The 144,179-nt window shown below is 43.2% G+C and overlaps 3 long non-coding RNA genes and 1 pseudogene across 3 annotated transcripts; 2 read left to right on the top strand and 2 right to left on the bottom strand.

Moving 5' to 3' along the window:
* Window positions 1-66,246: 66,246 nt before the first annotated feature.
* Window positions 66,247-96,870, bottom strand: LOC149985444 (uncharacterized; annotated as a pseudogene).
* A 9,304-nt stretch (window positions 96,871-106,174) lies between these two features.
* Window positions 106,175-109,850, bottom strand: LOC149985443 (uncharacterized). The gene is made up of 2 exons (XR_016482437.1): window positions 109,624-109,850; window positions 106,175-109,092 (listed from the first exon to the last, which is right to left on the bottom strand). It is a non-coding gene; the product is annotated as an uncharacterized LOC149985443 (long non-coding RNA).
* A 1,824-nt stretch (window positions 109,851-111,674) lies between these two features.
* On the top strand, window positions 111,675-124,608 carry LOC149985442 (uncharacterized). The gene is made up of 3 exons (XR_016489213.1): window positions 111,675-112,409; window positions 112,778-112,839; window positions 122,643-124,608. It is a non-coding gene; the product is annotated as an uncharacterized LOC149985442 (long non-coding RNA).
* A 5,882-nt stretch (window positions 124,609-130,490) lies between these two features.
* On the top strand, window positions 130,491-143,858 carry LOC149985441 (uncharacterized). The gene is made up of 2 exons (XR_016482436.1): window positions 130,491-130,817; window positions 142,700-143,858. It is a non-coding gene; the product is annotated as an uncharacterized LOC149985441 (long non-coding RNA).
* Window positions 143,859-144,179: the final 321 nt, after the last annotated feature.

The raw sequence follows: 144,179 nt of genomic DNA, 5'->3' as shown, positions 1-144,179 counted from the left end.
AAGCAAGGATATGCAATTTAGATTGTGGCCACTAGAGGGAAGAAGTGCATGTGCAAAGTTTTAGACTGATCCAATGAACCATTGTATTTATTTAAAACATGTACCAAGACTGCCCAAATGTGCCTAATTGGTTTATTAATACGTTTTCAAGTTCATAATTGGGCACTCTCCCCAAACAATAGCATGGTATTATTCCACTGTAATTGCTACTGTAAATTGGACAGTGCAGTTAGATTAACAAGAATTTAAGCTTTCTGCCCAAATCAGATATGTCTATGTCCTGGGAAATGTTTTTGTTACTTCCAACCTCATGCTAATCACGTTAGCCTACGTTAGCTCAACTGTCCCACGGGGGGGGGGGGGGGGGGGGGGGGGACTGATACCGTAGAGGTTAACAATGATGATGCCACTGGCTTAATTGGTCTTTTAGGTTATGTGTGGTCCCCTGGGATCCCAGTCCCAACGTGTTTGTCAATTTAATTTACTTCCAGGGAAGTGCCAGTGATGTGCTGTTCAAGATTAGGGAGGACCATTTTTATGGGCATGGGTTTATTTCTATTACAGCATATATGGATGACTGTCATTTATATTCCATTCACCCAGTTCAATGTAACATTGATAGTTTAAGGCTACTTCATGATACTCAAATTTGCTTTATACCCATCATGAGGTTGCTACAACCTAGCCTACAAATTAAACTTTACAAAGTAGGTGCACAGGTTTAGAGACCAATTGGAGTAAATGAGGTGACAGTGACACATTCAATAGCGCCACGCACACTCTTGCCTGTATCTAGCTAGGGTGTAATCATTAGTCCAAACAGTGCATTAGACCATTCTGTTCAGCAACAAAAAAACATTTTCTATTGAAAACATTTAGTTAGGTCCCTCCCTGTTTCCAAAACTGAAAACTTACCTTGACTTGGAAGAGTTGCAATATTGGATAGCCTTAGCCAGATAGCTAACACAAATAGCATTCCTCTGAGTCAGCTGCATTAGCTAAGTAAATGAAAGGCAATCTAAGAAGAAGAAAAAACTGCAATCTACTCACCACACTTTATGCACTGCAGTTCATACTAGTTAATACTGCAAGAGCTCTGATACGTTTGATAGGTTGGAGGATGTCCTCCGGAAATCGTCATAATTATTGTGTAAGTCTATGGAAGTGGGTGAGAACCATGAGCCTCCTAGGTTTTTTATTGAAGTCAATGTACCCAGAGGAGGACGGAAAATAGCTTACCTCCGGCTACACCATGGTGCTACCCTAGAGGGTGCTGTCGAAACTAAAGTAGACTGTCATTGCAAAACAGTGTGTTTTAATCAGTTACTTGGTGATGTGAATATATTTTGCATAGTTTAATCTAAAAAGGATAACTTTTTAAATCTTTCACCATTTTTTTTCTTCTCAGAAATTCACTGAGTTGGATGGTCTTCCCCTTTGTGCTCTGAGGAGCTGCCACTATTCCACAATCAGGAAAGTTAACGTGACTTCAACACCCCGGCCCAGCCGATGACACAGCCAATGTATCTGTGTGCATCCCAAATAGCATCCTATTCCCTAAAGCCCTATGGGCCCTGGTCAAAAGTAGTTCACTACATTGGTAATGGGGTGCCATTTGGGGTGCATCCACTGTCTCTAACCCTTACAGCTGATCTGACAAATCTGACATGCATTCGTTTAATAGCTGCCTCTCTAATCAGTGGTACAGCCAATGGGTCTTGGCGCAAACACACAGGTTGGACGGCTTTCAATGAGAACAATTAATTTCACTCTGTTAACTGTTAGAGGAATAGAGGCCAACAGACCAGTGGTCAATCTCTCCATCTCTTCTAGTCAACTGGCTTGAGCAAACTGATTGCTCAGGGCACCCAAAGGCTGATAGATATGAAAGATTACTGTAGGTGACAGATCACCTTCCAAGATTCCCTAAGTGAAACATTTATTCAAACAACTTGCTGTGTATCTCTGCTCACATATTACTCAAAAGTGGACATACGCTGTATTTAGAGGCTCTCTGTGCTGTCTGCAAATACAGAAAACCATCCTGTGTAATATCAACTCAAAAGGCACAAGTCCTAGGGGAGACTCGGGATGAAAGTGACAGTTAAAAAGTTTTCCATAATTACTTAGAGATCGATAGAGCTAGAGATACCATGATTTATGACAAACAACTTGTATACATTGTCTTCAGAAAGTATTCACACATCTGGACTTTTTCCACATCTTCTTGTGTTACAGCCTAAATTATACATTTATTAAAAGTTAAAGTTAAGCTGAAATGTATTGAGTCATCAAGTATTCAACCCCTTTGTTATGTCAAGCCTAAATAAGTTCAGGAGTAAAAAGCAGTACAGTTCAAACACAGATTCAACCACAAAGAGCAGGGAAGTTTTCCAATGCCTCGTAAAGAAGGGCAACTATTGGTAGATAGGTAAAAAAAAAGCAGACATTAAATATCCCTTTGAGCATGGTGAAGTTATTAATTGGATGGTATATGAATACACCCAGTCTCTACGAAGTCTCTAACTTAGTTGCCGGAGAGGAAGGAAACTGCTCAGGGATTTCAACATAAGGCCAATGGTGACTTTAAAACAGTTTCAGAGTTGAATGGCTGTGAAAACTGAGGGTGGATCAACAACATTGTAGTTTCTCCACAATATTAACACAGTTGACAGAGTAAAAAGAAAGAAGTCTGTATTAAAAATATTCCAAAACATACATCCTGTTTGCAACAAGGCACTAATGTAATAGTGTAACAAATTTGACAAGCAATTAACTTTTTGTCCTGAATACAAGGTATGTTATGTTTGGGACAAATACAATACAACACAAACTGAGTACCAATTATAAATATTTTCAAGCATAGTGGTGGCTGCATCATGTTAAGGGTATGCTTGTAATTGTTAAGGACTGGAATGGAGCTAAGCTCAGGCAAATCCTACAGGAAAACCTGGTTCAGTCTGGTTTCCACCAGACACTGGGTGATGAATTTCTCTTTCAGTAGGACAATAACCTAAAATAAAATTGAATGCTCCTGAGTGGCCTAGTTACAGTTTTGAATTAAATTGGCAAAGAAATATATGGCAAGACTTAATTGGCTGTCTTGCAATGATCAACAACTAAATTGACTGAGTTTTAAAAAGTTTTAAAAGAATAATGTGTGCATATTGTACAAGCTAGGTGTGCAAAGCTCTTAGAGACTTACCCAGAAATACTCAATCACTGCCAGAGATCATTCTAACGTGTATTGGCTCAGGGGTGTGAATACTTGTGTAAATGAGATACTTCTGTTTTTCATTTTCAATAAATTTGCAAAACAATTCTTGAAATGTTTTCACTTCGTCATTATGGGGTATTGTTTGTAGATGAGAGGGGAAATCAATTTTGTATTCAGGCTGTAACAACAAAATGTGGAATAAGTCAAGGGGTATGGACCTATTGCAACGTTACTTTTGTACCTACCGATATCAGTCTTATCTCCTGTTTCTGGTTTATAACTTTCAACAAATGTACTGTCAGCCATACTGCGCAACCACAATATTTTGCCTTAAAATATTAATCAGACTCAAATGGATCACATAATATCTATATTAAGCATACTTTTCGCAACTCACTTAAATGGAAATGTAGTAGATGTTTTTCACAATTTTCAATGACTATTCATGCTTAACCCTACCAATCAGCTGCGCTTCAGCTGTCCTTGTCATGTGCACGCACTCCTTGTCTTTTGATAGAATAAACGTTTACATTTTTTTCAGAAACAGTAAACTCATCATACTTATCACATTTCAATGGCTTGACACAAGGTAATTGACCCCCAGAATCATGAAGATATTTATTTTTAACCACTAACCTGTCGATAAAAGCATATATGAGAACCATCAACTTAATTGATTAAGGCATAATAATAATAATGTCGTACAGTATATAATGTTATTTTGCTAACATTCTAAAAGCAATATGAACTGGAGGACACAATGGCCTATGATTAAACTGTATTTTATTTATTTAACATTTATTTAGTTAACATCTCTCCTTTTAACTAACACCAAGACTACCTAGCATGATACTTGAAACCTATGCTGTCATTTAGTCACTAGATGGATTAATAAGAAAATTACATGTTTGGAACATTAAACAACTAAACACAACTCTACAACCAAAATACAAAACCCCTTTTTGTTGATAACTCTAGGAAACATGGTTGATCTGGACTGTTTTTTATAGGGAGCTCATCCTCTGCATTAGGAATGTGCTGACTTCACTACATCTTTGTAGCTTCTGTCTTATCTAAGAAAATGGGCATGTTATTTTCACCCTGCGTTACTTTCATCCTGGCTGTCCCCTACTAGATGTATAGTCATTTGTATTTATAGTAGGTTTGGAGCTGTACTGTATGTCTAGCTTCGGCAGTAGATGAAAGGTTTGGTTGAAATACAATAACAAGAAGAAGTAGAAGTAATGAATATGGGCAGTTTCATGAGAGCCCTTGCCATTTCAAGCACTCTAATAACAATAACGTTTATGATGTACAATTTCATCTTGTAAGAACACTACTGAATACATCAACAAATGGACAACCACAAATTGTGATGCTTTGTATTCTGGTTATTGTATTTATCCATGACTCAAATGCCAGAGTATTGATCTGGACTGAAGAGGCATAACAAAGCCTGGGAGGCCAGGGGATAGTGACTCATTAGCTCTCTCCTCCACAGAGAGGAGCACACTGATAAACCTGCCTCAGAGGAAGAAGAGAACCGTGGGCATTTCTCATCCTCTGGCCCATTTGAGCAAGACCTGTGCCAGAACACTGGGCCGGAGGGAGGAGGGTTGTGAGGAGGAGGAGGAGATGGAGGGAGGTATGGGGCGGGTGGACAGGCTTGGCTGTGGTCAATGTTATATCTGCTGCGGAATGATGAACAGCCTGGGATATCCTCCATTCATCATGGGCCTGTCTCAATCCAGCCTACTGGGGCCTCCACATTATGTCAATGTCGCATGCTGGACCGCCCCATGCATCAAAACATTTTAATACAGCTCAGCTCTATGCTCCCTCTGCTCAGCTCCATGCACTCCCTTGTGTTCATGGCAGGGAGGGTGGCTGAATTGTTTACTTCCTGGTTTTATCAACGACAGGCGGTGAAAACCGTGACTTGGCATGAACATTCATCTTTCAACTCTGCTGCATTTTATACAAATTGTACAAACATTCATTAAAAAACATTACCGACACACAAAAAACTGGCTCCATAATTTCAGGAGGTGTAGGGAAGAACATTTGCTGTTACCTCTAAAGAAAAGCTGAGTCGAAACTAATGCCTGTACAGACTTGTAGCTGATGGAGGGTGAAGGAGTGAGGAAACAGACTGCATCATGGCATCATATGGCAGGTAGAGAAACATCAGGACACATTCCAAATTATTCTTAACAGGTTCCATGATGAAAACGTGTCATTAAACAACATTGGAAAGTACCACTCTACTTCAATAAAAATTAGAAACAAAAATACTAAAGAGAGCAGTTTAAAGAGGCAGTTAGAAACCTCTCTCCTCATGAAAAACACAATAAGACAAAATGGCTTGTACTGGCTCCAGTCCAGGAGAAAAACTATTCTCCAATGTGATCTGGCCAGCTTCTACCTTGAAAATAAATGCTCTTTCTGTGTCAGCAATACAAATGAAATGGGATCAGGCTTTTTTCTGACTCTCCAAGCTTGGGGCAAGGATACTCCTTGTTCAAGAGATGTAAAGACCGAGAGCACCCTGCTGAGCCTAATATCTGGATACACTCAACTATAATTGAGGCAGCCTGATGCCATTGACACAATCATCCCTTCTCTGGGGCATTGGACCATGCTCAAATGTGACCTCCAATGTTATGGTCAGAAATCTCACTCCCACTGCATGTAGAGGGAAAAAAATGCTAAAACTCTGTCATTAATTTGTGTCCTTTGTCGCATTGTGCATCTGCATGCCCTAAGGGCCTCTGTGTTCTGGTGATAGCACCATTGACAATGGTAATTATAGGGCTGCCTGGATGCTGACATTCTGTTGAAACATTACAGGTGTAAAGCTGATCAGCTAAACTGCCAACTCTACTGTAGACTCCTCCTGCTCTCTGCTGCTCTGTCGTGTTTATACTGTATGAAACCCTTCAACGCTGGGAACGGCAGAATAAAAGGGACTACAAGACAAATCCCTCAAGGTGAACATACAAATTAATTTTACCTGACTGTGAAATGTCAATGATGTATTTCTACATGATATCAAGATTATCAACTAACAGGTTCTCAGATTTGGCTGCAGGAAGTCCTTCTTCCCCAGGGGCTACATAACGCAATCCTCTGTTCCTCCACTCCCAAGGTCAGTATTGTAAATTACAATCTGTTCACAACAATCTGTTCACACCAGTGATAAATATCAATGGTGGAGAGGCAAGGGAGGTTGTCAAAGAGAAGATGTGAGACGCAGCCTCAGACTTCTCAAATCAGCTGAGCTGAGGAGTCCCAGCAGTCAAAAGAGACTTGACTGAGGAGGTCTGTCATGGGTAAATCTCATCCACTAAATCAAACAGACTAAAAATAACATGTCTTTCTTGAGCAACACCTCCTCCTCCATGCTTTACAGTGGGAAATACACATGCGGAGATCATCCGTTCACCCACACCGCGTCTCACAAAGACACGGCGGTTGGAACCAAAAATCTCCAATTTGGAGTCCAGACCAAAGGACAAATCTCCACCGGTGTTTCTTGGCCAAAGGACGTCTCTTCTTCTTATTGGTGTCCTTTAGTAGTGGTTTATTTAAAGCAATTCAACCATGAAGGCTTGGTTCACATAGTCTCCTCTGAACAGTTGATGTTGTGAAGTGTCTGTTACTTGTGAAGTGTCTGTTACTTGTGAACTCTGTGAAGCATTTATTTGGGCTGCAATTTCTGAGGCTGGTAACTCTAATGAACATATCCTCTGCAGGATATGAGGTAACTCTGGGTTTTCCATTCCTGTGGCAGTCCTCATGAGAGCCAGTTTCATCATAACGCTTGATGGTTTTTGCAACCGCAGTTGAAGAAACTTTCAAAGATCTTGACATTTTCCGTATTGACTGACCTTCACATCTTAAAGTTATGATGGACTGTCATTTATCTTTGCTTATTTGAGCTGTTCTTGCCATAATATTGACTTGGTCTTTTACCAGATAGTGCTATCTTCTGTATACCCCCCCTACCTTGTCACAACATGACTGATTGGCTCAAACGCTTTAAGAAGGAAAGAAATTCCACAAATTAACTTTTAAGGCACATGTTAATTGAAATGCATTCCAAGTGACTACCTCATGAAGCTGTTTGAGAGAATTCTAAGAGTGTGCAAAGCTGTCATCAAGGCAAATGGTGGCTATTTGAAGAATCTCAAATATAACATATTTTGATTTGTTTAACACTTTTTTTAGTTGCTACATGATTCCATATGTGTTATTTCATAGTTTTGATTCTACAATGTAGAAATTAGTATAACTAAAGAAAAACCCTTGAATGAGTAGGTGTTCACAAAGTTATTCAAGTATAAATCACCAAAGTTATGATAGATTGCCATATATCTTCTGTTAATTATCAAAATTACTGAAGATTCTGGTAACTTTGGTAAATTACCGGTAGCTTTGCAACCCTAATCAGAAGTGATATGGTGATGTGCAATGCCAACGTCTTTTATCATCTTTCACAGAAAACGAATTCAATTTAAGGGACATTTAACCGCTCAGATCTAATAATGAGATTTTGTGTCAAATATCTCAAATGCTCAGTGAGTTTTATTCTTTGATGCTTAATTCCTCTAACGGAACACATTAGATGTAACAAAGGGATGAATACATCAAGCAATTTACTGGCATGTGCATGGTGTTAGTAGCCCACTTGTGGAGTATTTATGTTTTACTAGTTCTCATCTGGCACATTGAGCTGATAGCCCTACAGAGCAGTGTTGTTTAAAACTGAACACATGCTGCTGTTGTCAACAATGGACCTCAACGTGTCATGCCCCAACCTCAAATGGCTTGTCCAATATGCTATGATGGAGAAAATCAATAATTCGTCTTTCACAGTATTGCCCTCAAATGCTCAATTTCAGCATGCTCTAAATGCATTTCCAAAACCTGTCACTGAAGGAATGAAAGATACACTTGGTTTTCCTGTCTTAGATTTCACAGCATTGTCTAATATAAGTAAATAGTTGATTGTGCTGACATACACAGCTGGGAAGAATGCTGCTGCACAGAGCACGGGGGATTTCACATGAAAGCTGTCAGTTAGTGTCACAGTCAGACATAGGTTGGTGGCTGTGCATGTGGTACTCCTTGTTTTAGACTAGTGGATTCCCTACCGACACACTCTGTTCTCACCTCTTACTGTGTGGTCCCATGCTAAATACAAGCATCTTGCTCAATGTCATCACATTCTCTCTCTGCAATCAGGAAGATAACAGCAAAGCAAAAGGTTGTTAGTCAAAAAGTCAGCTCAGTTTACATCTCCCTCTCCCTCTGGCCAGACCAGCTTTGTGACGAAGATTGGGCTATCATACTCGTACAGATGTAAGATCTAAATTTGAGCCAGTTTGCTATAACGAAAATAATCCTGCAGCAACAGGAAATGTGAACTATTACTGTATGTGGAATATAATTCATTGCCATTTTTGTTGGGATTGATACATTTGATACAAAATCAAGTCTGACATTTCCAAGCGAAAATTACAAACTTCAGAAGCTGTTTTAAACCTAAAATACACTAAATGTTTTAAAGGAAAGCTTTCTTGCAACAGGGTGATTCAGTTAAGATCCTACATTATTAGAAATTAACATATTTATTTATTTATTTACTTAACCTTTATTTAAGAACACATTCTTATTTACAATGACGGCCTACCCCGGGCCAAACCCGGACGACGCTGGGCCAATTGTGCGCCGCCCTATGGGACTTCCAATCACGGCTGGATGTGATGCAGCCTGGATTCGAACCAGGTACTGCAGTGACGCCTCTTGCATCGAGATGCAGTGTCTTAGACCATATCTGAAGAACCAATACTTCATACTTTGTGTGAGCTGAAAATAGCAGCAGAGTCAAGCGAGTGCACAGTGAAACAAGTGCACTTGTTTGTATTTGTTTTCCCCGAAACAGCAAACAAGTTGACAGCACAATCAGTTGCCAAGGGAGATGGATTGTGAAAATGCAAGAGGAATACGTATTTCAATAAGTCCAATGTTCAAGCCAAAGTAAATGCTGTCTTCTTCACAGCATGGCTCGATGAACAAAGAAGGAAATATAAACAATGGTTTAAAATAGACAGCTCAGATCTCAGATTAGCTGTGATTCATGCAAAGTGCATTTTCGTCTTCCTGAGATCTGTGGTGAAACTAGTATGAGCAAATGTGACCTTTCAACATATCAAATCACAATTTAAATTTCAAAGGGTTATGACACTTCCAACACGTATATTATGTATGTTAACGGCTTTATATATGAGTTTGGAGATTTTTCCATACAGTATTTATAAGACACCTTTAAATGTTTATTGATGTGTTAAATATCACACTACTCTCATTGCAGCTACAGACACTGTAGAGAAGAGGGAATGTTTTTAGACAACATGACCTACAGTTTTTGTCATTGTTGAGTCCATCTCTCTTTAGCCCCAAACATTGTGTAATAGGCTACAATCTGATCATTGATTGTTGTGCTCAGGCTCCCTGAGCATTAGGCTGGTGATAATGCAAAGACTGCAGTTCTGATTGGCTCTAGTTCCTACATGGCGTCAGTAGGGAGTCGAGTCAGTAATAGGGAGTCAGGTCAGTAATGTGTACAGAGGGGTATGGAGGCTTATCGGTCACCTCCAGTCCATGAATAATACTATGCTGTCTGCTTTGCTTAATATAAGGAATTTGAAATGATTTATGCTTTTACTTTTGATACTTAAGTATATTTTAGCAATTACATTTACTTTTGATAGTTAAGTATATTTAAAACCAAATACTTTTTTAAAACTTTTACTCAAGTACACTTTTACTGGCGACTAACATTCGCTTGAGTAAATTTCTATTAATCTGTACTTTTACTCAAGTATCACAATTGGGTACTTTTTCCACCACTGTTGTTAAGTACTGGTGTACTACTGAATGGGATCAAATATGAGAGTTATACTTCAAAACGCCATTGGTGACCCTGCTGGGATTGAGCATGGGGACAATCTTAAAGATTTAGGCCTCCCTCAGGCTCTCGGTGACCTTGTCACTGCTACATAGGAACTCCAGGGTTCCCTTCATCACCCAGCTGGCGTTACTTTCCCCAGGGTGGACCCGCGCTGTCAGCACCTCACACAGACATTTATCTGGGGAGGTGGAGGGAAAGGGTAGAAGGGGAGGGAGAGAGAGAGGGTTACACAATGACTGTTAGTCTGCCACTATAGTTTCCACTCTGAAGGTATTAGTTACACTATCTACGTTAAATCAGTAAATCCTCTAGCCACCACTTATTCCACGTTATGTAATGTAATGTCCAATCAGAACAGGGCTCTCTACAGATCATAAATCCACATCTAAACAAACATGCATTGCTATGGTTTACTTAAAATCTGTGTCTGTCCTATACAGGCCCCTCTTGTTTTGAAAAAGGTAACACAATTTCTGAAGCATGTAATACATTCCGTACACAAGTCTATAGGGCAGCATCTAGACAGCAGGTCCTGTGAAAAATGTTATTTTGAAAAAGTGAGAAGATGGATATCCTTTCAAAGGCGTATCAAATATTAATCTAGCCTGGCTATTGTGACCAGGGCTGCCAAAGACAACCACGGAAGAGACAAATTCCTCTGACTCCTGCACTGATCATTCAGTAATGAGTTTCTGCTAGGCCTGTAAAGTGTACACCTTCTTTATGCTTCATTTCATTTATATATTTAATTGAAGTATTGTGAGCCTGAGCAATCAGGTTTAAGTAAGTGATTTGTTTTTGTGAAACAAAATGAGCGATAGCAGAAATCTCATACTTTCGCCTTAATTTAACGAGACATAATTTGTCTGCAGGCGGTCCTGTGTTGACAACAATGATACGTTATGAGAATATAGCCAAATGCATAACAATGCAGAGAGTGCAATTATATAAATGGAATGGAGAGGAAAAAATCAGAAAGCGAAAGATTAATTTGTCTTTTTGCAAAATGAAATAGATTAAACTTGCAAAAGTGAATGCGTGGGGATGCAGGCATCTTATGGAACTGTCCAGAAGATCAGATTTGAATAATACATATCACAACAGCCAGAAGCATGGGCTCAATTCCCTGCAAGAACTGCCTGCTTAAAACTGGAAAAATGTATATTTTATATTTTGTTTCAAGAAGAAATGTGTTTGCGTTCTCTTTTTCATACATACTTTTATTTGAGGTAGTATGTGTGTAGCCTATCCATTGTGAGTTTATCACATTCCTCAACAAGTCAAAACTATGCTCCTCAGCTCTAATTTCTCCTTATGGTGCAACAGCACAAATTAATCAAACAAGCAGCAACACTAGAATGAACTCGTAACTGGAGAGCCACTCAAACAGGCTAACACGCTAGTCTTTCACACATTCCTCTCCATAATTACAGTCATCTTGACCCCATTTCCATTCATCGTCTCTATTCAATGCCTAATAAAGCTTGGTCTTGGCACATGTAAAGTGTAAAGCATGGAGAGGTGTAGGCATGTTCTGAAAGGCATCGAGCGATCAGATTCATCAACAGTTCTCCTTGCCAATCCCACAAGCCAAGCCAAGGCAAGTTATCTATATTCTCAGCGGTGGGTAGAGAGACTGTGTGTGTTGTGTGTTTTCCCTTAGATATGGACATGTCTCTGGCACACAGGTATCATCAGCCAAACTGTCATACAGAGAGCGGGTTGGAAATGTGTTTCTTTGTCTCTCTATCCCTTTCTGCTTCCTGGCTATCTGAGCAAACGTACCACCTGCTGACAACATCTACAATACCCTGAAATGTGTGTGTTTTGTGTGTGTACGTGCACCCGTTCTTGTATGTTTTCCAATGGGTGTACTGTACTGTGTTAATCTGCAGAATACTTTCTCTATGGTATAATTCAAGACAATGGCTGTGCTTTTAGAATAAATCCACATATGGCAGTCTGAATATAAAGCCTGGACCACTTTAAAGTATGCTTTGTTTCATTATATATTGCCAGTATGTTTTCATCATGTAGTGTAGGCAACAAAAACATTCAGAAAATAACCACTTTTAACATTTAATAAACACATTCACTGTACAAGCCCCTCACTTCGGTTAACATTAGCCTCTCTTTCACCATGATCACTTATCCTTACATTATAATGCACTGGACCACAAGCAGCACTATTATCCAACTTTTATTGGAGATGAATTGCTATGAATTGACTGTACATTAGACTGAACATGTAAGAGAAATGGCTTGTTTGTGGAAGTGTGAAGGTAACAAGTTGACATTAAATGTCTGGTTGCTAAACTACTTCCACATCAACCCCCTTTCCTTTCCTTTCCACTATATACTGACTAATGGTGGTTGTTGATCAATCTCCCCACTCTGCCACTCACCCACTTGGACAGGGGCATCCTTCATCTCCCATGGGGTGTAAGTGGTGCTGGAGTCTCCATCAAAGGCTTTCTCACTGAGCAACTTGGTGATTAAGTGCCACACTTTATTCCCTTTGGGTGACTGTCCAACCAAGTAATACATCTGGCCATGGAACACTTGCTTTTTAAAAGAAATCGGACACTTTATTTTTTTTACATTTTAGCCTAAAATGACATAACCAAATCTAACTGCCTGTAGCTCAGGACCTGAAGCAAGGTTATGCATATTCTTGATACCATTTGAAACACTTTGAAGTTTGTGGAAATGTGAAATTAATGTAGGAGAATATAACACATTAGATCTGGTAAAATATTTTGTGTATCATCATCTTTGAAATGCAAGAGAAAGGCCCAATCCCGTAGAGGTTAAACCAAAATAAAAGGGAAATGTACCACATGTGTTCTGGTGTGTACTTTTTGTTACTGAGATGAAGACAAGCTTTCCTATAATAAAACACAGTGAAATGCGTGTCTGGATAAAGTGTCTGAGTTTTCCATTAGTTCCATGTTGTTGTGATTCAAAGCTCTGTCTGTCCCTATTCTCATAAGGATTTTTTGATCAAACCGCCCCATCACTTGGGTCCACAAGAACAGATCAAACATACCCTAATAGGGAAGATTGCAGTTGAAAGGGAGAACTCAAAGGCTGGTCCTTTTCCTCACACTGGTTTACAGGGTTGTTCCTGGCTCAAAAAGTGGCTTCAGTGGTTTCCTGTGCAGGGAAAAGCCTTGGTTTAGTTATAACCAAACCTCTGTTGACCAGTTCTTCATAGTTTCAACACCCTAAAAACCATCTCAAAATAGCTGTCAGGTGCAGCAACAAACCCTCAAAACATCCAGCTGGTATGTTGTGCACCACCTGAGGTGAGGAGGCAGCAACAAGCTGTGAGTGAAAGTTACAAAAACTTTAAATTGAAGAAATAACTGATCAAATGGCAACTACTGAGACAAACACAGTATTGGCAGAGAGAGGCTGCCTCGCATGCACACCCAGAAGTACAAAGCAAGCCTTGAGCAATCAAAACCAATCTCTGTAATCTTTTCCTATATATGCAAATCAGGTCTAATTAGTACAAATCAGGGTTGTCCATTTATAATCAATGCAGCTTTAATTTTCCATTTTATTAATTAAATATGTTCAAGTCCAAATGCGCTCAGGCTCATTTCAGAGATTGTTCATTATCTAACATAATCTCATTTAGCATGACAGTGTGTTCTATAGCTATCTAAAGGGAGGTCACTTTTTCATTTTTCTCTCTCTCGTGATACTGTAATGCGCCTGGGTGTTAGGCTTGTGTACCATTACCATTAGCCAAGGGTCTTACTACTCACCCCAAACAACACCAACCAACCCAGAACAGGTGCCGCAAAGTACCCTAAACAGAAAACCTAAAGTACCCCAAAGTAGACCAAACAACCACAAACAGATACCCCAAAGTACCCCAACGTAAACAAAACAACTCCAAAGTACATCAAAGTACTCCGAACAACCCCAAAATGCCCCAAACAACCACAAAGTGCCCCAAACAAACCCAAACAGGTACCTCAAACAGGTATCCAAAGCACCCCTAACAGGTATCCAAAGGAACCCAAACTTTTTACCCTAAAGTAGGGTTTCACCCTTCCAGCATTGGGGAACATTCCACGCCCCCCATGGCCTCGTCTATTTCTATAGGCACAAACACTGTTGATGACACAAACTATTCACACCCCTTGTGTTGGCGGAAATAACATTTTGTAGGATCAAAGCTTATTTCCTGCAGTTCTATAAATGTTGCCATGGGATGTAGACATTTTGTATTGCAATTTTAAAGCTAATTTCCATTACAACAAAATCAATGGGCTAAGAAACCAAGCTAAAAAACGTTAGCTGACATGGGCTAGTTATAAATAGCTCTCCAGTGTCTGCAATGTCTGACATAAAAAGAGAAAAACTGCTGATGCACTGCCCGATTTCGAAATGTCACCTCGTGCATCCTACAAGTTGCAATTGTAGGGGGCGCGAGAGGCTGAACCGCCAACCCCTTGTGCCCCCACAGTTTGGGAACCACTGCCATATAGTAACCCAAACAACTCCAAACAGGTACCACAAAGTGCCCCAAACAACCCCAAAGTGCCCCAAAAAAGTACCCCAAACAGGTACTCCAAAGAACCCCAAAGTGTCCCAAACAACCCCAAACGGATACCCCAAACAGGTACCCCAAATTACCAGAAAGTACCCATTTAAATAAAATAAATTGTCATTTAGCAGACACTGCTATCCTAGCTTCAGGGGGAAGGGGTGCCAGGGCAGAGAACAGCTTTGACTGGGATGAGCGGTAGGGGTGGGAGTGCCAAGAGAACAGAGGTGGCAGAATGGAGTACTTGGGTGGGGTGTAGGGTTTGAGTATAGCCTCTAGGTAGGGCGGGAATATCCTCTTGCTGTTCCATAGGCAAGTGCCATGGTCTTGTAGTTGATGTGAGATTCGACTAGAAGCCAGTGGAGTGTCCATAGGAGTAGAGTGACATGGGAGACTGGTTTCTTCCTAGGTTCCAGCCTTTCTAGGGAGTTTTGTTCTAGCCACCATGCTTCTACATCCAAACTGCTTGCTCTCTAGGGGTTTAGGCTCGGTTTCTGTATGAACACTTTGTGATAACTGCTGATGTAAAAAGGGATTTATAATCAAATTTGATTGATTTAAATTTGATTGAATTTGAGAAGGTTGAACACCAGGTTGGCTGCAGTGTCCTGGATAATTTACAGGGGTTTGATGGCACAAGTGCCCAGCCAACAGCGAGTTGCAGTAGTCCAGACAGGAGTCAACAAGTGCCTGGATTAGGACCTGCTCCGCTTCCCCTGTGAGGTAGGGTCGTATTTACGGATGTTGTGGAGCATGAACCTGCAGGAGCGAGTCACTAAAAATCTGACCCAGGAGAATGCAGCCAAGTAGTGAAAATATAGGTGGAAGAATATATTGGCAGAATATAATCTTAAATGCAAATGTGTATATTATTTACAGTATGCATGATCAATAAGGTTTCTGTTTTTTAACTCCAGGTGCCTTATCCAATAAAAGAATGCACAGGCATTATTTATTTAAAAACAAATCATAGGATAAAAGTGGTAAAGCAACAACAACTCGTTGACCCTCAATCTGGTTGTGTGTTTAGACCCTTTCTGTACTCCATGTCACCCACGACTGCGTGGTCATTCACGACTCCAACACCATCATTAAGTTTGCTACCGACAGCGATGAGACAGCCTACAGGGAGGAGGTCAGTAACCTGGCAGTGTACCTTGGGTACTTTTTTGGGGTTGTTTGGGGTACTTTGGGGTTCTTTTTGGGATTGTTTGTGGTGCGCTGGGGTACCTGTTTGGGTTGTGAGATGAGGTCAGTGACCTGGCAGTGTACCTGTTTGGGGACTTAAGGATTGTTTGGGGTACTTTTGGGTACCTGTTTGGGGTACTTTGGGGTACCTGGGAGGAAGTCAGTGAACTGGCTTGGGGTCGTTTAGGGTACTTTGGGGTACCTGTTTTGGGTTGTTTGGGGTTGTTTGTGATGATTGCTAGGACCCTTAGCCAGACTAGTTTTTCTCCAATAGCTTCATTGAGACCTGATAACCTCTTTATTGTCTACTTATCAGGGAAACAGAGATCCAGATGAGATGAGATTTATTTTACCTTTATTTAAAACTAGGCAAGTCAGTTAAGAACAAATTCTTATTTTCAATGACAGCCTAGGAACAGTGGGTTAACTGCCTGTTCAGGGGCAGAACGACCTTGTCAGCTCGCGGGTTTGAACTTGCAACCTTCCGGTTACTAGTCCACCGCTCTAACCACTAGGCTCTAAACACTAGGCTACCCTGCCGCTGTAGTTGATGTAATGAGTACGAGTTCAGTACAGTATGAAACACACAATTCATATCTGGGTCAAGCTACAGGATGAAAAAAGGGAGAAGAAATCGACATATTCAAAGAGCTATAATAACATTGCCCAAAGCTCAGATCCAAACCCATTTCAGACATCCCAGAAAACACCATTCTGATTGAATTCATCAGTCATGTATCACTCCATTGTGTAGCCTACACCTAGTGGACGAAATGACTGGAAATCATCAGAAGCTCAATACATACGGATTATTAATTTACTAAAACACATCACCACCAAAGTTAGTTCCCCAAATGTCACTGCTGACAGTGGTAACATTTGTGTTTTGAGAGTGATGTGGAAGTCAAGCCTATCATTCATGTGATATCAGTCATTATATTCACCTAATGGACCTCGACCAGGCTATCTGACCAATGGGGTGTGATAGATGTGAGCGTTATGATGGACTCGTCGACTACGAGGAGAGACATACTGAGAATCAGAGAGAAGATGGTGAAAATGCCAAGGTCAAGACAGATCTATAACAGTGTATAGAGAATGTATCGGAAACAGAGGCAACATTCAATTTAACATTCAAAGCTCAACAACAATATTGTGGATTAATTTACCAGTACATGCCTTCATTTGTTTCATAATTGTGCACATTTCAAACCAAATTGGATCAAATTGAAGTTTCAATCAGATACGGAATGAGGCTACAGTAATCATGTTGACAAAAACAAACTATTGTGACCCCTACGGTTTCTTTCCACCCACATTAACACAAGAAGTTATTTGCTCCTATGGAATCATCCTCTGTGTTTACAGCTATTTCAGATGACTTGGCAAATAAACAAATTCAACTCTGAGCTTAAAAACTTTAGCCATACCAGTGTTGTTTATACTCAAGCTGCTCTTATCACAGGACTCCCTCAGCACACAAACGACTCCATGACATGTCATAAAATGAAATGACCCTTTCTCACCATGACACTGGTGACAGTCATTTATCTTAGGAGTTAACACAAGGCTTCGTTCAATTAAGCAGCAAGCAATTATTCATGTCCTACACACAATATTAAAATTAATATATCATAATTATTATATTATATTAACATATTATATTAACATGTGTCGCTATTATTATCAGCCCTAAATTGAATAAAAACACCATATTGAGTTAAGTTAGCCAACTACTATACTACTAGAGGTGATCTGCAGTGCAATTGAGTTGCATAGTGTTAAATGGGGCTTAATTATCCAACATTAGTTGTCTATTATGTTACAACATGTGTATGAAACCAAAACGGCTTAATATACCATGGTCCTATAAGAGAGAACAGAAAAGCACTAAATTGCGAAAGGACAGGTCCCTGGCTGATGTGTTAGGAGAGTGGTAGAGGGATTACAAACTGATGCATAGAAGATGCATGTTGTATGTTGAAAACATGGACGATCATTTAGTGCATCTAGCTACGCCCAATTTTTCAGTTTTTGATTTGTTAAAAAAGTTTGAAATATCCAATAAATGTCGTTCCACTTCATGATTGTGTCCCACTTGTTGTTGATTCTTCACAAAAAAATACAGTTTTATATCTTTATGTTTGAAGCCTGAAATGTGGCAAAAGGTCGCAAAGTTCAAGGGGGCCGAATACATTCGCAAGGCACTGTAGTACTAGCAGGTAAAAATAGCTGCCTCTTCCTCTCTGTTGGTTGTTATGCAAGCTGGCTAGTAATGCTTTTGTCGCTAACGTTAGCTAGCAACCTAACATTACAGCAGAGTCACCTGGAGACTCGACAGCTGGAATAAGAACAAACTCCATCTGCCTGGCTAGTAATGTAATGACTGCTCTACCTACATGGCTAGCCAGCCATGCAGTAGTGATGTAAATGCTGTCAAATACTCCCACATTTCCATCAGTTATCCTACTAAATTTGGTGGTCAGTGTATAAAGTATCTATGACTTGAACAAATGTGTCTGAAAATGAACTCGTCACGAGTTGTTGCTCATGTGTAATAATAGCTAACTAGCTGGCTCATGTAGCCATGAACTCCCGAACGTCTAGCTGCATCTAGCTAGCTATCGTCGTAACAAACTTGGACACAATCTTTTCATGCCACTTCCCAGGAAGATGGCACAGCAAAGATGTATAACTGACCGATGCTGGCACTAAGATTGTACTTAACGAACTGTATAGGGCCATAAGCAAACAAGAAAATGCACATCCATAGGCGGTGCTCCTAGTGGCCAGTGATTTTAATGCAGGAAAACTGAAATCTGTCTTACCTCATTTTTACCAGCATCTCAGCTGTGCAACTAGAGTTGAAAAAACTCCAGACCACCTTTACTCCACACACCCGGACCCTCTGACGAACCATCAAACAGGCAAAGCATCAATACAGGACAAAGATTGAATCCTACTACACCGGCTTTGACGCTCGTAAACTATTACGGACTACTGTGACGCGAGCCTACCAGTGACGCAAGCCTACCAGACGGGCTAAATGCCTTTTATGCTCACTTCGAGGCAAGCAACACTGAAGCATGCATGAGAGCACCAACTGTTACGGACGACTGCGTGATCACACTCTCTGTAGGTCAACATTCACAAGGTTGTGGGATTGACGGATAACCAGGATGTGTACTCAGAGCATGCACGGACTAACTGGCAAGTGTCTTCACTGACATGTTCAACCTGTTTTCAACTGAGTCTGTAATACCCTTCAGTGGTACGTGCTCAGTCCCCTCCTATACTCCCTGTTCCCTCATGACTGCATGGCCAGGCACAACTGGCAATGATGAGACAGCCTATAGGGAGGAGGACAGAGTCCTGGTCGTGTCGTGCCAGGAGGACCGAGAACGCCCCCATTCTTGTCAAAGGGGCTGCAGTGGAGAAGGTTGAGAGCTTCAAGTTCCACATCACCAATAAACTATCATGGTCCAAACACACCAAGACAGTCGTGAAGAGGGCACGAAAAAGCCTATTCCCCCTCAGGAGACTGAAATTATTTGGCATGGGTCCTCAAAAAGTTCTACAGTTGCACCATCAAGAGCATCCTGACCTGTTCCATCCCTACCTGGTATGGAAACTACTCGGCCTCTGACCGCAAGGCACTACAGAGGGTAGAGCGTACAGCCCAGTACATCACTGGGGCCAAGCTTCCTGCCATCCAGGACCTCTATACCAGGCGGTATCAGAGGAAGGCCCTAAAAATTGTCAAAGACTCTAGCCACCCTAATCATAGACTGTTCTCTCTGCTACCGCATGACAAGTGGTACCAGAGCGCCAAGTCTAGGTCCAAAAGGCTTCTAAACAGCTTCTACCCCAAAAACATAAGATTTCTATACAGCTAATCAAATGGCTACCCAGACTATTTGCATTGCCCCCACACTCCCTCCTTTATGCTGCTGCTACTCTCTGTTTATTATCTATGCATAGTCACTTTAATTCTAAATACATTTACATATTACTTCAATTACCTTGACTAACCTGTGCCCTCGCACATTAACTCTGTGCCGGTACCCCCTGCATATAGCCTCGCTACGGTTATTTTACTGCTGTTCTTTAGTTATTAGTTATTTTTCTTTTTTTACTTATCTATTTTTTACTTAACACTTATCTTTCTTAAAACTGCATTGTTGGTTAAGGGCACATAAGTAAGCATTTCACTGTAATGTTGTATTCAAGGCATGTGACAAATACAATTTGATTTGATTTGACTACAGGCAACATCCACACTGAGCTAAAGGCTAGAGCTACCCCTTTCAAGGAGTGACACCATTCCGAACTCTAAGAAATCCCACTATGACCTCCAAAGAGCCATCAAAAACAGTCAATGCAGGACTAAGATGGAATCCTAATACGAATCCTGACGCTCATAAGATGTGGCAGGGCATGCAAAATAGCACAGATTACAAAGGGAAACTCAGCTGTGAGCTGCCCAATGACGAGAGCCTACCAGACGATCTAAATGTAATCTATGCTCGCTTTGAAGCAAGCAACACTGAACCATGCATGACAGCACCAGCTGTTCTTGGTGACTGTGTGATCTCGCTCTCCTTAATTGATGTGAGTAAGACCTTTAAACAGGTTAACATTCACAAGGCAGCGGGGCCAGACAGTTTACCAGGACACGTACTCAGAGCACTGACCAGCTGGCAAGGGTCTTCACTGAGATTTTCAACGTCTCCCTGACCCAGTCTGTAATACCTACATGTTTCAAGCAGACCACCATAGTCTGTGTGCTCAAGAATGGCAAGTTAACCTGCCTAAATGACTATCGTCCCGTAGCACTCACATCTGTTGCCATGAAGTGCTTTGAAAGGCTGGTCATGGCCCACATCAACAACATTATCCCAGATACAATGGACCTACTACCATTTGTAAACCGCTCCAACAGATCACGCAACCTCTATTGCACTCCACATTGCTCTCTGCCAAAAGGAACACCTACATGAGAATGTGGTTCATTCTATAGCTCAGCATTTAACACCATAGTGCCCTCTAAGCTCATCACTAAGCCCAGGACCCTGTAACTGAACACCTCCCTCTGCAACTGTATCCTGGATGTCCTGATAGCTGCCCCCCAGGTGGTGAAGGTAAGCAACGACATATCCACCACACTAACCCTCAAAACAGGTGCCACTCAGGAGTTTGTGCTTAGCCCCTTCCTGTACTCCTTGTTCACCAACGACTGCGTGGCCTCGCACGACTCCAACACCATCATTAAGTTTGCTGACGACACGACAGTGATTGGCCTGATCACCGACGACGATGAGACAGCCTAAAGGGACTCAGTCAGTGACCTGGTAATGTGGTGCCAGAAAAACAACCTCTCCCTCAACGTCAGCAAGACAAAGGAGCTGGTCGTGGACTACAGGAAATGGAGAGTCGATCATGTCCCCATCCACATCGACGGGGCTGTAGTGGAGCGGGTTGAGAGCTCCATCTTCCTCGAAGTCCACATTTCTAAGGAATTATGATGGTCCACACACACCAACACAGTCGTGAAGAGGGCATTGCAATGCCTCATCCCCCTCAGGAGGCTGAAAAGATTTGGCATTGGTCTTCAGATCCTCAAAACGTTCTACAGCTGCACCATTGAGAGCATCTTGACTGGATACATCACCGCTTGGAATGGCAACTGCTTGGCATCCAACTGCAAGGCGCCTCTGAGGGTAGTGCGTATGGCCCAGCAAATCAGTGAGACTGAGCTCCCTGCCTTCCAGGCCGTGCAGAGCAAGGCCCTAAAAATTGTAAAAGACTCCAGCCACCTGAGTCATAGACTGTTCTCTCTGCTACCACACACCAAGTCCCTGAACAGCTTGTAACCCCAAGCCATAAGACTGCTAAATAGTTAGTCCAGGTAGCTTTTGGTTAACTATTTAACTACCTGCATTGAACTCTTTTGACTCATCACTCATGCTGCTGATAATGTTAATTTAATTAATATCTATTCCTTGTGTAATTTTTTTCTTTTCTTTTTTGCCTTAATGGGAAGGCCTGTAAGTAAGCATTTCACTGTTAGTCTACACCTGTTGTTTACGAAGCATGTCACAAATTTTATTTGATGCAAAATTATTTTTGTACCAGGTTAGGAGAGCATTTTTGCTAACCTTCACCGTTTTCCTAACCTTAACCTCAGTCGACTAACTTGCTATGTTAGCGTATTGTTATTTTGTAAAATGGCACTCATTCAGTGAGTGACCAGGCTACTGCAGATGACAGGGAATTGTCAAAGGCTTGGAACAGCCTATCAGATTGGAGATTTTTCTAGATTATAACAACAACTCCAGCAAAATACCATGATGTGTGTGAGATAGAAAAATTACGTATTTAACTGATCGATTTGATATTAATGGTTAACAATTAATATTTAACTAATAGTAAGACATTTCTGTCCCGCTAGTGTCTGTGTTTTCATGGGCTTCACTCTAGTTCACTGCAGCTAATCTGGGCGTATGGTCACTGGAGATGGCTTGAGCTGACAAATGAGTTAAAGACTGCCTTACATAGCCAAGAATGTGTTTTACTAGAGATAGCTTAGGAGTAGAACAATCCCTCATTGTCTCAAAATCATCCTTGCATCTGGGAAACTAAGCCAGGGTGTGGTTAAGATAACAACCCACATGCAGATAATGACAGGATGAACCCAGAGTGGCTTATGATGCTCCTTGGTCTGCATGAGGAGGGTTGAACCAACCATGACTGAGCATTATTAGTGTCAGCTATATATAGTACTCTGCATTTGTGTAAAGGTTAGGTTACTCGGTCCAACACTCAAGGGTGTGGAGTCGACCAGCCTCATTATTGCAACAATTCATCAATATTAAATAAAGAATATTGTTTGAAGAAATGACCAAGTCTCTCTCAGTACTGAATTTCCACGACATGTGTTAATGTCATAATTCCACTGTCCTGCAGCTCAGGCAGGCATTTTGTCTACACAATTTTCCCATGCTATTATTTGGTTTGCAACAGCAGGTACCCAATCAAGGGTTACATTCTTTCTCCCCTTGAGGTTTCTACTATGAGCACTAATTCTGCAGATCTGAAAAGGCATTCCTGTGCCTCTACAGTCAGCCAAATGGTGGCAGGCTGGCTGTGGGGAGGGCACGGCAGCTCTCTTCCCTAAATATTAATCAGCAGGAACTGGAAGGACAGAGGAAAGATGGGTGAAACATGATGGAGGTGGAGGGTGGGGAGGATGGAGAGAGGCTCGGGAGAGGCTGGTGGGGCTGGCAACGGTGGAGAGGCTTGGGAGGGAGGGGAGGTGGGGGGCAGGGGAGGCTGAGAAGGGGACAATGCTCCCCTCCCCGATAGCACGGCCCTGGTTGTGTGCCACACTTGGATCAGCTTATCCCTCTCTACCCAGCGTCACCCCACACATCCATCACCCAGCCTCTGTCTCATTTATATAGCATCATCATTAAGGAATTAGCCTCAACCTATTAATAATGCCCACAAGGCCATGAGGAAAATCCAGACATAAACACACTGTCCTTCAGAGGGATTACATGTCTAACCTCAAAGTCCTCTCACTCACCTTCTATCTGGCCCATTAGTTTGACTTGGGTTCAAAGGAATGCATGAGTATTATTGTATTTCTCCTCTGACTCCAGCAGTGCACGTATCATGCGGTGAGTCTATCACCTTGCATTCTCCACATCACAACTCCAGCTCTGACAGGAGCTGTCTGTGTTATATCTTATGAGTTCTCTCTCACACACACACACACACACACACACACACACACAGGTAACGCGCACACACACACACAAAGGCTCAACAGGACATGGCTTCGTAGACTCACGCAGCTGATGCAGGTCCTTACAGCTTTTGAAGGAGGGGCAGGTGGTGATAGTGAGCGCTACCAACCAGTGTGTTACACAGACTCTGCTGCCTGAAGAACACCTTGCGAGGGTCCACTGACCACTGCAGCACCTGCAGTTGACTCTGAAACACAGCAATAAACACTGGCCTGTAAACTACCTCCCATAATGCACGGAGCATAATTGCTGACTCAAATACAACATACACCCAAACGCCCATACACACACATAACACACACATTCTCCTTCTCTGGAGAATGTCAAGACTATCTCAAGGTTGGTGTGGGTGTATGCACGCACGCACACACACGCACGCACGCACGCACACACACACATACACACACACACACACACCATATCTACACTCGTAGTGTAGTCGAGGTTTAAAAAAGGCTTTTTAAAGTTTGTATTTTCCACTTTAAAATGTCAGAGTTAATCTGCCCTAACAAAAAATGTCCATTAAATATAATCCACTTAATAATTCTAATTTCCTGTTGCTGCAGGATTATATTCCTGCTGTAGCAAACTGGCTGAAATTAAGATCCTACATCTGTACCTGCAGTGCAGAGTAGATGTTGGGGTAGTAATAGGCCAGGTAGCAAATGTCGTCGTTGTGTTTGAAGTTTACGGTAAAGGTCAAGGTGTAGAAGGAAGAGCTCTTCTGGCCTCGGCTTGGGCAGAAGTTGTTTCGGCATGGACAAAACTCAAATGACATGTAATTAAAAAAACTCAATTTACAGAATGTTATGCTACACAGTGTACAAAACATTAAGAACATCCTTCCTAATATTGAGTTGCACCCCCTTTCGCCCTCAGAACAGCCTCAATTCATCAGGACATGGACTCTACAAGGTGTCGAAAGCATTCCACAGGGATGCTGGCTCATGTTGATGCCAATGCTTCCCACAGTTGTGTCAAGTTGGCTGGATGTCCTTTGGCGGGTGGACCACTCTTGATACACGCAAGGAAAGTTTGACATGAAAAACCCTGCAACAGACTATGAGAAACAAGATCCTCTGGTCTGATGAAACCAAGATTGACATTTTTGGCCTGAATGCCAAGCGTCATGTACAGAGGAAACCTGTCAACATCCCTACGGTGAAACATGGTGGTGAAAGCATCATGCTGTGGGGATGTTTTTCAGCAGCAGGGACTGGGAGACTAGTCAGGATTGAGGGAAAGATGAATGGAGCAAAGGACAGAGAGATCCTTGATGAAACCCTGCTCCAGAGCACTCAGGATCTTAGACTGGGCTGAAGGTTCACCTTCCAACAGGACAATGATCCTAAGCACACTGCCAAGACAATGAAGGAGTGGCTTTGGGACAAGTCTCTGAAACCTCACACTCAATATCAACTAAACAAAAGGAGATGATCATGGACTTCAGGAAACAGCAGAGGGAGCACCCCCCTATCCAAATCGACGGGACAGTAGTGGAGAAAGTGGAAAGTTTTAAGATCCTCGGGATACACATCATGGACAAACTGAATTGGTCCACCCACACAGACAGTGTGGTGAAGAAGGCGCAACAGTGCCTCTTCAACGTCAGGAGGCTGAAGAAATTTGGCTTGTCACCAAATACATTCACAAACTTTTACAGATGCACAATCGAGAGCATCCTGTTGGGCTGTATCACCGCCTGGTATGGCAACCTGCTCCGCCCACAACCGTAAGGCTCTCCAGAGGGTAGTGAGGTCTGCACAATGCATCGCCGGGGGCAAACTACCTGCCCTCCAGGACACCTACACCACCCGATGTCACAGGAAGGCCAAAAAGATCATCAAGGATAACAACCACCCAAGCCACTGCCTGTTCACCTTGCTATCATCCAGAAAGCGAGGTCATTACAGGTGCATCAAAGATGGGACCAAGAGACTGAAAAACAGCTTCTCTCTCAAGGCCATCATACTGTTAAACAGCCATCACTAACATTGAGTGGCTGCTGCCAACATACTGAGTCAAATCTCTAGCCACTTTAATAATAAAAAATTGGATGTAATAAATGTATCACTAGTCACTTTAAACAATGCCACTTTATATAATGTTTACATACCCTACATTACTCATCTCATATGTATATACAGTATTCTATACCATCTACTGCATCTTACCTATGCCGTTCGGCCATCGCTCATCCATATATTTATATGTACATATTCTTATTCATTCCTTTGTTGTTGTGAAATTGTTAGATGACTTGTTAGATGTTACTGCATGGTCGGAACTAGGAGCACAAACATTTCGCTACACTCGCATTAACATCTGCTAAACATGTGTATGTGACCAATAAAATTGTATTTGATTTGAATGTCATTGAGTGGCCCAGCCAGACCGGACTTGAACCCAATCGAACATCTTCGGAGAGACCTGAAAATAGCTGTGCAGTAACGCTCCCCATCCAACCTGACAGCACTTGAGAAGATATGCAGAGGAATGGGAGAAACTCCCCAAAAACAGGTGTGACAAGTTTGTAGTGTCATACCCAAAAAGACTTGAAGCTGTAATCGCGGCCAAAGGTGCATCAACAAAGTACTGAGTAAAGGTTCCCAATACTTATGTAAATGTGATATTTCAGTTTTTTTTTGAAATACATTTGCAAACTTTTCAAAAAACCTGTTTTTGCTTTGTCATTAAGGGGTATTGTGTGTAGATTGATGAGGGGGGGAAAAACTATTTCATCCATTTTAGAATAAGGCTCTAATGTAACAAAATATGGAAAAAAGACAAGGGGTCTGAATACTTTACGAATGCACTGCATATTGTGGAGTCTTATGTAAGGATATTAATATTGTGTTAGCACTGGTGACGCTTGTATTCCTATTCCTAGCAGTAAAAGTTAACTTGAACAATAAAGCAATTATAATCTGCTTGCAATGGATATCACTAAATAATGGTTTGTTCACGCACCAAATTACATGTCACAGCTCACTCTTCTAATCATCATTAAAAAGGATCTGCAGTCTATTTGAGTGTTTGTAAATTAATGTCCTCCCGGCACTCACCTGTAGTAGCAGATCTCAGTCGCAGTTCTGACCCAGTTGAGTCGTACCTCCAGAGCCTCTCTGGCAGTGTACAGCACCGGCTGCATCCCTGGGGACAGACAGATAGGTGCACTGTACTGTAGCTTACAGATACCTATCTATACCCTTTATGTCACTAATCTAATGAACAGATTGATGCCACAACATAAACTACAAGGAACGTTGTACCGTTAGGTGGGAGCACACAGTACAGAGAGCACATACAGTTTACTAGAGTGTACAAAATAAGTCAAGATCTATAGAAAGTATACTCAATAGGGGACTTTAAAATGCCATTGTACTTTTTTCCTAGGATATAGACCCAATTTCACATTTACGGCAAGTGTTATTGTGGCCAGGCTCACCGCTGAGCTTTAGAACTGGGGAAGGTGAGGTTCTGAATGAAGGAGAGCCCTGCGTGGGGGATAGAGCAGCACAGTGAGGGGGACTGAGGGGGGAGCCACACAGAGAGGGAGGCTTTAAGGGGCAGCTACTGAGGGAACCCACCCCCAACACGTAGAGAGATCAACAACACAGGGGGTGGGCAGCCAACCCTAAAATATCTATTTTGACAATCTATCTTTGACATCTACCTCAGTGCTTATCCAGGGAGGAGGTCTTTATCCTGGCTATTCCTGCTTACCGTAGTTGAACTGGCTGTTGGATTTCTCACAGTTGATGATGTTGAAGCGATAGGGCACGTTGGCCGCCATACCTCTTAATAGAACCACTTGCGGTGCTGGGAGCAGTTGGCGTCCGCATTCAGGATCATATCATACTTGTGACTGAGGAGGAGGCAGGCGGTTGAAGTCAGAGATTACAGTTGAATCCCAAATGGCACCATATCCCCTGTATAGTGCACTATAATTTTGACCAGAGCCTGTCAAAAGTAGTGCTCTACATTATGAAGAAATAAGTATTTCCCTCTCTGGTGTATTCTAACTGCTCTACAGTGTAGCCGTTTTACAAACAATTGCTGTATTATTTAATGACATTCCAGTCCCGGTATAGACTAAACCTTTAATTTGATCTGAAATATGTCAATGGGACACCTTCCTTACAGAACCAAAAGGAGAGGTTAGTGCGACGCTGTTTTATTTCCAATGCAGGCAGCGTCAATGAGCCCCGAGGGGGATGGACTGCCTGTAGTCAGATCTCAGCAAGGAAGCAGTAAGGATCTGGAACCAAATGAAAAACCGTACCTGCGGACGTGAATGGCTTTGCGCTGGTTCCCGCACTCAAACTTGGAGAAGAAGCTCAGGGAGTTGGAGTGAACAAGAGAGCACAGGGAGCTGGGGGTGGGGGAGGTTAATTAATATAGAGTACCTTGACTACATCAACAAGTATGATGGCTAGGAGAGTAATGGTCATGTTGATATTTAAGCTTTGGTGTAGCTGCTCTTACAGTATCCATGCTATTCATCTGACGTCCTCTATTTCCACTGCATTCAACTAACACATCAATAGATGAGTCTGGAGCAGCAGAGCCTAGAAATATCTCCTTCAATGTGCTTTCTCCAGACATACCCCCACCAAAGTGCATTGCTATTTCAACATTTGGTCAGTACCAAGAAGGGTATTTCACTGCCTGGTAGCAGATGTTTTAAGCAGCTATGGTAGACACCCATTAATAATCCACAGGAGGATACGGCCATATGATAACTGCTTGTGTGGAATCAGTCAGAGAGTGGCTGACTAGTCAGCACTTACCTGGGGTCCTCCAGATCAAACACAACTTCATTAATAATGTCCTCAGGGTAGAGGAGACGCTGGATGTCCTCAAACAATTTCCTGTTAGAGACAGTACAGTACATATCCAATGAGGATTGTATTTTATTTATTTCACCTTTATTTAACCGGGTAGGCTAGTTGAGAATAAGTTCTCATTTACAACTGCGTCCTGACCAAGATAAAGCAAAGCAGTGCGACACAAACAATAACACAGAGTTACACATAGAATAAACAAACATACAGTCAATAATACAATAGAAAAAGTATATATACAATGTGTGCAAATGAGGTAAGATAAGGGAGGTAAAGGCAATAAATAGGCCATAATATTTTATTTTTTTATTTATTTATCCGTTATTTTACCAGGTAAGTTGACTGAGAACACGTTCTCATTTGCAGCAACGACCTGGGGAATAGTTACAGGGGAGAGGAGGGGGATGAATGAGCCAATTGTAAACTGGGGATTATTAGGTGACCGTGATGGTTTGAGGGTCAGATTGGGAATTTTGCCAGGACACCGGGGTTAACACCCCTACTCTTACGATAAGTGCCATGGGATCTTTAATGACCTCAGAGAGTCAGGACACCCGTTTAACGTCCCATCCGAGAGACGGCACCCTACACAGGGCAGTGTCCCCAATCACTGCCCTGGGGCATTGGGATATTTTTTTTTTAGACCAGTGGAAGAGTGTCTCCTACTGGCCCTCCAACACCACTTCCAGCAGCATCTGGTCTCCCATCCAAGGACTGACCAGGACCAACCCTGCTTAGCTTCAGATGCAAGCCAGCAGTGGTACGCCATAGTATAGGCCATAGTGGCAAAATAATTACAATATAGCAATTAAACACTGGAGTGATAGATGTGCAGAAGATGAGTGTGCAAGTAGAGATACTGGGGTGCAAAGGAGCAAAATAAATAACAGTATGGGGATGAGGTAGTTGGATGGGCTATTTACAGATGAGCTATGTACAGGTGCAGTGATCTGTGAGCTGCTCTGACAGCTGGTGCTTAACGCTAGTGAGGGAGATATGATTCTCCATTTTCAGTGATTTTTGCAGTTCGTTCCAGTCATTGGCAGCAGAGAACTGGAAGGAAAGGCGGCCGAAGGAGGAATTAGCTTTGAGGGTGACCAGTGAAATATACCTGCTGGAGCGCGTGCTACGGGTTGTTGCTGCTATGGTGACCAGTGAGTAATTATCCAATGAGGATAATCTAGTATAATATAGTTACACTACTGTACACTTCAATAACAAAGCATTCAGCATTAATCTAGTTTATTAATTATGGTTCTGTAATTATTTTAATAAATACTGTGCATAGAATATATTCTTAGTTTTGCCGGTACTGGCCATATAGTACAGCATTATGTAATCTAAAGCATGTTATGACTCATTACAAACAAGTACATTTGAGTTCTGTAATATTATAGCGAATGGCGGACTTCATAAACCCTGGAAGTCAGCCTAAACCCTGCATGTTAACTTATATGGCAATTCGACTGGACACTTCTAGATTTCCCCTAACTAAATATAAACAGCGGGATACACCTGCAGACCTAGTTTTTCTGTGTAGCAGTTTGGTGTGTCAGCACAGCAACGGGCCCTGATATTTCCTCCTCTCTCTCAGTAGTAGGAGAGAGACTGTGGTGCAGACACTGCTCTACCCCTCTCCTATAACTATTCCATTGCCAACTCCCCAAGGTCCCTCACATCTCCCCAACTTCAGAAGAGAGGCGCCAGCCACAGAGGAGCACTGCATCAGACAGCCATTCCTTTCCTCCTCTCTGTGAATACAGGATTACAAGATGGGCTGGAGAAATGTCTCCACTGCAACCACACAGCCCTCCTCATCCCCTCCTTCATCCCTGTGCAGGGTGCACTCTAAAGAAATCCACCAGAGGACAATAATAAAGCCTGGGAGATCCACCATCAGGAGGCTAGGGGAACACATGCTGGATGGAGCCTGAGGGTGTGGCTATTTGATCAGGCCATGCCTGTGAGGACCACTGACCTTCAACAAGCCCACCATGTCTTGAGGGGAGAGAACGGCCAGCAACCATCCCACTGAGTGAGAGAGAGTCAGAGGGTGGCTGAAAACCCTTTCTCACGCTCTCTAAGAAAGCAGGGCCCAGCAGACCAGGCACCGTCCAAATGACATGAGTCTACTTGTTTTTCTTCATGAAGAGGAGTTTTACATCAGGGAAATCTTAATTTAACTTGGGACAATTTACATACACTTCTGGTGAAAGCTGAATTTAAAAGTATTCAGAACCATGTTATGTGAACTCAGACTCCCAAAAATGAAAGTGCTTGACAAAATTGCATCTGTGCAACCTAAATGTTGCAGACTGCCAAACACTTTAAGTCCCCAAAAATAGATTTTGCACAAAAGAAGACACTAAATAGAGCTAATATCTTATCTCTCCCCAGGGTGAACACAATGAATTGTGAAATGAGTGAAATAAACATCCTTTCCCACAATCTGCTATTTGCACCTGGAAAAGTTATCCAGGAAAAAAATATGTTTTGGTCCAGGCACTCGCCACACAGCATAATTAGACTACTGAGTGATTAATAAAAGGTTTGCACTTTGGGATACATTTGGGTTGAGGGAAGCAGAACGAGAGACTGACAAAGATCATTTTTAATGACAAATTAAACAGCTTGAGATAATGATAAGCAAGAGGTGGATATCTACACTAGATGACCAAAAGTATGTGGACACCTGCTCGTCGAATATCTCATTCCAATATCATGGGCATTAATATGGAGCTGGTCCCCCCTATGCTGCTATAACAGCCTCCATTCTTCTAGGAAGGCTTTCCACTAGATGTTGGAACGCAGACTGCAAGCCAGGCCTAATCGCCCAACATCAGTGCCCAACCTCATTAATGCTCTTGTGGCTGAATGGCAAGTCCACGCAGCATGTTCCAATTAATCTTTAAGGTGTTCGATGGGATTGAGGCCAGGGCTCTGTGCAGGCCAGTCAAGTTCCTCCACACCGATCTCGACAAGCCATTTCTGTATGTACCTCGCTTTGTGCACTGGAGCATTGTCATGCTGAAACAGGAAAGGGCCTTCCCCAAACTGTTGCCACAAAGTTGGACTCACAGGATCATCTAGAATGCCATTGTATGCTGTAGAGTTAAGATTTCCCTTCACGGGAACTAAGAGGCCTAGCTCGAACCATGAAAAACAGTATTCCTCCTCCATCAAACTTCACAGTTGGCAAAATGCATTTGGGCAAGTAGCGTTCTTCTGGTATTCGCCAATCCCAGCTTCGTCCATCGGACTGCCAAATGGTAAAGCGTGATTCATTACTCCAGAGAACACGCTTCCACTGCTCCAGAGTCCAAAGGCGGCAAGCTTTACACCACTCCAGCCGACGCTTGGCATTGCGCATTGTGATCTTAGGCTTTTGTGCGGCTACTCGGCCGTTGAAACCCATTTCATGAAGCTCCCGACGAACAGTTCTTGTGCTGACGTTGCTTCCATGGGGAGTTTGGAACTAGCTAATGAGTGTTGCTTCCGAGGACAGACGATTTTTACGCCCTACACACTTCAACACTCGGCAGTCCCACTCTGTGAGCTTGTGTGGCCTACCCCTTCACGGCTGAGTCATTGTTACTCCTAGACGTTTCGAATTCACAATAACAGCATTTAAAGTTGACCGGGGCAGCTCTAGCAGGGCAGAAATTTGACAAACTGGGGCCTCACGTGTGGTGCTTCACTACAGATCCGGGTTCGATCCCAGGCTGTGTTGCAGCTGGCCACATTGAAAGTCACTGTGCTCTGAGCTCTGCCAATGTTTGTCTATGGAGATTGCATGGTTGTGTGATCGATTGTATACACCGGTCAGCAACAGGTGTGGCTAAAATAGTCGAATCCACTAATTTAAAGTGTGTCCACTTAATTTTGGTCATGTAGTGTATCAACTACGGATTTTACGTCAAAGATACTAAAGCATTTGTTGATTCTCACAAATGCCAATAATTTCAGGTTCAGAAACAAATGATAAAAGCATTGTCATCAATAAGACAACAATATGTATAGAATACAATTGCATTACATGCACAGTCTATCATATAAATAAGGCCAGAATCAGATTATGTGGAAAAACATTTCAAGACCTATCTAAATCCCATCTTTCTGTGCATATATAAAGCCTATATTAGTCACTCTTCAGAAAGCTGCAGTAAGCAATTTGTTTGATTAGCCAAAACTTCTCCCTCTGTTTGTATGGCCCCTCAAAATGAGTAACTACATTGACTACACTGTAGCATAATAAATATAGTCGTAGAAATAGAGTGTAAAAGGATCTAAACTATTCAACCAGGAAAATCTGTTCAGTACAGTAACAACCCCCCTCAAACATTCCCACGGTGTTGAACGCTGTGCTAGTGTCAATGAAAGGTGTCAGATGGTTACACCACTACAGTGAGATGACCATCGAAGAAGACAGGGAAAATGTTGCCATAATTCTTAATATCTCCGGCAAGTCTGTCTCTTCTCAAAAACAATTCTGGCAATCACTTCCAGAAACCTGCTTCCATGAACTACTTTTTGAAGATGGCACTCACAAAACATTAAATGAATCCAAGACAATTGACAGCATGAATGCTATCTCTGCTGTGCCATCTGTGACAGAGAGGAGCAACAGCAGATGATACAAAGAGAGAAAATAATCAAGACAGTGTGGATAGCAGGAGGACCAAGCATATATTTTACATCTTCCTTTCTAAAATTCTCCTTAAATTCCTTGTACCAATGGTGTTTATGCAAATTAAGTGATGTGGTGCTTGTAATGGTTAGTACCACACTGATACAAGGCCTTCCATCATGCCATGACACAAGAATGACACTGCAATGGATAGCAGCCATTTTATGGGCTCCTGACCAATTCTGCTATTTTGTGTGTCTGATCTGAACTTTTTCCGCCATCGTTTCCTATGACCGAAAAGAGCTTCTGGATATCAGAACAGCAATGACGAACCTCGATTTGGATGAACAAGTAAGAGGCGCAGGACATTCCGCTCACCCCGGACCAGGCCCGAAAATGAAAAAGGCGTTGTAAGAGAGGCCGATGTGTGAGCAACCTGACGAGACTACGTCGGCGAATACATAAACCGCCTATAACTTCCATTCTATCGGCGAAGGTACAATCACTGGACAAACTCTGTTAGAGATTATCATATCAATGGGACCTGAAGAACTGTAATATCCTATGTTTCTTGGCGTCAAGGCTGAACAAGGACATGGACAATATATATCTAGCAGATTTTTCTAAACATCGGCAGGACAGAATGGCAGTGTCGGGGAAACTCAAGGGGAGTTGTGTGTCTCTTTGTTAACAACAGCTGGTGTTTAATCTTTACTGTTAAGAAAGTCTTGAGGTTGGTTGGAAAAGGACGGAGGGAGAAATATATTTTTGTCATGGGCAAAGAAACTCGAAAGGGGTGATATGTTTTAATAGCTATATATAGAACAAATCGAGGTGAGGGCGATGGAAATGTTTTTGGTGGTTTCACATTTATTAATGATGTTATGAATAGAAACGGAGGAGTTGTCACATTTGCAGCCATCAAAAATATATGGGAATATCTGCTCAATCCAAATTTACGACCAACTGATTGCAGTATTACCACCAAAATGTAGGAGGCAAGTGGAAAAGGGAGAAGGAAGGGAACTTGTTTGTTTGATACAAATTGGCTAAAAGGAATTGGCATAAATAGAAAAAATATACTATTTGAGGACTAAAATGTTGACAGCTGCGCCATACAGGTTGCAAAATAAATGGGAAGAGATTTTCGATGTATCGATTCCATGGCACATGGTTTATGAACTGGTACAAAAAACAACAGTTGATTCAACACTTAGTGTTTTCAATTTAAATTATTATACACAATTCTTGCCACCAACAGAATGCTATATACAGTATATGGGGCACATAACAATCTCAGCTCTGTAGATTTTGCTGTGAAGAGACAGAATCAATAGATAATTTATTCAATATTGCTCCCATGTAGCTTGTTTCTGGCCACAGGTTCAGGAAGGGCAACAACAACAAAAATCACAACATGCACTTAAAAGTAACCTTACAAATAACAGTGTTGGGCGATTTGGAAATCCATAGTCAGTCAAAATATAACTTAATAATACTCTTAGGAAAGGTTTTTATCTTTAGCTCACAATCGGTGGATACTATACGATTAGAAATGTTAAAAAATTATGTAAAACATCACAGCACAATTGAAAGATATATGGCACATTGAAACCAAACGAGGGTGGTCTATGGTGATAGGTGGGATGGGCTGAGAGTGGCCGAGGGTTGGGATTAAAAAGCTTATGTTTGGTCATGTATTATTATGTGTAATGTATTGTTATGTGACTGCTTTATATAAAAGTACCATATATGTAAAATGTGAATGTAAAATGTATATGCAAAATGAAAAGCTTAAAAAAATATATGTATATATATATATATTTGTCCTCTGAAGAGGGAAGGTAGTGGATGGTCCACACACACCAACACTGTCTTGAAGAGGGCACGACAAAGCAACCTCCCCCCCATGAGCCTGAAAAGATTTGGCATGGCCCCTCAGATCCTAAAAAAGTTCCACAGCTGCACCATTGAGAGCACCTTGACTGGCTGCATCAACACTTGGTATGGCAACTGCTTGGCATCCGACCGCAAGGCACTACAGAGGGTAGTGCATACAACACAGCACATCACTGGCATGGAACTCCCTGCCATCCAGGACCTCTATACCAGTCGGTGTCAGAAGAAGGCCATAAAAATGGTCAAAGACTCCAGCCACTTAAGTCATATACTGTTCTTTCTGCTAACGAACAAAAAGCGGTACTGATGCACCAACTTCAGAACCAACAGGACCCTGAACTGCTTAGTTAGTTAAACAGTTAACCAAATAGCTGTCAGGATTATCTGCATTGACCCTTTTTGCACTAACCTCTGACTCATCACATATGCTGCTGCTATTGTTTATTATGTGTCATTTTATTCCTAGTTACAGTTGAAGTCATAAATTTACATACATTTAGTTTACATACAAACTCGTTTTTCAACCACTCCACAAATGTCTTGTTAACAAACCATAGTTTTGGCAAGTCGGTTAGGACATCTACTTTGTGCAGGACACAAGTAATTTTCAGGCAGACTATTTCACTTAGAATTCACTGTATCACAATTCCGGTGGGTCAGAAATGTACATACACTAAGTTGACTGTGCCTTTAAACAGCTTGGAACATTCCAGAAAAATATGTCATGGCTTTAGAAGCTTCCGATAGGATAATTTACATAATTTGAGTCAATTGGAGGTGTACCTGTGGATTTATTTGTCACGCCCTGACCATAGAGAGCCTTTTTATCCTCTATTTTGGTTAGGATGGGGTGTGACTAGGGTGGGTAATCTAGGTTGCTGATTTCTATGTTGGCCTGATATGGTTCCCAATCAGAGGCAGCTGTTTATCGTGGTCTCTGATTGGGGATCATATTTAGGCTGCCATTTCCCCACTGTGTTTTGTGGAATCTTGTTTATGTGTAGTGGCCTGTGAGCACTTCATTGTCGTCACGTTTCGGTCAATCTTTGTTTTGTTTTTTTTGCGTTTCAGTTAATAAACATGTGGAAACCATATCACGCTGCCCCTTGGTCTGATAATTCTTACGACGAACGTGATATTATTTCAAGGCCTACCTTCAAATTCAGTGCCTCTTTGCTTGACATCATGGGAAAATAAAAAAAATCAGCCAAGATGTCAGAAATTTTGTTTTAGACCTCCACAAGTCTGGTTCATCCTTGGGAGCAATTTCCAAACGCCTGAAGATACCACGTTCATCTGTACAAACAATAGTATGCAAGTATAAACACCATGGGACCACGCAGACGTCATACCGCTCAGGAAGGAGATGTGTTCTGTCTCCTAGAGATGAACGTACTTTGGTGCGAAAATTACAAATCAATCCCAGAACAACAGCAAAGTACCTTGTGAAGATGCTGGAGGAAACAGGTACAAAAGTATCTATAGCCACAGTAAAACGAGTCCTATATCGACATAACCTGAAAGGCCGTTTAGCAAGGAAGAAGTCACTGCTCCAAAATTGCCATAAAAAAAACAGACTACGGTTTGCAACTGCACATGGGGACAAAGATGGTACTTTTTGGAGAAATGGCCTCTGGTCTTATGAAACAAAAAATATAACTTGTTTGGCCATAATGACCATCGTTATGTTTGGAGGAAAAAATGGGAGGCTTGCAAGGCGAAGAACACCATCCCAACCGTGAAGCACGGGGGTGGCAGCATCATGTTGTGAGGGTGCTTTGCTGCAGGAGGGACTGGTGCACTTCACAAAATAGATGGCTTCATGAGGAAGTAAAGTTATTTGGATATATTGAAGCAGGAGTTGAATGGAACAGCACTTCACCTTAGTGACTGTTCCCTCTGCTCTATACAATACATGTGTTTATTTTATGTGATGATAAAAGGCGGATACAATACAAATGTTTTTTTTTATGTTTTCTTTCACAGTGATAGTGACTCCGACTGGGAGCCCCCGGTGTCAAGCTGCCCGCTCTACCTCTGCCCCCTCTACTCCTGCCTCCAGTGGTGTTCATATGCCACAGTTCATTACTGCAGGCATGACTGTGCCTCAGGGCCAAAAGTGCACAGCATGGAGGCGTCGTTGTGTTCTGTGTCGCATGAAGTCGCCCATCACCTGCACCCCTTGTTCAGTTTGCCTCTGCTTTACATCAGAAAGAGACTGCTATGGGACATGGCACAGGCAGCAAAATGTTGTGTAGGGGACTTCCAAAGAGTCCACTGTTTTTTTTAAATATTTTTTTACTAATTTTTTACAACATTTTCATATTTTTTTGCCTGTGTTAGAATTGCTTTTTGATATGTTGTATATAGTTATTTGCACTGTTGTGTATATAGTTATAGGTTATTTCACCAATTCGGCCACTTGGGTACATTTGGGAAACTTGGGTTACCTGGGTGACTTCATGCTAAATGTCATGTAGCTCACCCATTCCTGTAGTTATCAGTCTGAAACTTTGCACACCTACAGTTGCCATCTTGTGTATTCCATCAAAATGATCTCCAGCATCCTATCTGACTGTGTGGCTATTCTAGTACATGAGAAAGATGATGCTACAACAATATAAATCAGAAAACGTATGCTCTTTCTTACTCTTTTCTACCAACGGATCTACTGAGGTATATTCTCCTACATTCAATTAACATTTCCACAAACTCCAAACTGTGCAATAACTATTTAGAGAAGAAACAGTCAGCTGGTATTCTGTCTATAATGGAGTGGCCAGCACAGTCACCGGATTTCAACCCTATTGAGCTGTTGTAGGAGCAGCTTGACCGTATGGTACACACGATGTGCCCATCAAGCCAATCCAACTTGCTTCAGGAAGCATGTGGTGAAATTTCTTCAGATTACCTTAAAAAATTGACAACTAGAATGCCAAAGGTCTGCAAGGCTATAATTGCTGCAAATGAATGAGTCTTTGACAAAAGCAAAGTTTGAAGGACACAATGATTATTTCAATTAAAAATCATTATTTATAACTGTGTCAACATCATGACTATATTTCCTATTCATTTTGTAACTCATTTCATGTATGTTTTCATGGAAAACAAGGACATTTCTAAGTGACCCCAAACTTTTGAATGGTAGTGTACTTGTAGGTTGAGCAGCCGGAGTGTTAGATGTGCCTGCTTGGGTGTGTCAGTATGGATCTGATACCATGGCTCTTCCTTCCTCCTTTCTCTCTACCCACAAGAAGTAGGGGTTACAGCATGCCAAATGCTGTTATTCACAGACAGCCACGCGGTGTCTAGTCCTGGTCACATCAGTCAGGCACATAGAATAAAATAAGTATATTAGGAAGAGGAGGATAATGGGGGCTCCGGAACGACTTCTTCCATGTGTGTGTGTGAATGAGGCAGCGAGGTGGTGGCATTGATTTATGCCTGCATCAGAGGCCCTGTTATTGAAGTAATGTGAAGTCAGAAATCGCTGCACATCAAACTCACAGCACACACTTCCTCGGTCAAGCCTTTTCGCAAGTAATGGATCAGTCAAATAGGCTCCCATTTTACTAATTTAGGAGAAATTACAGAGGAAAATTGCATGTGTCAGATTATGTCTGTGCCCATTCCAGTGAGTGCTTGAGTGAGTGAATGTGTGCTTGTGTGTGTGTGTGTGTGTGTATCGTGTGTGCGTGCATGACTACTGAATGCATGTGTGCTACAATCACAAATCTCTCACGTATTCCTTGCTGCAGTCAGCCTCTTCATTTCAAATGTCGTCGTCACTATCATCTTCAAAGTTGACATCTAGCGAAAAAGAAAATACAAGACGACTAATACGTACATTTCAAGATGTGTCAGACTTCTGAACAATTTGTGTAGGATGAAACAAACTGGTAAATGAGAAATCTGTCCCTGTCTGACATGTAATATACATGTGCATGACATAAAATGTGAATTGTAAAATGCACAGTACGGACCTGTAACAGTGACCAAACCAAATAGATGCATACCTCCAAAAAAGACATACCTCCAAATCATTAAACATACAATATGAGAGCTTTTTATCTTGTCCTGTATCTTTTATATTCTACAAAGGACAAACACTTCTATTGCATATGGATTTTACAGTAATGCCTCTGACCTTAAAACAATAACTTGATCTTCTTTTGTTTCTGTAGACCTTTCACCCTGATGTTCTAGTCCGCTAACATGACTGGCAGATGAAAGAGTTCAACTCCATGTCATGTCAGCAGACAGATAGGGGAACGAACGATGGTTCACGGAGAAAGAATTCAGAACCTCCTCAGAAAGGCCCCCATTCCAACAGGATGAGCTAGGAATATGTCAAACTGAAATCTGCCTCACAGCAACAGCAGCCATAAGAGTATTTCAATTTGGAGGGTCATTACTGAGAGAGGTGTGAGGAATTGGTAGCTACAGGGGCTCTTAAAGGACCAAATCGCCCGCTAACTGATTCTAGAGGTGTGCCACTGTTGATGTAACTAGAGACAGTCAATTTCAACATAGCAGACTGGCCTTGTTGATGTCCCGTGTTGCAGACAATATATCTTTTGAATGTTGTGAAATATGTCCTTGTTGTTGGAACTGTAAATATAGATTTTCAATGGCTTTTCAGATTTTTGGCAAATTGGAAAGCCCTATGGCAGTCTGTAGCTCTGCAACATGTAAATCATACATCAATGCATGGAGTATTTATATTCTTTCCTTTGGATGGATCATCCTGTACTTTACCCTGTTCTCAGAGTTTCACTGCTGCCTGCTCATTCACTCCTGTCTGTTTATAAGCAAGTTAGATGAAGAGTGATCCACTCTTCTGGGAAGACGTTCCACTAGATGTTGGAACATTGCTGCGGGAACTTGCTTCCATTCAGCCACAAGAGCATTAGTGAGGTCGGGCACTGATTTTGGGTGATTAGGCCTGGCTCGCAGTCAGCATTCCAATTAATCCCAAAGGTGTTCAATGGGGTTGAGGACAGGGCTATGTGCAGGCCAGTCAAGTCATTCCACACCTATTTCGACAAACTATTTCTGTATGGATCTAGCTTTGTGCATGGGGGCATTGTCATGCTGAAACTATTGCTATAAAGTTGGAAGCACAGAATCATCTAGAACGACATTGTATGCTGAAGAATTAAGATTTCCCTTCCCTGGGACTGAGGGATCTAGCCCGAACAATGAAAAACAGCCACAGACCATTATTCCTCCTCCACCAAACTTTACAGTTGGCATTATGCGTTCGGGCATGCAGCTTTCTCCTAGCATTCGCCAAAACCCAGATTTGTCCGGTCTGATGCTAGATGGTAAAGCGTGATTCATCACTCCAGAGAACACGTTTCCACTGCTCCAAAGTCCAAATGGTGGCGAGCTTTAAACCATTCCAGCCAACGCTTGGCATTGCACATGGTGATCTTAGGCGTGTGTGCGGCTGCCGAGGATAGACGATTTTTACTCGGTTCCGCGCTTCAGTTCTAGCCGGTCCAGTTCTGTGAGCTTGTGTGGCCTGCAACTTCGCAGCTGATCCGTTTGTGCTCCTAGACGTTTCCACTTCACAATAGTAGTGCTTACAGTTGATCGGGGCAGCTCCAGCAGGGCAGAAATTTGACGAACTGGCTTTTAGGAAAGGTGGCATCCTATGACGTTGCCACGTTGAAAGTCACTGAGCTCTTCAGTAAGGCCATTCTACTTCCAATGTCTTCTATGGAGAGTGCATGGCTGTGTACTCAATTTTATACACCTGTCAGCAACGAGTGTGGCTGAAATAGCCGTATCTACTAATTTGAAAGGGTGTCCACACATTTTGTATACATAGTGTAGCTACAGGGTAACCACACCTGAGCTTGCTGAATAACAAAACACGCCAGGAAGTATTTTTCACTGCAGGTCACTGTCAATGTGTTACAATGGGATAATGGTGCTCATCATATTCAATCAATTACTGCAATAACAAAAAAATATATCACATTCCTCTCATATATAGGATTCACACACACACAGAGACAGAGAGAGACAGAGAGAGAGAGAGTTCTTGGGCTCCTGAGTTATTCTGCAAAAAATAGAGAATTAGAGTTGGACAAATGTAGATAAACTTAAAATGTTTCACAAGGACTTATACAGGATGCCATCCTCAACATTAAAACGTTCAATCCAAATCAAAATTCCATACCTAGAACCTTGATCTTGGCCAAAATTGCCTAAATGGACTATTACTACCAAGGACTATCAAGAAAAAACTTCTAACAAACCAAAACCTGCAGAAGAAGCACGGCGGAACCTGGAAATAATATCCAACACAAAACTGAGTGACTAATATTCAGTCTGAAGCTACTTCGGAAGCCAAAAAGAAAAAGACAATCTCTAGGTAATTTTGTTATATAAAGCTAAGTAAATAAGTATACTAAGCTACCAAGCTGCTAGGACAGAACAGACCAGGCAACTTATGTTCCACACAGACCATCCCCTGGCATGCACAGTGCTATAAGAGCACACTATCCCTATTTCAATAGAGAGTTTATTGGCCCCAGGGTGGAAACTCAGAATATGAGGAAATTGAAACAACCTCTGTCAACCTCTACTCCTCCATCATTGAGAGGGATACAGAGATAGAGAGAGACATGTTGGAGTTCAGAGAGCTAGTCCACACAAATCTAGACAGAACAAACCCATAAAACAGACCAACACAACAACGCCCCCACAACAAGACATGGAGGGCAGAAGATGGAGAACTTAAAGAGGCACAAATGGCACTAAAGGACGAGGTCGAAAGCTGAGGTGTGACAGAGAGCAGGACACTCCCCCAGACAAGCCGGCAGAACAGCCCACCTCAGACCCAGACCCGGGACAGACAACCCAACAGACCACACCACCTCTGAACAGCCCTCCTGACAACCCCCCCCCCCCCCCACATCCACTGAGGACACACAAAAGCCAGATATTGTGCTCCTCATTGAGTCAAATGGCAAATACATTCGAGAGGATAAACTTTTTCTGAAACACAAAGTGGCTAAACTCTGGTGCCCAAACACTAGGCATGCCCTGGAGATGTTGTCAGGGAACAGACTAAGTTCCCCCAGCCACATCATAATTCACATGGGCACAAAGGAAAGGTTGGCAACAGCACTCAAGGGAGTGATTGAAAAAGCTTCTTCAAGGGCCTCCCAGGTGGCACAGTGGTCTAAGGCACTGAGCTGTGCCACCAGAGACTCTGGTTTCGAGCCCAGGCTCTGTCACACCCAGCTACGACTGGGAGGTCCATGGGGCAATGCACAATTGGCCTAGCGTCGTCCAGGTTAGGGAGGGTTTGGCCGGTAAGGATATCCTTGTCTCATCGTGTACTAGCGACTCCTGTGGCGGGCCGGGCGCAGTGCACGCTGACCAGGTCGCTAGGTGCACAGTGTTTCCTCCGACACATTGGTTGGGCTGGCTTCCGGGTCGGATGCGCTCTGTGTTAAGAAGCAGTGCGGTTGGGTTGTGTTTCGGAGGATGCATGGCTCTCGACCTTAGTCTCTCCTGAGCCAAGATAGTAACTACTAACAATTGGATACCATGAAATTGGGGAGAAAAAGGAGGTAAAATAAAAAATTTCCCCAACGCACAAGTGGTTATCTCCACCCTGCTACCACAAAATAATTTTTAACCATACAGTGGGTGAATGCAAGCATTTTGCGAGAAACCTAATGTATACCTGGCCCACCACTCCACCCTGGACTTGAACAGCCTTCACGACCAGGTCCACCTCTACAAGGCAGCAATCCCAACTTTTGCCAGGACCCTGAAGGACGTCACCCTCATCCGTAGCCCCAGCACCTCACACAGGAGCAACAGATCAACAGACACCCTGCACAGACCAGCGAGACCCCCTCCCGAAGGACCTGCACTTAGAGAACCCATGCCAAGAGGACGTACATCCAGACCACAGCATCACCAGTCACAACCCAACCAGCTAAGACCACCCCAAGCAAACCCTAGCCACACCCTATATATGCCCCCCCCCCATATCAGACCTATGCCCCTTCCGCACACCCCATGCCCACCACTCATGTAGCAAGGACCTCAACATGAAAGCAGGGCATATGACAAGGCCGTGAGCAGAGCAACAGGCACAAACCCCACTATTACACCCGCCCCAGCCCCATCCTGGAACTTAATCAGTACAGTTGAAGTCTGAAGTTTACAAACATTTAGGTTGGAGTCATTAAAACTAGTTTTTCAACCACTCCACACATTTCTTGTTAACAAACAATAGTTTTGGCAAGTCGGTTAGGACATCTACTTTGTGCAGGACACAAGTCATTTTTCCAACAATTGTTTACAGACAGATTATTTCACTTATAATTCACTGTATCACAATTCCAGTGGGTCAGAAGTTTACATACACTAAGTTGACTGTGCCTGATAGACTAATTTACATCATTTGAGTCAATTGGAGGTGTACCTGTGGAAGTATTTCAAGGCCTACCTTCAAACTCAGTGTCTCTTTGATTCACATCATGGGAAAATCAAAAGAAATCTGCCAAGATTTCAGAAAATAAATTGTGGACATCCACAAGTCTGGTTCATACTTGGGAGCAATTTTCAAACACCTGAAGGTACCACGTTCATCTGTACAAACAATATTACGCAAGTATAAACACCATGGGACCACGCAGCAGTCATACCGCTCAGGAAGGAGACACGTTCTGTCTCCTAGAGATTAATGTACTTTGGTGCGAAAAGTGCAAATCAATCCCAGAACAACAGCAAAGGATATTGTGAAGATGCTGGAGGAAACAGGTACAAAAGTTTTTATATCCACAGTAAAACGAGTCCTATATCGACATAACCTGAAAGGCCGCTCAGCAAGGAAGAAGCCATTGCTCCAAAACCGCCATAAAAAGGCCATACTACGGTTTGCAACTGCATTTGGGGACAATGATCGTGCTTTTTGGAGAAATGTCCTCTATTGAAACAAAAATAGAACTGTTTGGCCATAATGACCATCGTTATGTTTGGAGAAAAAGGGGGAGGCTTGCAATCCGAAGAACACCATCCCAACCGTGAAGCACAGGGGAGGCAGCATCATGTTGTGGGGGTGCTTTGTTGCAGGAGGGGCTGGTTCAATTCACAAAATAGATGGCATCATGAGACAGGAAAATGATATGGATATACTGAAGCAACATCTCAAGACATCAGTTAAAAAGTTACAGCTTGGTTGCAAACGGGTCTTCCAAATGGACAATGACCCCAAGCATACTTCCAAAGTTGTTAGTCCTGTTTGTTGTGCCAGGACTTCCAGGGTTTTCCACCCCTTCTCCCCCAGCAGCCGCAGGTCATCCAGCCTCATTAAACCCACTGCCATCAGTCACTTATGCAGGGTGGCCGACTGAACCGATCTCAAAAGGATGGCTGGATTGTGGAAGAACTGGCTCCTCCCACACCCACATCCCAGGCTCCACATGTGGGCCTTAGCAGCTGCCAGGCCCTCAGCACCGCATAGTAAAAAATCAGAGAGACCTGCTGTACTCAATGAGGAACAGCTGCCGGTCCAACCCTAATCCGCCAGCTCTCCTCAGCAGCCCGCATGTTAGTTCCCTCCAGCTGACATCAGTATGGTACAGCAGTCTGTGCACCGCCTTTAGTCCGGAACGCAGCCAGTTTATACCACAGGGAGGAAGCCCCCATGTTGTTGATTATCAGCATCCTCCCCTTTCTATGACACTTGGGACTGGAGCCACCTCCACCTGGGCAGCCTTGACCACTGCCTGTGACAGCTCCTCCCAGTTCTTCCTGATACACCTCTCCAAGCCCAGGTACATCCACAAAATGTTAAACCCTTCCCACCCCCACTGCAAACCCCCTGGAATCAGAAGGATTCCATGCCCCCTATGCCTCCATGCCCCACATAACAGAGCTTTGCTCTTGACCCAGTTCACCTTAGTCTCTAGTGCCTGCATATCCTGCCCATCCCAGGCACTGCTATGCCTTGTTTGTGCTTTCTTACTACATCTGCCTCTGGAATACTGTGAATTCCACCGAGTGCTTTGGTTCTGTCATAAAGTTCTGTGGCAAATTCATCTGTGCGATTGCCTATGAGTGTGTCACATACAGCTTGTTTGCTGAAACAAGCTTCTGCCAGGTCTGCCGTCTCTTTCTGGAGGAACTTATGTAGTTCCTCAGTTTTAGAAAGAAGGGACTGAAACATGAGCAGCAAATACATGGTGGAGAAATTATGAAGCTTTGCTCTCAGACAATGGGGGATCCAATGGCAGAGAGATAATCAAAAATAGCAGTTAAAGTGTCCAGGACGGCATTTATGGAACGCAGCTGGCATGCCCAGGAAGTGTTTGAGAGCTGTACAAGTTCAGCTGATGCTATTCCAAGTTTGGACTGAGATTCTTTGAACTTGTGGTGGTTAACTAGGGATGTACTGAAAAACGAATACACGTTCCCCAAGAAACTGAAAAACTCAGCAGCTTCCGGAATAGCCCTGCAAGTATGACACAACACCAAATTAAGCTCATGAGCATAGCAATGTACATAAATTGCCTCCGGATGCAGCACTCTGAAATGTGCTTGCACACCTCCTTTGGACCCACTCATGACAGCTGCACCATCATAGGTCTGTGCAACGTACTTTAGGCCTGATACCCCTCTCATTTGGAGCTGCTGTTGCAACTCATTTGCTATCGATTGGGCTTCAAGTGACTTGATTTCTGCTAGTGCTAGTAAACGCTCCTTAAACCTGTCTACGATACTGGTTCCCAATTGGGGATCAACCCTCCCACGTTCAGCTGAAACGGTGGCGCATGGAACGCAAAAATATTCTTAAAAATATTTAACCTCCACACATTAACAAGTCCAATAGCTCAAATGAAAGATAAACATCTTGTTCATCTAGCCAGCAAGTCAGATTTCTAAAATGTTTTACGGCGAAAACATAGCACATATATATGTAAAACCACCACCAGACACAGCTCATTTCAATAGCCAAAACATGCAATCAACAAACGCAGGATTAAAAAATAAATCGCTCACTAACCTTTTGAAAATCTTCATCAGATGACAGTAATATGACATATTACACAGTACATATTTTTTTTTTTCAATAATATGCCATTTATATCCATAAATGTCCATTTACAGTGAGTTCACCTTCAGAAATTACTCAAAAATGCCCGCAGGAAATCTATGTAGCGCGGCAAGATAACGTAAATAGACATCATAAACTTTGACTAAATATACATGTTCTACATATAGTTAGAAAGATACACTGCTTCTTTATGCAACCGCTGTGTTAGATTTATTTTTAACGTTACAGAAATCGCACACTATTCCATATGCTGAGACAGCGCTCAGTTCCAAGCTACATTTCCACGTAATGTTGGAGTCAACAGAAACACAGATTTAAGCATAAATATTCCCTTACCTTCGATGGTCTTCGTTCAGAATGTTCTGGAAGGCTTCATACTTACCCAATACATCGTTTGGTTTCAAGTCTTGCGTCTTTGTATTAGCTACTGCTAATAACATCAGCTGAAATGCACCCAAAACGTCCTCTGGTCCGGATAAGTTGCGCATCAAAACTTCAAAATTACACATTATATGTCGACTAAACAGGTCAAACTAAGTGCAGAAGCAAGCTTTATGATGTTTTAGACGTGCAAAACAAACTTCAATTCAATCGGCCATCGTCTGCCCTTCTCTTGAGTGCTGGAAACAAAGGAATGGCTGGGACCAATTCGCGCCCATACGCACAGCCTATTCTCTCGTGGCACGCACTAATTTCACTCCCATAGGGTCAATTCTTGCGGGATTTGAACGATTTGAAGCTCTAATGAAAGAGGACATCTAGCGGAAGAGATAGAAAGTGTCCCCAGAATCATAGCTGGTTGGGAAGGGTGGGGGCCATGACGTCAAAGTTGCTCCAACTTTCATGGCCACAAAAACTAGTTTGGAAGAATGCCTGCCCTGTGAGTTCTGCTATACTTACAGACATAATTCCAACGGTTTTAGAATCTTTAGAGTGTTTTCTATCCAATAATAATTTTTATTTGCATATATTAGCAATTTTTGACAGATTTTTTTTCCAGTTTACTAGGGGTACCCAATCTCTCCAAAGGGGGCGTATGTCTGCCATATCCTTAACAGGTTTTAACGGTCCCCTCTGTCACATACCTAACACACAGAGCCAACTGTTCAGACTGCCTGGCCTCATCTGCCATAATGGCATACATTCTAGACTTTGACATCTCAGAGACCATGGTGTCCATAATCTCTTGAGCACAGCATTCGATCATGTCATTCTGAGATTATGGAGAGAGAAACGTCGCATTTGATGAAGTATTGTACCTTTACAGACAAGGGTCAAACTCCTTCAAAAGCTCCATACATTCAAGAAAGTTCCCTCTATTTGTGCTTTCAATAGATTCATCATTGGCATGGAAAGAGTCCCTATCTTCCTAACGTTGACCTCAACAATTCTCCTTGGATACTCCCTTCTCTCTGCAATATCACTATCATGGGCAGAAGTTACAATTTGAGCAATGTTCCCATGACTGTTAGCTTCCTGGTAGCTTTGCCATGCCACAACACTGTCTCTGTCTGTTTGTGCCATTTCATGTTTACCGAAGATAAACAGTTTTTTCCAATTTTTGCCAAAAAGTCAAATAGGAAAGCAGAAATCCGCGTTTTTGTGGACAGAGTACTGTACCCAATTGTATTTCTGTGGGTAGCTATTCAGCTTCACTTGTCTGGGCCCAGTGTCTTTGTCACCCAAATCGCTCTCATTTCTAGATGGTGTTGCTGCAGTGGCTTAATTACTTTCTTTCTCTGGATCTGTTTGTTGTCCCTCCCTGTCTGGATCTGTTTGTTGTCCCTCCCTCTCTGGATCGGATTGTTGTCCCTCCCTCTCTAGATCTGTTTGTTGTCCCTCCCTCTCTGGATCTGTTTGTTGTCCCTCCCTCTATGGATCTGTTTGTTGTCCCTCCTTCTCTGGATCTGTTTGTTGTCCCTCCCTCTCTGGATCTGATTGTTGTCCCTCCCTCTCTGGATCTGTTTGTTGTCCCTCTCTCTCTGGATCTGTTTGTTGTCCCTCCCTCTCTGGATCTGTTTGTTGTCCCTCCCTCTCTGGATCTGCTTGTTGTCCCTCTCTCTCTAGATATGTTTTTTGTCCCTCCCTCTCTGGATCTGTTTGTTGTCCCTCTCTCTCTGGATCTGTTTGTTGTCCCTCTCTCTCTAGAACTGTTTGTTGTCCCTCTCTCTCTAGATCTGTTTGTTGTCCCTCCCGGTCTGGATCTGTTTATTGTTCCTCCCTGTCTGGATCTGTTTGTTGTCCCTCCCTCTCTGGATCGGTTTGTTCTCCCTCCCTCTCTAGATCTGTTTGTTGTCCCTCCCTGTCTGGATCTGTTTGTTGTCCCTCCCTCTCTAGATCTGTTTGTCGTCCCTCCCTGTCTGGATCTGTTTGTTTTCCCTCCCTCTCTGGATCTGTTTGTTCTCCCTCCCTGTCTGGATCTGTTTGTTCTCCCTCCCTCTCTGGATCAGTTTGTTCTCCCTCCCTGTCTGGATCTGTTTGTTCTCCCTCCCTCTCTGGATCGGTTTGTTCTCTCTCCCTCTCTAGATCTGTTTGTTGTCCCTCCCTCTCTGGATCTGTTTATTGTCCCTCCCTCTCTGGATCTGTTTGTTGTCCATCCCTCTCTGGATCTGTTTTTAGTCCCTCTCTCTCTGGATCTATTTGTTGTCCCTCTCTCTCTGGATCTGTTTGTTGTCCCTCTCTCTCTAGATCTGTTTGTTGTCCCTATCTCTCTAGATCTGTTTGTTGTCCCTCTCTCTCTAGATCTGGTTGTTGTCCCTCCCTGTCCGGATCTGTTTGTTCTCCCTCCCTCTCTAGATCTGTTTGTTGTCCCTCCCTGTCTGGATCTGTTTGTTGTCCCTCTCTCTCTGGATTGGTTTGTTGTCCTTCTCTCTCTGGATTGGTTTGTTGTCCCTCTCTCTCTGGATCTGTTTGTTGTCCTTCTCTCTCTGGATCTGTTTGTTGTCCCTCTCTCTCTGTATTGGTTTGTTGTCCTTCTCTCTCTGGATCTGTTCGCTGTTCCTCTTTCTCTGGGGATGCTTGCTCTCTCTCACTTGTACAGCTCGCATGTTCATCTCTGCCTTACATAGAAGCCTCTCTTTCTGCATGACCCTTTAAGACATCATGAGCATAATTTATTTATGCCTCACAAAAGTAAGACATATGCTGTCATATGCTGTAGAAATTTAACTGAAAGCTTAAACATCTACTTGATTTTTATATCACTAACCTTCATCAGACATTCTCCCTCAGCCCTGTCAGCCTCCAGCTTTTTTCCCTCACTCTTGTCTGCTGTGTTTTGACATGTATTGCTATTAAACTCATATTTACAATAACTCAAGGCTTAATAGGTGATTAATCAGTTTAAGTTTTTATTTTTGTTTGAACTGGTAAAATCTTAATTTCTCACCGGATTGGCCTTCGGCAGAGCTGCTGGCACTGCCTCTCTTGAAGAATTTCTGTATATCCATCTAACGTTAGTCATTAGCTAGCCTACAGTTGAGAAATTGCGGAAAATACAATGACATTGTGATCATTGTCACCTTTTGCACACATAACCTACTGATAATTGTTTTGCAATGGTCTACTGAATGAAAGCAATTGAGTATTAAAAGATATGTGCATGATGTTATGTCATCTGTCTCATTTATAGCCTGGCACAGATAGCAAAACTACATTAAGTACAATGTTAATTAGATATCATCGCCACATAACTTATAGACCAAGCGACATCCCTGCCACCATCCATAGCATGACTAGACCCAACCTCAGCTACACCACCATCCATAGCATGACTAAACCCAGCCTCTGCTGCCTGTGTCTCATGCCCCCCTGCACATTGACCTTGATTTCCCCCACTGGCGCTTGTACCCTCAGCTACCTTATGTACAGCCTTGATGTGTGGGCACGCAAAGCTCTTATGCCCCAAATTGCCACACTCAAGCACCGTACACCATCTTTGCTGGAAAACCCTGCATAGAGCCCCTCCCCATGCCTCACTTTAAAATGCATATTTAACGGTTGCACATTGTTATTCAGAAACAATATGCTTAACGGCATCTGCCTGAAAACCTGCCGACAGTACACGAAACCCGCTAGCAAACTTACCAAACCGATTCAGCTCTTTCTGGATTTGATGATCCGTAATAAACGGAGGTAGATTCTCAACTACCACCCTTTTCGAAGGAGTCGAAATATGAGAAATCGGCACCAACATATTCCTTACAAATACTCCACTAGCAATCAGCTTACCCACCAAATTCACTCTTTTCATGAACACAACCACAGCTTTGTTCATTCTGGATGTGAAATGTATAAATTCAGTTCCTACCTGTTTGTTGACCATGAGCAGAATCTCCTCCATCTTAACTCCATTCTCAGGAACACACCTGAATCCATGCCCTAGCAACAGCGTCTCCTCCGCGCTAGGCTGTGAATCCATCGCGCACAGCACACTTTCCAAACCCCAGGAAACTTAAACTCTGTCCTCTTCCTCCCTAACTTTGAAAACAAACAGTGGGTACCACTAAACTAACAGTGTGATGACCCTCCACCATAGAAAATCAACATTTTAAGAAATTACCAAGGAAAGAATCAAGAAAATAAGTAAGGACAGATCCATTCACATGGCCTCTCAACTACACTCCCAGCATGCACTGGGAAGAGAGAGAGAGCAGGAAAGAGAGGAAAGAGAGACAGTACGAGGAAGAGAGACTGATGAAAATATAGAAAGGTAAACAATACCTTGGGGTCTTGGAGCAGTGTCAGTAGTCCTCCTATGCAGGGGGAAGGTATAAACACTGATTGGAGGTCAGTGGAAGGGGGCATTTAGGATATCACTTCCTCATCAGCTGAACAGCAGGCTCCACCAAAGACTCCAAACCTTTACTGGTCAGGCAGGTCTTTCAAACAACAACAGAAACACACACAGTCACCTCCTAGATTGTTCAAATAAAATAAAATGTTATTTGTCACATGCGCCGAATATAACAGGGGTAGACTTTACAGTGAAAAATGCTTACTTATGAGCCCTTTCCCAGCAATGCAGAGTTAAAAAGTAAAACTATTTGGTAATAAAAATAGAAAATAGTAACACAATAAATAACAATAACGAGGCTATATACAAGGAGTACCAGTACGGAGTCAATGTGCAGGAGTACGAGGTAGTTGAGATAATATTTACATGTCGGTAGGGGTTAAAGTGTCTAGGCAATCAGGATAGATTTTTTCTGTTGTTATTTTTATTTATTTTTCTCCCCAATTCCGTGATATCCAATTCCGATCTAATTACAATCTTGTCTCATTGCTGCAACTCCCCAACGGGCTCGGGAGAGGCGAAGGTCGAGTCATGCATCCTCCGAAACATGACCTGCCAAGCCACGCTTCTTAACACCCGCTTGCTTAACCCGGAAGCCAGCTGCACCAATGTGTTGGAGGAAACACTGTTCAACACTGTTCAACCAATGTGTTCGAGGAAACACTGTTCAGCCTGTAGATGCCCGGCCTGCCACAAGGAGTTACTAGAGCGCAATGAGCCAAATAAAGCCCCCCCAGCGAAACACTCCCCTAACCCAAATGGCGCTGAGCCCATTGTGAGCTGCCCCATTGGGCCTCCCGGTCACAGCCGGTTGTGACACAGCCTGGAATCAAACCCCAGGCTGTAGTGACGCCACAAAACCTGAACCCTGTTTGTTGTTATTTTTTAACTGTCAAATTAGGAGCCCTGTCCAGCATTACAATCAAGTTCGGTATTATACGCAAATAACTTGCCGAGGGCAATCAGAATTGCCAGGCAATACCAACTCCAATTATAAAATGCCAATATGATTAAAGTAATAAGATAAATGAATTTCAAATTCTAAGGAGTAGAGAAAGCAAAAAGGAGTAGAGAAACCAATTAGAGTGAGGGATATTAGTTATGGCTTATAACAGTGACAGGTAGCCTTTGAAACTATGTGAGGGTATACCTGTATTTTGTGGAAGAGGTGACTGATGCCCCCCTGTGCCACCAGGGAATCTCTGCCGGCGCTGCAGTGGGTGGTCTGGTGTAGGCAGCGAGCAAGGCCAGGTGGATGGGGATGGCCTGGGTCCTTGTTGTGCCAGTCCTCATACAGCTCCAGCAGGACAGTCAAAACCCTTGGCTACAGCGGTCCTGACATTGGCCTCTGAGACAGAAATCAGTTTTAATGTCAACAAAGAAGTAGTTATATATTTTGTATTTGTATATTACTATGGATCCAAATTAGCTGCTGCCAAGGCAATTAGGGAAAGTGAAAAGACCTCTGGTGGCATGTCTTGTGGGGTATGCATGCGTGCCTGAGCTGTGTGCTAGTCGTTTAAATGGACAGCTAGCTGCATTCAACATGTCAATAATTCTCACAAATACAAGTACTGTAGTGAGGAAGTCACTCCTCTGTTTGGGGTCACTTAGAAATGTCCTTGTTTTTGAAAGAAAAAAAAAAATTTTGTCCATTAAAATAACATCAAATTGATCAGAAATGCAGTGTAGACATTGTTAATGTTGTAAATGACTATTGTAGTTGGAAACGGCTGATTTATTATGGAATATCCACATAAGCGTACAGAGGCCCATTATCAGCAACCATCACTCCTGTGTTTCAATGGCATGTTGGGTTAGCTAATCCAAGTTTATCATTTTAAAAGGCAAATTGATCATTAGAAAGACCTTTTGCATTTATGTTAGCACAGCGGAAAACTGTTGTCCTGATTAAAGAAGCAATACATCTGGCCTTTAGACTTGTTGAGTATCTGGAGCATCAGCATTTGTGGGTTCGATTACAGGCTCAAAATGGCCAGAAACAAAGAACTTTCTTCTGAAACTTGTCAGTCCATTCTTGTTCTGAGAAATGAGGCTATTCCATGTGAGAAATTGCCAAGAAACTGAAGATCTCGTACAACGCTGTGTACTACTCCCTTCACAGAGCAGAGCAAACTTGCTCTAACCAGAATATAAAGAGGAGTAGGAGGCCCTGGTGCACAACTGAGCAAGAGAACAAGTACATTAGAGTCTAGTTTGTGAAACGGATGCCTCACAAGTCATCAACTGGCAGCTTCATTAAATAGTACCCACAAAACACCAGTCTCAACGTCAACAGAGAAGAGGCAACTCTGGGATGCTGGCCTTTTTGGAATAGTTGCAAAGATAAAGCCATATCTCATACTTGCCAATAAAAATAATAGATTAAGATGGGCCGATTTTACGTTTTCATAACAATCGGAAATCGGTATTTTTGGAAACCGATTTGGCCATTTTTTTAATATATTTTTTTACACCTTAATTTAATCTTTATTTAACTAGGCAAGTCAGTTAAGAACACATTCTTATTTTCAATGACGGCCTAGGAACGGTGGGTTAACTGCCTCGTTCAGGGGCAGAATGTCAGATATTCACCTTCTCAGCTCGGGGGATCCAATCTTGCAACCTTACAGTTAATAACCTGTTGCGACTCTAGGGGCAGTATTTTAATTTTTGGAAAAAAAACGTTCCCGTTTTAAACGGGATATTTTGTCAGGGCAAGATGCTAGAATATTCATATAATTGGCAGCTTTGGATAGAAAACACGCTAACGTTTCCAAAACTGTAAAGATATTGTCTGTGAGTATAACAGAACTGATGTTGCAGGTGAAAGCCTGAGAAAAATCCAATTCGGAAGTGCCCCAGGTTTTGAAAGCGCTGCGTTCCAATGAGTCCCTATTCAGCTGTGAATGTGCCATCAACGAGCTTACGCTTTCTACGTATTCCCCAAAGTGTCTACAGCATTGTGATGTAGTTTTACGCATTTCTGTTGAAGAATAGCCGTAGGGGGCCACATTGCGTAAGTGGTCACATGGTGGCTCCGAGAGAGATTCTCGCGTAAAATACAGAGGTAGCCATCACTCCAATCGGTCCTACTGAATAACGAATTGTCCCGACAGATATATTATCGAATAGATATTAGAAAAACACCTTGAGGTGTTATATTATTAACAACGTTTGCCATGTTTCTGTCGATATTATGGAGCTAATTTGGAATATTTTTCGCGGTTTTCGTGACTGCAATTTCCGGGCGATTTCTCAGCCAAACGTGAAGAACAAACGGAGCTATTTCGCCTACAAAAATAATATTTTGGGAAAAAATGAACTTTGGCTATCTACCTGGGAGTCTCCTGAGTGAAAACATCCGAAGTTCATCAAAGGTAAACTATTTAATTTGATTGCTTTTCTGATTTGTGACAAGGTTGCCTGCTGCTAGCAAGGCATAATGCTATGCTAGGCTATCGATAAACTTACACAAATGCTTGTCTAGCTTTGGTTGTAAAGCATATTTTGAAAATCTGAGATGATAGGGTGATTCACAAAAGGCTAAGGCATACTGTGTCTCAGTATATTTCATTTGTGATTTTCATGAATAGGAATATTTTCTAGGGATATTTATGTCTGTTGCGTTATACTAATTAGTGTCAGGCGATGATTACGCTCCCGGATCCGGGATGGGGAGTCACAAGAACTAGTCCAACGCTATAACCACCTGCCTCTCGTTGCACTCCACAAGGAGACTGCCTGTTACGCAATGCAGTAAACCAAGGTAAGTAGCTAGCTAGCATTAAACTTATCTTATATAAAACAATAAATCAATCATAATCACTAGTTAACTACACATGGTTGATGATATTACTAGTTTATCTAGCGTGTCCTGCGTTGCATATAATCTGACTGAGCATACAAGTAACTGACTGAGCGGATGTAGGCAGCAGCAGGCTCGTAAGCATTCATTCAAACAGCACTTTGGTGCGTTTTGACAGCAGCTCTTCGTTGTGCGTCAAGCATTGCGCTGTTTATGACTTCAAGCCTATCAACTCCCAACTCCCGAGATGAGGCTGGTGTAACCGAGGTGAAATGGCTAGCTACTTAGCGGAGTGCGCTCTAATAGCGTTTCAAACGTCACTTGCTCTGAGACTTGGAGCGGTTGTTCCCCATCTTTTCAGTCCTCTGAGGGGGAAAACGCATTGTCGTGCCCTCTTCACGACTGTCTTGTTGTGTTTGGACCATGATAGTTTTTTGGTGATGTGGACAAAAAGGAATTTGAAACTCTCGACCTGATCCAGTACAACCTCATCAATGTGAATGGGGGCATGTTTGGCCACGCTGTCGTGGATGAACAGTGAGTATAGAAGGGGACTAAGCACACACCCCTGAGGGGCCCCCGTGTTGAGGATCAGCGTGGCAGATGTGTTGTTGCCTACCCTTACCACCTGGGGGCGGCCCGTCAGGAAGTCCAGGATCCAGTTGCAGAGGGGGGTGTTTAGTCCCAGGGTCCTTAGCTTGGTGTTGAGCTTTGTGGGCAATATGGTTTTGAACGCTGAGCTGTAGTCAATGAACAGTTTTCTCACATAGGAGTTCCTTTTGTTCAGGTGGGAAAGGGCAGTGTGGAGTGTAATTGCGATTGCGTCTTCTATGGATCTGTTGGGGCGGTATGCGAATTCGAGTGGGTCTAGGGTTTCTGGGATGATGGTGTTGATGTGAGCCATGACCAGCCTTTCAAAGCACTTCATGGCTACTGACGTGAACGCTACGGGACGATAGTCATTTCGGCAGGTTACCTTCGCTTTCTTGGGCACAGGGACTATGGTGGTCTGCTTGAAACATGTAGGTATTACAGACTCGGTCAGGGAGAGGTTGAAAATGTCTGTGATTTAGTTGAAGTTTATGGTTTATTGAATGATTTGTCCCAAATACAATGCTTTTCATTTTTGAAATATTTATCTAGCTTATTTCTTGCCACACATTCTGAAACTGACGTCAGCTCTTCGTGTTGCAGTGATTTCAATTGCTGTGTTAGCTGACGTATAGTGTTGAGTCATCATCATACATAGACACACAGGCTTTACTCAGTGCCAGGTCATTAGTGAAGATTGAAAAAGTAAGGGGCCTAGACAGCTGCCCTGGGGAATGCCTGATATAGCAGGGCATGGCTACAGCAGTCCTGATATTGGCCTCTGAAAATAAGAGAGAAATGTAGAGGTTTTAATGTCCACAAAGTAGTTGTTACAGTATATAGCCGTGCTATATTATTTATTTATTGAGCCACTATGTTTAGCAATGCTTCCTTGGCCTATTTATCAAGCCCATGGCAGTGATGTCAAGGATCTTGAGCCAATGATCAATGACTGTTATTACTTTGACAAGGAGAGCTACCTTTTCTTGGAAAATGTAAAATATTGCATTGTACACAGCGTGAGATGTCAAGGCCGGAAAAATATACACTATAACATTCAGTTGACATGTGCTAACGTATCTACAGGGTAAGCTTTTATCACAGCTCTCTAGACACAGAAAAGCTTTTCTATCAGGTTTAATAGCAGTAGAAACACTCAAACATCCTCAATTCCAGCTCACTGAAAGACAACAGAATGAAATAAACTTGGAAATGTGAAGGACTTTCTCCTGTTGGCATCACTTTATCTACCTCTCTGAAGTCTGAACCCCCTCTATTTCTCATCAATGATAATTTGGCAAGGTCTAACTGAAGCCAAAACATAGTATCCATCATATGTCCAGCAGAGAGCTAAGGCTTGAGTGCTAAATTGTTTAAAGTATTTATTCACATTTGACCGTTGCATCGATTTAAATATTAGCAACCACCTTAGTGTCAAAGAAAAAAGCGTGTTGTATTTGCATTAGTTCCTTGTCTGTTTACTCTCTGGGTCTGGGTAAATGTTTACTTCAAACAGCTGTATTAGCTATTCATATTAAAATTGATCCTGGCTGGCGTTTTATTTTTCTCCATGTTATGCTTCACTGTGCATTTTATTAGAAAAATGTAATAAGAGCGTGCATCATTTTGGCACTGAGAGGCCAAATAAACAATGCTATAATGAAATGAACTAAAAACATGTGGCATTTGGTTATAATAATGACGAAGATGTTGGAGAAGATGTGGAATGCAGGAAGACTGATCCAATGGATATGAGATGAGAAACTCAATGAGATGATGGCAGTTTGCGTTATAACACATGTAGGCTCCGTGATGATACCATTGTGCAGAACAATTGTGTGTATCAACAAAAATACAGAAGAACACGGTAAGAAGCGCTTTAGGTCAACTGGTATGATAACGAAGCTCTAGTGAGTGCTACAACATCTACATATTTGAAGGAGGAATATGAGTTTAAAGGGACTGTATAAAAATGCCCTGGCTTTGTTTAGTTAGCTGGGTATAGACATAAGCCAGCTAGATCTACTATCCACAATGGCCATGAACCTCATTACCGTGCAGTGAAAGGGAGGACGATGTACACACTCCCATTGACACAGCTTGCTGATCTTATAACATAATGCATCGTTGTATCTAATGAAGAAGCTGGGGCCTGGCCAATACCCAAGCCAGAGCCAGAGCTACGCTCTGCTGCTGATAGAGAATCTATAGAGCCACTGCAGTAGTGCACAGAGCAAGTGTAGTGTTGTGAAGGTCAGCCTGACGTGTGTACTGCATTGTATGTTGGACTGGGGCAGCATGGGAAGTGATGAAGTGTATCTCCCCAGTCTGACAGATGATCACAGGAGATGGAGTGTAGAGTGAGTATAGAAACAAATGAGTAAGGATTTGGGATTATCTCACTAGTGCAAGAGCTCCCCTCTCCCCCGCCCTCTGTCTCTCTCTCTCTCCCACACACACTCTCTCCCCTATATCTCAGCATAAGGTCCATGGGTTCTTAGAGCTCCAGCCCTCTGCAAAGCACAAACACAGCTTTCTAAAATATGAATGACTGCAATGGGTTTGATCACTCTCCCACAGGACTGGAGATCAATTTGTTAGGAGCAGGTATGTAGGTAATGCATACTACACAGGTGATGCATACTAATCCACATTAATCCAATAATAACCACAGGGGCAGATATGTTTGTATGTAATCGATCTGAAAATCCTAGAAAGTTTAATTGTTTTAATACTTTAGGATTATTTATTTTGTATTCCTATGGAGATATGGATTGAGAAACGGTGTCATGACAGCAGCCCAGAAATAACGCATCAACACAGAGTGGATGCAGCTCAAGCCTAGTTTAACCAGTTAAACATTGGTAATTCAACATGAAAATATGATCCATCTGCAATCTTCCTTTTCACATTTCATGTCATCTTTGTAGCTGTCGTCTGAGCAGCTTTACAGAATCATCACCCAGCCTTCGACATCTAAATGTGTTAGACAGAAATAAAATGCACAACTATCTGATCGTCAAGGAAAAACCTGTTGAATTGTTCAGTGGTTATTAACTACCTCTGACTCACATCCCCCTGAAAGAACAGGAAAACAGGACCATAAAAAAATAACATCACAAAGGGTAATAAAGCTCCCTGAAGACTGCGCAGACAAAGAGCAGTGACTGCGCTGGAAACTGCTGCTGAATGTAAGATAATTAATTGCACCATCACCACCTAGGTGCACATCTTAAAATAGGCTTCAGAGAGAAGCAGGATCCTAATGTTATTTATAAACAGAATCATTTAGCAAGCAACTGCAGTGCATCAACAGGTGCAGAGCCTGCATACACAAAAGAGAGAGCTGAGGGGCTGAGAGAGCTGAGGGGCTGAGTGAGCAGAGGGGCTGAGTGAGCTGAGGGGCTGAGTGAGCTGATGGGCTGGCTGAGTGAGGCACAGTGTCACACTGCCACCTACAGTTAGACTAGAACACTGCTGCCTGGCTGTTATAAGAGAGGATGTCTCCTCACAGAGCTGAGAGCATGACTGCAACCTCTCCCTGGCAGATTAATAGCTGAGCTTGTGTGTTTTCATGCCTTTACGCATTTTGAATGCCGAGAGAAAACAGTAATTTGATTTTGTTGGAGAGAAAAAAAGGATTCCCCCTGACGATAAAAGGAAATAACAGTTCTGTTAAAGTACACAGGGACCTATATTAAAGTGATATTTACTACAGTATCAATAGCTAATATGGATTGTGTTCTGAGCAAATATCTTGTGAGGGAGATGTGATATTAAATCATTGTCTGACAAGTTGTAAAGTTGTGGAGAAGCTCAGTGTAATTATGTTATACTGAGTATGATTGTGTTCCAACTGAGTGAATCCCGACTGGGAAGAAGCTGTTAGAAATAGAAGTGCTGCAAGAAAATAAATCAATTAAACCACTTCATAAAGATGATCACTCTGAGTAAAAACACAGACATGGGGATCTGCATTATAAACATCCAAGAAGATGTAAAAATGAAAAATACTTCATTTAAATCCCAATAGTATTGCTTGTCATATATGCGTATTTCACCATTGCCTACGCTAGCAAAATTGCTAAAACTGCTCATTACTATTACAATTTACCCACTGGCTTGTGATAGACTTGATAAAATGGCCACCTTTGACCAGTTGATTGAGGGGTTTGATGTCAAGAGAATATATTAATTGTACAGTCAAAACAAAGCCTGTGGCACTGACCATCCAACACATAATAAGGGCTGGGGTCGAGGCTATCCAACACACAATAAATCAAGTCAAATTTGATTTGTCACATGCGCCAAATACAACAGGTGTAGTAGACCTTACCGTGAAATGCTTACTTACAAGCCCTTTACCAACAATGCAGTTCAAGAAATATAGTTAATAAAATATTTACTAAATAAACTAAAGTAAAAAAACTAAAATCTAATCAATCAAAAAGTAACACAAGAAATGGACATAACAATAACGAGGTTGTATACAGGGGGTACCGGTACCGAGTCAATGTGCGGCGGTACAGGTTAGTCGAGGTAATTTGTAAAGTGACATAGATAATAAAAAGTGTGTAGCAGCAGTGTAAACAAACAAAGGGGAGGAGGGGTCAATGTAAATATTCTGGGTGTCCGTTTGATTAGTTTAGTTGTTCAGCAGTCTTATGGCTTGGGGGTAGAAGCTGTTAAGTAGCCTTTTGATCCTAGACTTGGCATTTCAGAAGAGTCTTGATAGTTTTTAGGGCCTTCCTCTGATACCGCATGGTATAGAGGTCCTGGATGTCAGGAAGCTTGGCCCCAGTGATGTACTGGGCAGTACGCACTACCCTCTGTAGCACCTTACGGTCAGATGCCGAGCAATTGCCATACCAGGCAGTGATGCAACCATGGATGCTCTCCATGGCGCAGCTATAGAACCTTTTGTGGATCTGGGGACCCATGCCAAATCTTTTCAGTCTCCTGAGGGGGAAAAGGTGTTGTCGTGCCCTCTTCACAACTGTCTTGGTGTGTTGGAACCATGATTGTTTGTTGGTGATGTGGACGCCTAGGAAATAGAAACTCTCGACCTTCAGTCCTGTCGATGTTAATGGGGTTGTGTTTGGCCCTCTTTTTCCTATAGTCCACAATCAGCTCCTTTAATAAGGGCTGGAGTTGAGGCTATCCAACACATAATAAGGCCTGCAGTCCAGGCTCCTTTTTATTATCTATGTCACTTTACAAATTACCTCGACTAACCTGTACCGCCGCACATTGACTCGGTACCGGTACCAGAGGAGGCTCCTCAAAGGAGGAAAGGGAGAAGTCTCCTGCTCAGTGAATTTCATGAAAATAAAAATAGTGAAACATTGAAAATCTAATCTAATTTATGTATCAAGCCCTTTTTACATCAGCAGATGTCACAAAGTGCTTATATAGAAACCCATCTGAAAACCCTAAACAGCAACCAATGCAGAGGTAGAAGCGCGGTGGATAGGGAAAACTCCTTAGAAAGGCAGGAACCTAGGAAGAAACCTAGAGAGGAACCAGGCTCTGAGTGGTGGCCAGTCCTCTTCTGGTTGTGCCAGGTGGAGATTATAAGAGTACATGGCCATTAAGGCCAGATCATTCTTCAAGCTGTTCAACTGTTTATAGATGACCAGCAGGGTCAAATAATAATCACAGTGGTTGTACAGGATGCAACAGGTCAGCACCTCAGGAGTTCCCCTTTTGAGATAAAACTATAATAAATATCTTCACGTCACCAAAAATCGGATTAAAACACATTGTTTTGCAATGAAAATCTACAGTAACCTCAACAGCACTCTCTAGGGTAGCACCATGGTGTAGCCGGAGGACAGCTATTTTCCATCCTCCTCTGGGTACATTGACTTCAATACAAAACCTAGGAGGCTCATGGTTCTCACCCCTTTCCATAAACTTACACAGTAATTATGATGACTTCTGGAGGACGTCCTCCAACCTATCAGAGTTCCTGAGGCATGAACGGACGTTGTCGGGTGTTGTCCACCCAATCAAAGGATAAGAGAATAAATCTAGTACTGAAAGCATAAGCTACAGCTAGCTAGCACTGAAACAGGTTGTTTTAAAGCTACTGTGACTGGCTAAGGCTATCCAACACTTTCAAGTTAAGGTAAGCTTTTGGTTTTATTAATTTATTGCCACTGGGGCCCACCAGTGTAATTGCTCAACTGCTTGCTGTACTCTGTACTGTGTGACAGTAGTGGGTTTACTAACGCGTTAGCTACTAGAACTATGTTGACTATGACGTTAGCTAATATTGTGACAACGATGTAGGCTATGTGTAGCGGTTATGATGTGAAGGTTTGGCTTGGAGAGGTTTTTTCGCCTGGTCACAGACAGCTGTTGTGTTGTGCACTGAAGTCCAAAAGCGAAGGGAAAAGGTGAGAGGAGGAGAGCGCATAGATGCGAGAAGGAATTATACAAGCAAAGTGATTGTTGTTTGAATGTGGCTGCTATGAAAGTGAACTGTGTGTGCGGGTGATCAGCAGTATATTCATTCAGCTGATTCTGTTGTAAAACGTTTCTTAAATGGAAGCAAACAAAATGGAGAAAGACCTACCTACCTGAATTTGTCCAATAGAAACTCTCATTTTGGCTAATGATTACCCCCTAGTCAGCCAGATCGAGGCAAGACTGTGCAAGGCGGTATTGAATGTGTAACCTTGATTAATACAATTTGTCTCTCGACCTGTGTTATATACTGTCATTCAAGGCTAGGTTGTAGCAACCTCATGATGGGTATAGGGCAAATTCTAGTGTCATAATAGCCTAAATCTATCGATGTTACATTGAACTGTGTGGATGGAATATGAATGACAGTCATCCAATATGCTGTAATAGAATACAAATATATATATGTATATATATATATATATATATATATATATATATATATATATATATATATATATATATATACACTGCTCAAAAAAATAAAGGGAACACTTAAACAACACAATGTAACTCCAAGTCAATCACACTTCTGTGAAATCAAACTGTCCACTTAGGAAGCAACACTGATTGACAATAAATTTCACATACTGTTGTGCAAATGAAATAGACAACAGGTGGAAATTATAGGCAATTAGCAAGACATCCCCAATAAAGGAGTGGTTCTGCAGGTGGGGACCACAGACCACTTCTCAGTTCCTATGCTTCCTGGCTGATGTTTTGGTCCCTTTTGAATGCTGGCGGTGCTTTCACTCTAGTGGTAGCATGAGACGGAGTCTACAACCCACACAAGTGGCTCAGGTAGTGCAGCTCATCCAGGATGGCACATCAATGCGAGCTGTGGCAAGAAGGTTTGCTGTGTCTGTCAGCGTAGTGTCCAGAGCATAGAGGCCCTACCAGGAGACAGGCCAGTACAACAGGAGACGTGGAGGAAGCCGTAGGAGGGCAACAACCCAGCAGCAGGACCGCTACCTCCGCCTTTGTGCAAGGAGGAGCAGGAGGAGCACTGCCAGAGCCCTGCAAAATGACCTCCAGCAGGCCACAAATGTGCATGTGTCTGCTCAAACGGTCAGAAACCGACTCCATGAGGGTGGTATGAGGGCCCGACGTGCACACGTGGAGGCCACACACACTACTGAGCCTCATTTTGACTTGTTTTAAGGACATTACATCAACGTTGGATCAGCCTGTAGTGTGGTTTTCCACTTTAATTTTGATTGTGACTCCAAATCCAGACCTCCATGGGTTGATACATTTGATGTCCATTGATAATTTGTGTGTGATTTTGTTGACAGCACATTCAAGTATGTAAAGAATAAGTATTTAATAAGAATATTTCATTCATTCAGATCTAGGATGTGTTATTTTAGTGTTCCCTTTATTTTTTTGAGCAGTGTATTTATTCATTATATATACAGTATATCACAAAAGTGAGTACACCCCTCACATTTTTGTAAATATTTGAATATATATTTTCATGTGACAACACTGATGAAATGACACTTTGCTACAATGTAAAGTAGTGAGTGTACAGCTTGTATAACAGTGTACATTTGCTGTCCCCTACAAAATAACTCAACACACAGCCATTAATGTCTAAACCGCTGGCAACAAAAGTGAGTACACCCCTAAGTGAAAATGTCCAAATTGGGCCCAAAGTGTCAATATTTTGTGTGGCCACCATAATTTTCCAGCACTTCACAGGTTGCCACTGGAGTCCTCCTCCATGATAACATAACAGAGCTGGTGGATGTCAGAGACCTTGCACTCCTCCACCTTCCGTTTGAGGATGCCCCACAGATGCTCAAAAGGGTTTAGGTCTGGAGACATGCTTGGCCAGTCCATCACCTTTACCCTCAGCTTCTTTAGCAAGGCAGTGGTCGTCTTGGAGGTGTGTTTGGGGTCGTTATCATGTTGGAATACTGCCCTGAGGCCCAGTCTCCGAAGGGAGGGGATCATGCTCTTCTTCAGTATGTCACAGTACATGTTGGCATTCATGGTTCCCTCAATGAACTGTAGCTCCCCATTGCCGGCAGCACTCATGCAGCCCCAGACCATGACACTCCCACCACCATGCTTGACTGTAGGCAAGACACAATTGTCTTTGTACTCCTCACCTGGTTGCCGCCACACACGCTTGACACCATCTGAACCAAATAAGTTTATCTTGGTCTCATCAGACCACAGGACATGGTTCCAGTAATCCATGTCCTTAGTCTGCTTGTCTTCAAACTGTTTGCGGTCTTTCTTGTGCATCATTTTTAGAAGAGGCTTCCTTCTGGGATGACAACCATGCAGACCAATTTGATGCAGTGTACGGCGTTTGGTCTGACCACTGGCAGGCTGACCCCCCACCCCTTCAACCTCTGCAGCAATGCTGGCAGCACTCATAAGTCTATTTCCCAAAGAAAACCTCTGGATATGACGCTGAGCACGTCCACTCAACCTCTTTGGCCGAACATGGCGAGGCCTGTTCTGAGTGGAACCTGTCCAGTTAAACCGCTGTATGGTCTTGGCCACCGTGTTGCAGCTCAGTTTCAGGGTCTTGGCAATCTTCTTATAGCCCAGGCCGTCTTTATGTAGAGCAATAATTATTTTTTTCAGAACCTCAGAGACTTCTTTGCCATGAGGTGCCATGTTGAACTTCCAGTGACCAGTCAGTATGAGGGAGTGTGAGAGAGATGACACCAAATTTAACACACCTGCTCCCCATTCACACTTGAGATCTTGTAACACTAATGACACCGGGGAGGGAAAATGGCTAATTGGACCCAATTTGGACATTTTCACTTAGGGGTGTACTCACTTTTGTTGCCAGCAGTTTAGACATTAATGGCTGTGTGTTGAGTTATTTTGAGGGGAGAGCAAATTTACACTGTTATACAAGCTGTACACTCACTACTTTATATTGTAGCAAAGTGTCATTTCTTCAGTGTTGTCACATGAAAAGATATACTCAAATATTTACAAAAATGTGAGGGGTGTATATATTTTTTCGTCATTGTCTTTTGATGAATGAAAACATGTTCTATCATAGTAGCTCAAAATTGATCAGAAATTACTAATCTGCTTTGCTCTTTGCAATTTTGATCTTCCTCCTCCTTGTACCCCTATTTTGACAGTACTGTACCCTGCATCTCACAAACTTGTCCTTTGTCTCTGTGATACTATAATTATTGTGCTTTGTTGATATGAACCTGCAACTAGTCAAAATCTATTGAGCAGTCAGTACTGTTAATAAATGGGAAGCACAATGTTCAGGCCATACAATTTGTCCATTGTACAGTATCATCAAATCAAATTTACTTATATAGCCCTTCGTACATCAGCTGATATCTCAAAGTGCTGTACAGAAACCCAGCCTAAAAACTCCCTAGAATGGCCAAAACCTAGGAAGAAACCTAGAGAGGAACCAGGCTATGTGGGGTGGCCAGTCCTCTTCTGGCTGTGCCGGGTGGAGATTATAACAGAACATGGCCAAGATGTTCAAATGTTCATAAATGACCAGCATGGTCCAATAATAATAAGGCAGAACAGTTGAAACTGGAGCAGCAGCACGGCCAGGTGGACTGGGGAGAGCAAGGAGTCATCATGTCAGGTAGTCCTGAGGCATGGTCCTAGGGCTCAGGTCCTCCGAAAGAGAGAAAGAGAGAATTAGAGAGAGCACACTTAAATTCACACAGGACACCGAATAGGACAGGAGAAGTACTCCAGATATAACAAACTGACCCTAGCCCCCCGACACATAAACTACTGCAGCATAAATACTGGAGGCTGAGACAGGAGGGGTCAGGAGACACTGCGGCCCCTTCCGAGGACACCCCCGGACAGGGCCAAACAGGAAGGATATAACCCCACCCACTTTGCCAAAGCACAGCCCCCACACCACTAGAGGGATATCTTCAACCACCAACTTACCATCCTGAGACAAGGCTGAGTATAGCCCACAAAGTTCTCCGCCACGGCACAACCCAGTATACAGCCTACAATGCACTGTACTACAGTATACAATAATAAAAGGGACAAAAATCAAAGGAGTAAACATGTGATCAATGTGTTTCTTCTTGCTTTTGGGCTGGGTCAGGCCAGAGCACTTCGTCGACATCACAAGCAATATTGTCCCTCCTGAGGCAATGGGGGAAGAAGCCTCTTGAGTGCCGTATACAGCCCTGACATGATTCCTCACCTATTTTACCACAGGCTAAATCCATGGCTTGCAGCAGATTTACTCTGATGTAGGGTTGTCTATCATACACTTTCCATCTCCAAGAGGAGAAAAACTCCTCAATCGGATTCAGGAAAGGCGAGTATGAAGGGAGGTACAAGTTCATAAACTGCCCATTGATGTTAAACCATTCCCTTACATGAGCAGCTCTGTGGAAACTGACATTGTGCCACACTATCACATAGGTGGAAATGGGATTCTCATTTAGCTCTTGACCCTGCTGCTCTTGAACCTGCTGCTGAAATAAAATATATCTTAGATTGGCAATAAATCTTAGAAGGTGCTGGGTGTTATATGGCCCGAGTGTAACATGGTGATGTAGAACACCATGGTTGCTGATAACAGCACAGATTGTGACATTGCCACCTCGTTGACCAGGGACTTCAACAATGGCCCGCTGTCCAATCATGTTTCGGCCTCTCCTTCTCCTCTTTGTTAGATTGAAGCCTGCTTCATCGACAAATATGAACTCATGGGGTCTGTCCAAGGATTCCAAGTCAAATATTGTCTGTATAGAAATACAACATACTGTATGTAGGATTTTGTAAGTCGTACAGAGACAGTGCTATACTGTAGAGTACAATTAGGCTTTTGATTCACATACATTGTATGTACTGAAGAGTACTGTCATTCATATAGTATGTGTTAGTACTGTAGACAATCTGGATTACAGTAAATGTTCCTGAATGTACACTTACTTGCACATACTGAGCTCGCAGTTCTTTCACCCTTGGTGAGTTGCGCTCAAAAGGAACTCTGTATACTTGTTTCATTCGCATCCTGTTACGATGGAGGACACGGTCAATTGTGTAAATGCTTACACTGTCGATTCCCTGGAAGTGTGTGTTGTCTTGTATCACTCGTTCCTGGATTTCACTCGTTCCTGGAGTCGTATTGCATTATCTTGAAGGACCATGCCAACTATAACGGCCTCTTGCTCCCGAGTGAATATAGCTGTCCTTCCACCTGCATGTGGCAGCCTTGCAATTCTACAAAAAGTAGTTGTGCAGTTACAAAACATATTCATGCAGTACAATACATACAGTGATTAACTTTACAAATGTCTATTGAAACATCTGCATATAGTGTAGTACAGTATATTTGCAATTACAAAAATACAGTAGTATCCTTTACCTGTTCTCTTCTCTGAATGTCCTTACTATGGTGAACACAGAAAATCGGCTCAAATTGGGTTGCACTCTAAGTCCTGCTTCCCTCATTGTCAGTCCATGGACAAGAACATGGTCTATAACTGTTGCTCAGATTTCATCAGATATTTCCACTCTTTGTCTTCCTCCTCTTTCTTGCCCTCCTCGTCACCCATCTCGCATACGCACTCCTCTCACATTGTTTATTCTATCCATTCTCAGACTTTCTCCTTCCCACCTTCAACAACCTGTTTGCTCTCTGAACTGGCTTATATTGGTTGTGTCGCATCATTTGAAACAGGTTAAATAAATTGAGTGGTTGTGTCCAATCAATGACATGTCTTCCCTATTTGTATTTGATTGTTGCCACTTGTGTTTACCATGTGCATTAGAGTGCAGAATGTGTTTTCAGAATGAGAATGTGTTTAGAGTTTTGCTGAAAAGTCTAAGTGAGATCTGCAAATTGTGTTTTACCATGTGAAATGGTTTAAGGTATTGACAACAGACTGCATAATTAGCTAAATGAGTCCAGGCAACTGAGAACTTTGTTCAGCCAATGGGTTTTAGTGTTTTAGCTGTAACGGTCGTCCTCCTCTTCGTCTGAAGAGGAGAGGCGAGAAGGATCAGAGGACCAATATGCGGCGTGGTAAGTGTCCATGGTAAAATCTTTAATAAAGAAAAGACTGAACACTATACAAACGAGTAACAAAAACAATAAACCAAATTCAACCGTGAAGCTACAAAATGAGACCTGTGCTGACACAAGCCACTAACATAGACAATCACCCACAAACAAACAGTGCAACCCAGGCTACCTAAGTATGATTCTCAATCAGAGACAACTAATGACACCTGCCTCTGATTGAGAACCATACTAGGCCGAAAACATAGAAATGCCCCAAAACATAGAAAAACAAACATAGACTGCCCACCCAACTCACGCCCTGACCATACTAAATAAATACAATACAAAGGAAATAAAGGTCAGAACGTGACAGTACCCCCCCCCCCCAAAGGTGCGGACTCCGACCGCAAAACCTTGACCTATAGGGGAGGGTCTGGGTGGGCGTCTGTCCGCGGTGGCGGCTCTGGCGCGGGACGCGGACTCCACTTCATCATTGTTTTAGTCCGCTTTATTGTCCGCCTCCGTGGCTTTCTCAGCATGACCACCCCTCTCAATGACCCCACTGGACAGAGGGACAGCTCGGGACAGAGGGACAGCTGCTCGGGACAGAGGGACAGCTGCTCTGGGCAGAGGGGCTCCGGCAGCGGCGCCGGACAGGCGGGGGGCTCCGGCAGAGGCGCCGGACAGGCGGGGGGCTCCGGCAGAGGCGCCGGACAGGCGGGGGGCTCCGGCAGAGGCGCCGGACAGGCGGGAGGCTCCGGCAGAGGCGCCGGACAGGCGGGAGGCTCCGGCAGAGGCGCCGGACAGGCGGGAGGCTCCGGCAGAGGCGCCGGACAGGCGGGAGACTCCGGCAGAGGCGCCGGACAGGCGGGAGACTCCGGCAGAGGCGCCGGACAGGCGGGAGACTCCGGCAGCGGCGCCGGACAGACAGGACCACCTGCAGGGAGGAGACAGAGAGACAGCCTGGTGCGTGGGGCTGCCACAGGAACCACCAGGCTGGGAAGACCTTCAGGAGGCTTGGGGTTAAGAGGAGGCACCTGAAAGACCGGGCTGTGGGGGAGCACTGGAGCTCTGGTGCGCAACCTTGGCACCACTTCCCCAGGCTGGATAACCACTCTAGCCCGGACCGTCCAGAGTGCAGGCACAGGTTGAACCGGGCTGTGGGTAAGCACGGGAGATCTAGTGCTTACTACACGCACCTCTCCCTTCGGCTCCATTCCCACATTCACCCGGCACGAGCGGAGCGCGGGCAGAGGACGCACTGCACCCTCCCAGCGCCCCGGAGACACAGCACGCAGAGCCGGCGCAGGATACCCTGGGCCAAAACTGCGTACCGGCGACCAGACCCGCTGAGCAGGCACCATACGCCCTGGCTCGATGCCCGCACTCGCATGACACTCTCGGGGGGCTGTCCTATAGCTCACCGGGCTATGGACACGTACTGGCGTCACCGTGCGCTTAACCGCATAACACGGTGCCTGCCCAGTATCTCGCTGCTTATAATAAGCACGAGGAGTGAGCGCAGGTCTGCTACCTGGCTTAGCTCCACCCCTCGTGTGCCCCCCCCAAAAACATTTTGGGGCTGTCTCTCGTACCTGTCGCACTGCCGTGCTGCCTCCTCATATCGCCGCCGCTCAGCTTTCGCTGCCTCCAGCTCTGCTTTGGGGCGGCGATATTCCCCAGCCTGTGCCCAGGGTCCCTCTCCGTTCAGTATCTCCTCCCAAGTCCAGGAGTCCTGTGATACCGGCCGCTGTTGTTGTTGCTGCTGCTGCTGCTTTTTCCTTTGCCCATTACCACACCGCTTGGTCCTGTTGTGGTGGGTGATTCTGTAACGGTCGTCCTCCTCTTCGTCTGAAGAGGAGAGGCGAGAAGGATCAGAGGACCAATATGCGGCGTGGTAAGTGTCCATGGTAAAATCTTTAATAAAGAAAAGACTGAACACTATACAAACGAGTAACAAAAACAATAAACCAAATTCAACCGTGAAGCTACAAAATGAGACCTGTGCTGACACAAGCCACTAACATAGACAATCACCCACAAACAAACAGTGCAACCCAGGCTACCTAAGTATGATTCTCAATCAGAGACAACTAATGACACCTGCCTCTGATTGAGAACCATACTAGGCCGAAAACATAGAAATGCCCCAAAACATAGAAAAACAAACATAGACTGCCCACCCAACTCACGCCCTGACCATACTAAATAAATACAATACAAAGGAAATAAAGGTCAGAACGTGACATTAGCAATTGAGAAAAACTGTAATGATTGTGATATGAGAAAACTGAGGATGAATCAACAACATTGTAGCTACTCGACAATATTAACTTTAATGACAGAGTGAAAAGAAGGAAGCCTGTACAGAATACAAATATTCCAAAACATGCATCCTGTTTGCACTTAAGTAAGACTGCAAAATAATTGGAAAATAAATATGTTTTTTGTCCTGAATACAAAGCATTATGTTTGGGGCAAATCAAACACAACACATCACTGAGTACCACTCTTCATATTTTCAAGCATGGTAGTGGCTGCATCATGTTATGGGTATGCTTGTCATTGGGAAGGACTAAGGAGTATTTTTTAGGATAAAAAGAAACAGAATACAGCTATAAGCACAGGTTAAAATCCTAGAGGAAAACCTGGTTGTGTGCTTTTCAACAGACACTGGGAGACAAATTCACCTTTCAGCAGGACAATAACCTAAAACACAAGGCCAAATATACACTGGAGCTATTTACCAAGACGAAATTGAATGTTCCTGAATGGCCTAGTTACAGTTTTGACGTAAAATCGGCTCTTAGAGACTTACCCAAAAAGACTCAACTGCAAACGCTGCCAAAAGTGCTTCTACAAAGTATTGACTCAGGGGTGTGACATTTTTTGTGAATTAGATCTCTGTATTTTTCTTTTTAAATTGATGTTTTTACTTGTCATTATGGGGTATTGTGTGTAGACGGGTAAATTTTGAAAAAAAAATTGACTGTAACAACAAAATGTGTTATAAGTCAAGGGGTACTGTATGAATCCTTTCTGAAGGCAATGTAGGTTACATAAGCAGAGGCCCCTTCAATAGTAAAGTCAAAATCTCTGTCAATACAATCACAAACATTTATTACCAGCAACATAACTGCTGATTCAGGGTTTCAGACATACAGTATATTCTGCCACAACAGTGTGAACGTAGATTAATTATGAATGATGTTAGCTACATCCCCATGAATCCTAGTTCGGTCTTCGGAATTAGGATGATGTAGTAGCGTGTTATGTTGATCTTGAGCCGAGGTGAAGGGCATAAACAAGCCAAACAAAAACAAATCAAATTGTATTGTTCACATTCACATACTGTCACGCCCTGACCTTAGAGATCCTTTTTATGTCTCTATTTTGGTTTGGTCAGGGCGTGAGTTGGGGTGGGCATTCTATGTTTTGTGTTTCTATGTTTTGGCCGGGTATGGTTCTCATCAGGGACAGCTGTCATCGTTGTCTCTGATTGGGAACCATACTTAGGTACTGTCACGCCCTGGTCAAAGTATTTTGTGTTTATCTTCATGTATTGGGTCAGGCCAGGGTGTGGCATGGGGTTTTTGTATTGTGGTGTGTTTTGTCTTGGGGTTTTGGTGTGTATGTATTGGGATTGTAGCTAGCTGGGTGATCTAGCAAAGTCCATGGCTGTCTGGAGTGGTTCTCAATCAGAGGCAGGTGTTTATCGTTGTCTCTGTTTGGGAACCATATTTAGGCAGCCATATTCTTTGAGTTTGTCGTGGGTGATTGTCCTTAGTGTCCTTATGTCCGTGTTTATGAGCACGAGTATTAGGCTGTTTCGGTTTTCGTTACGCTTATTGTTTTGTAGTTTTGTATTGATTCGTGTTACGTTGTGTTATTAAACATGGATCGAAATCTACACGCTGCATTTTGGTCTGACTCTCCTTCAGATGAAGAAAACCGTTACAGAATCACCCACCACAAAAGGACCAAGCAGCGTGTCAACAAGCAGGAGCAGCCCAAAGAGGAGATGCGCAATAAGGATTTCTGGACATGGGAGGAAATCCTCGACGGGAGAGGACCCTGGGCTAAACCAGGGGAGTGTAGCCGCCCAAAGTTGCAGCAGGAGAAGAGGCAACAGGAGCAGCCCAAAGAGGAGTACAGTATGGACTATACTTCTTGGGAGGAGATAGACAGGTGGGCGGTCGACCCAGGGAGAGTGCCGGAGCCCGCCTGGGATTCGATGGAGCAGTGCGCGGAAGGATATAGGAGAATGGAGTTTGCGAAGCAAGCAAGGCGGCGCGGACGGAGGCCCGAGAGTCAGCCCCAAAAATTTCTTGGGGGGGGGGGGCTCAGGGAGAGTGTGGCAGAGTCAGGGTTCAGACCTGAGCCAACTCCCCCTGTTTATCGTGAGGAGCCAAGGAGGAGACCAGAGCCGGTGTTGGAGGTGAGCGAAGCAGAGACTGTGAAGGAGTTAATGGGGAAATTGGAGGAGAGAGAAATGAGGGAGTTGCTGTGTTGGTGCTTTTTGCATGGAATTCGCCCGACGGAACGTGTCTGGGATTTGATGGCACCTGGGTTAGCACTCCATACTCGTCCTGAGGTGCGTGTTAGTCGGCTGGTGAAGTTGGTTCCAGCCTCACGCACCAGGCCTCCTGTGCACATCCCTAGCCTTGCACGTCCTGTGCCAGCACTGCTCTCAAGATCTCCAGTACGCCTTCACGGTCTAGCCCAGTACCACCAGTGCCAGCACCACGCATCAGGCCTACAGTGCGTGTCGCCTGTTCAGCGCTGCCAGAGCCTTCCTCCTCTTCAGCGCTGCCAGAGTCTCCCACCTGTTTAGTGCTGCCAGAGCCTTCCGCCTCTACAGCGCTGCCGGAGTCTCCCACCTGTTCAGCGCAGCCAGAGCCTTCCGCCTCTACAGCGCTGCCAGAGCCTTCCTCCTCTTCAGCGCTGCCGTAGTCTCCCACCAGTTTAGCGCTGCCAGAGCCTTCCGCCTCTACAGCGCTGCCGGAGTCTCCCACCTGTTCAGCGCAGCCAGAGCCTTCCGCCTCTACAGCGCTGCCAGAGCCTTCCGCCTCTACAGCGCTGCCGGAGTCTCCCGCCTATTCAGAGCTGCCAGCCTGCATGGAGCTGCCAGCCTGCATGGAGCAGCCAGAGCTGCCAGCCTGCATGGAGCAGCCAGAGCTGTCAGTCTGCATGAAGCAGCCCGAGCTGCCAGTCTGCAAGGAGCTGCCAGTCTGCACAGAGCTGCCAGTCTGCACGGAGCTGCCAGTCTGCACGGAGCTGCCAGTCTGCAAGGAGCTGCCAGTCTGCAAGGAGCTGCCAGTCTGCAAGGAGCAGCCAGAGCCGCCAGTCAGCGTGGAGCAGCCAGAGCCGCCAGTCAGCGTGGAGCAGCCAGAGCCGCCAGTCAGCGTGGAGCAGCCAGAGCCGCCAGTCAGTGTGGAGCAGCCAGATCTTTCAGTCTGCCAGGATCCGCCAGTCAGCCAGACTCTTCCAGATCCGCCAGTCAGCCAGACTCTTCCAGATCCGCCAGTCAGCCAGACTCTTCCAGATCCGCCAGTCAGCCAGACTCTTCCAGATCCGCCAGACTCTTCCAGATCCGCCAGACTCTTCCAGATCAGCCAGACTCTTCCAGATCCGCCAGACTCTTCCAGATCCGCCAGTCAGCCAGACTCTTCCAGATCCGCCAGTCAGCCAGACTCTTCCAGATCTGCCAGTCGGCCAGACTCTTCCAGATCCGCCAGACTCTTCCAGATCCGCCAGACTCTTCCAAGTCAGCCAGACTCTTCCAGGTCAGCCAGACTCTTCCAGATCCGCCAGTCAGCCAGACTCTTCCAGATCTGCCAGTCGGCCAGGATCTGCCAGTCGGCCAGGATCTGCTGAAACCACCAGCCAGCCAGGATCTGGTAGATCTACTGTATCTACCTGCCTGAGCTTCCTCTCACTCCTGAGCTTCCTCTCACTCCTGAGCTTCCTCTCACTCCTGAGCTTCCTCTCACTCCTGAGCTTCCTCTCACTCCTGAGCTTCCCCTCAGTCCCGAGCTGTCCTTCAGTCCCGATCTGCTCCTCAGTCCAGTGGGGTTCTGGGTGAGGACTACTAGGCCATGGTCGGCGGCGAGGGTGGACTATCCAGGGACGCGAGGAGAGGGGATTAAGACATTGACTGAGTGGGTTCCACGTCCCGCGCCGGAGCCGCCACCATGGACAGACGCCCACCCGGACCCTCCCTATTGTTTTGAGGTGCGTTCGGGAGTCCGCACCTTAGGGGGGGGGGGGGTTCTGTCACGCCCTGGTCGAAGTATTTTGTGTTTATCTTCATGTATTGGGTCAGGCCAGGGTGTGGCATGGGGTTTTTGTATTGTGGTGTGTTTTGTCTTGGGGTTTTGGTGTGTATGTATTGGGATTGTAGCTAGTGGGGTGATCTAGCAAAGTCTATGGCTGTCTGGAGTGGTTCTCAGAGGCAGGTGTTTATCGTTGTCTCTGATTGGGAACCATATTTAGGCAGCCATATTCTTTGAGTTTGTCGTGGGTGATTGTCCTTAGTGTCCTTATGTCCGTGTTCTGTGTTTATGAGCATTAGGCTGTTTCGGTTATCGTTACGTTATTGTTTTGTAGTTTTGTATTGATTTGTGTTACGTTGTGTTATTAAACATGGATCGAAATCTACACGCTGCATTTTGGTCCGACTCTCCTTCAGATGAAGAAAACCGTTACAGGTACCCTTTTTCCCACCTGTGTTTGTGGGAAGTTAACTTTGTTTGATGGCACAGAGCCTTAAGCATCACAGTTTGTTTTGTATGTTTATTGTTTTGTCGGCGTCATTTCTTAAATAAAGTAAAATGTACGCTCACCATGCTGCACCTTGGTCCTCATCCTTCAACAGCCGTGACACATACACACATGTTATTGTGGGTGACGCAAAATGCTTGTCTTCCTAGCTCCAGCAGTGCAGTAATATCTAGCAATTCACAACAAGTGTTGCATCCGCTGGAACACAGAACATGTCATGCCAGTGTTGTCTGTTTTGTCTTTGATCCACATTTAGAGGACACAGCTACTGTGACATGCTCCATTATGAAGGATAAGCAGTGTGTGCTTCCCCTCTGATTCCACATCAATACCACTCACAGAGTATCATGTAGCTTAACAAATTATTCAGTTAACATGCTCTGTTTTACTAACACACCTTCCCGTCTCCGAATCAAACTGAAGCAGTGCAACTTAAACAGTTAAACACCGGCACCTTGCAGTGCTGTATGCAAAAGAGCCCATGGTGCTAACTGATCTAAGTGGTGAAAAATAAATTATCCTGCCGATTTCACATGAAAAATGTGATTTATTTCAGCACATTTGAACAGGGGTTATAAAGTTGTTCCCCTCTGCTGTGGCTGTTTTTGCTGTGGGATATGAAGCAGGGCTCTGGACAGATCAATGATCACACACACTCACACAGAGGAGCTCATCAGAGGTACAGAGTCATGTTAATTATCTTCTGAGAAAAGCTTCTTGGTCATATTAAGGCCCTTTGTGAGACTCGGCTCATAACCACAGGTTAGCCCTGTGGAGCCCCTCTTATCAACTAGCTTGTTCTGAAACCCAGCTGTGTGTGTCATTGTTAGCCCTCAGGGATGTGGTTGAGATGCAGCCATACAGTACTGTAGATCTCCCTATGGGCAAAAACAGCCTATGGTGTACAGTCTGAACACTAAAGGCAGCAAAAAGGGAAATCTGGCAGTATTGCGTTTTCGATACCATGCTGGGGAAAGGCTTTGAGGGCACAGTTCACTACATACTGTACATTGCTGATAAGCCTCTTCCTATTACCCATATGTTTTACTTCGCATGTGATCAAATAACTGCATGTTTCAGAATTCTTAATCAGAATCCATGCTGGGAGCAGGGAGCTCTGTAATTGACAGTGTGGTGCTTCACCCTGCATGGATGTGTAGCTATCAGCAGGTTGATATGGAACCTGTCCAATTTCCCAGCAGTCTCTCTCTGTGGAGCTCATGTCATCTCATTATCTCACAGTTGTTTGCCGAACAACAGAGAGATTAATGTAATACGGAGGAATAAGAAGGTTTAGGCCCTTTTCTTTAAACCTCATAAGAAATGGGTAAGTAAACATGCCTTGGTTTGCATCTGTTCTGCATAGACAGATACAGGAAATACTATCCCAAGCTATTTGCATAACTATAGCCCATGTGGGGAATGGAGGACTGCACAGGGAGGAGAACAGTGGAACTGGACGCTAGCAGAATGGGAGGGGAAGAGGAGCAAGACAGTGAAACCACCAGGGTTCCAGAGTCTGAGAGCCGGCTCAGGGCAGTAGACTGTCCTTCATCAGGAGACACACAGACACTCAGCCCGGACCCCAAAGCTCACAGCTCAGAGCTGATGCCAGCAATCCAGAATGTGGGCTGGGAACGACGGATCGGAAATGCCACCAGTGTCAGACTCTGTTTACCAATGGATGGACAATAAATTCCACTCAGTAAGAAAAGCACTGACTGGCGGGTGCTGGGATTGTTTATATAAGCACTTCTAAACTATTACTAAATGAAGCACACACGCAGGTCCGCGTGCACGCAAACACACATACTGTCCTCATTTGGGCCTGCGATTCAATGTGTCAGCGTGTGTTTGTAAAGTATTATAAAAAACATGTTTTTGTATATTATGATTAGTTAAACTGTCTTTCGCACAACAAAATCTATTAAGGACTTCAGGCTGGTAAAATTGAGTGAGAACGTCAGGTGTTCAAACTCCCCCATGCTGCCAAAGGCAGTAATAATTACTTTCCATTTGCACAGTAAGACAGTGCCAATACATATGCCCCCTGCCGTGATCCAACTCCATTAAACATGAGTAACCTAGCTACTTCCTTCTAAATGAGCTGCTGGGGAAAGTTCTGATGAATGTAGGTTCAGCATGTTCCTTCACTCTCTGCCCGGCGGACTCTTGTTTTAAGGCACACATTTAATTACAAATCTGAGCCATGCAAACTTATGCAAATTGTTGAATTTGTGTCGACCCGAGAAAGTTCAGTTTCATAAGAGATTAAGTTTTAGAAAATGGAAAACCTCTCTTGTTCATTGAGGGGAAAAATAGGTATTTCTTAGCTACCGTAAAATGTAAATGAAATACAGCCACTCAAATAGCCACCTGTCCCTTGTAATAACAGGGCAACGGCACACATTTCAGCAAATAAATGCCTGTTTCAAATAAACGCAGGGTCTAAATAAATTGTTTACGAGGTTAACATGAATTACAATTAATTGTTTACTAGGTTTAATGCTTGATTTGTTACATTAAATAATTCAGTAATAATTTGAAAAAATGATGGCAATTATCTGTTTTTATAACCAGTAAGAAACTGCTAGCCTTTGGATGCTAACAGCTGCTAGCTGACTGGCAAGCACAAAAACAGTCAACAACTCCAGGCGTACAGAACCATAGAAATAGGCCGATCACCCTACAGTGGCAAGATAAGACCTGCCAAAAATTCACAGTGAAATAAGAGAATAATTATTTTCAAGGAAAATATATATTTTTTAAATAGAGGCATACTAAGACAAAGGAAATGTGACAAAGTGTGTAAATGATAACACATTAGTGCAGGACATTAAGTAATTGATTAAAGTGCTAGAAGTGAAGGCAGGAAATAAACAATTCGATTATTTGCATAGTTATGTGCATTAGGAAGTAGACACCTGGCTCAAAGAGTCTGGAGGAAACCTGGCACCATCCCTACGGTGAAGCATTGTGGTGGCAGCATCATGCTGTGGGGATGTTTTTCAGCGGAAGGGACTGGGAGACTAGTCAGGATCGAGGGAAAGATGAACGGAGCAAAGTACAGAGAAATCCTTGATGAAAACCTGCTCCAGAGCGCTCAGGACCTCAGACTGGGGCAAAGGTTCACCTTCTAACAGGACAACAACCTTAAGCACACAGCAAAGACAACACAGGAGTGGCTTCGGGACAAGTCTCAATGTCCTTGAGTGGCCCAGCCAGAGCCCGGACATGAAAGCAATCAAACATCTCTGGAAAGGCCGGAAAATAGCTGTGCAGGGACGCTCCCCCAAGATTGTAACGTCCTACCCAAGAAGACTCGAGGCTGTAATCGCTGCCAAAGGTGCTTCAACACAATACTGAGTAAAGGTTCTGAATTTCCATTTGACATTTGCAAACATTTCTAAAAACCTGTTTTTGCTTTGTCATTATGGGATATTGTGTGTAGATTATTGAGGGGAAACAACTATTGAATCAATTTTAGAATAAGTCTGTAACATAACAAAATGTGGAAAAATTCAAAGGGTCTGAACAGTTTCTGAATGCACTGTATATAACACAAATAATTTCTGAGTCTATAAGCAACAATACACCTATTTTGTGTTCTTGGCTTTATAGTGGTGCTACAGTATGCCTTTTAACAGTACTAGGAAGCACCGAAGGCTGCTGAGGGGAGGACGGCTCATGATAATAGCCAGAACGGAACATATTTGTATTTGATGCCATTCAACTCATTTGGCTCCAGTCATCAAGCCAGTCCTCCCCAATTAAGATGCCACCAACCTCCTGTACTAGGAAGTCACTTCTGCCTCTCCCGAGTTAGGCTACACTTTGCTAACTCATGAGACACAATCAGCTTAGTTAACACTTAAAACCTCTTGAAGCTAGGGGGCACAATTTTTATGTTTGGAAAAATAACGTTCCCAAAGTAAACGGCCTATTTCTCAGGACCAGATGCTAGAATTTGCATATAATTGATAGATTGGGATAGAAAACGCTCTAAAGTTTCCAAAACTGTCAAAATATTGTCTGTAAGTATAACAGAACTGATATTGCAGGCGAAACCCTGAGAAAAATCCAATCAGGAAGTGCCTCTTATTTTGAAACCCTTCAGTTCCTATGCATGCCTATCCTCCATTTAAAGGGATATCAACCATATTCATTTTTCTATGGCTTCCCTAGGGTGTCAACAGTCTTTAGACATAGTTTCAGGCTTTTATTTTGAAAAATGAGGGTGAACGATCACATTGCGTAAGTGGATAGGTGGGGGCTCTCAGAGTGAGTTTTTGCGCTACAGAGTAAAGCAGCCATTGTTCCACCCGCTGTTATTGAAAAACCTACACATTTGGTTGATATATTATCGAATATATATTTTAAAAATGATTATAAAAAACGTTTGACATGTTTCTGTGGACATTATGGAGACTATTTGGAATTTCCTTCTGCGTTGTCGTGACCACTCTTTCCTGTGGATTTCTGAACATAACGCGACAAACAAACGGAAGTATTTTGGGTATAAAAATAATCTTTATGGGACAAAATGAACATTTGTTGTGTAACTGGGAGTCTCGTGAGTGAAAACATCCGAAGATCAAAGGTAAACGGTTAATTTGATTGCTTTTCTGATTTTTGTGACCAAGCTTCCAGATGCTAAGTGTACATAATGCTATGCTGGGCTATCGATAAACTTACAAACGCTTGGATTGCTTTCGCTGTAAAGCATAATTTCACAATCTGAGACGACAGGTGGATTAACAAAAGGCTGAACTGTGTTTTGCTATATTTTAGTAATATTATTTGACTGTGGCGCTATGCTATTCAGCGGTTGCTGACAAATGATCCCGCGACAGGGATAGGTAGCGTCAAGAAGTTTTAAGCTGCTGGGCCTCACTACCCCCTTAACTACACCAATGGGCAGCCATTTTGACTGCAACATTCTAACAGTCTAATAATTACATTTCATATATGCTGAGTGTACAAAACATTAGGAACACCTGATCTTTCCATGACAGACTGACCAGGTGAATCCAGGTGAAAGCTATGATCCCTTATTAATGTAATTTGTTAAATCCACTTCAATCAGTGTAGATGAAGGGGAGGACAGGTAAAATAAGGATTTCTAAGCCTTGAGACAATTGAGATGGATTGTGTATGTAGAAGAATGGGCGAGACAAAATATTTAAGCGCCTTTGAACGGGGTATGATAATAGGTGCCGGGAACACCAACTTGTGTCAAGAACTGAAATGCTGCTGGGTTTTTCACACTCAACAGTTTCCTGTGTGTATCAAGAATGGTCTACCACACAAATTACATCCAGCAAACTTGACACAACTGTGGGATGCATTGGAGTCAACATGGGCCAGCATCCCTGTCGAACACGTTCGACACCTTGTAGCGTCTATGCCCCAAAAGAATTGAGGTTATTCTGAAGGCAAAAGGGGGGGTTGTTAGGAAAGTGTTCTTAATGTTTTGAACACTCGAAATCGAAAAATAACAATCGAAAAATAACCCTTTGGTTGTGTTTACAAAGATCTTGAGTAACAGAATACGAAGACAATTTTTTTCAAAGAACAGAATAGCATTTTTATTGTTTTTATTTCACTTGTATTTACAGTGCCTTGCGAAAGTATTCGGCCCCCTTGAACTTTGCGACCTTTTGCCACATTTCAGGCTTCAAACATAAAGATATAAAACTGTATTTTTTTGTGAAGAATCAACAAGTGGGACACAATCATGAAGTGGAACGACATTTATTGTATATTTCAAACTTTTTTAACAAATCAAAAACTGAAAAATTGGGCGTGCAAAATTATTCAGCCCCCTTAAGTTAATACTTTGTAGCGCCACCTTTTGCTGCGATTATAGCTGTAAGTCGCTTGGGGTATGTCTCTATCAGTTTTGCACATCGAGAGACTGAAATGTTTTCCCATTTTTTCCTCCTTGCAAAACAGCTCGAGCTCAGTGAGGTTGGATGGAGAGCATTTGTGACCAGCAGTTTTCAGTTCTTTCCACAGATTCTCGATTGGATTCAGGTCTGGACTTTGACTTGGCCATTCTAACACCTGGATATGTTTATTTTTGAACCATTCCATTGTAGATTTTGCTTTATGTTTTGGATCATTGTCTTGTTGGAAGACAAGTCTCCGTCCCAGTCTCAGGTCTTTTGCAGACTCCATCAGGTTCTCTTCCAGAATGGTCCTGTATTTGGCTCCATCCATCTTCCCATCAATTTTAACCATCTTCCCTGTCCCTGCTGAAGAAAAGCAGGCCCAAACCATGATGCTGCCACCACCATGTTTGACAGTGGGGATGGTGTGTTCAGCTGTGTTGCTTTTACGCCAAACATAACGTTTTGCATTGTTGCCAAAACGTTCAATTTTGGTTTCATCTGACCAGAGCACCTTCTTCCACATGTTTGGTGTGTCTCCCAGGTGGCTTGTGGCAAACTTTAAACAACACTTTTTATGGATATCTTTAAGAAATGGCTTTCTTCTTGCCACTCTTCCATAAAGCCAGATTTGTGCAATATAAGACTGATTGTTGTCCTATGGACAGAGTCTCCCACCTCAGCTGTAGATCTCTGCAGTTCATCCAGAGGGATCATGTGCCTCTTGGCTGCATCTCTGATCAGTCTTCTCCTTGTATGAGCTGAAAGTTTAGAGGGACGGCCAGGTCTTGGTAGATTTGCAGTGGTCTGATACTCCTTCCATTTCAATATTATCGCTTGCACAGTGCTCCTTGGGATGTTTAAAGCTTGGGAAATCTTTTTGTATCCAAATCCGGTTTTAAACTTCTTCACAACAGTATCTCGGACCTGCCTGGTGTGTTCCTTGTTCTTCATGATGCTCTCTGCGCTTTTAACGGACCTCTGAGACTATCACAGTGCAGGTGAATTTATACGGAGACTTGATTACACACAGGTGGATTGTATTTATCATCATTAGTCATTTAGGTCAACATTGGATCATTCAGAGATCCTCACTGAACTTCTGGAGAGAGTTTGCTGCACTGAAAGTAAAGGGGCTGAATAATTTTGCACGCCCAATTTGTCAGTTTTTGATTTGTTAAAAAAGTTTGAAATATCCAATAAATGTCGTTCCACTTCATGATTGTGTCCCACTTGTTGTTGATTCTTCTCAAAAAAATACAGTTTTATATCTTTATGTTTGAAGCCTGAAATGTGGCAAAAGGTCGCAAAGTTCAAAGGGGCCGAATACTTTCGCAAGGCACTGTAACCAGGTAGGCTAGTTGAGAACAAGTTCTCATTTACAACTGCGACCTGGCCAAGATAAAGCAAATCAGTGCGACACAAACAACAACACAGAGTTACACATGGAATAAACAAACATGCAGTCAATACCACAATAGAAAAAAAGTCTATGTACAGTGTGTGCAAATGAGGTAAAATAAAAGAGGTAAGGCAATAAATAGGCTATAGTGGCAAAATAATTACAATTTAGCAATTAAACACTGGATTATTTAATTGGAGTGTTTAATTTAACTGGAGTCTTTAATTTACATTTACATTAGTTACATTAGTTTCAGAGGAGTCTGCTGACTTGAATAACTGAGGAGGATGGGAGTCCCACGGTAAAGGCATAGAACGCACGGAGATGTCAAAGTGTATTTCAAAAATCTTCAAAGAGTAATTATTTTAACATAAAGCATTTAATAAAGACATTTATAGCACAATATTATAGGGAATGAGAGGGCAACCTATACCGTTTAAGGAAGGGATCACAGCAGTGATTGAATGAGGGTATGAGGCATGAGTTGATGTGTTCAGAGGCTTGATTTGAGTGCAGGACAGGACTTGACTGGGAAGAGAAAAAACAATAACACAACACACTACACAGTTAGACAAAAGAGCTAAGAATGACTTAGTTCGAGCAAGGAGTAAAATCATTGATGTGTAATAATGTGATTGTGTATGTGATTGGCTCTACATAGAGTAACGAGAGAAAATGAAAACTTAAACTGATTAATCACATATTAAGCCTTGAGTTATTGTAAATATGAGTTTAATAACAATATATGTCAAAACACAGAAACAAGAATGAGGGAAAAAAGCTGGAGGCTGACAGGGCTGAGGGAGAATGTCTGATGAAGGCTAGTGATATAAAAAGCAAGTAGATGTTTAAGCTTTCAGTTCAATTTGTACAGCATATGACAGCATATGTCTTACTTTTGTTCGGCAAAAATAAATTATGTTCATGATATCTTAAAGGGTCATGCAGAAAGAGAGGCTTATAGGCAAGGCAGAGACCAACATGCGAGCTGTATAAGTGAGAGAGAGCAAGCATCCCCAGAGAAACAGGGACAAGAAACAGATCCAGAGAGAGAGAAGGACAACAAACAAATCCAGAGAGAGAGGAACAACAAACAGATCTAGAGAGAGAGGGACAACAAACAGATCCAGAGAGAGAGGGAAAACAAACAGATCCAGACAGGGAGGGACAACAAACAGATCCAGAGAGGGAGGGACAACAACCAGATCCAGACGGGGAGGGACAACAAACAGATCCAGAGAGAGAGGGGCCACAAACAGGTCTAGAGAGGGAGGGAACACAAACAGATCTAGAGAGGGAGGGACAACAAACAGATCTAGAGAGAGAGGGATAAAAAAACCAATCCAGAGAGAGAGGGACAACAAACAGATCTAGAGAATGAGGGACAACAAACAGATCCAGACAGGGAGGGACAACAAACAGATCCAGAGAGGGAGGGACAACAACCAGATACAGACAGGGAGGGACAACAAACAGATCCAGACAGGGAGGGAAAACAAACAGATCCAGACAGGGAGGGACAACAACCAGATCCAGAGAGAGAGGGACAACAACCAGATCTAGAGAGGGAGGGACAACAAACAGATCCAGAGAGAGAGGGACAAAAAACAGATCTAGAGAGAGAGGGACAACAAACAGATCCAGAGAGGGAGGGACAACAAACAAATCCGGACAGGGAGGGACAACAAACAGATCCAGACAGGGAGGGACAAGAAACAGATCCAGAGAGAGAGGGACAACAAACAGATCCATAGAGAGAGGGACAACAACCAGATCTAGAGAGGGAGGGACAACAACCAGATCTAGAGAGAGAGGGACAACAAACAGATCTAGAGAGGGAGGGACAACAAACAGATCCAAACAGGGAGGGACAACAAACAGATCCAGAGAGGGAGGGAACACAAACAGTTCTAGAGAGGGAGGGACAACAACCAGATCTAGAGAGAGAGGGACAACAACCAGATCTAGAGAGAGAGGGACAACAACCAGATCCAGAGAGGAAGGGACAACAAACATATCCAGAGAGAGAGGGACAACAAACAGATTTAGAGAGGGAGGGATAACAAACAGATCTAGAGAGAGAGGGACAACAACCAGATCTAGAGAGGGAGGGACAACAAACAGATCCAGAGAGAGGGGGACAAAAACAGATCTAGAGAGAGAGGGACAACAAACAGATCCAGACAGGGAGGGACAACAAACAGATCCAGAGAGAGAGGGACAACAAACAGATCCAGACAGGGAGGGACAACAAACAGATCCAGAGAGAGAGGGACAACAACCAGATCCAGAGAGAGAGGGACAACAACCAGATCTAGAGAGAGAGGGACAACAACCAGATCTAGAGAGGGAGGGACAACAAACAGATCCAGACAGGGAGGGAGAACAAACCGATCTAGAGAGAGAGGGACAACAACCAGATCTAGAGAGAGAGGGACAACAACCAGATCTAGAGAGAGAGGGACAACAAACAGATCCAGACAGGGAGGGACAACAAACAGATCCAGACAGGGAGGGAAAACAAACAGATCCAGACAGGGAGGGACAACAACCAGTACCAGAGAGAGAGGGATAACAAACAGATCTAGAGAGAGAGGGACAACAACCAGATCTAGAGAGGGAGGGACAACAAAGAGATCCAGAGAGAGAGGGACTAAAAACAGATCTAGAGAGAGAGGGACAACAAACAGATCCAGAGAGGGAGGGACAACAAACAGATCCGGACAGGGAGGGACAACAAACAGATCCAGACAGGGAGGGACAACAAACAGATCCAGAGAGAGAGGGACAACAAACAGATCCAGAGAGAGAGGGACAACAACCAGATCTAGAGAGGGAGGGACAACAACCAGATCTAGAGAGAGAGGGACAACAAACAGATCTAGAGATGGAGGGACAACAAACAGATCTAGAGAGATGGACAACAACCAGATCTAGAGAGAGAGGGACAACAACCAGATCCAGAGAGGGAGGGACAACAAACAGATCCAGAGAGAGAGGGATAACAAACAGATCTAGCGAGAGAGGGACAACAACCAGATCTAGAGAGGGAGGGACAACAAACAGATCCAGAGAGAGAGGGACAACAATCAGATCTAGAGAGGGAGGGACAACAAACAGAACTAGAGAGAGAGGTACAACAACCAGATCTAGAGAGGGAGGGACAACAAACAGATCCAGACAGGGAGGGACAGCAACCAGATCTAGAGAGAGAGGGACAACAACCAGATCTAGAGAGAGAGGGACAACAAACAGATCCAGACAGGGAGGGGCAACAAACAGATCCAGACAGGGAGGGGCAACAAACAGATCCAGACAGGGAGGGGCAACAAACAGATCCAGATAGGGAGGGGCAACAAACAGATCCAGACAGGGAGGGGCAACAAACAGTCCCAGAGAAAGAAAGTAATTAAGCCACTGCAGCAACACCTTCCAGAAATTAGAGCAATTTGGGTGACAATGACACTGAGCCCAGACAAGTGAAGGTGAAGAGATATCCACACGAAGGTTTCGGTACACAGAAACGGGCATTTCAGCACTGCTGGTTTGAGAAATACAATTGGGTAGAGGACTCTGTCCACAAAAACGCCGCTTTCTGCTTTCCATTTTGAATTTTTGGCAAAAACATTCGATTTGATAATTTTGCCAGTAATTACTACAAAAATTGGAAAAAAGCTTTGTTTATCTTCGGTAAACATGCAATGGCACAAACAGACAGAGACAGTGGCATGGCAAAGCTACCAGTTATGGGAACATTGCTAAAATTTTAACATCTGCCCATGATAGTGCCAATGATGAATCTATTGAAAGCACAAATAGATGGAACTTTCTTGAATGTATGGAGCTTTTGAAGGAGTTTGAGCCTTGTCTGCAAAGGTACAATACTCCATCAAATGCGATGTATCTCTCTCCAGAATCTCAGAAAGACATGATCGAATGCTGTGCTCAAGAGATTATGGACACCATGGTCTCAGATGTCAAAGTCTGGAATGTATGCCATTATGGCGGATGAGGCCAGGGATGGGCAGACTGAACAGTTGGCTCTGTGTGTTAGGTATGTGACAGAGGGGACCGTTAAGGAGTGTTTACTAGCACTAGCAGAAATCAAGTCACTTGAAGCCCAATCGATAGCAAATGAGTTGCAACAGCAGCTCCAAATGAGAGGGGTATCAGGCCTAAAGTACGTTGCACAGACCTATGATGGTGCAGCTGTCATGAGTGGGTCCAAAGGAGGTGTGCAAGCACATTTCAGAGTGCTACACCCGGAGGCAATTTATGTACATTGCTATGCTCATGAGCTTAATTTGGTGTTGTGTCATACTTGCAGGGCTATTCCGGAAGCTGCTGAGTTTTTCAGTTTCTTGGGGAACGTGTATTCGTTTTTCAGTACATCCCTAGTTAACCACCACAAGTTCAAAGAATCTCAGTCCAAACTTGGAATAGCATCAGCTGAACTTGTACAGCTCTCAAACACTTCCTGGGCATGCCAGCTGCGTTCCATAAATGCCGTCCTGGACACTTTAACTGCTATTTTTGATTGTCTCTCTGCCATTGGATCCCCCATTGTCTGAGAGCAAAGCTTCATAATTTCTCCACCATGTATTTGCTACTTATGTTTCAGTCCCTTCTTTCTAAAACTGAGGAACTACATAAGTTCCTCCAGAAAGAGACGGTAGACCTGGCAGAAGCTTGTTTCAGCAAACAAGCTGTATGTGACACACTGATAGGCAATCGCACAGATGCATTTGCCACAGAACTTTATGACAGAACCAAAGCACCTCCTTGGTTTTAGGCACAGAATTGTCATGTTCCCAAACAATGAAAACAGAGTTGTTGCTCCCCTTCTTGGACAGGACGGTTTGTGAGCTTGACCAGCGATTCTTGATTGTAGATGCAGGTCTGCTCAAAGGCAGACAGGCATACAGCCCCAACTCAAAAACCTTCCTTGATTCATCATGCTTAACTGAGTTTGCCAATCACTACAGTATTGATGTTAAAACAGAAGAGATGTTGGTGGCCAGAAACTTTTTTGCCCGGAAAAGAGAGGCTGGATGTCCTCCCAAAGATATGCTTGCTGTGTATAACCTCCTGGGTGATCACGTTTCCTTCTCTGAAGGAAATAATTCAGGTTTCCCTCACAATTTGTCACACCCTGGTCAAAGTATTTTGTGTTTATCTTTATTTATTTGGTCAGGCCAGGGTGTGGCATGGGTTTGTGTATGTGGTGTGTATGTATGGGGATTGTAGCTAGTGGGGTGTTCTAGCTAAGTCTATGGCTGTCTGAAGTGGTTCTCAATCAGAGGCAGGTGTTTATCGTTGTCTCTGATTGGGAACCATATTTAGGCAGCCATATTCTTTGAGTTTGTCGTGGGTGATTGTCCTTAGTGTCAGTTTGCACCAGTTTAGGCTGTTTCGGTTTTCATTACGTTTATTATTTTGCACTGTTTGTATTTAGATTCGTGTTGCTATAGTCACAATAAACATGGATCGTAATCTACACGCCGCATTTTGGTCCGACTCTCCTTCTCATAAAAAAAACCGTTACAGAATCACCCACCACCAACGGACCAAGCAGCGTGTCAACAGGCAGCAACAGCAGCGTAAAGAGGAATGGACATGGGAGGACGTTTTAGATGGCAAGGGCTGTTACACTTGGGAGGAGATACTGGCTGGAAGAGATCGCCTCCCATGGGAACAGGTGGAGGCACTTAGGAGAGCAGAGGCAGCCGGAGAGAGGAGCCGGCGATATGAGGGAACACGGCTGGCAAGGAAGCCCGAGAGGCAGCCCCAAAAATTTATTGGGGGGGGGCTAACAGGGAGTATGGCTACGCCAGGTAGGAGACCTGGGCAGACTCCCTGTGCTTACCGGGGGGCTAGAGAGACCGGACAGACACCGTGTTATGCAGTGGTGCGCACGGTGTCTCCAGTGCGGGTGCATAGCCCGGTGCGGTATATTCCAGCTCCGCGTGTCTGCCGGGCTAGATTGAGCGTCGAGCCTAATGCCATGAAGCCGGCTCTACGCAGCTGGTCCCCAGTGCGTCTCCTTGGGCCGGCTTACATGGCACCAGCCTTGCGCTCGGTGTCTCCGGTTCGCCTGCATAGCCCAGTGCGGGCTATTCCACCTCGCCGCACTGGCAGGGCGACCGTGAGCATTCAACCAGGTAAGGTTGGGCAGGCTCGGTGCTCAAGAGCTCCAGTGCGCCTGCACGGTCCGGTTTTTCCAGTACCACCTCCACACCCCAGCCCTCCGGTAGCAGCTCCCCGCACCAGGCTTCCTGTGCGTGTCCTCGGCCCAGTACCACCAGTGCCAGCACCACGCATCAGGCCTACAGTGCGCCTCGCCTGTCCAGCGCTGTCGGAGCCCTCCTCCTCTCCAGCGCTGTCGGAGTCTCCCGCCTGTTTAGCGCTGTTAGAGCCTTCCTTCTCTACGGCGCTGCCGGAGTCTCCCGCCTGTTCAGAACTGCCAGTTTGCAAAGAGCTGCCAGTTTGCAAAGAGCTGCCAGTTTGCAAAGAGCTGCCAGTTTGCATAGAGCTGCCAGTTTGCATAGAGCTGCCAGTTTGCATAGAGCTGCCAGTTTGCATAGAGCTGCCAGTCTGCAAGGAGCTGCCAGTCTGCAAGGAGCTGCCAGTCTGCAAGGAGCTGCCAGTCTGCAAGGAGCTGCCAGTCTGCAAGGAGCTGCCAGTCTGCAAGGAGCTGCCAGAGCTGCCTGTCTGCAGGATGCCGCCAAAGCTGCCAGTCTGCAAGGAGCCGCCAGAGCTGCCAGTTAGCAAGGAGCCACCAGAGCTGCCAGTTAGCAAGGAGCCACCAGGGCCGCCAGTCAGTATGGAGCAGCCAGGGCCGCCAGTCAGCATGGAGCAGCCAGGGCCGCCAGTCAGCATGGAGCAGCCAGGGCCGCCAGTCAGCATGGAGCAGCCAGGGCCGCCAGTCAGCATGGAGCAGCCAGGGCCGCCAGTCAGCATGGAGCAGCCAGTCAGCATGGAGCAGCCAGTCAGCATGGAGCAGCCAGAGCAGCCAGTCAGCATGGAGCAGCCAGAGCTGCCAGTCAGCATGGAGCAGCCAGTCAGCATGGAGCAGCCAGAGCTGCCAGTCAGCATGGAGCAGCCAGTCAGCATGGAGCAGCCAGAGCTGCCAGTCAGCATGGAGCAGCCAGTTAGCATGGAGCAGCCAGAGCTGCCAGTCATCATGGAGCAGCCAGTCAGCATGGAGCAGCCAGAGCTGCCAGTCGACCAGACTCTCCCAGATCTGCCAGTCGACCAGACTCTTCCAGATCTGCCAGTCGACCAGACTCTTCCAGATCTGCCAGTCGACCAGACTCTTCCAGATCTGCCAGTCGACCAGACTCTTCCAGATCTGCCAGTCGACCAGACTCTTCCAGATCTGCCAGTCGACCAGACTCTTCCAGATCTGCCAGTCGACCAGACTCTTCCAGATCTGCCAGTCGACCAGACTCTTCCAGATCTGCCAGTCGACCAGACTCTTCCAGATCTGCCAGTCGACCAGACTCTTCCAGATCTGCCAGTCGACCAGACTCTTCCAGATCTGCCAGTCAGCCAGGATCTGCCAGTCAGCCAGGATCTGCCGAAACCACCAGCCAGCCAGGATCTGGTAGATTCATCAACCTGCCTGAGCTTCCTCTCACTCCTGAGCTTCCTCTCACTCCTGAGCTTCCTCTCACTCCTGAGCTTCCCCTCAGTCCCGAGCTGCCTCAGTCCCGAGCTGCCCCTCAGTCCCGATCTGCTCCTCAGTCCAGTGGGGTTCTGGGTGAGGACTACTAGGCCATGGTCGGCGGCGAGGGTGGACTATCCAGGGACGCGAGGAGAAGGGACTAAGACATTGATTGAGTGGGGTCCACGTCCCGCGCCGGAGCCGCCACCATGGACAGACGCCCACCCGGACCCTCCCTATTGTTTTGAGGTGCGTTCGGGAGTCCGCACCTTAGGGGGGGGGGGGTTCTGTCACACCCTGGTCAAAGTATTTTGTGTTTATCTTTATTTATTTGGTCAGGCCAGGGTGTGGCATGGGTTTGTGTATGTGGTGTGTATGTATGGGGATTGTAGCTAGTGGGGTGTTCTAGCTAAGTCTATGGCTGTCTGAAGTGGTTCTCAATCAGAGGCAGGTGTTTATCGTTGTCTCTGATTGGGAACCATATTTAGGCAGCCATATTCTTTGAGTTTGTCGTGGGTGATTGTCCTTAGTGTCAGTTTGCACCAGTTTAGGCTGTTTCGGTTTTCATTACGTTTATTATTTTGCACTGTTTGTATTTAGATTCGTGTTGCTATAGTCACAATAAACATGGATCGTAATCTACACGCCGCATTTTGGTCCGACTCTCCTTCTCATAAAGAAAACCGTTACACAATTCCTGTGAGCAGCTGCTCCTGTGAAAGGTCCTTTAGTGCACTGCGCTGGCTACACTCCTGGTTGCGTAAGACAATGGGTCAGAAAATACTTACAAGTCTTGCAGCTATGTCCACTGAGGGTGAAGTGCTTGGGCCACTAAGACACAATAATGTTATTGACTGCTTTGCCACCTTTAAAAATAGGAGGTACACTCTGACGCGTGCACCCACAAAATAAGCATCAAAAGAGAGGAGCAGGAGGAGCAGTTCCGTAATATTGGTTGTAATATTTGTTCGGGATCGTTTTTTAAATGTTATTTAGCTCATTAGTTGAATTTAGTTATGCCCCATTGTGGATGATACTGTTTAAGATGTTCCACGTGTCTGAATTATTGGGTTAATTTTGAGCAACAATTAACAAAAGGGTGAAATTTAAATAAATGTGTTTTTCTAAAGGTATAATATGACCTGTATGTCTTCACATTTCTCTCTCATTTTATTTCTCTCTAACCTTATTTTGAACGATTTTACACGCGTTACTATAAAAATACATGATGAAAATAAGATTTAGAGGCTTTAAAACAAATCCTGGGGGAGTATACCCAGACCCCCCTAAAAGAGGCTGTCCGTGAATCTCTAGTGACGTCCCTGGTGTAGTGGAATGGTCATCACTTCTTAAATCAGGGAACAGGAGGGGACTTAGCTGGAAATCCATGAAGCAGATACATTCCATTGTAGCTGCGCCATTGTAGGTTTGAACAACGCGTTTGTCCACGAAGTTAAACACAGACTGATGTGTCATGTGGGCGAGATGCACAAAGTAACCCAAGAAACGTTCCTGAATAAAGCCCTGGTCATCCACATACCTTGCCATATCTGACAACGGCAAGCAGACTGGTGGCATCATAGGTCCTAGAGTTGGGGGACAATTTTTACCCCCTGGGGCCCAGAGTTTTCCTTATCTGTTAACCTAACCAGTTAAACTCTGGACCCTATAAGGGTGGGGGGGGCAGTGAAATCCCTGTCAAACTGCAGAAACCTTATACTTGTTCATATTCATTATATTTAGACTAGATAAGGTGGGGGATTTCCTCTACCCAGACAGAGACAACAACTGATAAGCAATAGAACTCACAGGGCTGAGCTTGCTTTATGCATGTTTGTATAATGCAGGCCTATGCAGTTGTAGGTCTTATAAAAAATGTACTTACATCTGTCATCACTATTATGTTGATTGATTCATTCCAGTTAATAATTTTGGATTGGAGTATCAGTCTGAATATAACATCCAGGCCTCAATGATGTCCCAGCAGCGTAGCTGTGGTGACTGAAAAATAAAAAAGTAAACAAAAGCCACACATTGATATTAATGTCCTTTGAATATTGCATTTTTACTGGTTAGTGCTAATTGATGATGCATACAGACAATACTTTTATATTTAGAAACTCATTGACAGTTGATAGTGATAGTAAAAATGATCAGACTTAAAGCTGCTTCAGCTTTGACCATGTGACCTCAGACCTGTTATTTGACAATTTCACTGGTCAATATTTAGAGTAGGTTTTTAACAAATCCTTATTACTATCCTAAATGAAGGGCACCAGCATATGTCTGTACCCAAGCCAAATGTTTTTGCGCCACTTCAGAATGTAGATCTCCTTCATATTCTCTGAACTCCCAAAGTTACATAGAAACCTTTGTATTACTTCTGGATACTGTTGACATTGAGAATAGATCAGATGGACAAAGCAGTAAAGTGTGATTGAAGCTTTAAGGACTTTGACCATTTATCTACCAGAGAAGAAGACCTGGAGTACCCAAAGGCAGGCTGCCGTCCTCCTGGTATATTTGATATTCTGTTTCAGCAGAGTCAGTGTCAGCAGCACAGCCTCGGCCTTCTCTGCCTTCATCCCAATACGACGGTCTGACCGAGACACACAAAACACCACAGACACACAGCTATGAGTAACCCACAGATCTACTGAAAACTGACTGACCACCCACAGACACTGTTTGCACCGATGCAAATATTCACATTCTATGAGGCAGGAAAATATTTGATCAGTGGAATTAAAACAGTTTGTGTATACTGTATGTTTTGATTGTTTCATCTATCACTTAAAATAACAAGAAAACACTTCTCAGTGAGAATCACCATAATAACATGAAGGCATTAATACATGCTGCTTGGTAGCATGAGGGCAACATTTGCACTGAATGATATGCAATGCAAATTATCATAAATTGTCAATTTGCTTGAATGATTTCATGGTGCTTTTACACATGTGAATTGCCTGTCGGTCCGAGGAGTGGAATAGATTGCTTAACCAGGCACAGCAATCCTAGTTTGTGAACAAATATCACAGCAATTAGTGTGGAAAAAGCTTCAATGGCATTATTGGATAATGCCTTGTGCATAAATATTCATAGCTGGAATTTTTTATTATTGGAGGACACCCATTAAATGTGAAGTGTCCCGTCAAAGGAATTCATTAGATGACTGTACTGTATGTTTTGGAGCGCAGACACAACAGGCTCATCAGGCCTTGACATGAGGAGCAAAGCTTTCCTTTCATCGTAAAGCAGATGAGACCAATAAATACACTATGTACTGTTTAGCAATAACATAATGAAAGCAATAAAATAAAGTGATTTGGGATCTAATGCAAATAGTAATGCAAGCTCAAATAAATTGTATCGTACATCACCATATAAAATCGACTGTTGCTTCTATGCGACCTTGCTCTTGAGTGGAAACACAAATGCACTTCCCAAAAGCTAGTTGGGGACCTTTGACACGGAAATTTGCTGGTGAATTAGGTGGAAAGATCATAACAACTCAGCGCTTAAATTTGACCCTTGCTTCTCATTCTTGTCGAAATAGCTTGAGACCAAAATATGTTTTTAGAGACCAGCTTATGCTGCTGACACCAGTTACCATAAACGCTTCATTAGTTTGGGTTGGGTAAGAGTAAAAATCTCAATGAATATGAATGGAGAAAGCCTATCACCCAGCATCGCCCCTAGGCAAGTCAGTTAAAAATTCTTATTTACAATGGCGGTCTACCAAAAGGCAAAAGTCCTCCTGCGGGAACGTGGGCTGAGCTAAAAACTAAAACTAAATTAAAAAACAATTTAGGACAAAACACACATCACGACAAGAGACACTACACAACATTACATAAAGAGAGTCCTAAGACAACAACATAGCATGGCAGGAACACAATATGACAACAAAATGGTTCCAACAACTAGTGGCCATATGTCACTAATGAAGATATGAGGGTTGCATCCATGTCAGTTAAGTTGTGTCACACAACACAGTGGTTAAAGGCAACTAAACCAAATAAGGGTAATTGACTGTAGATATCAAAGGAGAGTAGAGGTACTGTAGCGTTATATAGCTGAATGGAATGACTATGAATCTGTACTATGAATTTGAATCAACAACGAAGACTCACCGGCTGAAAGCAGCTCATCCAGCATGTTGACGATATTGAGGTAGCTCTCAATGTCCCCTGCATTCTGTGAGGAGAAAAGATCAACACTGCGTCAAAACCTCAGCCAGGCTGCTGCTGTTGCTGTCTGTAATGTTGGCTGTACAGTGGCAACTTGAAAGAGAGAACTGACATTGACATTGTTGTTACATTTCCATACCTATTTTAACTATGTGACCTTGCTATCGAGTTGCAACACAAATTCATTTCCCAAAATCCAGCCAGGGACCTATAATTCGGACATCTAATTTTGCTGATGAGTTAGGTGGAGAGATCCCTTAGGTCACAAAAACCCAGCGATGTGTGGGTCCCAAATACTGCAGCCAGCCCAGGGACAGGAAACTGAATGCCCTGGGCCCAGCAGGGGTTTGGGTGCTGTGTTCAAAAGCAGCAGCAGATGACAGACCTTCTGTAGGGTGGGCAAATGGCACCCTATCAGGGGCACTACTATGATGGGCCCTGGTGAAAGTAGTGCACTACATGGGAAATAAGGTGCTATTTGTGATTCATTCAAGGAGCCACAGATGGAGCTTCTACCATCTGTCTCGCTTGGCGGCACTTTGTAGAAAGACAGCACCTAAACAGTCATGGTGGTGAAGTGTGAATGGATCACCTACACCAGTGGTTCCCAAACTTTTATAGTCCCCTACTCCTTCAAATATTCAACTTCCAGCTGAATACCCCTTCTAGCACCAGGGTCAGCACACTCTCAAATTTAGTTTTTTTGCCATCATTGTAAGCCTGCCACACACACACATTATACGATACTTATATTAAATATAAGAATGAGTGTGAGTTTGTCACAACCCGGCTCTTGGGAAGTGACAAAGTGCTCATCTAGGACCAGGGCACAAATAATAATAATAATAATAATCAATAATTTTGCTCTTTATTTAACCATCTTACATATAAAAGCTTATTTGTTCAACGAAAATGGTGAACAACTGGTTAATGAGAAGGGTATGCTTGAAAGGATGCACATGACTCTGCAATGTTGGGTTGTATTGGAGAGAGTCTCAGCTTTACATCATTTTCCACATAGTCTGTGCCTGTATTTAGTTTCATGCTAGTGAGGGCCGAGAATCCACTCTCACATAGGTACGCTGTTGTAAAGGGCATCAGTGTCTTAACAGCGCGATTTGCCAAGGCAGGATACTCTGGGCGCAGCCTGATCCAGAAATCTGGCAGTGGTTTCTGATTAAATTAAATTTTCACAGAACCGCTTGTTGCAATTTTGATGAGGCTCTCTTGTTCAGATATTGGTAAGTGGACTGGAGGCAGGGCATGAAAGGGATAACAAATCTAGTTGTTTGTGTCATCCGTTTTGGGAAAGTAACTGCGTAATTGTGCACTCACCTCACTCAGGTGTTTCGCTACACCACATTTGACATTGTCCGTAAGCTTGAGCTCATTTGCACACAAAAAAATAATATAATGATGGAAAGACCAGTGTGTTGTCCTTGTTATTGCAGACAGAGAGGAGCTCCAACTTCTTCATCATAGCCTCAATTTTGTCCCACACATTGAATATAGTTGGAGAGTCCCTGTCACCCTAGATTCAGATCATTCAGGCGAGAAAAATCATCACCCAGATAGGTCAATCATGTGAGAAACTCGTCATCATGCAAGCGGTCAGACAAGTGAAAATTATGGTCAGTAAAGAAAACTTTAAGCTTGTCTCTCAATTTTAAAAAACCTGTCAATACTTTGCCCCTTGATAACCAACGCACTTATGTATGTTGTAAAAAGGTTACATGGTCGCTGCCCATATCATTGTCTAGTGCAGAAAATACATGTGAGTTCAGGGACCTTGCTTAAACAAAGTTAACCATTTTCACTGTAGTGTCCAAAACGTCTTTCAAGCTGTCAGGCATTCCCTTGGCAGCAAGAGCCTCTCGGTGGATGCTGCAGTGTACCCAATTTGCGTGTGCAACTGCTTTCACACGCATTACCACTCCACTATGTTTCCCTGTCATGGCTTTTGCGCCATCAATACAGATACCAACACATCTTGAACATCAAAGTCCATTTGATGTCACAAAGCTGTCCTGTACTTTAAAAATATCCTCTCACATTGTTCTGGTTTCCAGTGGTTTACAGAAGAGGATGTCTTTCTTAAAAACTTTGGGATAGGTGGCAGCATTTTCACTTTAGGATGAATAGCGTTCCCAGAGTGAATAGCGTGCCCAGAGTTTCTAAAACTGTTTGATTGATGTCTGTGAGTATAACAGAACTCATATGGCAGGCAAAAACCTGAGAAAAAATCCAAACAGGAAGTGGGAAATCTGAGGTTTGTCGTTTTTGAACTCACCCCTATTGAATACACAGTGGGATATGGGTTATTTTGGACTTCCTAAGGCTTCCACTAGATGTCAATCGTCTTTAGAACTTTGTTTCAGGCTTCTCATGTAAAGCGGGGCTGGATAGGAGCTGTTTGACTAAGGGGTCTGCCCGCAGCCTCGATCTCAGTCACGAGCTTTCACATGAGAGCGACCTGCGTTCCATGGCCTTTCTACAGACAATGGAATTCTCCGGTTGGAACATTATTGAACTTTTATGATAGAAACATCCTAACGATTGATTCTATACTTAGTTAGACAAGTTTCTTCGACCTGTAATATAACTTTTTGAACGTTTTGTGGGATTGGACCAGATCGCGCTTTTGGATTTGTTTACCAAACGCCCTAACAAAAGAAGCTATTGGACATATATTATGGAAATTATCGAACAAAACAAGCATTTATTGTGGAACTGCGATTCCTGGGAGTGCATTCTGATGTAGATCATCAAAGGTAAGTGAATAATTATAATGCTATTTATGAATAATGTTGACTACCCAACGTGACGGATATTTCTCTGGCTGGTTTGGGCTCTGAGCGCCGTTCTCAGATTATGCTTTTTTTTTAAATCTGACACAGCAGTTGCATTAATAGAATATATGCAATATATGCATAAATTAACACACCCTCTAAAGCGTGAGAACAGGAACATGATGCCCATATATGGGCATAAGCACGTGATAAGTTCCGGCCAATATGTCCTGACCGGATGCCCAAATATGGGCATGTACATGTCATCCTGACACGTTTGACGTGTGCCGTCTACTTTATTTTCTCCATCGATATTTTGGGTCCATGGCCAGGAAATTCCCCAGACCTTAATCCCATTGACAACTTGTGGTCAATCCTCAAGACGCGAGTGGACAAACAAAAACCCACAAATTCTGACAAACTCCAAGCATTGATTATGCAAGAATGGGATGCCATCAGTCAGGATGTGGCTCAGAAGTTAATTGACAGCATGCCAGGGCGGATTGCAGAGGTCTTGAAAAAGAAGGGTCAACAATATAAATATTGACTCTTTGCATCAACTTCATGTAATTGTCAATAATAGTGTTTGACACTTATGAAATGCTTGTAATTATACTTCAGTATTCCATAGTTTCATCTGAATAAAATATCTAGACACTGAGGCAGCAGACTCTGTAAAAATTAATATTTGTGTCATTCTCAAAACTTTTGGCCACGAGTGTACAGCTGCAAGTCTCTTGGGGTATGTCTCTGTAAGCTTGGCACATCTAGCCACTGGAATGTTTGTCCATTCTTCAAGGCAAAACTGCTCCAGCTCCTTCAAGTTGGATGGGTTCCGCTGGTGTACAGCAATCTTTAAGTCATACCACAGACTCTCAATTGGATTGAGGTCTGGGCTTTGACTAGGCCATTCCAAGTTATTTAAATGTTTCCCCTGAAACCACTTGAGTGTTGCTTTAGAAGTATGCTTAGGGTCATTGTCCGTAGGTGAACCCACGTCCCAGTCTCACATCTCTGGAAGACTGAAACAGGTTTCCCTCAAGAATTTCCCTGTATTTAGCTCCATCCATCATTCCTTCAATTATGACCAGTTTCCCAGTCCCTGCCGATGAAAAACATTCCCACAGCATGATGCTGCCACCACCATGCCCTCACAGTGGGGATGGTGCTCTCAGGGTGATGAGAGGTGTTGGGTTTGAGGGACAAAAATCACAATTTTAGTCTCATCTGATCAGAGTACCTTCTTCCATATGTTTGGGGAGTCTCCCAGATGCCTTTTGGCAAACACCAAACTTTTTTTTGTTGTTGCTTTTAACCTTTCTGATCTCCCCATCCCGGATCCGGGATCGTGAATACAGACTCAAGCTCATTACCATAACGCAACGTTAACTATTCATGAAAATCGCAAATGAAATGAAATAAATATGCTAGCTCTCAAGCTTAGCCTTTTGTTAACAACACTGTCATCTCAGATTTTCAAAATATGTTTCTCAACCATTGCAAAACAAGCATTTGTGTAACAGTATTGATGGCTAACGTAGCATTTAGCATTAGCATTCAGCTGGCAACATTTACACAAAAAAACAGAAAAGCATTCAAATAAAATCATTTACCTTTGAAGAACTTCAGATGTTTTCAATGAGGAGACTCTCAGATAGCAAATGTTCAGTTTTTCCTGAAAGATTATTTGTTTAGGACAAATCGCTCCGTTTTCTGCGTCACGTTTAGCTATGAAAAAACCCCTGTATCCAGGATTGTGTAAATCTATCAGCAAGCTCATTAGCATAACACAACGTTAACTATTTATGAAAATCGCAAATGAAATGAAATAAATATGCCATCTCTCAAGCTTAGCCTTTTGTAAACAACACTGTCATCTCAGATTTTCAAAATATGCTTCTCAACCATAGGAAAACAATCATTTGTGTAAAAGTAGCTAGCTAGCGTTAGCATTTAGCGTTAGCATTTAGCGTTAGCATTAGCGTTAGCATCCAGCACGCAACATTAACAAAAACATAAAAGCCTTCAAATAAAATCATTTACCTTTGAAGAACTTCTGATGTTTTCAATGAGGATACTCTCAGTTAGATAGCAGATGCTCAGTTTTTCCAAAAAGATTCCTTGTGTATTAGAAATAGCTCCGTTTTATACATCACATTTGGCTACCAAAAAAAATCCGAAAATTCAGTCCTCAAAACGCGAACTTTTTTCCAAATTAACTCCATAATATCGACTGAAAACATGGCAAACGTTGTTTAGAATCAATCATCAAGGTGTTTTTCACATATCTCTTCATTGATACATCGTTCTTGGACACATGCTTTCTCCCCTGAATCAAATGGTAAAGTAGAAGCAGCTGGCATTTGCGCACCGAATTCGACGCAGGACACCAGGCGGACACTTGGAAAATGTAGTCTCTTATGGTCAATCTTCCAATGATATGCCTACAAATACGTCACAATGCTGCTAAGACCTTGGGCGAACGACAGAAAGTGTAGGTCATTCCTTGCGCAATCACAGCCATATAAGGAGACAATGGAAAACAGAGCTTCAGAAATTCTGCTAATTCCTGGTTGATGCATCATCTTGGTTTCGCCTGTAGAATGAGTTCTGGGGCACTTACAGACAAAATCTTTGCAGATTCTGAAACTTCAGAGTGTTTTCTTTCCAAAACTGTCAAGAATATGCATAGTCGAGCATCTTTTCGTGACAAAATATTGCGCTTAAAACGGGAACGTTTTTTATCCAAAAATGAAATAGCGCCCCTAGAGCTCTAACAGGTTAACCAGTTGCATCTCTAGGGGCGCTATTTCATTTTTGGATAAAAAACGTTCCCGTTTTAAGCGCGATATTTTGTCACGAAAAGATGCTCGACTATGCATATTCTTTTGACAGTTTTGGAAAGAAAACACTCTGAAGTTTCAGAATCTGCAAAGATTTTGTCTGTAAGTGCCCCAGAACTCATTCTACAGGCGAAACCAAGATGATACGTCAAACAGGAAATGAGCAGAATTTCTGAAGCTCTGTTTTCTAATGTCTCCTTATATGGCTGTGAATGCGACAGGAATAAGCTTAGACCTTCTGCCGTTTCCCCAAGATGTCGGCAGCATTGTGACGTATTTGTAGGCATATCATTGGAAGATTGACCATAAGAGACTACATTTTCCAAGTGTCCGCCTGGTGTCCTGCGTCGAAACTGGTGCGCAAAGCCATGTGCAAGTATTTTTCCATTTGATTGAGAGGAGAAACCATGCTTCCACGAACGATATATCATCGAAGAGATATGTGAAAAACACCTTGAGGATTGATTCTAAACAACGTTTGCCATGTTTTCAGTCGATATTATGGAGTTAATTTTGAAAAAAGTTCGCGTTTTGAGGACTGAATTTTCGTTTTTTTTTTGGTAGCCAAATGTGATGTACAAAACGGAGCTATTTCTAATACACAAATAATCTTTTTGGAAGAACTGAGCATCTGCTATCTAACTGAGAGTCTCCTCATTGAAAACATCAGAAGTTCTTCAAAGGTAAATTATTTTATTTGAAGGCTTTTATGTTTTTGTTGAAATGTTGCGTGCTGGATGCTAACGCTAATGCTAACGCTAAATGCTACGCTAGCTAGCTACTTTTACACAAATGATTGTTTTCCTATGGTTGAGAAGCATATTTTGAAAATCTGAGATGACAGTGTTGTTTACAAAAGGCTAAGCTTGAGAGATGGCATATTTATTTCATTTCATTTGCGATTTTCATGAATAGTTAACGTTGCGTTATGGTAATGAGCTTGAGTCTGTATTCACGATCCCGGATCCGGGATGGGGAGATCAGAAAGGTTAAGTTTGCTGAAAATAAATGCAGTTGACAGTGAAAGGACATTTATTTTTTTGCTGAGTTTAGTATGGACACTGATAGTTGTGAATCTGATGCAGCCGAAGATCTACAGTCCCCTTACCGAAGAACAGACAGGGACGTTGGACCATCGAAGAGGCGCAAATATGATGAGAACTACATTGATTTGGGGTTCACTTATATTGGGAGTAGTGCCTTTCCTCAGCCACAGTGCGTTATATGTGCAAAAGTACTATCTCACGATTCTATGAAACCTTCAGTCTTGCACAGACATTTAGAAACAGAACATGCCAATTTGAAATTTCCGCTAGCGGAACCCCTCGCCAACAGCCAATGAAATTGCAGGGCGCCAAATACAAATCAACAGAAATCTCATAAATCTAATTTCTCAAACATACAAGTTTTAAGCACCATTTTAAAGATAAAATTCTTGTTAATCCAGCCACAGTGTCTGATTTCCAAAATTCTTTACAGCGAAAGCTTCACAAACGATTATGTTAGGTCACCACCAACTCACAGAAAAGAGAGAGGAGTTACAAAAAGCACAAATAGAGATAAAATGAATCAGTAACCTTTGATGATCTTCATCAGATGACACTCACAGGACTTTATGTTACACAATACATGTATGTTTTGTTCGGTAAAGTTCATATTTATGTCCAAAAATCTTATTTTACATTGGCGTGTTACGTTCAGTCATTCCAAAACATGCAGTGATATTGCAGAGAGCCACATGAATTCACAAAAATACTAATTAAAAATGTTGATGAAAATTCAAGTGTTATGAAACTACGTCAAAATGCTGTAGACACCTTGGGGAATACATAGAAAAAGGAATCTGGTTGATAGCCCAATCACTGCTCAATAGGGACGCATCGGAACGCAGAGTTTCAAAATATGAGTCACATGAGTCGCAATATCAGTTCTGTTATACTCAGACAATATTTTTACAGTTTTGGAAACTTTTGAGTGTTTTCTATCCTAAGCTGTCAATTATATGCATATTCTAGCATCTTGTCCTGACAAAATAGCCCGTTTACAATGGGAACGTTATTTTTCCAAAAATGAAAATAGTGCCCCCTAGTTTCAAGAGGTTAAGTTGTCATGATGATTGATGTCTAGGGACCTCTTTGAATTGGGGGGTATGTGTTTGAACATTTCAAAGAGTATGGCCCCCCCACCCCCTGTTATATTGACCTTAGAGCTGTTGTCTATGAAACAGGAATGTCCGGGGTATTGAGTGTGGCAGACACATTATAAATAAAGCCCAGAACAAGACATGTGGCCCCAGAACACTAAACAAGATTTTAAAAATAAAACCCAGAATATTAAACAGAAAATTATGTCTCCTAGGCCAATTCTCGGGGTGCTATGCGTCTCATGTCATGAACCCAATGACAAAAGCCTCAAGGAAGTTTTGTGTGAGACCCCAGAATGTTTTAAAGGAGTTTTGGGTACGAGTGAGGGACATATGTCTTACATATTGATGAGAGAAAGGCTTTAGATAAGGCTTGCGTTCTGTCAAATTGAACAGGCCCTGAGCGGTACAACTCTCCCCAGATATGCACTGGAAGAACTGGTCTGCGGACGCAGTGATCTGAAGGCCCTAAGAATTGCTTCAATGGCGTATAGCCCTGACTCCAAAGTGACAATTTTAGCATGTGAACAATTTGAGAGCGCAAATGCGATGAAATCTGTCAGTTCATATGTATTTTCTAAAGCATGCAAGGATGTAAACTTTTTTATGCCGCTGTTTAGCTTTAAATGGATTGATTATCCCATATTCATAACCCTTATGAATAAGCTGGACAGTCTTTTTCAAAATCGTGAACAATTACGGCGCTGGCCACGTCTATCCTTAAGACATACCCAGGACCCACACGCCCGACGATCTTTCGCTGGAGTGACAACGTACAGAGCTTTGATGGAGCGTGCAAGAGAGCCTGTCTGTAACAATTGTCCTCTTCTTCTGACAAGGAGTAAGAGAGGTTGGACCAATGCGCAGCGTGGTAAGTGTCCATTTTAATATATAAAACTGAACACTATAAAAATACTAAATAACAACGTGAAATCGAAACAGTCCCGTGTGGTACAGACACAGGAAACAATCACCCACAACTCAAAAGTGAAACCAGGTTCCCTAAGTATGGTTCTCAATCAGGGACAACGATTGACAGCTGCCTCTGATTGAGAACCATACCAGGCCAAACACAGAAATCCCAAAACATAGAAAAAGGAACATAGACAACCCACCCAACTCACGCTCTGACCATACAAAACAAAGACATAACATGTTTAGGATGGGTATTGACAATAAACATGGCAGGCCGCTCCGGCCATTTCTCAATAGGTAATTCATCACAAGCCAACACCCCCCCCCCAAATGTCCAATCAGTCGGCTCATGAGCCCTTCCAACTCTTGGGTATTCATGCCTTTGCTCAACGATCCTTAATAATAATCTACTAAGACCTGTCTTCGGGTATTCACTTCCAAGATTGAATCAGAGCATGCATAAACAATCTTTCTAATGGTAAAGGCTAAAGGTGCACAGAAATGCATTTCCAGCCTGAGGTTACCTTGGGACACCACCGAAAGATTTCCTGAGGTATCATCATCAGGGGATAAATTGAAAGCATACAATGTGTAATCCTCTGCAAAATCATTTAATAGGTAAAGAGAGATCTTTTAGATGCCTCCCGGTAGCCAGGAATAGATTATAAATTTCTCGCACAGATATGTTGTTATTAAATTGAGGTTGGAAAGCCTTAGCAGGGACCTGACGTCCGTCCTGACAGAGAGCTACATACTCTGCATTGAAGTATTGAAAATTAAATGGGTTTTTATTTTAAGCTGCCCGTATTAGAGGTGTGATCAACCAAACCTATAACCATGTATCGTGGTAAAGGGCCTGGGATTGATTTGCACTTTTCACACCAAAGTACATTCGTCTCTAGGAGACAGAACGTGTCTCCTTCCTGAGCGGTATGACGTCTGCGTGGTCCCATGGTGTTTATACTTGCGTACTATTGTTTATACAGGTGAATGTGGTACCTTCAGGCATTTGGAAATTGCTCCCAATGATGATCCAGACTTGTGGAGGTCTACAATTTTTTGGTCTTGGCTGATTTCTTTTGATTTTCCCATGTTAAGCAAAGAGGCACTGAGTTTGAAGGTAGGTCTTGAAATACATCCACAGGTACACCTATTGACTCAAATTATGTCAATAAGCCTATCAGAAGCTTCTCTAAATCAATCACATTTATTTATAAAGCCCTTTTTACATCCGCAGATGTCACATAGTACTTATACATGAAACCCTGCCTAATAACCACATCAAATGTACACCTTCTTGCACGAATACAAAGTCACAATGAAAAACTAGAAACAAAATAAGACAAAAAAAAACATTCAAAACGTATTTATAGCCCCAAGTCTTGCCCCCCACTATACACCATTTGTGTGCTGTTTTTTGGGTACTCTATACCTTACTTGCTCCAGAGTATGGCATGCCATAGCACTGTTGTTTATAACAGCTGGTAGGAAGGTCCTCTGTTGAGAACAGTGTATCGGAAGATGTTGTCCAGGTAGGTTTCATGTTGTCTTCACCCACGAAATGGTCCCCACAGTATAAGACTGCTGGCAGGCCAGCTCATAAATGCCTAAAACAGTGACCAGCAAACTTCATGGACTGAATAATATATTATTAAAATTATTATTTGTATTCCTACCATGAACAAAAACAAACAAAAATAATTCTCCACAACTACAAGGTGAAAGTTAATGTAGGCCAGGACAGTGTACTTCAGATCCTTTGGGGGCACTTAAGACCAGTACTGTATCAGACTGGAGGTGTGAAAAAAGTAGTGCACTATGTGGGAAATAGGGTGCCATTTCTGACACATTTTTTATGTTATCCATCTAAAACCAATGCTCAGAGCAATGTTTCTTTCCGAAACAAATGAAAATGATGCGGTGTGTTGTGATGAACAGTGCTTTCCTAATCAGATTGTCATTCCTTTTGCATGTGTTGTTCTATGGCATGCCAGAGACAAACCTCTCAAAGACAAAACGCCTACAATATGATCATAATTTACATTGAAATATGACAACAGAGTATTAATAAACATCAAATAAATGTGACAGACAATATAAGGTCCCCAAGAAGGCATGTTGTTTAATACAACTATCATCCCGTAAGATTTTGATGAAACACTGCCTCGAGTAAAAGGCGAAAGGCTTGTTCATGTCTGAAGAGAAAATAAACCAGAGTAAGTCAATTGTTGGCATACGTTTTGTTTAACTATAGGTGAAAAGGATTCAAGACCAATTGAATGGTCTTGAGAATCTGGCCCTTGTAACATTGGTTTATAACCTTCATTCAAGACATACATAAAACTCGGGCCCTTGACATGACTTTCAGGGTCTGTGCTGACTCGATGATTGATGGCATTTTGCACAATTTCCCATTTTACTAAAGCCTTTACACAAAGCTACAAAACTAGAACGCTGGCACCGCCTATAGACGTGCTCCATTCGCCCCCATTGGAGGACGCTGCATATTTTCCCTGGCCTTCCACCCTTTCTCGCACCAATCAGATGTTGTATTTTTCCAGGTACTCTGTGAGCTCCCGGCCATTCGACTGCATCTGTGTGTTGAGGGATTCGACAATCTTTGAGATCTGTATGATTTACTTTACCGTCCTCTCCACGAGCACCCCACCCACCAGCCAGAAGCCGGTTGCTAAAGCCATGACGTCATTTTCTGGAATTTTCCAAGCTGTTTAAAGGCACAGTCAACTTAGTGTGTGTAAACTTCCGACCCACTGGAATTGTGATACAGTGAATTATAAGTGAAATAATCTGCCTGTAAACAATAGTTGGAAAAATGACTTGTGTCATGCACAAAGTTGATGTCCTAACCGACCTGCCAAAAATAGTTTATTAACAAGAAATTTGTGGAGTGGTTGAAAAAACAGTTTTAATGACTCCAACCTAAGTGTATGTAAACTTCCGATATGCACGTCGGTTTTGCACATTGGGCCGATGCCGACATTTTTAGCTAATATCGTCCAATTCCGATATGCTTACAGAGATATTGTGCATCCCCAATACGGAGTATACAAAATATTTATAACATCTGCTCTTTCCATGATATAAATTAACCAGATGAATCCAGGTGAAAGCATTTTTTTAACCTTTAGTTAACTAGGCAAGTCAGTTAAGAACAAATTCTTATTTTCAATGAAGGCCTAGGATCAGTAGGTTAACTGCCTTGTTCAGGGGCAGAAAGACATATTTTTTTCCGTTGTCAGCTCAGGGATTCAACCTAGCAACCTTTCAGGTACTAGTCCAAAGCTCTAACCACTAGGCTACCTATGATCCCTTATTGGTGAAATTTGTTAAATCCACTTCAAAATCAGTATATAAAAATATAACATTTTTAAGCCCTGTGACAATTGAGACATGGATTGTGTATGTGTGCCATTCAGAGGGTGAATGGGCAGGACAAAATATTTAAGTGCCTTTGAACGGGACATGGTAGAAGGTACCAGGCGCACCAGTTTGTGTCAAGAACTGGAAAGCTACTTGATTTTTTTCATGCTCAACAGTTTACCTGTGTGAATGTTCCACTACCCAAACGACATCCAACCAACTTGATACAACTGTGTAGCCTATGTGGGCGACACAGATACACAAAATAAAGCCATGAATAGCGGTATCATTAACATTTCAGTAAAAGCATTCTCCCCAATACAAATAAACAATACATGAACACAAATGTGACCAAAGAAACAATACAAAAACACAAATGTGACCATACATTGCGTGCATCACACCAACTTGAAGCCAACATTAGATGTGGTCGTCCTCATAATAACCGCATGTGGTTTCACTGTAACAGAGTAGTGCAACACCCTTCAATTGAAGCAGCAGTAAACAAACGAAAGTGGCCACATCTCTTACAAAACGGATTTTAAAAAATGAAATCATGGATAATAAGGGAGCAGGAAAACGTATAAATTGGCTACAATAATTACAAGGACTTTTCAAGCACCAAATTGAGTTTCAAGGTCGGTCTATTCCAGTACTTGCATTTCTGAGCTCCACATTTAAATTTAAGTAGGCTAATTTAGGCCCTTGTATGTATTGTTTAAAATTGCAGGTGTAACATGGAAAACAAAATGTATTTGTCAAATCATTTCATTACCAGATCATAATGTGAATAAGCCCACGAGGCTATGTCATTTTTTGTCATCATATCCAGAATAAGTAATAGGAATAGCGTTGGGTGTTGTGCTATCCTACACACATGCACACAATAGAATCGGTGTCCAATCCGAGGCACAAAAACATGAACATATTACCTGGATGTTTTCTGTTATATCTAACGAGACCATGCTGTAAATTAAGCATACAACAACAGATGATCAACCTCAATTCACTAGGGATATTAGATCCAATGTGGATCTAGGCACAACTGTCTTCACTGGCATAATGAATGACACACCAAAATATTCTGGACATTCCTCACAAACATTAGTGGACTGGCCACTGGGAGCACCAGGAGAATTTCAGGTGGGCTGGTCAATCTCTGGGCCGGTGGGCCGCCTGCATTATACATTTTGTTAGACTAATAAAAATGTTGAAAAAAGCGACACATGGTCAACCCCCCTTTCCCCCTGGCCCATTGGTCTATTCCAAACTAACGTTTATGCGACCCTTGCCCCACCCCCTTTGTCTCGCACACACCTCGAAAACTAGCTACAATAGAAAATGGAAAGGTAAAGTAAAAAAAACAGGGGGGTGGGGATGAAAAGTTAAGAGACAAAAAGAGTCAAAAGTCAAATGCAAGTAAATAAATAAATAAATAAACCTACTTATTCAGCAGTAGCAGTAGTAGTACTAGTACCATTGCCACTGACGCTAACATTGAAGTGCTAGACCGGCAAGAGGAAGATGCCACAACCTGGTTCCAAAAGAGTAGACGGAGAGGACAGCGAAGCCAAAGATAGTGCAGCCGAAGCGGTAGATATGTGCCTAAATGTGTTACAAATACAACATGTTATATCAGAACTTGAGTGAAATACAAAGCAAATACTATTGGTCAGCTACTGCTGTGTAAATGTACCAGAAAGAAAGAATTAAGGTAAAGACATACAGTAACTGGGTGTTCAAACCGGCTAGCGGAAAAACTCAAATCTGACGCCTAACAAAGCTCTGAATGCCTAGATTTCGACATCCTGTGGGGATTTTGTGGGAAGTGGCAATCACTTGAGTATCAGTGATTTACTGTCGTATACATTTTACTTAGCTAAAATAAGCATTTTCATTTGATTCTGATTGCTTTTGCCCTGTTGTTCTAAACGCTAAATTGCATTAGACATATACAAACGTTAATTACCTAATTTTATTTCATGTCTATACAGCCATTGGTTGCAAATAGTATACATATTGTTGTAACTGACAGTTATAACCTATAAGTCTGTCGTTGTCTTTTGTTTGAATTGTTTACGTGTCCGCTGCGCGGATACTGTTGTAACGGGGATCCTTATTGTAGCAACACACTTTTGGAGGGAAGGCAATGCTGCGCTGCGTTAGCTAAGTTTTCATGTCATCGGGTGTAGTTCATAAAGGTTGAAGAGTGTATGTTAGGATGAAGTGTGAATTCATGCCAGGAATAATAAGTGTAAAGTTTGATTTCCTCCCTTCTGTAATAAGCAGCCAATGAGGTATTTTTTCCTTTATTCATGTGTTTAATCTGAACCCGTTATAACGCCGGTTAAACTGTTATGTATGTAAGCACTTCAGAGTTATACCAAGCTAATAAGTCACTCATAAGATAAGGTTGTAAGAGTGTGCTTAACTGTATTTTTCATTTACTTTATAGTTCTCACTGAAGGTGATAATTCTGACTAAAACTACAGAATAAAGCCGCCAGTTAAAATCAAGGAACGGTTGTGCTCGTGGTTACTGAAGGGAGCTACAATTGTAAAACCAATCAAGTCCTTTCCCTCTCAAATTCATATTTTGTGCGGGGGAATATGGCTACAGTGATTTGCTACTGTAGTTATGATCCTCATCGACACGGTTCCTACCACTTCACCTCTTACTAGACAACACATTGAAACTCAACATTATGCTAACAGTCCGGTGTGAACGGCGAGTAAAGCCACACAAAAAAACGTGTTGCGTCGTCATTCATTCATTCACTTGATATTAAATAGTGGGGATGCTGCTGTGTTTTTTTTAGTTTTTCACAATTGGGCCTTTATTAGTCAATTTATATATTATTTTATTCATATCCAGTTTGATGATAGGTCCAGTCCAGTTTCAGTGGAAGTGAGCATTGATGTTGATGACAGGTCCAGTCCAGTTTCAGTGGAAGTGAGCATTGATGTTGATGACAGGCCCAGTCCAGTTTCAGTGGAAGTCAGCATTGATGTTGATGACAGGCCCAGTCCAGTTTCAGTGGAAGTGAGCATTGATGTTAATGACAGGCCCAGTCCAGTTTCAGTGGAAGTGAGCATTGATGTTGATGACAGGCCCAGTCCAGTTTCAGTAGAAGTGAGGAGTCAGGGAAAGCCAGGATACCAGACCAACTTTGGATTATTTCAAGAGACCCAAGTCAGATGACCTAAAAGCAAACAAAAAATTGGTTTCCATCCTATGCTGGAACAAAAAATAAGAACTGTGGTACAGAGGGTTTTCTGTTTTACAAAGAAAGCCATGTGTTCAATTTGTATGGCATTTGAGAAGCCTACTGACAGCAGTATTTTTATGAGTGGAATGACAGATTGGAAACATGTTCACCAAAGGGTAGAATAGCATGAGAAGAGCAACATGCACAGAAGTAGTGCTTTTTAATACTTTTTAAGGTCCTTTAACCTCTTATGGCTGTGATCCCCGTACAGCGATCAACATCAGGGGAAATTTCAGAGTGACAACTAAAAATACAACGTTGTAACATTAACATTCTTGAAAATGCAAGTGTCTTACATCCTTCAAAAGATTAGAATCTTGGTAATCAAACTATGTTTTCCGATTTAAAATAGCTATTAGAGAATAAATAACATGCTTTTGTTTGAGAAGAGCAATGAACAACAAAAACATTTTCCGCCATGACAGTTTTTACACATTCACATCTGAAGGTAAAATTATGACGTACATTCTGATATCTTGTTCTTATTTCTCTTCCTGAGGGTCCCAGTGATCAAATGAAGTGCCGTTTTCTTTGATAAAATCCATTTTTATAGCCTAAATCGAAACATTTTGTAAACCGTTTGTGCCGTGAATTCCATCTCTATAAATGTTTTACGGAGCATTCGACGTAACTATACACCGGAAACAATCGTTTATCTAGTCATGGTTGGTTTCAGTGCATGCCTCTGGATGTCTGCAACACAGCCAAACCTCATTGTTTTTTTGCAGGGAGCATTGACCGAAGTGAACTGATTTGAAGACAACGAGCAATGACTTCAATGCATACCAATCATTTTAGCGAAGCTTCATTGATTGACTGTATTTCTGCCCAATCACCACTGATCTTCTTGAAATCTAGCTGGGTAGATAGCCAATGAGCTGAGGTAAACGCCAGTATGTAACGGTTTTGGGTTGGACCACCATTCCTTGTTTGTAATCGCATGCGTAACAAACTCCATTCTCGCCTTGACTATCAGAGGAGTTGCTGTGACGCTTGTTACGCACAGCAGTATTTTAGAAAGTTGTATTTTCAATGATTTCATTGAAGACATCACGGCGAAGTCCAAGTTTAAGTACAGAAGATGTTGATCGGGAAAGTGAGACAGATTTTTTGTTTGAGGAATCTTTGAGTGTTATGATTCAAACAGGAGCTGAGGAGCTGTTTCTGCAAGGACAGGACGTACATCTGGACGGGTAAATGCTAATGCTGTTTTATAAAATATAAATATATATATATTTATTTATTTTTTTGCAAAAAAATAGTAATATATATATTTTGCAATTTGCAATGAAATGTGTGGTTTGTGTGTGTGTGTGTGTGTTTGTTGGTTTGTTTGGGTGTATATATGTATGTGTGTGTGTATGTGTATAAATATATATATATATATATATATATATATTTTTTATTTTTTTCAATTTTTTTATTCAAATGGAATGGAGTAGAACAGCAAACACACACATCGCCACTGCGCCTGCTACTCCTCTCCATTTCCATATGAAATAGCCATTGGGTGCTGTTCGGGGGAGGGCAGGCCCACAACAATAACCGGAGTTGAATGGAACAGCACTTCACCTTAGTGACTGTTCCCTCTGCTCTATACAATACATATCTGTTTATTTTATGTGATGATAAAAGGCTCATAAAATACAAATATTTTTTTATGTTTTCTTTCACAGTGATAGTGACTCTGACTAGGAGCCCCCGGTGGCAAGCTGCCCGGTCTACTCCTGCCTCCAGTGGTGTTCATATGCCACAGTTCATTACTGCAGGCATGACTGTGCCTCAGGGCCAAAAGGGCACAGCATGGAGGCGTCGTTGTGTTCTGTGTCGCACCTGCATCACTTGTTCAGTTTGCCTCTGCTTTACATCAGAAAGAGACTGCTATGGGACATGGCACAGGCAGCAAAATATTGTATAGAGGACTCACTGTTCTACTGGTCTACTGTTTAAAAAAAAAAAAATGTATCTAATATTTTTTTTTTAAATGTATTAAAAAAATGTTGCGTGTTAGAATTGCTTTTTGATATGTGGTATATAGTTATTTGCACTGTTGTATATAGTTATAGGTCATTTCACCAATTCGGCCACTTGGGTACATTTGGGCAACTTGTGTGGGACACCTGGGTGACTTCATGCTAAATGTCATGTAGCTCACCCATTCCTGAAGTTATCAGTCTGAAACTTTGCACACCTACAGTTGCCCTCTTGTGTATTCCATCAAAATTATCTCCAGCATCCTATCTGACTGTGTGGCTATTCTAGTACATGTGAAAGATGATACTACAACAATAAAAAACAGAAAACGTATGCTCTTTCTTTCTCTTTTCTTCCACCAGATCTACTGTGTTATATTCTCCTACATTCAATTAACATTTCCACAACCTTCAGAATGTTTCCATTCAAATGATACCAAGAATATGCATATCCTTGCCTCTGGGGTTGAGCTACAGGCAGTTAGATTAGGGTATGTCTTCAGGCGGAAATTGAGAACAAGGGATGTAGCCATAAGAGGTTAATTAGAGCTCTAGGGGCGCTATTTCATTTTTGGATAAAAAACGTTCCCGTTTTAAGCGCGATATTTTGTCACGAAAAGATGCTCGACTATGCATATTCTTGACAGTTTTCGAAAGAAAACACTCTGAAGTTTCAGAATCTGCAAAGATTTTGTCTGTAAGTGCCCCAGAACTCATTCTACAGGCGAAGCCAAGATGATGCATCACCCAGGAATTAGCAGAATTTCTGAAGCTCTGTTCTCCATTCTCTCCTTATATGGCTGTGATTGCGCAACGAATGAGCCTACACTTTCTGTCGTTCGCCCAAGGTCTTAGCAGCATTGTGACGTATTTGTAGGCATATCATTGGAAGATTGACCATAAGAGACTACATTTTCCAAGTGTCCGCCTGGTGTCCTGCGTCGAATTCGGTGCGCAATTGCCAGCTGCTTCTACTTAACCATTTGATTCAGGGGAGAAAGCATGTGTCCAAGAACGATGTATCAATGAAGAGATATGTGAAAAACACCTTGATGATTGATTCTAAACAACGTTTGCCATGTTTTCAGTCGATATTATGGAGTTAATTTGGAAAAAAGTTTGCGTTTTGAGGACTGAATTTATGGATTTTTTTTGGTAGCCAAATGTGATGTATAAAACGGAGCTATTTCTAATACACAAGGAATCTTTTTGGAAAAACTGAGCATCTGCTATCTAACTGAGAGTATCCTCATTGAAAACATCAGAAGTTCTTCAAAGGTAAATGATTTTATTTGAAGGCTTTTATGTTTTTGTTAATGTTGCGTGCTGGATGCTAACGCTAATGCTAACGCTAAATGCTAACGCGAAATGCTAACTCTAGCTAGCTACTTTTACACAAATTATTGTTTTCCTATGGTTGAGAAGCATATTTTGAAAATCTGAGATGACAGTGTTGTTTACAAAAGGCTAAGCTTGAGAGATGGCATATTTATTTCATTTCATTTGCGATTTTCATAAATAGTTAACGTTGTGTTATGCTAATGAGCTTGCTGATAGATTTACACAATCCTGGATACAGGGGTTTTTTCATAGCTAAACGTGACGCAGAAAACGGAGCGATTTGTCCTAAACAAATAATCTTTCAGGAAAAACTGAACATTTGCTATCTGAGAGTCTCCTCATTGAAAACATCTGAAGTTCTTCAAAGGTAAATGATTTTTTTGAATGCTTTTCTGTTTTTTTGTGTAAATGTTGCCAGCTGAATGCTAATGCTAAATGCTACGTTAGCCATCAATACTGTTACACAAATGCTTGTTTTGCAATGGTTGAGAAGCATATTTTGAAAATCTGAGATGACAGTGTTGTTAACAAAAGGCTAAGCTTGAGAGCTAGCATATTTATTTCATTTCATTTGCGATTTTCATGAATAGTTAACGTTGCGTTATGGTAATGAGCTTGAGTCTGTATTCACGAACCCGGATCCGGGATGGGGAGATCAGAAAGGTTAAATGAAGGAAACTCCAATTCCCTTTTGAGTTTAACTAAATCAGAGGACCGCCCATGAGCCCAGTTAGGGTCGGGCATCCTGGGTCAGGCCCTTTTCTGCAACTCCCGAATAAAACCTCCACTTTGAGAATTTCTCAACAGACCATGTTTTTCTCCATTACGAGAGGACAAAGTTTTGAGACCAGACTGCTGAATCTTTTAACCACCCCACGTGGTTAAACTCTTAGACTATCGATACCGACAGAATAAGAACAAGTCTTTGATATTAATTACTAGTCTGCAGCTAGGAATTCGGTATTATTGAACGGGAAGACCGAAAACCGCCGAAACATCTATTCTGTAACGACATGAATGAATGTCACTCGGAACTATCCATTCGAACCACGATAGAGAGAGAGAGAGAGAGAGAGAGAGAGAGAGAGAGAGAGAGAGAGAGAGAGAGAGAGAGAGAGAGAGAGAGAGAGAGAGAGAGAGAGAGAGAGAGAGAGAGAGAGAGAGAGAGAGAGAGAGAGAGAGAGAGAGAGAGAGAGAGAGAGAGAGAGAGAGAGAGAGAAGAGAGAGAGAGAGAGAGAGAGAGAGAGAGAGAGAGAGAGAGAGAGAGAGAGAGAGAGAGAGAGAGAGAGAGAGAGAGGACGGACACTCTCCAACAGAAACAAACTTTTCAACAGAGACCCCCAGACGACACACTGAGCGTAAATATACATATTGATTGCAATTGTTCCCGAATGAGTGAGAGTTCATGTGCAAAGGATAAGCATGTCAATTGTTATAATTATCAACTGTGTGTTGTCTTATCTCAGTCGACCCCCACTTCCCTTTTGTACACCAAGCCGCGATGCCGGTTTATCCCACTAAGGAAACTCCGTTATCATTTCCGTGTAACTATCTACTGTTTGTTTATGCATTTCTGTGAATTACTTAGTTAGTAAATAAATGATTTTAAGATGTATCGATGACTCATAGTAAAATAAATAATTCATTAATCAGAAGACTAATTGATCAGAAATAAAATATCTGAAAAGTTATATTAGGAAAATTATAACTTTGTAATCTGAATATTTTCCTTGGTGCCCCGACTTCCTAGTTAATTACAGTTACATGATTAATCAATTTAATCGCGTAACACTAATTACAGAGAATCTTTGATAAAAACTAAAAGTCTTCATTTAATGATAGTAAAGACATAACAATTGTGTATGTGTGCCATTCAGAGGGTGAATGGACAAGACTTTAGTTATTTTGAATGGAGTATGGTAGTAGGTGCCATTCGCACTGGTTTGAGTGTGTTAAGAATTGCAGCTCTGCTGGGATTTTCACTCCCAACAGTGTCTCTGTTTTGTACACTCAGTGTATAGCTAGGCCTATATACATATAGACCATCATATTTTAACATATTCAAAAACCACATCAGCTGTTGTGAAATATTATCTTGCTGTAAGCCGTTTCTAAACATGTGCGTGACATGCAACCGCTAATCAGATGAAATAAAGAGCTAATATTCATTTCTTCAATGGAAGGTAGGTGCATGGATGTAACCTCGGCAGCCATTGACTTGCAAATGCAGCAATAAATCAGAAATAACTTAATCGATCTGAGGATCTAACGTGTGTGGATCTGAGGGGGATAGAGAATGGGTGCTATATGCCTGTGTGAGAGCAGGTATTTTTTAAGCGTATAGCTTATGTGGTTGATGTATAGGCTTCCTGTACTGTACGTGTTGGTGGCATCAAAATGGAGACGCCAGTGAGGTTGAGAAGTCAGCCATGTATTTCTCTCCCTGTCACCCCTGTTGATGACACAAGACAGGACAGCAGCCCACTGGCAGGGAGATGAAACTGGCTGTGCCGAGGAGGAACCAGAGAGGAGAGCAGCCAGCTGCTAGGATCTGATAACTTTATTACACTGTAAGCAGCCTTTAGAGCATGGACCAGGGTACACGCTCTTCCTCACATTAAAGAAAAAAAGAGGCCAGCTGCACTTTTTCTCAAGTCAAGGAAACTTGTATGAACCTACGATGAACCCGAGGGGTGCGTATGTTGTAACATATAATTATAGTGAGGGAGGGGATTGATATTAAACTATTATTTGCCCATATGTGATCATGCACCAAATGGCTGACCCAATCATTTTAACAAAATTGTATTTTATATGTAGACAGACACCTCACATGTTATTAAACATCAACAATGTTTTCCAATTAGTTTGGCCTGTGAAATGTGTGCAGTGAAAATCATCTCACCCCCCCCCCCCCCCCCCCCCCCCCCAACACCAAAAAGGGCATTGAATACAGTCATCAAGTATATGCAGGCAACAAAACATTAATGGCAGTATGAGAAGTGAGAATCCAAATATTTCACATCATTTCTGAGCCATGTAAAAGCTATAGGCCTAGTTGTAGTGATACTAGCATCCAGACAGTGCCTCTGCTCTCATTGCTCTCCATGGCCAGGAGCACCCAATAAAACGCCCTGGAAAATAACACAGGTGATCAGGTTGTCTCGTCATCTGAAAAGTTACACCATCTCCTGGGCTACTCACTTTATGATGTGAAACACATCTTGCTAGTCATTACACCCAGAGGCCCCATCTCAACCATCATTGGTAAGCACTCTACTTTTACTAAAACAGGTTACATCACATCAATGTTTCCTATCCCTGCACCTAACACACTAAGAGAGACAGGTGTCAAATCATAAAGCATGTCCACTCCTAAATCTAGCCTACAACCTGTGGCTGAGAATGAGTAAGGCTTTGCTCGGAGATTGAGGCTGTAAACGTCAAAATACTGCTTACTGGTTCAGAAATCGCTGAAGCATATCATGTACGTTTAGTTAGTTAAACATCCAGTTCCTCAGGTCAAAACTGATGACAAGGTGAACAGATAGTAAATTCCTGATTTGGCTCCAGCAGTTACAGTGCCTTGCGAAAGTATTCGGCCCCCTTGAACTTTGCGACCTTTTGCCACATTTCAGGCTTCAAACATAAAGATATAAAACTGCATTTTTTTGTGATGAATCAACAACAAGTGGGACACAATCATGAAGTGGAACGACATTTATTTGATATTTCAAACTTTTTTTTCAAATCAAAAACTGAAAAATTGGGCGTGCAAAATTATTCAGCCCCTTTACTTTCAGTGCAGCAAACTCTCTCCAGAAGTTCAGTGAGGATCTCTGAATGATCCAATGTTGACCTAAATGACTAATGATGATAAATACAATCCACCTGTGTGTAATCAAGTCTCCGTATAAATGCACCTGCACTATGATAGTCTCAGAGGTCCGTTAAAAGCGCAGAGAGCATCATGAAGAACAAGGAACACACCAGGCAGGTCCGAGATACTGTTGTGAAGAAGTTTAAAGCCGGATTTGGATACAAAAATATTTCCCAAGCTTTAAACATCCCAAGGAGCACTGTGCAAGCGATAATATTGAAATGGAAGGAGTATCAGACCACTGCAAATCTACCAAGACCTGGCCGTCCCTCTAAACGTTCAGCTCATACAAGGAGAAGACTGATCAGAGATGCAGCCAAGAGGCCCATGATCACTCTGGATGAACTGCAGAGATCTACAGCTGAGGTGGGACTCTGTCCATAGGACAACAATCAGTCATATATTGCACAAATCTGTCCTTTATGGAAGAGTAGCAAGAAGAAAGCCATTTCTTAAAGATATCCATAAAAAGTGTAGTTTAAAGTTTGCCACAAGCCACCTGGGAGACACACCAAACATGTGGAAGAAGATGCTCTGGTCAGATGAAACCAAAATTGAACTTTTTGGCAACAATGCAAAACGTTATGTTTGGCGTAAAAGCAACACAGCTGAACACACCATCCCCACTGTCAAACATGGTGGTGGCAGCATCATGGTTTGGGCCTGCTTTTCTTCAGCAGGGACAGGGAAGATGGTTAAAATTGATGGGAAGATGGATGGAGCCAAATACAGGACCATTCTGGAAGAAAAGCTGATGGAGTCTGCAAAAGACCTGAGACTGGGACGGCGATTTGTCTTCCAACAAGACAATGATCCAAAACATAAAGCAAAATCTACAATGGAATGGTTCAAAAATAAACATATCCAGGTGTTAGAATGGCCAAGTCAAAGTCCAGACCTGAATCCAATCGAGAATCTGTGGAAAGAACTGAAAACTGCTGTTCACAAATGCTCTCCATCCAACCTCACTGAGCTCGAGCTGTTTTGCAAGGAGGAATGGGAAAAAATGTCAGTCTCTCGATATGCAAAACTGATAGAGACATACCCCAAGCGACATACAGCTGTAATCGCAGCAAAAGGTGGCGCTACAAAGTATTAACTTAAGGGGGCTGAATAATTTTGCACGCCCAATTTTTCAGTTTTTGATTTGTTAAAAAAGTTTGAAATATCCAATAAATGTCGTTCCACTTCATGATTGTGTCCCACTTGTTGTTGATTCTTCACAAAAAAATACAGTTTTATATCTTTATGTTTGAAGCCTGAAATGTGGCAAAAGGTCGCAAAGTTCAAGGGGGCCGAATACTTTCGCAAGGCACTGTATATTTAGGTCAGATTTAAACCTAGTATCTGTCACAAAACAAAGGTGAAAAAGGACTGCACAAAGCAGATGTCCTAACCGACTTGCCAAAACTATAGTTTGTTAACAAGAAATTTGTGGAGTGGTTGAAAAACTAGTTTTAATGACTTTAACCTAAGTGTATGTAAACTTCTGACTTCAACTGTACACTAAGATTGGAGTCATTAAAAGTCGTTTTTCAACCACTCCACAAATTTCTTGTTAACAAACTATAGTTCTGGCAAGTTGGTTAGGACATCTAGTTTATGCATGACACAAGTAATTTTTCCAACTATTGTTTACAGGCAGATTATTTCACTTATAATTCACTGTATCACAATTCCAGTGGGTCAGATGTTTACATACACTATGTTTACTGTGCCTTTAAACAGCTTGGAAAATTCCAGAAGATAATGTCACGGCTTTAGAAGCTTCTGATAGCCTAAATGGCATTGTTTGAGTCAATTGGAGGTGTACCTGTAGATGTATTTCAAGGCCTACCTTTAAACTCAGTGCCTCTTTGCTTGACATCATAGGAAATTCAAAAGAAATCAGCCAAGACCTCAGAAAATAAATTGTGGACATCCACAAGTCTGGTTCATCCTTGGGAGCAATTTCCAAATGCCTGAAGGTACCACCTTCATCTGTTCAAACAATAGTACGCAAGTATAAACACCATGGGACCACACAGCTGTCAAAAAGCTCAGGAAGGAGACACGTTCTGTCTCCAAGAGATGAACGTACTTTGGTGCGAAATGTGCAAATCAATCCCAGAAAAACAGCAAATGACCTTGTGAAGATGCTGTGGGAAACAGGTACAAAACTATCAAAATCTACAGTAAAACGAGTACTATATTGACATAACCTGAAATGCGGCTCAGCAAGAAAGAAGCCACTGCTCCAAAACCACCTAAAAAAAAACAGACTACAGTTTGCAGCTGCACATGGGGACAAAGATCATACTTTTTGGAGAAATGTCCTCTGGTCTGATGAAACAAAAATATAACTTATTGGCCCTAATGACCATTGTTATATTTGGAGGAAAAAGGGGGAAGCTTGCAAGCCGAAGAACACCATCACAACCGTGAAGCACAGGGGTGGCAGCATCATGTTGTGGGGGTCCTTTGCTGCAGGAGGGACTGGTGCTCTTCACAAAATAGGGAGGAAAAAATGTTGATATATTGAAGCAACATCTCAAGACATCAGTCAGGAAGTTAAGGCTTGGTCGTAAATGGTCTTCCAAAAGGACAATGACCCCAAGCATGCTTCCAAAGTTGTGGAAAAATGGCTTAAGGACAACAAAGTCAAGGTATTGGAGTGGCCATCACAAAGCCCTGACCTCAATCCTATAGAAGAAAAAAATTGTGGGCATTACTGAAAAAGCATGTGCGAGCAAGGAGGCCTTACACACCTGACTTACAGCAGCTCTGTAAGGAGGAATGGGTCAAAATTCACCTAACTTATTGTGGGAAGCTTGTGGAAGGCTAGCCAAAACATTTGACCCAAGTTAAACAATTTAAAGGCAATGCTACCAAATACCAATTGAGTGTATGTAAATGTCTGACCCACTGGGAATGTGATGAAAGAAATAAAAGCTTAAATAAATAATTATCTCTACTACTATTATTCTGACATGTCACATTCTTAAAATAAAGTGGTGACCCTAACTGACCTAAAACAGGAAATTCTTTACTTGGATTAAATGCCAGGAATTGGGAAAAAATGAGTTTAAATGCATTTGGCTAAGGTGTATGTAAACTTCTGACTTCAAATGTATATGGGAGAATTTGAGTGGTTCTGGCCAGGTTCAGACAGACATTTTGGTGTACAAATCTCTCTGAACACCGTAGGGTCCTGTGTCTTATAGTGCTAGAAAGCCCCATCTGTCTGCTCTCCGCTTCCACTGTCTCAGCGGAGCTGACTTGAAATGTCAGGTTTCAGACCCCACATTTGCATAAGGAGTGACGTGTCACATTTTCTGGCCTAACCAGACAAATAATCGATTTTCTCTTTCTCTGAATGACAGCACAACCAGTCTAGCGAATTCAACCGTTGTGGTTTCATCACGCTGTGATATTCTCCGCTGGATTTAGAGCTCTCAACATGAAAAAATACTAAATAATTTCATAGAATTTAAACAAAACCACTTTCTCCTGGTCACAGAGGATGTGGATGTTTAGGAGTAAATTCCCTGTTGTCAGTTATATGAAATAGTTGCAATATTGTCCTGTCATTAGGTATGATCATATTTATTTGTGTAACGGCTTTCTTCCTGGGAAGGAGAGGCGGACCAAAACGCAGCGTGGTTAGGGTTAATCATCTTTAATAAAGACGAATACCGAGAAAACACTACAAATATACAAAACAATAAATGTGAAAACCGAAAACAGTCCTGTGTAGTGAAACAAACACAGACACGGAAATAACCACCCACAAATCTCAACACAAAACAGGCTACCTAAATATGGTTCCCAATCAGAGACAATGACTAACACCTGCCTCTGATTGAGAACCATATCAGGCCAAACATAGAACTGCGACCTGGCCAAGATAAAGCAAAGCAGTGTGACACAAACAACAACACAGAGTTACACATGGAGTAAACAGACATACAGTCAATAACACAATAGAAAAAAGTCTATATACAGTGTGTGCAAATGGCGTGAGGAGGTAAGGCAATAAATTGGCCATAGTAGCGAAGTAATCACAATTTCTGCAAATTAACAAAATCAAATCAAAATCAAATCAAATTTTATTTGTCACATACACATGGTTAGCAGATGTTAATGCGAGTGTAGCGAAATGCTTGTGCTTCTAGTTCCGACAATGCAGTAATAACAAGTAATCTAACTAACAATTCCAAATCTACTGTCTTGTACACAGTGTAAGGGGATAAAGAATATGTACATAAGGATATATGAATGAGTGATGGTACAGAGCAGCATAGGCAAGATACAGTAGATGGTATCGGGTACAGTATGTACAAATGAGATGAGTATGTAAACAAAGTGGCATAGTATAGTATAAAGTGGCTAGTGATACATGTATTACATAAGGATACCGTCGATGATATAGAGTACAGTATATACGTATGCATATGAGATGAATAATGTAGGGTAAGTAACATTTATATAAGGTAGCATTGTTTAAAGTGGCTAGTGATATATTTACATCATTTCCCATCAATTCCCATTATTAAAGTGGCTGGAGTTGAGTCAGTGTCAGTGTGTTGGCAGCAGCCACTCAGTGTTAGTGGTGGCTGTTTAACAGTCTGATGGCCTTGAGATAGAAGCTGTTTTTCAGTCTCTCGGTCCCAGCTTTGATGCACCTGTACTGACCTCGCCTTCTGGATGATAGCGGGGTGAACAGGCAGTGGCTCGGGTGGTTGATGTCCTTGATGATCTTTATGGCCTTCCTGTGACATCGGGTGGTGTAGGTGTCCTGGAGGGCAGGTAGTTTGCCCCCGGTGATGCGTTGTGCAGACCTCACTACCCTCTGGAGAGCCTTACGGTTGAGGGCGGTGCAGTTGCCATACCAGGCGGTGATACAGCCCGCCAGGATGCTCTCGATTGTGCATCTGTAGAAGTTTGTGAGTGCTTTTGGTGACAAGCCGAATTTCTTCAGCCTCCTGAGGTTGAAGAGGCGCTGCTGCGCCTTCTTCACGATGCTGTCTGTGTGAGTGGACCAATTCAGTTTGTCTGTGATGTGTATGCCGAGGAACTTAAAACTTGCTACCCTCTCCACTACTGTTCCATCGATGTGGATAGGGGGGTGTTCCCTCTGCTGTTTCCTGAAGTCCACAATCATCTCCTTAGTTTTGTTGACGTTGAGTGTGAGGTTGTTTTCCTGACACCACACTCCGAGGGCCCTCACCTCCTCCCTGTAGGCCGTCTCATCGTTGTTGGTAATCAAGCCTACCACTGTTGTGTCGTCCGCAAACTTGATGATTGAGTTGGAGGCGTGCGTGGCCACGCAGTCGTGGGTGAACAGGGAGTACAGGAGAGGGCTCAGAACGCAACCTTGTGGGGCCCCAGTGTTGAGGATCACTGGTGTGATAGATGTGCAGTTGATGAGTGTGAAAGTAGATATACTGGTGTGCAAAAGAGCAAAAAGGAAATAAAAACAATATGGGGATGAGGTAGTTCGATTGGATGGGCTATTTACAGATTGTCTGTGTACAGGTGCAGCGATAGCATCAGATAGCATCAGATAGCTGATGTTTAAAGTTAGTGATGGAAAAATAAATCTCCAACTTTTTTGCAATTTGTTCCAGTCATTGGCAGCAGAGAACTGGAAGGAAAGGCGGCCAAATGAGGTGTTGGCTTTGGGGATGACCAATGAGATATACCTGCTGGAAGGCGTGCTACGGGGGGGGGGGGGATGTTGTTATGGTGACCAGTCAGCTGAGATAAGGCGGAGCTTTACCTAGCAAAGACGTGCACTGAGATCCAGTACCTTAGACCGCTGCACCACTCGGCAGCCCATATGTTACTGTAAATATTGCCAAGAAGGCATAATAGCTGACACCATACTGTATATACTTTAGAGTATGTATCTGTTCCTTTAGTTAACAGTCTGCATGCCATTGCCTCATTGAAGAGCAACTGCTTTTTATAGAAACTACGAACTTTCCTACACACCTCATTAAATAAGGAATCAACTGTAATTGGGAAGATTTACATTGAAACTACTAGGCTAGATATCAGTAAGCTAAAAATCTTGCAAGCGCATAGGTGGTTGCAGAGTTTATTGTGGAGACAGAAGTTGGGAGAGGCAATGGCATGCATACTAATTAAACTGAACCCCTCAATGAATTAGAATCACATATCTAAGTAGCATGTAAGCTAACAATGTGAAATTCAGATCTATGCTGGGGTCCATGCTTGCACTGACACAAAAATAATAATGTCTGTGACATAAAACAATTATATGCATGTATGTCTGTGTATTTCAGGAAATGGCTTTCTGGAATCCTAAAGCAGCTGATTGGTCGGCCCCATTGCTGATTGGAAATCTGATCCCTCCCTCTTGTCAGGGGAAACAGCTGTCTCTTCAATTACCAACTCCTTCTCCAGCTTGATAAAACCCAGTGTTCCTCCCTCAGGGAGGAGAGCTTATTTTTATGTCAGGTGGTTGATGGTCAGGGAAAGTTTTGTTGATATTATTTTGTAGCCACTCCTTCAGAGGTATGTGTACGCCAATAGGACTTTGTGTTTTTGGTTAATTGAAAGTGTTCATGTAAATTATTGATAAATTATTCTGTTTCATTTGTTCCCAGGGGGGTTTAGGCAAGAGGCCTGCGGGCATATATAACCCATAGTAAACTCAGCTAAAAAAGAAAAGTCCCTTTTTCAGGACCCTGCCTTTCAAAGATAATTCATAAAAATCCAAATAACTTCACAGATCTTCATTCGAAAAGGTTTAAAAGCTGTTTCCCATGCTTGTTCAATGGACCATAAACAATTAATTAACATGCACCTGTGAAACGGTCGTTAAGTCACTAACAGCTTGCAGAAGGTAGGCAATTAAGGTCATAGTTATGAAAACTTAGGACACTAAAGAGGCCTTTCTACTGACTCTGAAAAACACCAAAAGAAAGATGCCCAGGTCCCTGCTCATCTGCGTGAACGTGCCTTAGGCATGCTGCAAGAAGGCATGAGTCAATGTCCGTACTGTGAGACGTCTAAGACAGCGCTACAGGATGACAGGACGGACAGCTGATCGTCCTCACAGTGGCAGACCACGTGTAACAACACCTGCACAGGATCGGTACATCCGAACATCACACCTGCGGGACAGGTACAGGATGGCAACAACAACTGCCCGAGTTACACCAGGAACGCACAATTCCTCCATCAGTGCTCAGACTGTCCGCAATAGGCTGAGAGAGGCTGGACTGAGGGCTTGTAGGCCTGTTGTAAGGCAGGACCTCACCAGACATCACCGGAAACAACGTTGCCTATGGGCAGAAACCCACCATCGCTGTACCAGACAGGACTGGCAAAAAGTGCTCTTCACTGATGAGTCGTGGTTTTGTCTCACAAGGGGTGAAGATTGGATTTGCGTTTATCGTCGAAGAAATTAGCGTTACACCGAGGCCTGTACTCTGGAGCGGGATTGATTTGGAGGTGGAGGGTCCGTCATGGTCTGGGGCGGTGTGTCACAGCGTCATCGGACTGAGCATGTTGTCATTGCAGGCAATCTCAATGCTGTGCATTACAGGGAAGACATCATCCTGATATGACCCCCAGCATGACAATGCCACCAGCCATACTGCTCGTTCTGTGCGTGATTTTCTGCAAAACAGGAATGTCAGTGATCTGCCGTGCCCAGTGAAGAGCCCGGATCTCAATCCAATTGAGCACATCTGGAACCTGTTGGATCGGAGGGTGAGGGCTAGGGCCATTCCCCCCAGAAATATCTGGGAACTTGCAGGTGCATTGGTGGAAGAGTGGGGTAACAACTCACAGCAAGAACTGACAAATCTGGGGCAGTTCATGAGAAGGAGATGCACTGCAGTACTTAATGCAGCTGGTGGCCACACCAGATACTGACTGTTACTTTTGATTTTGACCCCCCCTTTGTTCAGTGACACATTATTCAATTTCTGTCACGTCTGTAGAACTTGTTCAGTTTGTCTCAGTTGCTGAATCTTGTTATGTTCATATAAATATTTACACATGTTAAGTTTGTTGAAAATAAACGCTGTTGACAGTGAGAGGACATTTTTCTTTTTTTGCTGAGTTTATTAATCTGTCTATGCACACTAGGTAAGACCTGGGCGGACCACCCCCTGTATTTTGGTTAGCGCGCCAGGTGGTGCTAAAGGTTTTAATTTGTACTTTCTTTGCTTTGGTTCTGTCCAGACCCTTTTTCCCACATTTCTGTGTTAAGGAATAATAAATTCCCTGTAAACAGTATTTAATCTGCCTCTGTCGTCCTTCCCCGCACCTACGATCACATACTTTTTCACTTCACAGGGAGTTGAGATGTGTCAGGGTGTTGCGTTCCCTCATCCAAGTGGCGTACGTAACAGCATGAAATGTTATTGCACAAGACATACTGTATCAAGGATGCATACTGTATCAAGGATGCACATCCAGTTTACCACTGCAGGATTAGTTACCCATCTCTCTTAGGGTTCCATTCCACAAGCATGGCTTGTGCTGTTTCTAAACCCTGAAGGGGAATAAAGGACACATGTAAAATGGGGCCTCAGTCAGTTCCCCTTCCTCTTACGTGTGTGTGTGTGTGTGTGTGTGTGTGTGTGTGTGTGTGTGTGTCAGGGGCAGCCCACCCATTGAGCTATGACTGGAACAACACACCTGGCTGTGTTAAAAATGCCCTTGTGCGTTAACTCTACCATTGAACCACAGCCCAAATGTCAAACAGTGACACGGATAAGTGAACTCTAGAATGTAGGGGGAGTAAATCACCCAGCACACTCCCTTGTCATCAAGATCAGCTTGTGGGCACCAGGTTAAGCACACTCTGTTACAGAGAGAGAGAGAGAGAGTGTGTGTGTGTGTGTGTGTGTGTGTGTGTGTGTGTGTGTGTGTGTGTGTGTGTGTGTGTGTGTGTGTGTGTGTGTGTGTGTGTGTGTGTGTTTTTAATCTATCTTTGGCGAGATTCCAAAACTCAACATGCTTGCAATTCCTGTGCCTTCCTCACAACACAAATAGTGGAATGGAAATAGATCAAAATTGCATGGGATATACAATATGCAGACAGGCAACACATTTATCCTTTTAACTAAAACTTTTGTAATCAATCATCATAATTATGTAAGATAAGTCAAAGCAACGCATATGCAGTTGTTTCACTGTACCTGTGCAGTGAATTGTGGCAGCTTGCAAGAGATATGGCAACAATCAAAATAAACACGACCCTAATGTGCCAAACTATTCAACCTGAGCGATCGAGGAAAACAATGGGCCTGTTCCATTCACAACATATCTAGGATACAAACCCTCAGTACGAATGAACAATGTTTAAAGCAATGCTGCCTCAGTAACTAAACAGACATAACTCACTGCCACGCCACAAACCTTTTTTACTGTCAGACTAGGTGTCAGGAACCAGAGCAAAAAAAAAAAAAAAACAGTCATCCAGTAAATATGATTTCAATTTTGGTAATGTTCTAGTAACGTTTTTCAAATGGTTTGACATTCTTCTGTGGGAGTAACAGTACTTCAGCATAACATTTCCTACAGGTTTCAGGATTCTTTAGAATTTTTGCACTTTAATAACAGAAAATGTCTATTGTGTTTCACGGTATTACTTACCCGCCAGTGTTATGATTGCCGGTGATATTTGCCTATTTGCTACTCCTCCTGGGGTCCAGCAAAATTAAGGCAGTTTATACCATTTTAAAAACATCACAATACATTCAGACTGTGTGCCCTCAGGCCCCTACTCCACCACTACCACATATATACAGTACAAAATCCATGTGTATGTGTGTGTATAGCGTATATGATATCGTGTGTGTATGCGCCTATGTTTGTGTTGCTTCACAGTCCCCGCTGTTCCATAAGGTGTTTAGTATTCTAATTTTACTGCTTGCATGTGTTACTTGATGTGGAATAGAGTTCCATGTAGTCATGGCTCTATTTAGTACTGTGTGCCTTCCATAGTCTGTTCTGGATTTGGGGACTGAGAAGAGACATTTTGTGGCATGTTTTGTGGGGTATGCATGGGTGTCCGAGTTGTGCCCCAGTAGTTCAAACAGAGAGCTCGGTGCATACAACATGTCAATACTTCTCAAAAATACAAGCAGTGATGAAGTCAATCTCTCCTCCACTTTCAGCTGGGAGAGATTGACATGCATATTATTAATATTAGCTCTGTGTACATCCAAGGGCCAGCCGTACTGCCCTGTTCTGAACCAATTGCAATTTTCCTAAGTCCTTTTTGGTGGCACCTGACCACACGACTGAAAAGTAGTCCAGGTCTGACAAAACTTGGGCCTGTAGGACCTGCCTTGTTGACAGTGCTGTCAAGAAGGTAGAGCAGCGCCTTATCATATACATACTTCTCCCCAGCTTAGCTACTATTGTATCAATATGTTTTGACCATGACAGTTTACAATCCAGGGTAACTCCAAGCAGTTTAGTCACCTCAACTTGCTCAATGTTGTCACGACTCCTACCAAAGGTGGCTCCCCTTCCTGTTCGGGTGGCACTCGGCGGTCGTCGTCACCGGCCTACTAGCTGCCACTGATCTTTTCCTCCCCCTCCTTGTCTGTTTATTAGTTACACCTGTTGTTAATTAGGTTTATTAGTTGGGCTTTATTAGCCAGCTGGCCCGCCTGCTGGGTGTGCGGGATTGTTTTATGTGTACTCATTATACACGCCTGTAAGTCACGGTTGTTTGTGAACGTGAGTTGTTTTTGGGACTGTTTAGTTCCCCTGTGTTTTTGGGACTGTTTAGTTCCCCTGTGTTTTGGGGGCATTTGTTTTGAGCGGTGTCTGTTTTCACCTGGTTGGTGAATAAAGAAGTAGCGCTACTCTGAACTCTGTGTCTCCTGCATCTGACTCCTTCCTCCACTACACCCCGGGCATTACAAATGTCCACATTATTTATTACAAGATTTAGTTGAGGTTTAGGGTTTAGTGAATGATTTGTCCCAAATGCAATGCTTTTAGTTTAAGAAATATTTAGGACTAACTTGTTCCTTGCCACCCACTCTGAAATGAACTGCAACTCTTTTGTTAAGTGTTACAGTCATTTCAGTCTCTGTAGTAGCTGACATGTTTAGTGTTGAGTCATCTGGATACATAGACACTCTGGTTTTCCTCAAAGCCAGTGGAAATTCATTAGGAAAGATTGAAAAAATAATGGGCCTAGACAACTGCCATGGGGAATTCCTGATTCTACCTGGAATATGTTGGAGAGGCTTCCATTAAAGAACACCCTCTGTGTTCTGTTAGACAGGTAACTCTTTATCCACAATATAGCAGGGGGTGTAAAGCCATAACACATACGTTTTTCCAGCAGCAGACTATGATCGATAATGTCAAAGGCTGCACTGAAGTATAACAAAACAGCCCCCACAATCATTTTATCATCAATTTCTCTCAGCCAATCATCAGTCATTTGAGTAAGTGCTGTGCTTGTTGAATGTCCTTCTCTATAAGCATGCTGAAAATTTGTTGTCAGTTTGTTTACTGTAAAATAGCATTGTATCTGGTCAAACACATTTTTTTCCAAATGTTTACTAAGGGTTATTATTAGGCTGATTGGTACGCTATTTGAGCAATTAAAGGGGGCTTTACAATTAGGTAGCGGAATTACTTTTGCTTCACTCCAAGCCTGAGGGCACACACATTCTAGTAGGCTTAAATTGAAGATGTGGCAAATAGGAGTGATAATATTGTCCGCTATTATCCTTAGTAATTTTCCATCCGAGTTGTCAGACCCCAGTGGCTTGTCATTGTTTATAGACAACAATCATTTTTTCACCTCTTCCAATCTAACTTTACGGAATTTGAAATGACAATGCTTGTCTTTCAAAATTTGGTCAGATATACTTGGATGTGTAGTGTCAGTATTTGTTGCTGGCATGTTATGCCTAAATTTGCTAATCTTGCCAATGAAAAAATCATTAAAGTAGTTGGCAATATCAGTTGGTTTTGTGATGAATGAGACATTTGTTTCAATGAATGATGGAGCTGAGTTAATCTTTTTCCCAGAATTTAATTTAAGTTGCTCCAAAGCTTTTTACTATCATTCTTTATTCAATTAATCTTGGTTTAGTGTAGTTTATTCTTCTTTTTATTCAGTTCAGTCACGATTTCTCAATTTGCAATAAGTTTGCCAATCGGTTGTGCAGCCAGACTTATTTGTCATTCCTTTTGCCTCATCCCTCTCAACCATACAATTTTTCAATTCCTCGTCAATCCACGGGGATTTAACAGTTTTTAGAGTCATTTTCTTAATGGGTGCATGCTTATTAGCAACTGGAATAAGCAATTTCATAAATGTGTCAAGTAAAGTGTCTGTTTGCTCCTCATTACACACCACGGACCAACATATTCTTAACGTCAATAACAGGAATCACTACAAAATGTATTGCATGACCTCTTATACACTATATTAGGCCCAGCTGTTCAAACTTTGGTTTTCCTAGATATGGCTACTTATATTGTGATCACTACATCCAATGGATCTGGATACTGCTTTCAAGCTAATTTCTGCAGCATTAGTAAAGATGTGATCAATACATGTTGATGATTTCATTCCTGTGCTGTTTTTAACTACCCTGGTAAGTTGACTCATAACCTGAACCAGGTTGCAGGCACTGATTACAGTTTGAAGCTTTTTCTTGAGTGGGCAGCTTGAGGAAAGCCAGTTAATATTTAAATCACCCAGAATAAACACCTCTCTTTTGATATTACACATATTATCAAGCACTTCACACATGTTATCCAGATACTGACTGTTAGCACTTGGTGGTCTATAGCAGCTTCCCACCAGATTGGGCTTTAGGTGAGGCAGATGAACCCGTAGCCATATTTCTTCAACAGTATTTGACAAGAGATCGTCTCTAATCTTTACAGGAATGTGGTTCTGAATATAAACAGCAACATCTCCACCATTGGCATTTCTATATTTTCTATAAATGTTATAACCTTATATTGCTACCACTGTATCGTCAAAGGTATTATCTAAGTGAGTTTCAGAGTTAGTCAGAATATGAATGTCATCTGTTAATAATTAGCTAGTAACAGATTTTATTTTACCTAAATAAATAAAGGTAAAATAAAATCTGTTACTAGCAAATTATTGATTTCATGATCCTTGTTTCTTAAGCTACATATATTAACGTGGGATATTTTGAGCACTTTTCTTCTGGGATGCTTACTTGCTTTCATTGCTTTACTGGGAAGCTTAGTAGATGTGCTCATGTTATTTACGTTAGTACAGGGTGAGCTGCTCACAGTGGACTTCCTCCTAGGGCACACTGGCTTAGTGCTAACAGTATAAATCTATTGATTTCTCCCGCCGGAGCGGCATTTGTTGTCAAAATGGGAAAGCTGTTTTGACCTTGTGGCTGTGCTATATAGTGGAAATCGGGTCAAGTGGCAGTGGCCAATGATTTTCTGGTTGATGAAATTCTACACGATTTGCTAAATTTCAGTTTATGTGAGAAAACAATAGTGTGGGGAATCATTGTACCATCAAAATCGCTGTGAGATGTATTTTTCAATAACAAAAATGATTGTTTTTACAGCTATTTGAAGTTGTGGACCAAAACCGAAAGTAAAAGGCTCAAGTGCGAGTCTCCGCCATGTTACGGGGAAATGGAAAGCGAGGGAGGGGCTTGATTTTGTTTTGAATGCAGCCTATTGCTGTTGCAATTCACCAATCTTCCACATACAAGAGAAATTATTGGTGTAGCACCTTTAACTTCTCTAGGAGAGGGGGCAGCATTTGGATTTTTGGATGAAAAGCATGCCCATATTCAACTGCCTGCTACTCATCCCCAGAAGATAAGATATGCATATTATTAGTAGATTTGGATAGAAAACACTGAAGTTTCTAAAACTGTTTGAATCATGTCTGTGAGTATAACAGAACTTATGTAGCAGGCGAACCCAGAGGACAAACCATTCAGATTTTTTTTTTGTTTGAGGTTACTGATTTCATTGGGAATCTTGATTTCTAAGGGACTTGCTTGCAGTTCCTACCGCTTCCACTGGATGTCACCAGTCTTTAGAAATTGGTTGAGGTTATTCCTTTGTGTAATGAAGAACTACGGCCATCTTGAATGAGGGTCACTTCATGTGTACTGTTTGATAGAGACGCATGACCAGAAAGCATGCTTCAGTTTGTTTTCTTCCTGTATTGAACACAGATCATCCCATCTTCAATTTTATCGATTATTTACTTTAAAACGTTAAAGTTGTATTACAAAAGTAGTTTGAAATGTTTTGGCAAAATTTACAGGTAACTTTTGAGATATTTTGTAGTCACGTTGCACAAGTTGGAACCAGTGTTTTTCTGGATCAAACGCGCCAAATAAATGGACATTTTAGATATATACGGACAGAATTAATCGAACAAAAGGACCATTTGTGATGTTTATGGGACATATTGGAGTGCCAACAGAAGAAGTTCGTCAAAGGTAAGGCATGAATTTTATTTTTATTTCTGATTTTTGTGTCGCTCCTGCAGGGTTGAAATATGTTTTCTCTCTTTGTTTACTATGGTGCTATCCTCAGATAATAGCATCGTTTGCTTTCGCCGAAAAGCCTTTTTGAAATCTGACATATTGGCTGGATTCACAACACGTGTAGCTTTAATTTGGTATCTTACATGTGTGATTTCATGAAAGCTTGATTTTTATAGGAATGTATTTGAATTTGGCGCTTTGCATTTTCTCTGGCTTTTGGCCAAGTAGGACACTACCGTCCCACATATCCAAGAGAGGTAGTCATGTTCTAAAATTGTCCCGAAAATGTTAAGAAAACTTTCCTAACGTTAGAGTACGTTCTAGTAATGTTATTTAAAAACATACATTCCGTTCTCAGAACGTTAAGAAAACCTTCCTAAAAACCACAATAAAACTTTAGTAAAGTTGAAAGAATGTTATCTAAAAACATATTCATTCTGTTCTTCTCAGCATCAACAAAACTCTATCTTGTTAAATGTGTTTAGTTGTGTTGGCCACACCCAGTAATTGGCCACACCTCATTTAATGAGTGATTGTTTCCTTTGAAATGGGGTCTGTTTGAATAGATAAAAATGAACAAAAATACAAAAATGTAAAAATACATCCATCATTTACTTATTTCAGCAGTTTGAGTTTGGTTTTTATTAATATTGTCTAATGTTGGTGGGGCATATTAGTGTATTTTAACAGAGCTGAGATTTACTTTGAAGTGCAAAGCGTAAAACGATTATTTGAGACCATCAAGTTCATTAAAATGGCGCCGGAGGAGATGGCCGCTGTTTTACGGTCTCCTAAGCAATTGTGCTATTATGTGGGTTTTTTTGCGATATTTGTAAATTATTTTGTACATAATATTTCTGAAACCGTATCTTACGGAAAAAATGAGCTTCTGGATATCAGGACAGCGATCACTTACCTCGGATTAGACAACAACAACAAGCAGGACTCACACGATATTCTCCAAACACCCCACAGGACAGACATCCCAATTATTCGCAAAAGGAAAAGATGCAGAGGACAAAGAGCCGGATGCCTCGTCCGGACCCGCAAAAGGCAACTAGGAAAGCTGCCATTACCGTCAATATTACTCGCCAACGTGCAATCATTTGACAATAAACTAGACTAGGTGCGATCACAAATATCCTACCAACGGGCCATCAAAAACTATAATATCCTATGCTTCACGGAATTGAGGCTGAATGACGACATGGATATTCAGCTAGCGGGATGCACACTGCACCGGCAGGATAGAACAGCACACGGTAAGACGGGGGGGGGGGGGGGGGATTTTGCTCGCCTGAAGTAGAGTATAGTGTGATAAACTGCAGACCACACTACTTGCCTAGATAGAGAGTTCTCAGCTATACTTTTCGTGGATGTTTATTTACCACCACAGATAGTGGCACTAAGACCGCACTCAGTCAGCTGTATAAGGAAATAAGCAAACAGGAAACCACTCACCCAGAGGCGGCGCTCCTAGTGGCCGGAGACTTTAATGCAGGGAAACTTAAATCAGTTCTACCGAATCTCTATCAACATGCTAAATGTGCAACCAGAGGGGAAAAAAATCTACCTCACCTGTACTCCAAACACAGCGACACGTACAAAGCTCTCCCTCGCCCTCCATTTGGTAAATCCGACCACAACTCTAACCTCCTGATTCCTGCTTACAAGCAAAAATTAAAACAGGAATCACCAGTGACTCGGTCCATAAAAAAATGCCCAGATGAAGCAGATGCTAAACTACAGGACTCTTTGCTATCACAGACTGGAACATGTTCCGGGACTCTTCCGATGACATTGAGGAATACATCACATCAGTCACTGGCTTCATCAATAAGTGCATTGAGGACGTCGTCCCCACAGTAACTGTAAGGACATACCCCAACCAGAAGCCACGGATTACAGGCAACATTCGCACTGAGCTAAAGGATAGAGCTGCCGCTTTCAAGGTGCGGGACTCCCGCACATGTGCTTCCCAACTGGCAGATGTCTTCACTGACATTTTCAACATGTCCCTGATTGAGTCTGTAATACCGTGACACGAGCCTACCAGACGAGCTAAATCACTTCTATGCTTGCTTCGAGGCAAGCAACGCTGAGGGATGCATGAGAGCATCAGCTGTTCAGGACGACTGTGTGATCAAGCTCTCCGTTGCCGATGTGAGTAAGACCTTTAAACAGGTCAACATACACAAGGCTGCAGGGCATGACAGATTACCAGGACGTGTGCTCCGGGCATGTGCTGACCAACTGGCAGGTTTCTTCACTGACATTTTCAACATGTCCCTGATTGAGTCTGTAACATGCTTCAAGCAGACCACCATAGTCCCTATGCCCAAGAACACAAAGGAAACCTGCCTAAATGACTACAGACCCATAGCACTCACCTCCGTAGCCATGAAGTGCTTTGAAATGCTGGTAATGGCTCACATCAACACTATTATCCCAGAAACCCTAGACCCACTACAATTTGAAAACCGCCCAAACAGATCCACAGATGATGCAATCTCTATTGCACTCCACACTGACCTTTCCCACCTAGACAAAAGGAACACCTATGTGAGGATTCTGTTCATTGACTACAGCTCAGCGTTCAACACTATAGTACCCTCAAAGCTCATCAACAAGCTAAGGAACCTGGGACTAAACACCTCCCTCTGCAATTGGATCCTGGACTTCCTGACAGCCGCCCCAAATCAAATCAAATCAAATCAAATGTATTTGTCACATACACATGGTTAGCAGATGTTAATGCGAGTGTAGCGAAATGCTTGTGCTTCTAGTTCCGACAATGCAGTAATAACCAACAAGTAATCTAACTAACAATTCCAAAACTACTGTCTTGTACACAGTGTAAGGGGATAAAGAATATGTACATAAGGATATATGAATGAGTGATGGTACAGAGCAGCATAGGCAAGATACAGTAGATGGTATCGAGTACAGTATGTACAAATGAGATGAGTATGTAAACAAAGTGGCATAGTTTAAAGTGGCTAGTGATACATGTATTACATAAGGATACAGTCGATGATATAGAGTACAGTATATACGTATGCATATGAGATGAATAATGTAGGGTAAGTAAATTATATAAGGTAGCATTGTTTAAAGTGGCTAGTGATATATTTACATCATTTCCCATCAATTCCCATTATTAAAGTGGCTGGAGTTGAGTCAGTGTCAGTGTGTTGGCAGCAGCCACTCAATGTTAGTGGTGGCTGTTTAACAGTCTGATGGCCTTGAGATAGAAGCTGTTTTTCAGTCTCTCGGTCCCAGCTTTGATGCACCTGTACTGACCTCGCCTTCTGGATGATAGCGGGGTGAACAGGCAGTGGCTCGGGTGGTTGTTGTCCTTGATGATCTTTATGGCCTTCCTGTGACATCGGGTGGTGTAGGTGTCCTGGAGGGCAGGTAGTTTGCCCCCGGTGATGCGTTGTGCAGACCTCACCACCCTCTGGAGAGCCTTACGGTTGAGGGCGGAGCAGTTGCCGTACCAGGCGGTGATACAGCCCGCCAGGATGCTCTCGATTGTGCATCTGTAGAAGTTTGTGAGTGCTTTTGGTGACAAGCCAAATTTCTTCAGCCTCCTGAGGTTGAAGAGGCGCTGCTGCGCCTTCTTCACAATGCTGTCTGTGTGAGTGGACCAATTCAGTTTGTCTGTGATGTGTATGCCGAGGAACTTAAAACTTGCTACCCTCTCCACTACTGTTCCATCGATGTGGATAGGGGGGTGTTCCCTCTGCTGTTTCCTGAAGTCCACAATCATCTCCTTAGTTTTGTTGACGTTGAGTGTGAGGTTATTTTCCTGACACCACACTCCGAGGGCCCTCACCTCCTCCCTGTAGGCCGTCTCGTCGTTGTTGGTAATCAAGCCTACCACTGTTGTGTCGTCCGCAAACTTGATGATTGAGTTGGAGGCGTGCGTGGCCACGCAGTCGTGGGTGAACAGGGAGTACAGGAGAGGGCTCAGAACGCACCCTTGTGGGGCCCCAGTGTTGAGGATCAGCGGGGAGGAGATGTTGTTGCCTACCCTCACCACCTGGGGGCGGCCCGTCAGGAAGTCCAGTACCCAGTTGCACAGGGCGGGGTCGAGACTCAGGGTCTCGAGCTTGATGACGAGCTTGGAGGGTACTATGGTGTTGAATGCCGAGCTGTAGTCAATGAACAGCATTCTCACATAGGTATTCCTCTTGTCCAGATGGGTTAGGGCGGTGTGCAGTGTGGTTGAGATTGCATCGTCTGTGGACCTATTTGGGCGGTAAGCAAATTGGAGTGGGTCTAGGGTGTCAGGTAGGGTGGAGGTGATATGGTCCTTGACTAGTCTCTCAAAGCACTTCATGATGACGGAAGTGAGTGCTACGGGGCGGTAGTCGTTTAGCTCAGTTACCTTAGCTTTCTTGGGAACAGGAACAATGGTGGCCCTCTTGAAGCATGTGGGAACAGCAGACTGGTATAGGGATTGATTGAATATGTCCGTAAACACACCGGCCAGCTGGTCTGCGCATGCTCTGAGGGCGCGGCTGGGGATGCCGTCTGGGCCTGCAGCCTTGCGAGGGTTAACACGTTTAAATGTCTTACTCACCTCGGCTGCAGTGAAGGAGAGACCGCATGTTTTCGTTGCCGGCCGTGTCAGTGGCACTGTATTGTCCTCAAAGCGGGCAAAAAAGTTGTTTAGTCTGCCTGGGAGCAGGACATCCTGGTCCGTGACTGGGCTGGATTTCTTCCTGTAGTCCGTGATTGACTGTAGAGGTGGTGAGGGTACAGTGGGGAGAACAAGTATTTGATACACTGCCGATTTTGCAGGTTTTCCTAATTACAAAGCATGTAGAGGTCTGTAATTTTGATCAAATCCAGAAAATCACATTGTATGATTTTTAAGTAATTAATTTGCATTTTATTGCATGACATAAGTATTTGATACATCAGAAAAGCAGAACTTAATATTTGGAACATAAACCTTTGTTTGCAATTACAAAGATCATATGTTTCCTGTACTTCTTGACCAGGTTTGCACACACTGCAGCAGGGATTTTGGCCCACTCCTCCATACAGACTTCTCCAGATCCTTCAGGTTTCGGGGCTGTTCCTGAGCAATATGGACTTTCAGCTCCCTCCAAATATTTTCTATTGGGTTCAGGTCTGGAGATTGGCTAGGCCACTCCAGGACCTTGAGATGCTTCTTACGGAGCCACTCCTTAGTTGCCCTGGCTGTGTGTTTCGCGTCGTTGTCATACTGGAAGACCCAGCCACGACCCATCTTCAATGCTCTTACTGAGGGAAGGAGGTTGTTGGCCAAGATCTCGCGATACATGGCCCAATCCATCCTCCCCTCAATACGGTGCAGTCGTCCTGTCCCCTTTGCAGAAAAGCATCCCCAAAGAATGATGTTTCCACCTCCATACTTCACGGTTGGGATGGTGTTCTTGGGGTTGCACTCATCCTTCTTCTTCCTCCAAACACGGCGAGTGGAGTTTAGACCAAAAAGCTCTATTTTTGTCTCATCAGATCACATGACCTTCTCCCATTCCTCCTCTGGATCATCCAGATGGTCATTGGCAAACTTCAGACGGGCCTGGACATGCGCTGGCTTGAGCAGGGGGGCCTTGCATGCGCTGCAGGATTTTAATCCATGGCGGCGTAGTGTGTTACTAATGGTTTTCTTTGAGACTGTGGTCCCAGCTCTCTTCAGGTCATTGACGAGGTCCTGCCGTGTAGTTCTGGTCTGATCCCTCACCTTTCTCATGATCATTGATGCTCCACGAGGTGAGATCTTGCATGGAGCCCCAGACCGAGGGTGATTGACCTTCATCTTGAACTTCTTCCATTTTCTAATATTTGCACCAACAGTTGTTGCCTTCTCACAAAGCTGCTTGCCTATTGTCCTGTAGCCCATCCCAGCCTTGTGCAGGTCTACACTTTTATCCCTGATGTCCTTACACAGCTCTCTGGTCTTGGCCATTGTGGAGAGATTGGAGTCTGTTTGATTGAGTGTGAGGACAGGTGTCATTTATACAGGTAAAGGGTTCAAACAGGTGCAGTTAATATAGGTAATGAGTGGAGAACAGGAGGGCTTCTTCAAGAAAAACTAACATGTCTGTGAGAGACGGAACTCTTACTGGTTGGTGGTGATCAAATACTTATGTCATGCAATAAAATGCCAATTAATTACTTTAAAATCATACAATGTGAATTTCTGTATTTTTGTTTTAGATTCCATCTCTCACAGTTGAAGTGTACCTACGATAAAAACTTACAGACCTCTACATGCTTTGTAAGTAGGAAAACCTGCAAAATTGGCAGTGTATCAAATACTTGTTCTCCCCACTGTAGGTAGCAACACATCTGCCACGCTGATCCTCAACACTGGAGCTCCCCAGGGGTGCGTGCTCAGTCCCCTCCCGTACTCCCTGTTCACCCACGACTGCATGGCCAGGCACGACTCCAACACCATCATTAAGTTTGCTGCCAACACAACAGTGGTAGGCCTGATCAACGACGAGACAGACAACGACAACGAACCTATCCCTCAACGTAACCAAGACTAAGGAGATGATTGTGGACTACAGGAAAAGGAGCACTTAGCACGTCCCCATTCTCATCGACGGGGCTATGGTGGAGCAGGTTGAGAGTTTCAAATTCCTTGGTGTCCACATCAACAAACTAGATTGGTCCAAACACAACAAGACAGTTGTGAAGAAGACACGACAAAGCCTATTCCCCCTCAGGAAAAGATTTGGCATGTGTCCTGAGATGCTCAAAAGGTTTTACACCTGCAACATCGAGAGCATCCTGACCGGTTGCATCACTGCCTGGTTCGGCAATTGCTCGGCCTCCGACCGCAAGGCACTTCAGAGGGTAGTGCGTACGGCCCAGTACATCACTGGGGCAAAGCTGCCTGCCATCCAGGACCTCTACACCAGGCGGTGTCAGAGGAAGGCCCAAAAAATTGACAAAGACCCCAGCCACGCCAGTCATAGACTGTTCTCTCTACTACCGCATGGCAAGCGGTACCGGAGTGCCAAGTCTAGGACAAAAAGGCTTCTCAACAGTTTTTACCCCCAAGCCATAAGACTCCTGAACAGGTAACCAAATGGTTACCAGGACTATTTGCAATTTGTTCCCCCCCCCAACCCCTCATTTACGCTGCTGCTACTCTCTGTTTATCTTATATGCATAGTCACTAACTATACATTCATAAACATACTACTACTAAATTGGCCCGACCAACCATTGCTCTCGCACATTGGCTAACTGCATTGTGTCCCATCATCCGTCAACCCCTCTTTTTACGCTTCTGCTACTCTCTGTTCATCATATATGCATAGTCACTTTAATGATACCTACATGTACATAATACCTCAATAAGCCTGACTAACAGGTGTCTGTATATAGCCTTCCTACTCTTTTTTTCACCTGGCTCAAGATGCCCACTCTAGCCCGGCCGATAAGAGGTGCTGGGATGTACCGCACTGGGCTTTTTACACGCACCGGGGACACCGTGCGCCTCACGGCAAAACACTGTGCCTCTCCGGTAAGCACGGGAAGTTGGTGCAGGTCTCCTACCTGCCTTCGCCACACTCCCCGTGTGCCCCCTGCCTCTCATGCAGAATCTCCTCCCAAGTCCATGAGTCCTGCGATCGCTGCTGCTGCCCGTTACCACGCTGCTTGGTCCTTTTGTGGTGGGTGTTTCTGTAAGGGATATCATCTGGAGATAGAGAGGAGGACCAAGGTGCAACGTGGTAAGTGTTCATGTCTTTTTTAATAAACAAACTGAACACTGGAACAAAACAACAAACGATAAACGAACAGTCCTGTAAGGTGAATGACAAAACAAATTAACACCCACGAAACCCAGGTGGAAAAAGGCTACCTAAGTATGATTCTCAATTAGGGACAACAATTGACAGCTGCCTCTGATTGAGAACCATACTAGGTGGAACTCAAAACCCAACATAGAAAAACAAACATACTGCCCACCCCAACTCACGCCCTGACCATACTAAAACAAAGACAAAAACAAAGGAACTAAGGTCAGAACATGACACTTGTCTCATTACGCACACCTGGTTCCCATTCCCCCTGATTAGTATGTTATATATGTGCCCTCTGTTCCACATTGTCCTTGTCGGTTATTGTTCCCATGTCCGTTGGTCTTGTGAGTACCTGTGCTTTGTTGTTTGGGCTTTCGTGCTACGTGTATTGTGCACTTGTTATTTCGGGTCTCGTTCCGTGTAGTGTTATTACAGGTCTCGTCCCGTGTAATTGTTAGAGGCTTAGACATCTTTCTTTTGTTTGGGTTACATCCCTGTGTATTTTATATACTTGTTTGTTTTGGGTGTCGTCCCTGTGCCTTTTTCATGAAATCTTGTATTTTTGGGATGGAGTAATAAAACCCCCTATTACGTATTGCTGCAACTGTCTCCGATTCTTATACAATGTGACAGAATAACCGATCCGCAAAATGGAGACAGTGGGAAAGGCAGAGCTGGCATCACGAGGACTGTCTCTCCAGACTCGGCAACACCATGGACAACATGCTGGCAACCATCCTGCATTTGGAGAGGAACCTGTGCTGGAGACTGGAGGGACTGCAGATTCCTCTCCAAATGCAGGATGGTTGCCAGCACACTGTCAATGGCGCTGCCGAGTCTGTAGAGACAGTCCTCGTGATGCCAGTCTGGGAAACGGGTGGACCCAAGGTCGAGTCCTACGAGGCCTTCCCTCTCCTCTTCCGCTAGGTGTTGTATCATCCTGTGGAGCGCCAAGAGGGGGGTGAGCGTCTACTCTGACTATGCCAAGGATCTAGGACCTCCTCGGAGCTCGTCCTGGAGTTCCGGACCATCGCAGCCTCCACCGCATGGAACGAGTTGGCTCTGGTCACAGTGTCCTACAGCGGACTGCGAGAGGAGGTACAGCTGGAGTTAGCCTGTCGTGATGACAACCTGTCACTCGATCAGCTCATCAGCATGGCAATCCGGTTGGACAACCTCCTGTGGGTCGACAAGGACCTGTGCGGAATCTGGAGCACAAGGCTACACCTGCTCTGTGGCCAGAGCCGATGGAGGTGGGCTCTGCCCGTTTGCCCATGGCAGAGTGTAGGAGAAGGAAGAATCTGGGCCTCTGCTCCTATTGTGGAGAGAGGAGTCATTTCTCCCCGACCTGCCCTCTATCCACAAATAGGCGAGGAGGTGACAAGCCAGGGAATTCTCCTGCTCCCACCCAGGAGTGTCAGGGGAGGTGTCTAGTGGTGTCTGTCAACACCACCACGTTGGAAAGTCTGGACCACGCCCCTCAAGTGGATTTACCGGAGGAATACAAGGATCTGTACCGGGTTCTCTAAGACCCAGGCTACACGCCTGCCTCATCACCCCTGGGACTGTGCCATTGACCTGCTGTCTGAAGCAGCACTCCCGAGAGGACACGTGTATCCCCTCTCCTATGCTGAGACCGAGGCCATGGATCTACGTACAGGAGAGCCTCCAGCAGGATTTTATCCACCCCTCTACATCACCAGCCTCCTCAAGCTTCTTTTCTGTAAAATAAAAAGATGGGGGACTGCGCCCCTGCATTGATTAGCAAACTCTGAATAATGCCATTGTCAAGTTCAGCAAACATTTACCCCTTATCCCAACCATCATCAAACAAATGCACGGGGCGCAGTACTTCACGAAACTGGAATTGAGGAGCGCCTACAATCTGGTGCACATTCGTGCAGGTGACAAATGGAAAACAGTCTTTTCCGCGATTACGAGTATCTCCTAATGCCTTTTGGCATGTCTTATGCTCCTTCAGTCTTCCAGGCCATTATTAACTAATTGTTTCGGGACATGCTGGGACGGGGCATAGTGGTTTATGTAGACAACATTTGGGTCTATTCTGCTGACCGCACCCAGCATATTTTGTCAGTCAGGTCTGTGCTGGGAAAACTGCTGGAGCATGATATTTTTGTCAAACAAGATAAATGTTTGTTTTTACAGTGTTTCCATGTTCTTTTTGGGCTACCTCATATCCACGGAGGGAGTGGAGATGGAGGAGCAACACATCTGCGCAGTCAGGTCATGGCCCGTCTCCAACTCCGTGAAAGCAGTCCAGCAAATTCCTTGGGTTCGACAACTATTTCCAGAGGTTCAACCGGGGCTTCAGCACAGTGGTCACACCTCTTACCTCCCTGCTAAGAGGTCCCCAGCACCTTTGTTGGACGGCGGAGGCGGCGAGGACGTTGGAGACACTGAAGGCACGCTTCACCACTATTCTCGTACTGGTACATTCCAACCCCTCACTCCCCTTCATCGTTGAGGTGAATGCATCCGAAGGAGGAGTCGGGGCAGTGCTGTCCCAGTGCACTGGAACCACTCCAAAGCTACGGCCCTGCGCCTTCTACTCCAAGCAGCTGAGCCCCACCCAGAGAAACTATGGCGTAGGGGACCGGGAACTCTTGGCGGTCATGAAGGCTCTGAAGGCGTGGAGGCACTGACTGGATGGGTCCAAACACCATTTCATGGTGTGGACGGACCACCGCACCCTGGAGTACATCAGGGCAGCAAAGGGGCTAAAGGTGGGCTCTACTCTTCACCAGGTTCCAATTCACGTATTCCTATATGCCAGGCTCGAATAATGTGAAGGCCTGATGCCCTGTCTCGCTTCTATGATGCAGAGGAGAGGCAGGGAGAGGAGACACCCATCATCCCTCCGTTCCGTATCATCACGCCAGTGGTGTGGGATGTGGACGCCGACATACAGCAGGCCCTGTTCACGGAACCCGAACCTGCACAATGCCCGGAGAACCATGCCTATGTGCACACAGGTGTGCGGGACCGCCTCCTTATCTGGGCGTACACGGCGCCTGCGTCGGGTCATCCTGAGATAAGCCATACCATCACCTGCGTGTCTGAGAAGTACTGGTGGCACACCTTGGCTAGGGACACCAGGATTGAAGTCTCTTCCTGCTCCATCTGTGCTCAGTGAAAGACACCCACACACCTTCCTTAGGAAAGCTCCTTCCCCAGCCGGCTCCACAATGACTCTGGTCTCACCTCACGGTGGACTTTGTCACTGACCTTCCCCCTTCCCAGGGGAACATCACCGTTCTCGTCGTTGTGGACCTGTTTTCCAAAGCTTGTCGCCTCTTCCTCTGCCTCAGCTCCCCTCGGCCATGCAAACTGTGGAGGCTCTTTTTACGCATGTCTTCCAGCACTACGGGATCCCGGAGGACATTGTGTCAGATCGTGGTCCTCAGTTCACCTCACGCGTAAGGAAGGCGTGAATGGAACGCCTGGGGGTTACGGTCAGTCTTAACTCCGGGTACCACCCTCAAGCTAATGGGCAGGTGGAGAGGGTCAATCAGGAACTGGACAGGTTCCTGAGGTGTTACTGTCAAGACCGGCCGGGTAGCGGGCAGATTTTCTACCTTGGGCTGAGTACGCACAGAATTCCCTTCCGCCACTCCTCCACTAACCTCACTCCTTTCTAGTGCATGTTGGGGTATCAGCTGGCCCTGGCACCTTGGCATCCGAGCCAGACCGAGGTCCCTGCGGTGGAGGAGTGGTTTCGGAGCGCGGAGGATACTGCTGTGCACACTCGTCTCCAGCGGGCTGTGAGTCGGCACAAGGAACAGGCCAACCGCCACTGCAGTAAGGCGCCTGTTTTCATTCCAGGCAACCAGGTCTGGCTCTCCACCCGGAACCTGCCCCCCCCCCCGCCTGCCCTGCTGGAAGCTGAGCGCGAGGTTTGTGTGGTTGAGTCCTGACAAGGGTTAATGAGGTAACGTACCATTTGCAATTCCCTGCTGATTACCGCATTAACCCGACTTTTCATGTGTCTTTCCTCAGGCCAGTGGTCCCTGGTCCCGCCGCTGAGGCTGGCCGCAGTGACGCCTCGCCTCCTCTGGATATTGAGGGAGGACTGGCGTACTCGGTCGAGGAAGTTCTGGATTCGAGGCGTCGGGTGGGGTGTCTCCAGTACATCATCGTCTGGGAGGGGTATGGCACAGAGAAGCCATGCTGGGTTTCTGCGGTGGACATCCTGTGACCAGGTATTTTTTACCGTCAGTAGGGGGAGGGGGTACTGTCACGCATTCCCCCGGTACTGCTGCTCATTCCGTGCACCAGTTCTGGAGGTCTACTTTACCGGCTTTCTAGGCATCACTGAACTGGATTCATTACCACTAACCCGGACTGTCTTGTCTCATGTCTGTAGTGACACCTCTTGCACTGAGATGCCTTAGACCACTGAGCCACTCGGTCTTAGTAACTTGATAATGCTATTTTCATCATCTGTAATGTGTATGGACATAACGCACACGCTCCAAATAAGACCTTTTTGCCCAATTTACCATAAAATTACAGGATTTACACAACAAATACTTGGATTTTAACGAAACACCTGATGACTCTGCTGATCGTTTTCCTCCTAGACTGAATCAAAACTCTCCAAATAGCAATATCATAACAATATTGTGCAGGGATTTCTCTGTTGTTGATGCCTGGTATTACAAAATGGATGCAAAGGGTTATACCAGGACCAACAAAGCTATGTCACAAAATGTAGAATAGATTTATTCCTAATTTACCCCTTTTTGTTACAATTTGTTATAGATGTAGATCATCAGCTCCCTTTTCTGATCATCATTTGATATCCTTGAATTTACAAGCTACTGTCACGCCCTGACCATAGTTTGCTTTGTATGTTTCTATGTTTTGTTTGGTCAGGGTGTGATCTGAGTGGGCATTCTATGTTGTATGTCTAGTTTGTCTATTTCTATGTTTGGCCTGATATGGTTCTCAATCAGAGGCAGGTGTTAGTCATTGTCTCTGATTGGGAACCCTATTTAGGTAGCCTGTTTTGTGTTGGGTTTTGTGGCTGGTTGTTTCCTGTCTTCTGTCTTTGTGTCTATGTACCAGATAGGACTGTTTCGGTTTTTCACATTTGTTGTTTTGGTATTTTGTAGTGTTCACATTTATGGTCTTTATTAAAAATGTTGAACTCTAACCATGCTGCTCTTTGGTCCGATCCTTCGTCCACAGAAGAAAAACGTTATACCTACTAAAAAATCTAAAAGATATTCAAGGATATTGGAAATGAAACAACACACAAAGATCCTATTTTCATTGGCAACATCAAATCGATAGCCAAATATATTTTTGCAAGAAAAGACTTGGGTCATGGAAGGAGATGGGAATTCTTCAAATATAATGTTAGAGTTGTAGCCATTAAACGTGCCAAAGAGCTGAAGCACCTGAAGAACCTAAGAGAAAAAGATTTGAGGAGAAAGCTTGACAGTTTTCTAAAGAAAGATAATCTATTCCAAGA

Source organism: Oncorhynchus mykiss, chromosome 1 (genome assembly GCF_057628025.1).
Source record: "Oncorhynchus mykiss isolate SJ-2025 chromosome 1, ASM5762802v1, whole genome shotgun sequence".
Lineage (NCBI taxonomy): Eukaryota > Metazoa > Chordata > Actinopteri > Salmoniformes > Salmonidae > Oncorhynchus > Oncorhynchus mykiss.
The sequence above is the reverse complement of the archived record's forward strand: the minus strand, read 5'-3'. Positions and strand labels throughout refer to the sequence as shown.